Genomic DNA, 118,578 nt, shown 5'->3' on the forward strand with positions numbered 1-118,578 from the left:
AATATCACTAACATAATTTTTGAACATACCAACCGAGTGGCAGCTTCGTAAGAACTCTGAGAGTGTATTTCAGATCCTGTTGCAAGCTGTCAGAGGGTTGAATTCAAACCTCACTGATGGAGTATGAAGAACAATTAAATTGTTGGAAGTTCGGAGATGATAAGTCAATTGATCAGAAACAAGAAATATATTATTACGTAGGACAGCAGGAAGATGGCCGTGAAACTGTAAAAAAATGAAAGAAGAACAAGAAAGAAAATAGAGAGATTTCAAATCAAGCAAGGGTTTAAGTGAAGATCAGTTAGTTTCTTGAATAAGAGTCCTTGCTTTATCATAAAATTTTGAAAGTGGCTTCAGAGACGAGGGAAAAGTTGACATCCAAATAACAAAACAATGTGAAACATAAGACTGAATTAGGCTGCAGAACAAGATTCTAAGAATTGACCCTGGAAATATGTATTTGAGCTTTCTAAGGATTCCGAGACTCCTGTTGACCTTTATTTTAATCAGGTCAATATGATGCTTGAAGGAAAGATTTTTGTCGCGCAAGATGCCTAGGAATCGAACGTATCGAACATTAGGTCTACTTAAAGAACCTCTTGATAAGTGTATTTCATTTAAGTCAGGGCAAGCCTTCGAGACTCTGGAGGAAATGAGCAAACATGACTTTCCGACATTTAAGGCAAGATAGCTTACATCAAGTCACTGGATAAAACTTTCAAAAATGGTTATCATCCTTGAACGAAGATCAGACGCAGTTCCACCAGTTGTGACTAGATTAGTGTCATTAGCAAAAGCAATAAGCATTTTTGGTAAGGACAAACTCGTGTCACAAATAGTGACGGATACTGGTCGACAAAGACGACAGCAAATGGTAGGTTTTATATTTTTAACTGCATTAGTAAGGCCATTGACATAGATTAATAAGAGCGTTGACCCAATGACAGTGGAACACCAAACTTTTTTTCAGAAGGGTTAGAAAACTGCGAATCAACCGGTATGACTCGAATATGATAGAAATTATGAATAAACATTCCCACTGATACCAATATGGGACAGTTTCAAAAGAAGAATCTGGTGTGTTAATGAGTCAAATAGTTTTCGAAAATCAAGAAAAAGATTTGCACATGCAAGCTTAGTTGAGCGCTTCACCCTAAAATCAAACTGAAAATCATGAAAAACAGTGCTTAGAACTAAGAAAATCGTGAAGTCAAGAAAGCATAGTATTTTTAAAAATTTTACTACACTGATAAAAGAGATATAGGGCGATAATTTGCAGGATCATTCCTTTATCCACTTTTAAAAGGAATAATAGCATGAGCATGCTTTAGAGCACTTGAGAAGAAACCATTTTCAAAAGAAAGATTGGCAAGTCTCGTGAGGGCAGACACGATGACAGGAGAAATGAACTTGACAACTCTAGTCGGAATACGGTCTGGGCCAGAGGATAAAGAACCCCTCAAACTATTGACAATTTTGGCTGTTTCAGCTTCAGAGACAGTTTCCAATGCCATTGATTTAGGACACAGGTATCCAAGCTAAGGCCTAAAATCAGGTATAGAAGAAGAAGGACTTACAGAAGAGGCTGTAGTTTTGCCGATAACAGCAAAATAGGAAGTAACCGCATTTTGAATTTTTACCTCACCCTCTACATTTTTGCCGTCAATCATAACACTTGAAGGGACAGAAGGAGGTAGAAAAGATGACCTGATAACAGAATTGATTACTTGCCATATCTCACTAATGTCTTTACCGCAAGCAGAGAAATTTCTATAATAAAAGAACGATTTAGTCTTTCAGTAAAGTGAATTTTAAACTCTTCTCTAAGCTTTGAAAAGTTAAAGCCGAGAATCACTCGAAAATGGCTTAGAGGATCTGTACGCCTTCCAAATCTTATTTTTCTTCCTACAACTTTTAAGGAGACCAGGAGTCATCCGAGGATTCAAAGGGGCTGTTCTTTTTGATGCCTGATTCGATTGTAATGGTTTGGTAATTAAGATATCTTTATCTTGCGAATGGGTGGTCAGATCTTAATGAAAATTGATATATAGAAAGATCTTAGGTCTCAGACACTCCATTTCCAATTTGATTTGGATACAGGGACATAGGGGATTGGAGGGGGGAAACAGAAATCTTGGAAACCGGAAATCTTGGAAAAGACATAGAGTGGAGAAATTTTTTCATTTTCCAGGCAGCCATAATATGCTTCAATATCGTCATTTTCATGCTCATAGGTCTTATCCAACATATTGCTATGATTCCTTCTCATTTGCTTAGTTGTTCTCAAAGTCAAGGATCAGTAGGGCACTGTAGATGTAAGCTTTAAAAGTAAAGTAAGCTTTTAGCTTCAACATCTAAAGTAGTTTAAATAACCTACGTTCAAATTAATAATATACATATTTGTTCATACAGAGATAAGGGGGGAGGTGAAAATTGACTCAAGGGTACCCAGAAGAAATTTGAAACCATTAAAGCCTTTATAGTTGCATTTATATGCCAGCGTATAAATTTACAAAATTGGCTACCCAAGGAGAAGGGAAATTAACTTTTCTATACTCCGCGGATACTTTCGACATAAAATAAAGGCAAAAAAAATTATTTAATAGTAAATTATTATTTATTTATTAAATAAATTATTGGGCAATGTGTATATCGGACAATTTCAAACTGGTCAAAAAAAGACAGTAAATGAGTAAAATACTATCAACAGCAATATGCCACAGGCCAATCTAACTTCTCTGATTTAAGGTATATTTACTTTTGACTTTTGACACAAGTAAACTTTGGACATAAAGTAAAGGCAAAAAAATTATTTAATAGTAAATTATTTAAGTAAATTATTATTTATTTATTAATTAAATTATTGGGTAATGTATATATCGGACAATTTCAAACTGGTCAAAGAATGACAGTAAATGAGTAAAATACTGTCAGCAGCAATATGCCACAGGCCAATCTAACTTCTCTGATTTAAGGTAGACACAAGTAAACTTTGGACATAAAGTAAAGGCAAAAAAATTATTTAATAGTAAATTATTTAAGTAAATTATTATTTATTTATTAATTAAATTATTGGGTAATGTATATATCGGACAATTTCAAACTGGTCAAAGAAAGACAGTAAATGAGTAAAATACTGTCAGCAGTAATATGCCACAGGCAAATCTAACTTCTCTGATTTAAGGTAAATCTAAGGAAGAAAAAATTTATTAAAAGCGGTAAGTGCCAAATCCCACTTCATCGACAACAGTGGGATCCAGATTGCCGAAAACAACACGTGGGACAAGTTTGCGACTCCCAGTTACTCCCAGTTAAAAGGACAATGAGATTTATAATCTCCAATTAGAGCAATTAGTCAGCAAAATCAATTCGGGGCCAAATCCACTTAAGATGATAACCCCCTCTTTAATTCATAAATTGCAGGAAGTGACCTTCTCTTCTAGACAGAACTTTAGTGTGGTGGCTGTAAGACACAAGTGCCGTATTTTCAGTCGGGGAAGGGGGGGGGATCAACTTTGATTTTTCAATTAAACTGACGAGAAAGAGACAGACGAGAAGGTTACACCTAATGCTTCAACCATGTCAAAGAGTTCAATGAAAATTCTCCCAACAATTTAGTTATCCTTGAAATCTGTGAAATCTAATAGAGGTTACAATTTGTAGAAACCTCGTAAATATAAGTAATAGCTTATAATTGAGCCATTAAATATCTATCTACGAGGGTGTGGTAGCCTGCTAATAGTTTCAGTAGCTTACTGGTGGGTAGACTATTTATGAAACTTACTAAGAGTTTTGGAAGAGGGAGTGTACTGGAGGTTTTTTTGTAAACCTCCAGTTAAGGGTTCTGGAACATAACTATCATAATAGTACTTGTTTTGTACCACAGAGATTTTCTACTTCAGAAGTAGCACCAAAAGTGTTGTTTTCAGTGCTATATTGCGATTAAAAATGGTAGATTTGATAAAAAAAAAAAGAAAAAAAGCACGTTGATATGAGCAATAGCTTTCAAATGAGCCATTAAACATAACTAACTAAGTTCTGGTAGGCCATAGGCCTCAGCTTTTACACAAGAAATGGCACCAAAAGTGCCGTTTTTAGTGACATTTGAAACTTGTAGATGGTGGAATTTATAGGGAGAACGTAGATATGAACACCATCTTTTATACGAGCAATAAAAATTCTGTCTACGACGTTCTGGTAGTCTGTTAGCGCCACCACTTGAAAAATGGTACAAAAAGTGCCATTTTAGTGCCGTATGGCTCTTACAAATGGAGGAATTTATAAAAAGCATGTAGAAATAAGAAATAGTTTTTGAATTAGCAATTAAGTATGTCTATGATGTTCTGGTAAGCCGCTAGGTCGGGAAAAAAAAAGAAGGAAAAAGCGGGAGACAGATCAGTGGTACCAATGATAAAAGCGATTTCCTTGGTTGTTCAAGGGGGATTGTAATTTTCTGTACAAGGTTTTCGACCATGCTAATTCCAATGTTACATATTTTATTTTGATCTGATGATTTTATTGAGGGGTTTCATTTTTGTTTTGAAATACCATAAATTTCTTCTTGGAATGAGCTTTTACTTTTAAGGCAAACTGAAATAATAGTTATTATTCCTGAATCAGTTTCAGATGGCAATGTTTTTCACTAGACATTTTTTTAACGTGTTTTTTTTTTTGTTACCATGAGCTGTGGCTCGCTCTACTAAGTTTCGCTGCAACCATGATTTGTACTCAGTGATAAATCAGTTTAGCCTGATAGTGTATATACACTACAACTAATGCAATGCGTTCTGCGAGGTCTGATTTTCATAATTCTCTGTTGTAGTTTCCATTATTTTGTTACTAAAGTTTATTATTTTCATCATACTTTGGTATATTTCATTAGTAGTAATATAATTTTAATTATGAGACAAAGAAAAGAAAGGATATAATAAATTAAAAATTAAATCAAATAACTAAAAAACGAAGATTTTGTCAGACAGAAGTTTAGACTATGAAAACCAAGCATATTTTTTTTTTTTTTTTACTCGAGTCTGCACAAAATAAAAGACTAACTTATAAGGTTCTTAATACCTTTTACCAGTCACTTTATCGGTAGCTCTTAGTTCACAACTGAAATTCTATAAAAACCAAGCTAAGGTCAGCATTAAGTAAAGGGCTAGTTTTTCAAAATTCTACAAATGCAGGAAAACTTCACGAGTCAGTTTATTTGAGCTAATTTTATAACTATACTTTGAATAAATTGTGAGCCAATTTTCATGTTTTTATTAAGTTTATTTTCGTTCTTTACTTTCATGAGATAAACTGTTCTTTAAAAATAAATTTTTATTATTCTTTATTATTTTTTTTGCATCCGAAATAAGTCTTGCAAAAAATCTTTGTCAATTTTAGGCGACAAGACTAAATATCAATTTAATTTTTATTGAAACAGGCTTTACTTCCATATTTTTTAAGCTTTCCCACGAAATACGTAGAATTTATCACTAAGATTATTAGTCCAAGGGAAATATCAGCAACAATGTAATTGAGAAGTTGCAGATAAAAAATGTTATTCTATTTCAATATTCGCCCTTGGATTTCCGTTCCTAATTTCGTTGCACGGACTTGCTTGATAACCATATACTCCAATCCTTCCAAAAAAGATTTAGTTTTGGTCTTAAAAGCCATGAAAGTATTTTCTCAAGCTGTTGCCCTTAAAATGAACTGTCTTCTGTGGCTTAAAGAAATTAGTAGACAGATTAACAAGACTTATGTGGAATTAACACAGTTATCAATTCCTCAAAATCTCTTAAATCTTTTAGTACCTACCTGAGCTGCTTTCTTTGAAATAAAAAAAACAAAGAAAAACATGAAATTTAGTCCCATAGACAATTAGTCTGAGGGGTATAATATCACTGGTATCTTTGAGAAGTCGCAAATAAAACATTTCACTTTTTATTTCAAAAAGATGTTTCAAAACTACTACTTGTGATTTTAATCTTTAATTCATTACCCAAATTTATATTAAAATCACATGCTCCTCTCCTCCGCCATAAGCTGAAAAAATTGGTTTGTACCACTTTCCCATGGTAAGAGTTTCTAAAAACTGTTCTGTTTAAAACTTGCCTGAGGTACTCTGTTAGCGCAGCATCAAATTTAGCGACGGATCTCACAAGATCTTAGTAATTATTTTTCAATATTGTCTCAATGTCATGTTATGAGTAGTTCAAAACTGCACAATTTACACGATTTTTTCAAAAATATATGTGAGCTTTGCTATTTTTATATTACTTTAAATTTGCACTTGTGTGTTGCCAATCGTTTGTCCCTTCATCTGAAATTGGTGAATTTACAAAAGTAGACCTACTTGAAAACATACGAGAAGCTAAGCGGTACACAAAGTTATTTGATTTCCTAGGTTCCTAATATTGTGAATGCTATTAAATGACAACCATTTTTACTTTATGGAAAAATACATTGATCAATTTGACAGAGCCCCTTCTAACAATTTGGGTTTGGGGCAGAGTTAGTGACTTAGGCCTAAGTAAGGACGGGAGTTCGTATTATTCTGTTTCTTTGTCTTTAGCATAAAATTGATCCCTTTTTGCATTGCCGGTAGTATGGAAGACAGGCCTGGCGACAATGATCACTGAAGGGACTGGCTGTATTATAACTACAGTAATTGACGATGAAAACGGACCTCCAAGCGTTAGATCAGGTGACAAAAGACGGGACACCACTTCTTCATTTTCAGCCCAGTCGGACCTATTATGATTAAGAAACGACACATCACTTCCACTTAGAATATTTTCGACCTTTCAAAACTTCGTGAATTCTGAAGCTAGCCTTTGAACTTTTGCCCTTTCGCACCTTAAATGTTTCCAGACTTGTATAGTCTTTCTAAATCTCCCACAAAAAGTTCTGGTTGTAGTCGGCGGAAAACAAGTTTATTACAAAATTACCAATAGAAGAAACTAAAATTAGTTTTATATTGGTTAAACAATAACAAAATTTAAGAACTAAAAATTTTGCAGAGGAAGATGTCGACTACTAATCGGAAAGGTAAAAGATATGGGAGCATCGCTGTTAGAAGTGTGCGGACTTGAAATAAAGCATGTAAACAAAGAATGTTTAACAAAAAAATAAAATATCTTATCCTCGTTAGGCAAGAAAGTCTTCAATGTACCCTACCCGATATCATATATGAGTAACTTGTGTATAAAAAAAATTTCTCGCCAGAATTTTTTTCAAAAACACATTTCTAAACTTCGGCTGCTATAGGCTGCGGTTTATTCTTTCCTAAAGTAAAGCTATTTCAGTGACCTTGAAATCTACTTTGTTTTGGATGTCTTAACCACTTACTGAAAATTATCTTTTCCACTTTTTGTCCTTTGGTTATTTTAGTTTTTCCTTCTTTGTTTTTCAGTCACACTGTCTTAGGTGCCAATACAGCAACAAATTTATTAACCTCAAAAAGATCGCTGTAAAGTTACTTCTGACAAGACTCTAATTTTGCTCTGGCAGCCATGCTTCACGTCACAGTTTTTATTTCCACAAACAGAAATATTTCTATTTAAAATAAATAAGTATCCTAGGCTTACTCGCAGCTAATATCGCACTCTTTTTTTTATTATTTATTTTTAATTCATTTTTTTAAACAGCCGGAGTTTCCACGAAACCATCGCTAGTTTCAATAGCGTGATTCTAAGCGATTCACCACTTACATTAAATGAAAAAAAAAGAAGGAACAAAGATATGCTTATTACGGTTACTGTTTTTTTTACGAACTTTTTTTTTCATCATTATGCGTATGACTAGCACCGTTGACCGTTCCTCATTAGTGACGCATTTCGTTTCTCTCCTCAGTGATAAAATAGATTAAACCGATGAATAGGGCGATCAAAAATGAGGAGGGGATAAATTCACCGAGACTCAAACCTTAAAGGAGGTGAACTGAAAACTCTATAAAGAGGTAGTGGACGTCACAAGCTTACTTGATGCGTAAAAAAAAGAAACTTTTTAGATTATTTTTTTGCACACAATTTGAAAATAAAATTGATCTCAATGTTTTTGAGAAAATTCCCTCTAGTCTATAGACTTATAGCGTAATTGCGTGAGAGGACGGGGGGAGGAGGGTATTGTAAGCGATTCTTCACTTACAATATCCAAAGCCAAAGAGAAATGCCAGATGGGCGAGGGGGAGCAAAAAGAAGTTCGTCCCAGAGTCAAGCCCTGTCTCTCGACACCTTAGTGACAAACCATAGAGCTAGAATTTTGGCTGCTTACGTACTCCCTTGGAGTATGTGTACTCGTAACTTGAACTAAACAACAATGTATTTCTAATAATTTCATTTATTCGATTGATACAGTATAAAAAACATAAAAATGCGTGCCGATAAGAATCTAAAAATACAAATTTCTGTCACTTCTGTTGAGATCTTCAACACTTGTTCAATTTCCAATTGCACGGGGCTTTATAGCCTTTATAGCATAACCCAACATCGAAGTGGCAAAAGTACCCACTGCCGCAGACGGACCAAATTTCCAGGCAACCAAAGTTGGAATAAGGACATCCTGCAGACAACAGGAAGGCAAAAATTAAAACAATTAAGCAGCTGACCAAAAAAAACTAACTAGCAAAATGTAACTCGGCTTTTACTAGCAATAGCTCAATTCCATATGAGCTAATTATTCACTTTAAAGTCTACAAAAGCTCATAATTTCAAGAGCTCACGCAAAAAAGGTGATGTTCGAATGAAGAAATAAGACAGAGAGAGCGACACTTATCAGCGTTTCCAGCTCTTTTTAAGAATTACCAGAAATTTGTTTCCGTAATCAACTTTTATAATTAAGATGAATATAAATAATAGCCTGATTCCTGAATCAACATTATCGCCAGATTTTTCTTACAAGATAGAGTTTTTAACGTGTTTTTAAGATTTTGGCTGCTATAGACCGTAGTATTTATGTACTAGGGTACAGAAATACAAAATTCATAACATCATTTGAAATGTCATCTTAGAACCGAAAGAGCAAAACTTTAGAAATATTACCTTTTATTACAGCATATTTTGCGCCAATTCGCAATAAAGCTAGCACACTAGCTTGCACGAGGCATCATCCATGAGGCATTATCCAAACACCCTATGCAGTTCAACATTAATTGTCGAGTGATTTTTACTTTTTATTACATTGACTGCTGAAAAGCCAACTTCGCGCAAATAGGACATACAACAAAATAATGAACAGTCTTTTGCTTACGGGGCTACCTTCCTGGTTGTCTCATGCCCATTGGAACAAGATGAGTCAGTAAAACATTCTTCTTCTTCAATAAAGTAGATTTAAATTTAGCCTTAACCCTAAATGAGTCATAAATCCCTGTAAATTTCTCAGTATTGTCTCCCTGCAAGTAATTTTCAAACTATTTGATAAGCTGTGATAGGTGACCTTCAAAAAAGAGATCCAAAAAGAGATTGACTGCCAAAAAGCCAGCTTCGCGCAAATAAGACGTTGCAATTACAAATAATATTCGCTGAGCTTTATGACTAAAAAGTGAATATTATTCTTTTATATACTAAAATACTATATACTTAAATCACAAAGTTTACAACAAAATTTGTTTTCCAGATCAAGCTTTAAAATTTTTTATCGCAAGAATAATCAGTAAAAGATTTTTCTTCTTCACAAAAGTAGATTTAAATGGAGGCTTAGCTCTAAACGAATCATAAATCCCTGTAAATTTCTCAGTATTGTCACCCTGAAAGTAATTTTCAGATCATTTGAGGTTGTGATAGGTGATCTTCAAAAAGAGATTTGAAGTTGCCAGACAATTAATTTCATTCGGGGTTACAAACTATTGCAACTAGGGAATACAATCATTGGTAACATCTTCATTAATTTCTACTTTCCATAGCTGTACTTCTTTTGAGAATCTTTTCCTGGAGTCACAGGCACTACGTATATTTTAAAATGTTTATCGTCATTTTTTTTTTAATTTAATTTTCCTTATAAAATAAAAGCTGAAGCCCCGGCTAAATCATATAATATGAAAAAAACTTCGTTTTCTTAAAGAGTTAAAGAGGCTGCGTCCCAAAGTCGAACCTTAAAACGTACAGGAATTAGAAGAGGCAGTTGGGGGGCTGCCACCCCCCAAACCCTCCGCTTTTAAAGACCCTTTTGTACAGGTTTTTTGTTTTTTTGCTAACCCCCCGCTCTTGGCTTCGGAAAGGCCCTCTTTTAATTAACAAAAAATTGAAATGAATGAATAATGGAATAACTTCGAAAAATGTTAAACACAAGAGGACAGAAGAACCATTGCGCCGAAACTAGTAATTAGTAACAATGAAGTTCCCCCACAAAAAAAAACCTGTACAAAAGAGTCTTTAAAAGCTGCGGGTTTGGGGGGGGGGCGGCAGCCCCCTTATAGCCTCTTTATAGAGGCACGAGTGTGCCTCCTTGATTGCGTCTTTAATCTACTATCCTGATCTTTTCAGTTGGAAAGGTAGTAACACAACCATATTTCTGCAATATAATATATGCCTTTTGATTCTGACTTCGTTATTCAGTTTAATTTCTGTTCTTATCAACCTTCTTATTTTATATTTAATTTCTGCTCGTAATAAGTCGAAAATTTGGTCTTGATTCTTCTAATTACTTTACATCACTTATTGTCCGTATGACCATCAACAGAATGAAACAACTTCTATTATTCCATTGAGATAAAATGACAAAACACCAAGAACAATAAATAAATACGAATATAAGAAAGGACAAAACAAGTTAATTGACGATACCTTCCCCCCGCTCGTAAATCAAAAAACAACCCTAGTTAAGTTAGGAAAACACGGTAGAGCCTGATGTCTGTGCCCCCTCAAAGCCTTAAGCCTTTTACAATTTTCATACGGTTCATCATTCTCGAAGTCCCCCCCCCCAACCACAAAAAAATCCGTGTAAGATCCAGGGTTCAATTTTAAATCGACGGGTTAATATCATATTCAAACTGAACCAGCGATAGAGCTGCTGTTACCATAATTCTTACAAGTATTCCTGGGCCAAATGTGCCAATGTGACAAAACAAGAGGAACAATCATAGGGATAGAAACTGGAAGGAATGGATAATGTAAATGAATACCCAAAAGCAATAAAAATTTCGTTGTGTTTAATGTGATCTTTAATAAATTCGAAATAAAGTCTTCCATTGCAGAATTTGCGCATTAATTTTTCCAGTTTGCCTTTTCAGACTTATTTGTATCTTTATTCCTAGTTTCTAAAACTGAACTTTTTAGCTGAATTTGAGATTCTTGTAATCTATAAAATAGAGCAAACAAGACAGGATTTCAATTAACATTGTTATTTTTTTCTTACCAATTTCAAATAATTTTGTAGAAATTATTCTAAAAAGTAAAACGAAAAAAAACTTTTTGAGAAAAAACGTCTGTTAGATAAAATACTAAAAATAGTATACATTTCCTTTTTTTGATCAAATGGCCACCTTTCGTCCAAAAACGTAACTCAGAATGTACATATATAATTTAGCAAGAACATATCCATGAAGACCGATAACGAGGACCCCAGAAGCCATGACCTAGGAAGAAAACACGGAAAACGATACTTTTCTATATTTTTAATAATCATTTTTCTGTACTCTAAAGGAACAGGCTGTTCTTAAATTAATATGGTCTATAACCCTTGACAGCCTTCAAGAATTTCAAAGACTGTAATTGATTGTCCAGTCGAGGCTGAGCCCTGCTACTGGCAAGTTGAACGGTGTCAGTCAAGACAAGGCTCAACTTTTGCTTACAGTCGGGTATTGATTATTGCCATCATTCAGACAGAATTCTAACTTACACTGTCTTAACTTAGTCAAGTTAGTGACATAAAAACATAAGGACGAGGGGCTAAATTTGTTGTTTTTGTAACTTTTGGCTTGTCAAAGCCAAAAATTATTTCCGTCTGTTAGCTCAGAATGACTGGCAGGAGGTTAGTGACAGTCACTAAGCAAGCCAGGTTAATAGCTGAAAACTTGACAAAATAGAAACGAATTATTTTGTTGCAACTTTCGATTTGTACCTTTTTTTTTCTGGCAAATATGGAAACGTAAAACATTCATATGTGAAGAAACGCTCGAAGAAAATTTATTCGCGAAACTGAAAAAAAAAGCTATGTTCTAAATGATTTATTCACAATGAGGTCTTACTTATACTAAGATTTAGCAAGCGTTAATTCAAGCCAATCAGAAATTCTAATACGGTGCCTCATTGATTTGAACGGCTTCTTATTTTTCAAACAGTTCATGATAACGAACTGTAGTAAGGAGCAACCGGAGAGAATGAACTGTAGTAAGGAAACGGGATTTTGATACCAATAGTCGCATAAAAAGAATCGCATTTTAATGCTGATTTCAAATATATAAGTTTCATCGAGTTTAATTTTACTCATCGAAAGTTAAGAGCCTGAGAAAATTTGCCCTATTTTAGAAAATAGCGGGAAACACCCCCTAAAAGCACCGTCATATGAAAATAGCACCATCAGATTCAGCGTATCAGAGAACCCTACTGTACAAGTTTCAAGCTCCTATCTACAAAAATTGGGAATTTTGTATTTTTTACCAGAAGACAGATCACGGATGCGTGTTTATTTGTTAGTTTGTTTGATTTTTTTTCACCCAGGGGTGATCGTATTGACCCAGTTGTACTAAAATTTCGCGAGAGGGCTCATTCTAACGGAAATTAAAAGTTCTAGTGCCCTTTTTAAGTGACCAAAAAAATTAGAGGGCCCCTAGGCCCCTCCAGACGCACATCTTTTCCCCAAAGTTTCTGGATAAATATTTTGCGATAGCCATTCTGTTCAGTTTAGTCAAAAACCTAATAACTATGTCTTTGGAGACGACTTGATCCCCCACAGTCCCCAGGGGAGGGGCTGCAAGTTACAAACTTTGACCATTGTTTACATATAGTAATGGTTATAATGAAGTGTACAGACGTTTTCAGAGAGACTTTTTCGCATTGGGGAGGGGGTGAATTTGGGGGAGGGGTTATGTGGGAGGATCTTTCCATGGAGGAATTTATCATGAGGGAAGAGAATTTCCATGAATTTTCTAGCATTATTTAAAAAAAAAAAACAATGACAAAATAAATACATTTTTTTCAACTGGAAAAAATGAGCAGCATTAAAACTTAAAAAGAACATAACATATTACGTATATAAGGGAGTCGTCTCCTCCACAATACCTTGCTCTTTACGCTGAAGTATTTTTAGTAATTTGAACCATTTATTCTACGGCCTTTATGATTTGGGGGTCATTCTTACAGATTTGGGACAAAATTCAAGGTTTAGTGTAAAGAGCGAGGTACTGCCGAAATTTAAATTTCATTTTATTTATTCAATTGCGGTGAGCAAAAATCAAAACATGCATTAATTCAAAAACGTTCAGAAATTAAATATAAAAAAATAAGTTTTTTTTAACTGCAAGTAAGGAGCGACTTTTAAACTTAAAACGAACAGAAATTATTTCGTATATGAAAGGGGTTGTCCCCTCCCCAACGCCTCACTCTTTGTTGTGACAGAGAGTCAAACTTTAGCGTAAAGAGCGAGGCGTTGAGGACGGGACAATCCCTTTCATATACAGAATAATTTCTGTTCGTTTTAAGTTTTAATGCTCCTTACTTGCAATTAAAAAAACTTTTTTTTAAATTATTTAATATCAAACAGCTTGACACAAAAACTATATTTTTTTGGTATAGATAGTCGAGGTAAGCATTAGCCGGCCAATTTACTTAAACTTCATATTGAAACGAATTACCTTGTAGCAACTTTCGATTTGTACCCTTTTTTTATTAGTACCCTTTTTTATTACTTTTTAATTTTTATTAGTACCTCTTTTTTATTTGTACCCTTTTTTTATTTTAGATTGTACCCTTTTTATACCTTTTTTTATTCTGTCAAACATGAAAACGTAAAACACTCGCATGTGAAGACACAAAAGCTTTATTTGCCGAGAATAGAAGAAAAGGCTGCGTTCTTAATAATTCAATCATAATGAGGTTCTACTAATACTCACATTTAGCTGGAACTAATTTAAGCCAATCAAACATTTCCTGAAATTCTAATATTCTAATACTGATACTAATACTAATACTCTAATACTATATTCTAATACTCTAATATAATATTCTAATACTAAATTATAATACTGTGCCTCCTTGATTTGAATGGTTTTTTATTTTGTCAAACAACTTGACAGAAAAATTCTACTTTTTTGGTATAGATAGTCGAGCTAAGCATTGGCCGGCCAATTTAATTTTATCATCGAGTCTGCGAACCAAGAAAAGAATATTGAAAACTACGGTGATGACAATGGTCAAGTGTGGTTGTAAAACTTGGGCACTTCAGAAGTCAGACGAAGATCTGTTTATTTTTTTTTTCCCGAAGAAATTACCTACATATATTTTCAGATACCCGTTTGACTATCTGTAAGTCAAACAACAAAGAATACAAAAAGTATGATTCTATCCTACTTTCTAGGGTTATAATGAAATAAACATCGAGATGACTAGGTCAATTTTACAGCGCAAGAATGACATACAGCCAAAGACTGTTATTTTTTACTATCATCTAGGGCCAAACAAAAAGCAGGTCATCCCTTAATCGGGAGGGAAGAGGTCATAAAGGCGGATTTACAGAGAATCAAAACTTCTTGGGTTGTGGGAAAGAGTGAAACTAGAGTGGATTGGGGCGAAGGAAGTGAAGCATCGACAGCTATTTTGGTTTTAGGGGTATTGGTACAGCAGTGAGTTTTAAGTAGTAAAAGTAATATCGGTGGTTGCTTTTTTTTATCAAAATAATAGTTTTATTCTATCTTGTTCCACAAAACACGATCTCGAATGTAACTAAGACCTTTTGTCATTTTCTTTCAATTCATAACTAGTCATAAGGTACATTTTGTGGTATAGTACACTTGGTCGTTATCAAAGCGCCCAATAGTGTTTGGATGTCCACACTAGCATTACTGTTTTGCCATATTAAGCGCATTGGTCAAATGAGTGCTAAAACTCTCTAAAAAGCGTTTACACTATTGCCAGGAAGCTGTTAAACGTCGAGTTGTCATCGGAATTTGTAGTGGGACAGACCCAACTAGATCGAGGCTAAAGCCTCAAAGGCCCATCGCCTCTACACCCAAGGCGACTGAGCTTGAAGGCTTCAACGACTGACCCTCACATCGAGCCAGGACTTGGGTCTTATTAATACTAGGATTTGACCCTTCAACTGAAGGACATATGATTACAAGTCTAATGTATATTCCACTCAGCTTGGGTGGTTGAAAAATAAAAACTATATAGATTCAAAGTTCTAGACAAAAGAGATAACATTAAGCAGATCAGTTTTCCTCCCTTAGAGGAAAATAAATAAATAAAAAAACAAGTTTTATTTAACTGAAAGTAAGGAGGACGAACATAAATTATTCTGTATATGAAAGGGGTTGTCCCCTCCTCAACACCTCGCTCTTTACGCTAAAATTTGACTCTTTGTCATAACTCTACTTTTTAAAACAATTAAAAACTTTAGCGTAAAGAGCGAGGCGTTGAAGAAGGGACAACCCCTTTCATATACGGAATAATTTCTTTTTGTTTAAAGTTTTAATGTCGCTCCTTACTTGCAGTTAAAAAACTTTTTTTTTATTTAATTTCTGACTGTTTTTGAATTAATACATGTTTTGATTTTGGCTCATCGCCCATGGATGAATAAAACAAAATTTGCATACTAGTTTTCATTTTGCTACATGGCTTCGTATATTTTTATTACGTATATGAGGGGGTTCGCCCCCTCATTAATTCCTCGCTCTTTACACTAAGGCTTGAATTCTATCCCAAATATTTAAGAATGACCCCTGAATCACAAAGGCCGTAGAATAAATGGTTGAAATTACTAAAACTTCTTTAGCGTAAAGAGCGAGGCGTTGAAGAAGGGACAACCCCTTTCATATACGGAATAATTTCTTTTTGTTTTAAGTTTTAATGTCGCTCCTTACTTGCAGTTAAAAAACTTGTTTTTTTTATTTAATTTCTGACTGTTTTTGAATTAATACATGTTTTGATTTTGGCTCATCGCCCATGGATGAATAAAACAAAATTTGCATACTAGTTTTCATTTTGCTACATGGCTTCGTATATTTTTATTACGTATATGAGGGGGTTCGCCCCCTCATTAATTCCTCGCTCTTTACACTAAGGCTTGAATTCTATCCCAAATATTTAAGAATGACCCCTGAATCACAAAGGCCGTAGAATAAATGGTTGAAATTACTAAAACTTCTTTAGCGTAAAGAGCAAGGTATTGTGGAGGAGACGAACCCCCTTATTTACCTAATATTTTGTGGTGATTTTAAGTTTTAATGCTGCCCATTGCTTCCAGTTGAATATTTTTCTTAAATAATGCAAGAAAATCCTGCACCCTCTTCATGGATTTTCTCTTCCCTCATGAAAAATTCCTCCATGGAAAGATCCTTCCACATAACCCCCTCACCTGACCCACCCCCACCCCAACATGAAAAGTCCCCCTGAAAACATCTGTACACTTCATAATAACCATTACTATATGTAAACAATAGTCAGAGCTTGTAACTTGCAGCCTCTCCCCTGGGGACTGTGGGGTATTGAGTCGTCCCCAAAGACACAGTTATTAGATTTTTGACTAAGCTGAATAGAATGGCTATCTCAGAATTTTGATCCAGTGACTTTGGGGGGAAAATTGTGCGTGGGATGGGGCCTAGGTGCCCTCCAATTTTTGGTAACTTAAAATAGGGCACTATAACTTTTAATGACCGTTAGAATGAGCCCTCTCGCGACATTATAGGACCACTGGGTCGATACTATCACCTCTGGGAAGAAAAAAACAACAAACAAACAAACAAATAAACACGAATCTGTGATCTGTCTTCTGGACAAAATACAGAATTCCACATTTTTGAAGATAGGAGAGCTTGAAACTTCTAAAATAGGGTTGATTCACTGAATCTGATGGTGTGATTTTCGTTAAGATTCGATGACTTTTAGGGGGTGAATCCCCCATTTTCTAAAATAAGGCAAATTTTCTGAGGCTCATAACTTTTGATGGGTAAGATTAAAGTCGATGAAACTTATATATTTAAAATCAGCATTAAAATACAATTCTTTTGATGTACCTACTGGTATCAAAAATCCCTTTTTTAGAGTGTCGCTTACTATTGAGCCGGGTCGCTCCTTACTACAGTTCGTTACCACGAACTGTTTGATATTTTGCCCAAATGTAGTTCAGAAGCCCCCCTCCCCAATCCAAAAAAATCTCAGTTGATCAACTCTGATTATAAAAACTTGACACTGAACGTTTACTCCTGAATAAAATCCTGTCATCCGATAATGGATTACGTGAATATATATGAAGACTTCAATTTGACGGACTTCATATATAATCTCCCAAGCCGAAACAAATTATAAAGCTATAAAAATTACAAAACTGTGAACTATGAAGTTGTAAGTCTAACTTTAAGCTGCTACCTCCTCTTAAAAATCTACGTAAAAAAATAAAACACAACTTATTATTCCCCTTCCCATAACCCTGTATCTACTACTGTTTGATTGGAACGGTAAGGGCAACTTTTCACACCTTAGGGGACAAACCAGTAGGTAGACGATTCCAGAAGAGCAGGGTAAAACAACCAGCCAGTTCGGGCAACCAGCTTTCGAAGGGACGTCAGGAATCTGATTCAGTACAAAATCTTCTGTGATGTCTGAATCAGAGCTTTAAGCACTCTAAAAATGAGACGTTGAAGTCTCAGTCATGGAGAGTGGAAGGCGTGCAACAGCGCTTTTGAGAATCATTAACTGTGAAAAACTTTCCCATTTACAACAAGCAGCGATTTCTACACAAATTACATTGGAAAAAGCATCCCTAATATCACAACACTACTTCTGGGCAAGTGTGTTTTTTGATGGGTTAATGGATTACCTTAAAAGAAACTTTGGGGAATCTATAAAGTATACCGGTGATCCCCTTCATGCTAGTCACTGTCAAATTAGAAATACCTCTACTAGAAATGCTATAGGCTTCCGAAATAGGATCGTGTTCAATACAACTGATGCAATCCTTTTTCTTGCTAGTTGAAAAATGACAAAAAAAAGAGCAAAAAAAAAACATTTGTAACATTTAATTCTATATCTCGAATTAAGACACTAAAAACTTACTTTGGCAACCGAAAGTCCATTTTGATAGACGCGAAGAAGAAAATCTTTCACTTGTTGGGATTCTGCATGATGGTTTCGAACAAAGTGTGCGAAATGTTCGCAATTCATTTTGAGAACATTGTACCTCTCAAACTCTAAATTTTGAAAAAAAGACATTAGATAAGCTTCTTAAAATTTCTATTACGGAATATTTGCTGCAGTACTCAATAATAAGATCAATAATAGATGAGATCTATCCCAACTGTCTACTTAAAGGACAAATCCACAAATACAAGTATTACTGGAAAGATGACTTTTTTTGCTGACGTCCAGATTTCATGCGTACTTTTCTAGGCGTCAATATCTAGGTAACATCATTTTCAATCAGTGGCAGATCTGGCCTCTTTTGCCCCCTGGGAAAATCTTGATTAGCACACCCCTTGATTAGCAGGCCAAACTTTAACAAATATTAATTTATTAACAAAATCATTTACTTTTTGCTAAATTTTTAATTTAGCTCCTTAATTAGTAAAATTTAGTTATATTTTACTTTATTTTATCAATTAGTTACTAATTTAGTAATTATTTTCATTCATTAAATTTTCGCCCTCAACTTTATTTTTGGAAAGGGGCAGAGAAATTTTGTGCCCCTGAAGTTTCTGAGCCAGGGGAAGTGCCCCCTTTGCCCTCAAAGTTTTGAGGGAGTATTTTCAATGAAAAATGCCTTTTTTGGTATTTACATTGAAAAACAAAAACAAATTTGCTCTACCCCTACATATTGGAAAATATATTTTGCCTCCTCCTTCCAATTTTTTTGTGAATTGACTCCGACGTCACTAGCCTAGTCACTAAAACTAGTCTAGTTGAGTTAGTCAGTAGACAATATATGAAATTTTTATGGGACCGGGAGGGGAAGCATACAAGATAGAGATTGTGAACCCCAGTTTAGACTTTTAGACTATGAAGATTATTGTGGTATCTTCTTGTCATAATTCCTAGCCTTTCTACTCCAGAAATGGCACCTAAAGTAGCATTCTTGGGTGCCCTATGGAACCTTATGATAGCGTTATCACATCAAATTCATAAACTGCATCTCTTGATATTCTTGATATTCGCTCTCTTGATATTCCAATGCTCCACTAGTGTTGGAGAAAAAAAATAATTACTAAATCACCAACAAAACCTTCCAAAACAGATTTTTTTTTTTTTTAAATTCACGCTTTGAGCTTTGGGATACTATGGGACACGGTTCACTCTTTACTAGGTTACATAAAGAGATAAAACAATCAAAAATGGGGTTCTTAAAGGCCAAGTGAATATACTGAAGAAAACACAAGAAAGGGAATATTTCGAAGGAACAACCGCCTCTCTTCTTCAGCGCAAATAAAATAATATGATCAAAGAAAAAATCAAAAAACAAACGTGGAAAGTACAACAAACCCAACTAAAAAAAAAATTAAATAAAAGACAAAAATTAAAAGAATTAAAATCATATACCTAACAACAATCAAGTGAGTTATTCCCCAATATCTGCGATTTTCACAAAATCCAAACAAATATGAACTGCCATCGACGGATACTAACGAATAACTGAGAAATAAAAGAAAAAACTCATTCACTCAAATAAACGAAGCAGCAATTGAAAAAATTGAAGAACTAGGTCACCTGATTTCTGATTTTGACCATTGCATTTCTTGCGGATACCCTTTGAGACCTAAGCGGTAGAATCCCATTTTGATTGTTTTCTTTCTTTATGTTATGGCAAGCCAATGCGGTTTAAGAGATTATCTTTACTAGGTTACAACTGTCGCTGCAAACATGATAAAAGAGAAAACAAGTCATGGTGACCAGAGACCATCATCTTGCTGAAGATGAGTCGGAATTCAGCTTTAGGAAATAAAAAGCGTTGAAAAACTTTACATTAAGACAACAGTGATATGCATGAAATTTAAATTAACTTGACCAAAGAAAATTTTTAGAAATGGGGCTAGTGTGTCTTTACTACTCGTGCGACGACCCTGTCATTGACACTTCCTCCTCTCATCGACATCTGAATCTCCTGGAGGCTAAACTAACAGGAAGGGAATTCCTCCCGGATCTAGAAGAAAACACCACATGTACTGGCTCTAATACCAGAGACAGAAAGCACTTCTGAGGAGTTGGCTCCAAGAGTTTTTCTTCCCTGATGAGAAGAGTTCATAGACGTCATCTTCCTCATAGTTGTTTGGACGGGTAAAACCACGGAAGGTTTTACCCGAAGGTTTTTCAGATTTAGTTTGCACGGAAAAAAGAAGAAACCGTTTAAATTTGGGAGTGGCACAGGAGTGCAGCAGTGGATAGTGGCAACCACAAGTTTGAGTAGGATGAGGGGGTATGCGTATCAGGTATAGGGAGAATCAGTATTAACACGGAGGAAAGTCAGCAAGTACTTGGGGTTGAGGAGGGTTCTATCTTCATACGGCAGTGGATGTTTTCCTTGACAGAACCCGAGCACGCGTTGGTTGACGGGTGCAATTTGCCAAAGAGTTAATCTTCTGATCCTCGGCCCTATTGTTTACGCAGGCAATAGTCTTGATGGCTTGTATATGTGTCCCATAGTTATTAAGGGAACTCATTCTCGTCATCCTTTGAGGCCTAAGTCAGAATGCAGCGAGCTTGAGAGTCGTTTTTTTTCAGATTTGCTGGTCAAGTCCTGGTTCTCTCGATTGAATTTTCTAGGCAACTTGAAAGATTTGATATGGATGGTGTAAATAGGGAAATCTAAAATTATCCTGAAGAGTGGATAGATCTTGCAAAGAATAAGTGAAGGTGATGTTGGGAAATGACAAGATTCATCAAGTGGACAGATTTACCTACCTAGGTACTATTATTACTAAAGACGGTGGACGCAGTGAAAATGTTAAAAGTAGAATAGCCAAGGCCCAGGATGTTTTTCACAGTTGAGAATTATTTTTTGGAAGAATGGGAGGACAAGTATGCGAACTAAGATTATAATGTTGGAAACTACTGTCATGACAGTGGTCAAGAATGGTTCTGAAGCGGGGACGCTCTAAGAAAACGGAGGAGTCTTTGCTAGATGTCTTGCAGAGAAATTACCTACGGATTGTTTTGGCTACACGACTGACCAACCGCATCTCAAATAGTAAGCTATACGATAAATGTGGTTCAATACCACTTTTTAAGGCTATAATGAGAGAAAGTTTGAGATGTATAGGGAAAGAAGGATGACAGATTGTCAAAGATTATCCTTATCGGCCAAATGTTTAGGGCAAAACGAAATGCAGGTAAGTCCTCAAATGGGGTTGGAAGATATCACAAGAAAATCTTAAGTAAAATAGAAACTTCCTAGGATAGTGTAAAGAGGGAGGCTTTGAATTGATTTGGATGGAGGTGGAAGCATATTGGTCACAGAACCTAACCAATCACACTGAGCTAGAGTTCATGTATCAATATTGCCTTTCCAGTGTAGCTTTTGGTGAAAAAAAAAACTTTGGAAAAATAATTCGTTACCCTCCATATATAGCTCAGAAAGACAGGATTTCTTTATGTGTGGGAACTATCCATCCAGAGTTGACAAATTCTGATCACCAGTTCCGCTACTATATCCAGTATTAGATGGCGCAACAACAAAAGTGAAAATCTGCTAAAAGCACTATTTGCAAACTAAACCTGTCCAAAATACAACCTTTCCAATAATATTTGCTGGGATAAAATGGACTAATTTTAATACTTTTATACCAAATTTTGTCCAATATGCGCCAAAATGGCACCAATACCCTTAATCTGGGATTATTGGTTCAATTATGTGGCCAGTGGACGCGGATATTGCAAGAAGATCTAGAACTATGAGAAAGGGTTTTGAATGAAAGGACTGGCAGGAGATCGCTGGAAAAAGTGCAGCCGATGGAACCAAATGGGCATTGGAGATTATTCCAAAATCCTTTTGTCCCAGTGAAAACAGTACATCGTTTGTTCTCCACCAATAAAAAGAAGCAAGTTAGAGCCAATTGTAACAGAATTTACCAAAAAGCAAAAACCAGAAGAATATCATCAATTCTTTCTATTTTTTCCGTTTCCTGATTTAAATCGCTGATTTTTTTTTTTTTTTTTTTTTTTTTTTTTTTTTTTTTTTTTTTTTTTAGTATCAATTATAATCTTATATCGAAAGTTTTTCATCAACTTGCGTGTAATAGGCAAAAAAAAGAGGAAACAAACTAGAGACAAAATGATCAACCAAACGTGATAACTTCAAAAGTTTTTTAACTTTCTCAATTCTAACTCCTTCTAAACTACCACTGGTGTATCTTCAATAGCTTTATTTCAATAGCCAAATAAAGGTATTTTAAGCGCTCTCCATACGTATTTCATCATAGTTGCAGCAGTAGCTGCAACCTAGTAAAGAGTGAACCACAGCTCATAGTAACCAAAAGTTGAAAAACGCGTTTTTTTTCAAACTGCCAAGTGAAAAAAAATTGCCATCTCACACTGAATCAGGAAGGATAACTATTGTTTCGGTTAATCTTAAAAGTAAAAGTTTGCTGCAAAAAGAGATTAATAGTGATTATGGAAAAGAGTCTGAAACGTCTTGAAGATGGCGTCTGATCGAAATAAATATGCACCATTATAATCAGCATGGCCATAAATCTTCAGTAGGACAGTTACAGCACTTCACCTTGAACACAAAGAAAAATCACTTTTTTAATGTGTCTCCTTTTTTCCACGAGGGCTAGCGAATGGGCAGAACATCTAGAGAGATCTTTAATGGGCCATCGGAACAAAACATCATAGAGATGTTTAATGGGTCATTGAAACAGAACAACATAGAGATGTTTAATGACTCATTGGAACAGAACATCATAGAGAGACGTTTAATGGGTCATTGGAACAGAACATCATAGAGATGTTTAATGGCTCATTGGAACAGAACATCATAGGGAGATGTTTAATGGCTCATTGGAACAAAACATCATAAAGATGTTTAATGACTCATTGGAACAGAACATCGTAGAGAGATGTTTAATGGCTCATTGGAACAGAACATCAAAGAGAGATGTTTAATGGCTCATTGGAACAGACCATCATAGGGAGATGTTTAATGGCTCATTGGAACAAAACATCATAAAGGTGTTTAATGGCCCATTGGAACAGAACATCATAGAGAGACGTTTTATGCCTCAGTGGAACAGAAATTAAATTTGCTATTACCTTTTTTAAGTGACGGAAAAGATTGGAGGGCAGCTAGCCCCCTCCTTTCAAAGCGTTCGTATAAAATTTTGAGATAGCCATTTTGTTTAACATAGTACAATAAGTATGGTTTTGATGATGATATGGCCCTCCATAGCTCCTGGGGAAGGCCTGTACGTGGTATCGATATCAGCCATGTTATCACATATATTGTATCAGACATATCGATGTATCGGTATCGGTGTCCTGCGTCTTTTTCAGTCATTTTCTAGGCTCATTTTTTAAAGCATTTCCCGGAGGGAAATCTATTTCAATATTAAAACAAAGAATTAAAGATCTATATCATGTTTTTTAATGAAAACAAACTTATTTTATAATACCGTTTATCCTACCTACACAAGAGACGATCTTTTTTGGAAATTTCAATTCATTTCTAAGTAATGAGAGGCTTTTCTATTTAGAGACAGGTCAATTAACTCCCTAAGCCTAAAGGCGCATTTCTGCTGAGCTAGCAAAAGTTGCTACAAATATGTCTGGATATGCAAAGCTATCCGCTTTATTTTTAAAAATAAAGGAAATCTATTTCAATACCATGGATGCAGTAGTAGCTGCAACCTAGTAAAGCGAGAACCACAACCAATAGTAACTAAAATCTGAAAAAATGCGTCTTGAAAAAAAAATGCCTAGTAAAAAAAATTGCCATTTGACACTTTTTCAGGAATGGTAAGCATTTTTTCGGTTGGTCTTAAAATTAAGTTTATTGCGAAAAGAAAATTATGATGATTTCAAAAAAAGCCTGAAATCCCTCATAAAGGCGCCAGATCAAAATGAAAAGTGTACAATTCAGCATAAATCAGTATGATCAAAAACCTGCTATAGGAAAATTACAGTCATTCTCCTTCAACAACAAGGAAAATCACTTTTTTGCATCGTAGCACTGACCTACCTCCTGTGTTTTCGGTTTTTTTTTCATGCCTAGCGGGTTACCAGGAAATAATAAAGACATGCTTAATGGCTCATTCAAAAGCTATTTCTCATATCTTCATGCTTTTTATAAATTCTGCCAAGTGTACGCGACAGATGGCACTTTTTGCGCCATTTCTTAAAGGGAGACTCTATCAGACTAATAGAACACTGTAGACAGATTTTTTATAGCTCATATAAAAGATATTGCTCATATCTACGTTCTTCCTATAAATTCCACCATCTCGAAGTTCCATATGGCACTAAAACAGCACTTTTGTGCCATGTTTCAAGTGGAAAAGCTGGGGATATTGAACTAGCAGAACTTTTAAGAGTTACGTTTAATGGCTCATTTGAAAGCTATGGCTCATATCTACATGTTTTTTTTTCAATTTTACCATTCATAAGTGCGATACGACGCTGAAAACAACACTTTTGTTATCACTTTCTTAAGTGGAAAAGCTCTGAAGTACAAAGCAGGTACTATTGTAATAGATTTAACTAGAACCCTAAACTGGAGGTTTATAAGAACCCCTCCCGTACACTCCCCCTCCCAGTCCCCTTAGTACGTTTCATAAATCGTTTGCACACCAGTAAGTTCCTGCAACATTAGCAGGCTACCACAACATCGTAGATAGATGTTTAATGGCTGAATTGAAAGCTATTGCTTATATTTACTAGGTTTTTACAAATTCTACTATATTTTAGATTTCGCATATTTGAATGTTAAGTAATTTCTTTGGAGGATTTGCGATGAGCTCTTTTTCATGGTTGAAGCAGTAGCTGCAACCAAGTAAAGAGCGAACCAATGTCCATAATAAGTAAAATTTAAAAAAAAACGTTAAAAAGGTTTTTTTTTCTTCTCTCTTCCAGGCCTAGCAGGCTACTAAAACATCAAAGAGAGATACTTAAGAGCTCATTCAAAAGGTATTTCTTATATGTACGTGGTTTACATAAATTCCGTCATCTGCAAGTGCCATTTGGCACAAAAAAAGGCACTTTTTATACCATTTCTCAAGGGGTGGGGCTAGCAGGCAGCCAGAACACCCTACATAGATTTTTGACAGCCCATATAAAAAATATTGCTCATATCTACATTCTTCCTATAAATTCCACCATATGCAAGTTGCAAATGGTATTAAAAAGGCACTTTTGGTGCCATGTCTTAAGTGGAGAATCTGGGGCTAGTAGGCTACCAGAACTTTTTAGAATGATCTTTAATGACTCATTTGAAAAAATTTTCTCATATGTACGTGTTTTTTATCCATTGTATCATTCGTAAGTGAGATATAGTACTAAAAACAATCCTTTTGGTGCCATTTCTTAAGTGGGTAATCTTGGAAGTATAAGACGGGATCATTGTATCATTGTATGATTATGGTCTAAAACCCTTAACTGGAGCAGCTGCTGGACTTCAAATTGGATTATCATGCGTTCAATTTCTGCATCTGCTTCGCAAATGTACTCGTTTTTGAAGCAGGTCCCGGGAAGGTTCATTTTAAAGCTACTACTCATATCTTCGTGCTTTTTATCAATTTTACCACCCAAAAGTGCAATATAGTACTAAAAACGGCGCATTTTGGTGCCACTTCTTAAGTGGAAGAGTTTGGAAGCATAGAACGGTACCATTGTAATTATTAGGGTCCAAAGCCCTTAACTGGAGGTTTATAAGAGCCCCTCACATATACTCCTCCTCCAAAACCTTTTAGCAAGTATCATAAATCGACTACTCATCTTAAAAGTAAGATATTATTGTGAAAAAATTTAACAAAAACTAAAACTTTTCAACTCAAAATCTACCGAAAATTAAGCTTGAATGATCAACAGTTCAGCATTGAACCTTAAACTTCCCTCTGCGATGAAGCCTGTGTGATAGTTCGAACGGCGGTAATGGAGGGGAAGGAACGTCCTTGCCCCCTTAGTTTTAGTTGCTCTTGCTTAGGTTTTGAAAAACACCTTTTTGGGGTAATTTTATTAGAAAAGCCACTTTGATCATTTCAAAATATGGAGGAAAATCGGATAGTGCACTTTATGTGAAAGTGGTTTCAAGTCAAATTTATAAAGATTGGTTAGGTATAAAAATAAGCTTTTAAATCAGTCCTTAAACAGCTAGCATTCTAGTTTCTGCTAGTCAGTAGGCGATTTATAAAACCCTGTCTTCAATATGGCCTTTTCAGGCAAAGTGAACAGAGTAAAAACAGCTTTTTTTCATCGAAAACCAAACGTCCCTGAAAAACATGTATTTTTAAAGTATGTATAACAAACTTTTTGTTATAAACTGAAAGTTTTTGGTAGCTGTCAAGGTTGGCTGCAGTATTTTCTAGAGGTATCTTATCTCCTCTAGATCGGTGATGATAAGAAATTATATTAAGAGAAAAGTTTCCAACTGAAACTAAGGAGTGACATTACAACTTAAAACGTGCAGAAATTATTCCATTGTAAACAAAAAAGATCATGGAGGCGTTCTTTCTACATTAAATTTCAATAAAAAACGATCAAAGATTAATAAAAAAAACAAAGTTTTTAATCAAATTTAATAAAAAAAAGGTTTTCCGAGGGAAGTAAAGAGCGAAGTTGAAACTTAAAACAGACAAAAATTATTACTTCACAGCCTATCTAGTATATATCAACAAAACTAGTACAAATAAAACATCTAATTATGTTTCTAGGGTTATGGAAAACTAGCGCTCTACTGAAAACACAAAATAATATAGGAGTTTTGGTACTGTAAAAGCAAACCAATTAAGGACACTTTTTACTGAATAAAAATAAAGCATTTTACGATTGTTGCTTTATTGTTGTTTTTCGTTTAATTTGGTATCACTTCTTCATAATTGTTTAGTTCAAAGACTCGCTCTCGTTTTGGTTCTGAAAAGGACATGTCAAGATTAGTTTGTAGACAAGTTCGAAGTAAAGCCCTCTTGATAGTATTAGGACTATAGTCTAGCTTTAGAATTTGTATCATTGCTTGAAATTCACTGTTGTATAGAGAGAAATAATTGGATTTTCAGAGTTCATATTCTGTCTTATTTGTATTGCAAGAGCAACAATTTGCTTTTGTTGTGTTGTTTTTTGTTTTTTTTCTTGCACATCGATTTCAGCTTATTCCTAGAAAGTGGTAAGGGTCTAACCTCTGCGGTTTTTACCTTAGAACGGATTGATGAATATGACCTTGCAAATCGCAAAGCTTCATAGAACTCTTGCCTGGGGCCAAAAAGGATGATTTTTGCTTGTGTTTCTACCCATTTTTGTTCGTGATTTCAGCTGAAATTATCATTCTGTTTTTCACACTCGGGATTGCGGTAGAGAAATGGTATCAGATGTGCGTCTTAAACTTTAAAAGTTCTCTAATTACTAAAGAAATTAGAGTTTATCCTTTGCTCCTTTCTAGGTAATGACGTTAGAAACTTGGCCTATGGCAAAAAAGTCAACTTTTGAACTGAGACAGATAGATTTTTTTTCGACGGCAGTCAATAGCTCTTTATGAACTGATCAATGTGTGTCATCCATTTTTTGGTAAAAAAAATTCCTTCATGAGATATACCAATTTGAAAGTTTAAAGGGATTGACATCTTCAGTAGTAAGGTACACACTGAAATCAAAGATAGGCCGCTACCAATTGTGAGACACATAGGGGAGTTTTAAGCAAAAGTCGACTGTAAGCCCATAATCATCTTCAGCAATGAGGGGTTCGCAACTTTTGCTGGTTGGTGTAGCTGTTATTTGTTTCCGGTGTATTTGATGGTAAGACCAATTTGGTTCCAGTGGTAAAACATGTAGGGGATTTGTAAGTAATAATCGGCTCTTAGTCTACAAGCATCTTCAGCGATGAGGGGTTTACAACTTTTGCAACTTGGTGTACCTAGTATTTATTTTAAGATCCTTACAGATTAACAGCTTCAGCGCTTAATCGAGTCGAGGAAACAAAACTAAACTGTTACTCTCGCAACACTTTACTCAGCGAAGCCGAACAAAGGTTGCCGCGACACCTCACGTTGCCCATGCAAGGCTAGTTTGATCTTGATTTCCAGTAATACTAAAGATTATTTATTACATTTTAAGATTGTATATTACTCATTATTGGTATTATAGCTGGCAAGATCAAAGTGTTACCTGATACATCAATCCAATATTTCTGTATACTGTAAATGAATTTGTGGCTATTAAAAAAAAAAAATTAATTTTACGCTTATGTTTTTAAGATAGTTTTAATTTTATCTTGAAAATTACTGCTCTCACAACCGGTGTAAGATTATGAAACGCTTTATAGATTTGTTTATTGTTGTCAGATCAATATTCATTTTTTTTTAACTTGGCTTTTTTTTTAAACTCAGTGAAGTGCTAGTTTTCTATAATCCTAGAAGAAATAGGGAAACATAGTTACTTGTTTCTGGATAGAGTCCAGATTATAAATTAAGCTTAGAAGAGAAAAGGGCAATAGAATACTAATATAGGTAACAAGAATTAAATTGTACTTCCCGAAAATGCTATTTTGCTGGGAATCTAAATCGTACAAGGTTTTTCAATGTTTTTTTTTTTTTTTTTTTTTTTTTTTTTTTTTTTTTTTTTTTTTGTTTTTTTTTTTTTTTACAAAAAGATGAAATCTAGTAAAATCGGGTGACTAATTTTAAAATACGATTTTCCAGATGAAACAGATAGATTTAGGTTACTACCTTTTTCAGAGGCAAAGCTGAAGAGTATGGCCCTATTGTAAATCTCATGCCACGGAAATGGGTGAGATTTCTCATCATACGAATTATTAATCCGGCAGGCACTATCAGCCCAAACATCAAATAAGTCCTAAAACAAGAAAAATATCTTACAAAGCTACAAAGGAACATTCTAGCACTACTTCTACCACTACTGATAACAATAATAACAATGCAACACGGTTCAAAGTGACCTGGGTGACCTATCATGCACACTTCTGATGCTCTGCATTGTACTGAGATTTTCATCCTTGCCTGAAGTAGGGGTTCCTTTGAATATTTCGTTGGAACGGTATCTATCATTGTACCTAAAAAATTTTGACAATATTATCGTAAGTTGACCAATTAAGTCAGAAATTGATTTTAACAAAACCAAATAAAAATGCAAATAGACCAAATAGATTAATGAAACCAAATAGATTACGCGGTCGTAATCTTAGAACTACTTTTATCACGATGGAATTTTGAATCGTTTTGGTATAGTAAGTGCTACGTGAATGCTTTATAGCCTTTTGAGTCTAAGTCCTGTACCGTTGTCTGGTCAGAAGTTAATAAAAGTATTTATATTTATGCTCCAACTCTCCAAACATTATCTAAGCTTCTCATCTATACCAGGAGGAAGCCAAAAGAATTAGTCAGGCGAACCCTAAGGAAACATTACCCTAGTTTTAATCGCCATTAGTACCGTACCCCACATCCCCAACAAGGGCGATTTTAACAATCATTATAGTACCACAATAAAATCTACTTTACTACATCTGGTGGCTTGCGGAAAAACTGGGCGGACCACAAGTGGTATGTAGTAGGACATGTCCCAGTATCATGGGGGGTCATTCAAAAAAAATCATAACAAAAAAATCCTTGCAGATCCCACTCTAAAATTTTCACCAGTTGTTTAGAACAGTGAGAGCTTTGTATGGATAAAAGCACATAAAATTCTGTTAGGACAAACTGACCCAGGTGAGGGTTACTAGATTACATTTGTTCATATTTTGCTGATAACTATTTTAGATGCTTTACTCAGAAAGAGCTTTCAAATAGCTTTTATTTGGTATTTTACTTTTGTTTCTAGGTGCAATAGGGGCTGAGATACATCAGTTTAACCGTCGGCCGGTCGGCGGAAATCGGACAGTTTGTGTCGATGTTCAATGACCCATATCTGGACACCGGTCAAGCAAAAAACCTAAAATTTTGGTTTTGGAAGTTTCTCATAGGGGTCTATCACTGTGCCAAATTTCATCAAAATCGAAGACTGTATTGAGGATCACTGTGTTGAACTGACACGGAATGCCCCGAATGTCCTTTAAAATTTAGCACAGGGAATAATGAAATAATAGTAACAGCGATAATATGTAAGCAGCTACCATTCATTGGTATTCTAGAAGTGGACGCTATAAGAAAATACGGAATCGTGAGGGAGTCACTAACCAATAATATTACCATAACAAAGCCAAACAAAACTGATTGACAAGTCTGCGTAACAGCGGATAAAAATAGTGACAATCCGGAACATAATTTAAAAATAAACGGGAAAATAACTATCAAAGGAGGAACGACGACTCAAGTCTTATCGAGGTCAAATACACCCTAGAGGATAATCCCTCAATTTTTGCAGAAAATCAAATCATAAAAATTGAGAAAAATATCGCATATTTGAAATTATCAAATCTAAGCAGTGATAAGGTAGAGCTAAATAAAGCCAAATTAGGAACACCAGAAACAAATTCAAATACAGATATAAAATCACTAAGCAGTCCAAGATTAAGCATAAATTTTATGAGCCAGGAGTAAATTTCATCGAAACCACAACCACAAGAAAATTACGGAATGACAAAAATACGAATTTTTTTAAGCAATTTAATTTAAAACATTTACAAGAAAGTATAAAAGCCCAAGGTGGAAATATTATATGGGACTTTATGTGAACTTTCGCAAGAGATAAAGCTGATTACGGCTTAACACGCTTGATTACTCACAAAATACCAACGCAAGGAAACCAATGAAAAAATCCCCATATAAGACTCCTTATCATTTGAGATCATGGCTTGATGACCAAATCAAAGAAATGGAACAACAGGGAGTCATTAAAAAGGGTTATCGAATGGTGTTTTCCACTAGTAATAGTCAGAAAGAAACATGACGATACATCGAGACGTTGCGTAGACTTTAGGGCACTCAGTACAGTTACTATGAAAAATTTAATGAAATAACCACAAATAGATACGATATTAGATTCGTTAGGATCCATATACTACACTAGTTTTGACCTGATAGCAAAATATTGGCAAATAGCCTTAGACCCAAAAACAAGGCAAAAAGCAACAGTAATTTTTGAAGATGGAAGAACGGTCACATTTGAGCGCATGCCTTGTGATTTATCATTTAGCCCCGACTATTTTAGTCAATTAATGATCTTAGTATTGAAATATGATGAACAAGGAAAAATCACAAGATTCAATACAAAAAGGAAAAGATATACCTTAGCTTATTTAGATGATGTAATATTATTCAAAGAAAATCTAGATGACACATTTAAATGGGCTTAGAAAAATACTAACACAATTCGAAAAAGCAGGGTTAAAAGTAAAACCGTAAAGCTAAAAGTTGTGGTACCAAAATTGGTCTTTCTAGGACAGTTGGAAAATCAAGGTACTATTTGATCAAATTCAGAAAAATTCACAGTGATAGAGCAGACCAAAACCACCAAAAAATCAGAAAAGCTGTAGATCAGTATGTGGATTATTAAACTATTTCAGGTGATGTATCAAGAGCTATGCGACAGTAGCTAAGCCTTTGACAAATCTTTTTTTTTTAATCTGGTAAATTTGAATGCCCGAAAATGCACCCAAAAAGGAATTATTGAAAGCTCCAGTGCTAAAATTACCAGACTTTTCCAAGAATTTTGTTTACAAACTGACGCATCAGCTTCCAGAATTGGAGCAGAACTACTAAATATAAATTTTGAGGGGGAGGAATCGATAATCCAATGCGCCAGCCGCTATTTAACAGAAGCAGAAAGAAAACATTCGACGGTTAATATAAAAACGAAATCGTTTTATCTTTAATATTGGCATCAACTCTTGGTAATACTAGATTCTATTTTTATTTTAGCTCTGATAGACTATATGTATATTTTATATTCATTATACCTGTACCTATATTTTGTTTCCATCTATAGCCTGATACCTATATTTTTATATAGATGTCTAATATCTGGTAGATAGATGCATAAATCTAATAAGTCCTTATTTTAAATTATTTGATATGGATTCTAGATATTTCAAAGATATATCAAATTCTTGGATGGCATTTGCCTATGTTAGCGAATTATACCTGTGAGCACAAGGTAGCAGAAAAGCTTTGTTCTCGGGCAAATCTGCAAGAAGGTGGTAGATTTGTCCGAGTTGGTAAGCCTATTAGTTTCATAGTCTGTGATAATCACTTTTGCTTTTAGACAAAAATGTTCAAAAAAAAAGAATAAAGGAGAAATATTTTACGCCAGCTTGTACTGGATTTCCACTATTGTTCTGGCCCTCTGTGAACTTGGATCCACCAGAAAACCAGCGACCGGTTGACCCCAAATTACAAAGGTGCACAACCTCATTTTCGTACTTCGATCCGTTTCCTATATAGACTGCCCAATGTCTATAATGTCCTCTCTCAAATTCCAGCAAATCTCCTATAACAATTAAGGCTTTATTTAACAAGAAATACTTAAAAAGTAAAAAATATCCAGAACATTCTAACAAAATTAATATCATATAAAAATAAATAATACTTCTAACAAATGACGTACGCAGCCACGAAAAAAACATGCCCTTCCTTACGAATTTAAGCTTCAACAAAATTCAGCTGAGTTTCTATTCAGTTGAGTACAAAAGTGACATAGCGACAATATTTTTTCCCTTTTACATGGGTTTACCAGGCACTTGATTTACGATGCCAGGGCAATGAGACATATTTAAGCCAAGTTTGGTCAGCTTCATTAAAAAAAAAAAAAAGAAAAAAGAAAACATTACAAGCCCAACACCTCTTTTTAGCTATCAATTGAACTCTTCTTTATCACAGGCTAACGCGTCTAAAAACGATAAAGAGAATATTTTAGCTCTTTATCACGGGTTAAGGCCCAACGCGGGTTAACAAACCATAGCATTATTTTGCTTGGTCGATGTGAAGAGTTCTTTGACAAAAATATTAGAGGAGCAACATTTTTTTAAGTCATCAATTAATATTGATGTGGTTAATATTTATTTATTCATCTAATAGCTTGTAAGCTAAAAGCTTGTGAGCATAACATACAAAATACAAACAACATACAAAAATAACATATAAAATGAAAATCAAAAAGTAGCAACTCCTGGAATATTTAACAAAAATCAATTGTAGACTTATGGTTGACAATATACATCCTAGTAAAAAGAGGTGTTTACTAACTCAGTCTTAAAACTAGGAATGATACACATTGATTGTAAAACCTATACTATACCCAGTATAGGTTTATAAATTGCCAAAAGAGTTCTTTTTATGAATAGAAAGAAAGATGATGGGATGTGATTTGAGACAAGATGGAATGGAATGATCTCAAAAGACGGTGCTTGGCGTAAAATCAAACTTCACAATCATTTTCTTACAATAGAAGACTTTGGCATTCCAATGACTCAATTAAAAATGCTCATGTTCGAACTTCACTTAAATCCACTCTCCCTATATGACATTCATGTCTTGCCGATTCATTTAAATTTATTCAAACAACACTAGCACAAGAAAAAAGAAAATTTGGATAGATCCTTGGTGAAAATTCCAAATAATTTCTTCATAGAGATGCTAGATATTTTCATTATGAGCAATTCAACCTTGGTGTAATCTAAATAAAGCTTAAAATTAACTTTTACAACAGAAGATTTAGCATTCAAATGATTAATTGAAATGAATTCTTTGTTTATGCTCCAAACGAAATCAAATCCATATGTCCGGTTTGGCAACCATGTCTCAGTAATAAATTGAATTAGGAAATTATTTTAGTCATAGTAGCAAAAAATAGTGTGTTTGAAGGGGATAAGTCAAAATAGTTTCTTTGCAAAGCTAATTGACGTTTTCACCATGTGCAATATAATTTTGAAGATCTACACTTTCTACAGTATTTAATCTTTAAACTACACATACATATATAAAGATAGCATTTCAACTAGTACTGTCAAGATTGGCCAATACCATGAAAGTATTGAAAGTATTTACATACCTACCACAAAATTTGATTTTTATTATTTTTTTACAGGCAACATAGCAACTTTTTCCTAATCAAAATCATTCCTCTTACTCTAAATTATGGTAAACCTTTTTTACATCAAATTATGGCTAAATGTTATCATTCCTAGGGTTGCATGTTACTCATCATGGGCTATAAACAGTCACTATAAGCCTTTTTTGAGCAGCTTTAAACATTTTGTATCAATTTTATAATACTCAAAATTATTTTTTTTTAATTCAAGTCTCCCTTCCTTTCTTTTACTTTAAATAATTTCTTAGACCACAGTGACTTTCTATTTGACAATTTAAACAATAATATTTTAAACAAAAACAGTGGACAAAGAAAAATAGAAAAAAACACATTTATTAATAAAAAATATCTGAATATTTTGACTTCACATTTTGACTATATATATATATATATATATATATATATATATATATATATATATATATATATATATATATATATATATATATATATATATATATATATATATATTATATAAATAATTATAAAATATTAATTACTAATACTCTAGATAACTATACAAGAGCAAATACTTATGATGAGAAAAATTAACTTACCAATATGGAGCATTTTAGTGAACATGTCTTTAAGAATTTCTACCTTTCTGAACCATTCAGAGACAAATGCTTTGCTGGGATATTCTTCTCCAACTGGACTGCAAGAAGAAATCTTAATCAAAACAGCATATACACAGTTTTAAAACTGTCTGTTCTCCAAGGAGTTTTATAGCAGCTTACTGTACCTAATTATGTTTCATTCCTAAACATGCATGGAGGCAAAGCCATTTCAAGAGGGGTCAATCCCCCCCGGAATCTTTGTCTGATATGTAAAAATGTAACAAAAATTAATATAAACAAATTTTTGATGCATTTTCTAAAGCTTTTTGTAGCTACCCCAGCTGAAATAAATCCTGGATATGGCCATGCAAGATTTACTACAATATCTCAATATTAAGTTTCTTGCTGCATCTTCAGACCATAGCTCCACAAATCTATTGTAACTGCCTTAATGGCATTTCTATTCCCCTTACTTGTATCATGTTTTCATATGATCTATCAATCAAAACCCAAACTAATCTTGCCTCACTCTCAGTAGCTCTTTCTGAAATCTATCAAAATTCTAACTATATAAGCAGTTCCTCTTCTCAAGTTCAGCTTTGAAACCTTCCAAACGACTACTAGATGGTAATCATTATCATTCTATAGCCTGAGATATTCTAGCGCTCTTTCTTAAATTTCTAATCTCAACTGATATCCTATTTATTATGGAAAGAATTGTAATATGAAATCAAATAAACGGTCATTGGGGATTAAACAAGAATAATTGCAATCAATGGTGGTAATAGAGAAATAGATCCAAACCACAGGGGATTTAACCAGTCATCTGCTTCCTTCTGCTCTGTCATAGAAAAAAAAAAAACAAAAAACAATTGAGTTCCACAAGCAGGTATTGATTATCACAAAATTTGTGGCCAAAATAAATGACTACTTTTTCCATCACTATTTATAATGTATAAACTTAGTCATGGGGAATTTCCCAGTGTTTCGAAATATGGTGAAGCAGTGATATTGCCAATGGTATCAATTAATGGAAAGTGGATGATGGTGGGCAAATGTGTTTTTTCAAGCCTTGGAGAAAGGGAAACTTGGTTAATTTTCTTTTTTTATAATGGAAATACCAAAAAACCTTGGGTGTTGCCAAAGTGCTGTAAAGATACTTCAAAATTGACATAAAGATTTATTATCCTTGTTATAGGTTTAGTGATGGAAAGGCTGATAAAAAGAATATTTGAAGTTGTGATGGGCTAGAAGAAGACTCTGAGGACAGCCTTACATGCTAAAAGCAAGAAGCACTGAGTGGTTTTCAAAATGAATAAGTCTTGGCATTTTTTTTTTTTTTTTTTTTATTTTTTTTTTTTTTTTTTTAGATATCATGGGTACTTTCGACAATAAATTTCAATGAAAATGATTCAATGGACTCATAATAGCACAAAACAAAGATGAACATTCAACTTCCTTTGGCAATTATTTAAAGGTGAAAGGATGAAAGTAAAAATTTGAGACAACCTGTCAGGTACTACAGCAACTCCTGGAAGAAGATTTCTTAATGTTTAAGTATAAACCCCAGCATGTCCAACATCACTCAAAGTAATGAAGGCACCTCATTCAAACTCCCTACTTTAGCATAACATAGGAAAAGCGGAGGCATAATAACAACTTGTAAGTTGCTGGGAAATGGCCTGTTAAGTTAAGTCTTCTCCCTGTCCCTCACAACTACCATAAGAGGACACACTAGGAGCCCCTAGGTCCACTGATGCACCAGGCAAGAGCAAACACTTCTGCGTGATCTGTTCTATCCCACTGTAGAACAGCCTGACTTAAGCTAGCATCCAGTCTTGTCCAGTCCAGGTTTGGATTTACACCCCAGACATGTACAACATCACTCAAAGTGATGATGGCGCCTAATTCAAACTCCCGATTTTAGTACAGCATAGGAAAAGGAGACATATAACAACATGTCCCCTGTAACTCAGTATCTAAGCTTCAGGTCCCAAATTGCACCAGGCAAGAGCATCAACACTTCTTTTTGATTGTTCTATCCAACTCTGGAACAGCCTGTCCAAAGCCAGCATCCAGTCTCAAACCATATAAACCTTCAAGAAAGGAATTGATCAAGACTGGGTCAATGCTAAATGGAGGCTAAACTAGAATGAGATCATAGCCTTGAAAAACCATCAGCAAGATTTTCTACACGAGGTTCAACACCCCCATATTTTGCTGTACTGGCAATTTACAGTATCATGGTATTATGACATTTGTAGTAGCTCAAACCAGGATAGAGGGGTATCAATGTATGAAAATGTAAAGGGGAGAGTAGGGATTTCTTGAATAGAGATGTGTATTAAGTGCTTAACACAAATGGGGGCAAATTTTTTCATGAAAATACTGCAGAAATTCTTTTCAAAATCTAAGGTGGGGCAATTGTTTCCCTCTTCCCCATTTGATGAACCTACAACAATGGTTGAGTTGTTTTTGCCAACAATTAAATTATAACACTTTAGTCAAGACCAAACAAACTTATAGCATTAAAATATTAATTGCCAGTCATTGAAAAATACAAAACTGGGTGGTGAAGGAAACTGACCTAATCTGGGCTTTCACTACAGCATCTGGTGGTAAGATGTTGCAGTGCTGTGGCAAGACAAGCAACATTTTCTCCAAAGATATTATTAGCTGGTCATACTTATCCTGTAATGATTCAAGTCTCAGATTTTTCAAAGGTATTGCAATGGAATATTATGAAAAAGGAACAAAAAAAAAACAATACATGGAGCAACACAATAATAAGACACAGCAGTTAACATAATTCTCAAAAAATCAGAAACACATAATGACTGAGGAAAGTATGGGAGGGATGTAGCTTTGACAACCTTGCCTGAGGAATTCAAAAAGAGACTTGACATGGAATGGGAGGCAAAATCATGGAGATTCCAGTGGCAAAGCACCTCCCAGACCTCACTACCATAACATTCTTGGAACACAAAGGAGAGTCAGCTTGGAGGATGATGCAGCTTGTCATACCCAACCATCTGGCACCATAAATCCAAAGTTGCTGTTGTGCCATGGTGCCAACTCTAAATTCTAAATTCATATTATGGTCCTTGAACCATATCTACCATGTGATCACTGTTACTGAGTGGGCTTAAATTGCATCTCTCCACCACTCTCAAGTCCCAATGGTTTGTTGCTTGACCTTAACATAGCAAACAGGTCTATTTCCATCATCCACTATGGAGCACCAGAGTTCTTGCAACTAATTTTGCTCTAAAGTGCAAATTAAGGTAATTAGGGTATAGCTATATAAATTTGGACAAAACAACATTTTATATTAATTTTCAGTTATCAGTTTCTTTTTCTCTGGTTTTATTTTTGAAAATGTAATTCCTGTTATAGTAGAATTTTATGCCATATCAATGGGTTTCTTCACAAAATTTACAAAATGTATCTGTGGATCTTTGAAACCTCATAAATTGGGATTGAGCATAGTTGTGAAGTTGGAAACAGCTTTGTTATGCTTCATTTAAGCAGAAGATCTATTTTGCAAGGTTTCACAGTAACTATTTCACAGTTGATATAATTGACCTACCAATAAATTAAACATACGGTACCACTTGGTGCCTTTTTTTTATGTTCTTTACAAATATAGCAAGCACTTCTATTGCAAATTCAAATTTAAGCTCTTTTTGAGCTCTTATAATTCTTCTTCCTTGAAGCCAAACTTTCAATTACATTATACATTTTTGGTCATTTTCTACAGAATAATACTAGGTTTTCTTAGCACCAAAATTACTTATAGTTAGGTTAAGTCAAAAAGTGCTTAAATTTGGATTTGGATGGCGCTGTGGGCGCTATAGATAGCTGACCCTTGTCATCCCAGTTTTTAGCTTTTTTGTGCTGTTTTTTCAAGTTTCCTGTAGTAATGGTATAAGTGACGAAGACTTAGTTTTCCTGACTTTGCTTAGTGATATTTTCATACAAATTGAATACGAGAAGATCTCTTTATTTGAGCCTTATTCACCTTGCTAGGTAACGGCGCCATCTATATACAACATCCATACATTAACCTAGATGGCGCTCGCACCATAGACCATCTGGAAAGTTTGGCCCTTTTTATGCATGAGATCAAAATCAAACACCCTAAGAAATTCATATACTGCTGAATGCAGTTGCTCACAGACTAGTAATTGGTGCGATGACCAACCAAGCAGGTATCAGCAGTTTGATGAAAACGCTCATTAAAATTAGACCCTATCCATTTTCACCACTAGCGCCATCCACCTTCATCTGTTTAAATGAACTTGGACTGTTGAAGGCTCCGCCAGGACCCGTTACTCTGTATGGACAGAAAAGAAGAAGACGGCGCGGAAAAAGAGCTGGAATGCGAGTTAAAACTAGACAAAGAGAGAACCCCAGTAAAGCAATTGAGACAATTGTCTCTGCCAGAACACTAAATTACCGACAACAAAAAGACAGGTTCGATATAGAAGTAAAAATTTCGAACCAGAAACCTCTGCCCTCCCTCTCAAGATATGAAGCAGGCCCATGCCCTGAAAGCCCTAGGCTACCCCTATCAACTCTGTCTCCCATCGCATACAATGCAAAGAAGCGTTTTCCTACATTCCTGCTTTGTAACGCATGTTCTCTTTGCAATAAAATAGATGAGATCGATGTAGTATTAAGGCAGAACAATGTTTCTGTCGCAGCCATAACTGAAACTTGGAACCTGACTGAAGTGACTGGAAAACTCACTGGTTATGCCCTATACCTCAGAACAAGACAAGCTCTTGGTGACCAGAGACTAGGTGGTGGAGTAGCCCTTTACGTACGTGAAGATATCCCAATGAAGGAGCTACGTGAACTCAAAAGCACTGAACATGAGGCTGTGTGGGTTTGGTGCAAATCATCAGCCATGTTGCATGCTTACTCATGCATCATCTTTGCTTCAATCTACTACCCTGAAAGTGCTAAAAACCGCCGTGATCTTGTCACATACCTCCAAAAGACTGTCAACCACCTTTGTGCTTTTTATGGAAACGCTGCTATTGTTCTGGCTGGGGACTTTAACCAAACCAAGAAAAGCTGGCTAGCATCATGCCTTTCCCTCAAGCAGGTTGTAAATTTTCAAACACATAAATCCAGCAGCATACTTGATTTAATCCTGACCAACTGTGAGACATATTACCAAATCCCTGAATCCCTTAGGCCACTTGCCTGTTCTGATCATAACGTTGTGCTCTGGTCAGCTGCCGCTTCAATACCCAAGCCTAAAATTAAGCATGTCAAGTACCGTCTGCTTACTGATTCAGCAATTTGCACCTATGGTCGATGGATAGCTACTTACCCTTTCCAGAAGTCTATGGAGACGAAAGCCTTGATAAAAAATGCCAACTGTTCAACAAAGTTCTCCATGCCAAATACCTCAAGTTTTTTCCTGAAAAGACTTTCACTAGATGTGAAAGTGATAAACCCTGGATAACCCCCCAAATCAAGAAACTAATCCGAAAAAAGTGCAAGCTTTCCCAAGAAGGAGATTTGCAAAATGTGAAAAAATTGCGAAATCACATTACCTCTCTCATGAGAAGTGCAAAGAAAGATTACAGGCATGAGAAATTTTCAGACAGTATTAGGCACAATAATCCCAGGAAATGGCACAGAGCAGTCAAGCAAATCACTGGCAAGTCCATTCATAACAGCATAAAAATAAGCCACCCTGACAGAACTTACACAACTGCTGATGAGGTTAATCAATACTTTACCTGCATCTGGACCTCATTTCCTTCTCCCACACAAGCCCAGAAGTCTGAAATACTTGACTCCTGCATAGATGAAGGTGAAGTTGTTTTCGATGAGATGACAACCTATAAGACCCTGATGAAGGTGAAAGTAAACTGTTCAGCTTATCCAGACAAACTTCCACCCAAACTGATTCAAGAATACGCCCCTTTCATTGCGAAACCACTCTCAGTGCTCATAAACCTTTGCTTTCGTATAGGGATCTTTCCATCTGTTTGGAAGAAAGCCTATGTTAGAATAATTCCAAAGGTTACCAACCCTAAGAGCTGCAACGAACTTAGACCTATTTCACAAACACCATGCCTGGCAAAAGTGGCCAAGACCTTTATCATGAGGGTCTTGCTTGATCAAATCAAGGGATCTATCAACCAGAGACAATACAGTGGACTGAGAGACTGTAATACCTCAGTGTACCTAGTGTGGATGTATGATAGTCTCCTTAAGTGGGTTAAAAAAGGTCACAGTTTTGTAGACCTTGGTGCCATAGATTTCTGAAAGGCATTTGATTTAATCAATCACATTGTAGCTGCCCTTAATCTCAAGCTAATGGGGGCTAAGAAAAAGACTCTTACGCTCATGTTGGACTTTCTCAGTCAGAGGATGCATTGTTGTTTGCTCTCTACAAAGGTGATGCCAATTCCAAATGGTCTTCATCCACATGTGGACCCCCTCAGGGCACTAAGCTTGCAGCTATTGTATTCTTGTCTGTAATTAACTTCCTCATAGCTGACTATTACGACTGCTACAAGTTTGTGGATGACCTGTCATTTATCCTGAAATATTTAGTACAAAACAGAGTTGTGATGCCACAATTCAGTTCAAATTTTTTCAGTGTTTTCACAAAAGAGTGTGCAGAGCTAAATCTTGAGATTAATGTGAACAAGTCAAAGATAGTGTGCTTTAACCCGCTAAAAAGTGATGTTATGGTGCCAAATGTTCCATTCTTTCTAACAAACAGTATCAAGATCCTTGGAGTTACTTTTTCCAATGACTTCAGCTTTACTGCACATATTGAAAACGTGGTTAAAAGTGCAAACGCTAGTCTACAGACCTTAAACAGTATGCATAGGTTCAGTGCAAACACAGAGAGTATTCAGTATGCATACATAGTGTATGTCTGCCCCAGTCTGGAATATGCATGCCCTCAGCACTTAGAACAGTATATCTTTGTCAGGAGCTTGAATCGGTTCAGAAGCAAGCAGTATCAATCATCTTGTGCTGCCATGACATCCCCTACAAAAAGGTTCTGGAAGTGCTAAGACTGCCGTTACTCCAAAACTGGTACAAGACTCTGATAATGAGTTTTGGAAAGTACTTGCTTTCTAAATCTCAGCACCATGACATTCTACCTGATCAACCTCCACCATCAAGAACAAGAAAGCAAGATAAGTTAGTTCCCGTTAAAGCAAGAACAAACTGATATGGTAATTCTTTTGTCCTGGTTTTCATCAAAATGTATAATAAGAGTTAATATTTATAGTTTGATTTATATTTACAAGTGCAGTTTGATTTTGTATATGTTGTAAAGAAACACAAATCAGCAATAGCTGTCAAGTTTTTGCTATTAAACCTGTCTACTACTACTACTACTTATATTTGTAAAGAACATAAAAAAGGCATTGAGTGGTGTATTCAATTTATTGGTAAGTCAATTATATGAACTATGAAATATTTACCCATTTCACTTTTATAAAACAAAGATCTTTAAAGATCATCCATCAAAGGTCAGGGCTATCCAGAGGGAGAAAGAGTAAAGGCAGTTACTTCAAAATACCTCCCCAGGACATACTTTAGTCCATAGACCCATCCCTAAAAGTTTCATTTTCATAACCTTACCCTCTTTCAAAGATAGCCAAAAGTAGCTAAAGTAGAATTTTAGCATAGATTAGTTCTGACTAAACAGTATAATATATTTCCTCTTTTTTGGGTAAAATTCTAGTTGATTGACTTTTGGGTATCTCAGAAAAAGGTTAGGTTAGGAAAATGAAACTTTCAGGGATGAGTCTGAGGGCTAAAGTATGTCCTGAGAAGGTATTTTGAAATACCCACCTCTACTCCTTTTCTCTCTAGAGGGCCCTGACCTTTAAATATATGTGTGTTATAAAAGTGAAACCTAGCAAAATAGATCTCCTGCTTGAATGAAGTACAACAAAATTGTTTTCAGCTTAAAAACTGCTTAATCCCAATTTATAAGGTTTTAAAGATATGCAAATACATTTCATAATTTGGGAAAAATAAAACATTGATATGGCTCAGAATTCTACTCAAATAACAGGAATTGCATTTTTAGAACTAAAGGTAGAAAAAAAGCAACTGGTAATATAGACCTGTCATGTAAGCAAATTTCAGGGCCCTTGGAAGCAGTGGAGGTGGGTACTTCAAAATACCTTCCCAGGACACACTTTAGCCTTTAGACCCATTCCTGAAAAAGTTTCATTTCCTAACCTAACCTCTTTCCAAGATAGCTAAAAGTCAATCAACTAGAATTTTACCCTTTCTTGTATTTGCAGATCCAGAGGAGGGGGAATTATAAATGGGATAACAGCCTAAATGACAATTTTTTCTCACTACCCAGTTATTTTAAGACTTCTGGTTATTAGGGGCTGTTTTGAGCCGTTTAACAGCTCAAAATGTACTGTACCAAAGAACTAATTACTATATTATGAAGGAGCAAAAACAAAGGTATAAAGTAATATATGCTTATTCACTTTGATCTTGGCTAAATTAGGTTGTAACTGGCAAATTTACCATTTTGAGTCCTTTAAAGACTCAAAATGTAATCTACACCCAAAACAATTATTAAATTACTTTATAGAAGAGCAAAAAAAAGCATCAGCTGATGTATACTCATTTTCATCCAAACTAGGCCTAAATTGTGTTTTAAGCTGCAAATTCACTGAAAGCTTTTTGAAACAAACAAAATCTTACTGACTTTGAAAAATATTACACCTGTTTACATGTAGCCATAGACAGGTTTAATTAGGCTAACTATTTGATCACCATATTGGGCATAACCTATTTCTAACAGGGAATTAATCATTAAATCTTTTTTACATTTCGGTAGCAGAAACTCTGGGGTCATCTGCAGCCTCAAGGCTAGGAGATTCTAAAGAACCCATTGTAGTAGAGCTAAAATAAAGTATAATAGAGTCTTCCCAGCCTCTTCAAGAGTGTATGCTTTCTTTTGCTATTATTATGGTGATATTAATGAAGAATTATGAAGCACCATCTACTGATCCGAAAATTTATGTTCGGCAGAAAAATCCGATTTCTGCTATACTGAGTTCTTTTTGCAAGTTCTATTTATATGGGCAAATTATAGACAATGTAAATGAATCGAAGATACTGGGATGCATTTTTGATAAGCAGTTAAGCTGGAATATTTATGTGCGATTATCAAAGACCACTTGCATGAAGCGTCTGAACATTTTAAAGGAAATTACAGCTGCCACATGTGGTTTACACCTTGATCTGTTATTGAATTTTTATGTAAAATACATTCGTAGTAAATTAGAATACGCTGTGGTGATATATGGATCTGTTTGTCCATCACTTCTGAATAATCTTGATGTCTTGCAAAATTCGGCTATCAGAACTGCTTACGGAGGTAGAAATACAACCCCAGTTCCATTCCCTTTTTACTTTCGGAAAGTGGCTTAGAAGACCTTGAATCAAGAAGAAACATAGCCTTTTTGAGATACATTAGAAGAATATTGCTAGCTGGTAAAAATCATCCTGTGAAATCACGGATCATAAAGAAAGGAAGAGCAGGCACCAAGAATCCGAAGAAGGTTAGAAATCAAATTAATTTTTGGGAAAAGGCTTCAGAAATTTCAGCATCCAAAGACGTAAATTTAAAGACTTCAAAATTTTTAAGTGTGTGTGAAATTCCTGCTATTGCTCCGTGGGAAATAATTGAGCCAAACTGCAATTTTTTATTTCCTACTGAAGAATATGATATGGACATGGAACTAAGAATAATACTAAACGACAAGTACAAAAATTACACTGAAATATATACTGAAGGTTTGAAGTTTGAGAGTCCTACAGCCGTAGGTGCTGCATTTTGGATTCCAAAAATGAAAGTTGTCGAAAAATATAAATTCTATCCTGAGGTATCAGTGTTTGTTGCTTAAGCATATGCCATTTTGAAAGCATTGGAGTTTGTAGTAAATATGGAAGACCATGAGGACATTCTGATATGTTCGGACTCATTGAGTGTCTTGGAAGCATTGAAAAATTTTGGAAGGTCTAAAGATCCATCAAGAGAAATATTGGTTTGTTATTTGTTACCAAACGTTGTTAGGACTGTTAAAAAGAAGGAGTATTTCCTTTCAATGGGTTCCTGCCCATGTGGGAATTAAAGGGAATGGGAGAGTAGATAGAGAAGTCAAAACCGCCGCACTAGAAGGTCAGAGTGAGTTGGATGTTCCTTCTCCAAGAATTGCACCTCAAATAGAGCTAATGAATAGAACAACCCACCATCAAAGCTTCCAGTATAACCTGAACTTATCAGGAAATTTGTTTGTAGCTACAAAGGAGCGGCGCAATAGAGAAGTTGTAATATATCAATTTTTGAACGGATGGCAATCGAGAATCGTATTTAGACTCAGATCAAGTCATCCTGGGCTTCGAATTTATAAAGCAAGGTTTGAAGGAGCTTGAGAAAGATGTGAATTTTATGACGTTGACGAAACTATTGAGTATTTTTTTTCTCAACTGTGATAGATATCCGAGTCAAAGTAAGGATATAGTGGAATTCTTTCGTGTAAGAAGAGTTCAGCCAAGTGTATATCATATTCTGAGTGGTCTCACCACATCAGAAGACAAAGTGCAGATACTTCAACTTGTTACAAAGCACTTAGAAGAAATCCACCAAGATTCTGGACTTTGAAATCAGTTATTGGAGTTCCAGAATTTACAAAGAAGGCTCTTAAGTGTCAAACAGAGGAGAGCATAATTCCTTCAACTTCAACTTTTGTAAGTTCTCAAATATCCGTTTCTATTTTCAGGTCATCTGTGTCTGACAATAGCTTCTTTTTTCTAAATTGTTTCTTGTTGCATCTTTTTCTTTCATTCTCCACTTAACCGAGATCCTCCTCTATCTCAATTTATCCAAAGCCTCCCTCTTTACATCTTCCCAAAAAAATTCCTATTTCCTTTAAATCTTTCTTTATGACATTCTCTCACCCTAACAGGGGGGCGCCTGCTTTCTGGTTAGCCCATGACACTTAGCCAAACAGAACAATCTTTGGTAACTGTCATCCTTCACCGCAATACATACCCTAGCAATCTAAACTTTTCTCTCAATATAATCTTAGAAAGTAGGATTGAACAACATTTCTAATTCTAGTATAGTCTACTGTTTGAAACACGGTCAGTCAGCCGGGTACCCAGAACAATCTGTAGACAATTTCTCTGAAAAACATCTAGCTAATCTTCATCCGCTCTCCAGGGCATCCATACTTCAGACCTATGTTTGACCAGTGTTCTCACTGTAGCTTCCAACATTCTATTCAAGGTTTGCAGACTTATATTTCAATTCTTCCAATATTTTTTTAAATGTGAAATACACCCTGAGCCTTGGCTATTCTACTTTTGACATATTCATTGCTCCCACCGTCTTCACTAATAATACTACCAAGGTAAGTGAAGTTGTCCACCTGATCAATTTTTTCGTTACCCAACATCACCCATCTTGACTTATCCCTAGTCTAAGCGATTCAGTCTTCTTAACATTTATTTTCAAAACCCATTCTAGCACCTTTAAATCGCAAAAACTCTAAGTTCATTCATTTTGCTCACACTTTCCTCTAGGATGCTTAAATCATCAGAATATTCTGAGTGCAGGAGATTTTTTCCTCCCCATTTAATTCCTTGGTCTCCCATTGCCTTTCTTGAGCTTCTTAAGGTAAAATCCATAAGATGATCCATATAAAGGAGGATAGAATACAACACTGCTTAACTCTTGATTTAATACAAAATCAGCTCCTAACGTCATTTCCTACCTTAACCGCAGCAGTGTTATTCTCGTAAGAGTTTTATTTATGCTTCTGATACATTTTCATACCACTTCACGGACGAGGCTGTTCAAAAGTGGAGCCTACAGATTTCGGTTATTGAATGTTGAAATATTCCGATTTTCAACAAACGTAAAGATGCCTTTTTTTTGAAAAGCTTCCCTAGAACCACCGCCACAATTGTGCGTGAAATAATACTACGCCCTTGTACAAAGCCCTATAGTCTGCTAGGCCAACGTTGGAAGAAATAGTACTACGAAATAATTATTTGAGAGGAATTACTCTCTAACTCTTCCAATGCCTTGTGGGCACATTTTGTATGGGTTGAATTCTACCGGATCCTTTGCTCGCCAGTCACTTATGTCAACTTGACATAAAGCCATAATTCAACTTGTCATAAAGCAAGTTAATAAGAAGCTCATAACTTTGAAAGGTGGCAATTCAATCGGAGAGGACTGCGGAACTTTCTGAAAGGAATTTGAGTTCTGCCTTCATGGCCTCTTATTTTTAAAGTTTCGTTCTTTTCAAATATGTGGATGACTTCACAAGAGCACGATTTCTACTGGAAACCAATTTTAAGAAATAGTCCCTGATAGCCGACACCTGGTTTAGAACTTCGTCTGTTGTCAGGTCAAGTTTTTGAACTTGTTTTCTTACCAGATTTTCTCCAAGCCTTTTAGTCTGCTAGGCCAGCGTCGGAAGAAATACTACTATGAAATAATTATCTGAGAGGCATTACTCTCCCACTCTTCCAATGCCTTGTGGGCACATTGTGTGTGGGTTGAATTCTACCGGATCCTTTGCTCGCCAGTCACTTCTGTCAAAAGCAAATCCGTTTCTCATAAAATCGGAATACTTTTTTTTATTTACATTTAGTCCGTCAGAACTGAGAGTCATATTTTCTAGAGACAAAAAATGCTCAAACATACAGTTAATCAAGTTACCTGTAAGAGCAGCTGTTGTGTTGCCACTGAAAACAGTCTTCAAATACCCATCGACAGCCTTCCCACCTGCCTCAGATGAAAACCGCACTAGTATCTATATACTTCCTTCGAATTTTCTCTAAAGTAGGAACTCCTTAGGTCTCAGGAGCTCTCTAAAGTAGGGCGAAAGCACCTCATTCACCAGATACATAACTGTTTGAGGCCCACTACAGAATTCACCCAGTATTGCTGTTCTAAACATTACCCGAAAAACTTTATTAATATCCTGACATGAATCTGCAGAAAAATGGAGTCTACAGGTCTTTGTACCCATATCAGTTAGACTTTCTGGCAGTCGTCTTTGAGGCAAGATAGACTCGAGCGGTTTACTGACTTTTTAGAGTCTTTATCAGGAGTGCAACTAAAAGATAGTCGCAATTGATTTAGGTTCAGTTTTAGCATAACTCGATTTTTGTGTCTTTTACTCCTAGAATGCAGCTCCAGAGCCTGAAGGGCTTTTACACAGCTAATGTGATGCTGCAAACGAAACATCCAAAACCACTTTCATCAGCAAAACCGGTGCACCATTCAAAAAAGATACGCGTCTTCGTATGCCTTTATTTCTTCAACCAAGACAAATCGAATTTGGTTTTGCCCATCTTAAGAAAAACAGACTATACTAGAACTTGTAACATAGGAAATTACATTTTGGCTACTTCGACAACTTTCAAAAATAGTTCAAAAGCCGGGAACTATAATACAAAGCATTCAAGGGAGGCTATAACAAAAGAGAAAACACAAAAAGTACTTCAGAGGAAAGGGGCGTCAACCTCTTTTGCTGCTTTCTGTCTAAAATTTTTATTATACCAGTAGTTAATCAATAGGTAGTACCATTACTATAGCCAGGAAAGATTTTTTTAGAAGTGACAGAAACGACTTTTTCTTTCCAAAAGCGACAAAAAAAATTGGCAAGAATAAAGTGAAAGAAAAATGAAAAGGTGACTCCACACGATCCCTGTCTGCGGGAGGAGTGGGAATGTAGCTTCCGATCTCTAACTGGAAAAATTCGTCATTTTTTAATGAAAATAGTCTAAAAAAAAACTATTTTCAAAACTCTCCTTTCAAGCTCATAAATTGTTAGGGGAAAACTTTGATGGACAAGGACAAAAATTATAGAAATATAAAGTGACTAGTGATGTTAGAACCCCATTAGCTAGTACTCAGAGATGGGGGATAAACCCAAGAATGCTAATGAAGGAAAACGCAAAGGGTAGGATAAGAATATTTAAATTTTCCTTGAATTAAAATACAAACAAGGTATTTTCATAGTCAAGGATTGAGTCTTGCTACGATAAAAATAACACCAAAACAAAGGTATTTCTTAAAATAAAAGGGGGAGGGGAATTTCATCCCCTTCACGTTCGTCTACTCTGTTAAAAATTCTAACATAAAAAAATAAATCGTGCTGTTAAAAATTAACGATTCCAAAATCTAGAAGCATGTTAACTGTGTTAAAAATTCTAACATAAAAAAATAAATCGTACTGATGAAAACTAACGATTCCAAAATCTAGAAGCATGTTAAATGGTTAAGAGGTTAAATTATTAATTTAGTGATATTCTTTTGAAGATTCTAGTAATTTTGTTTGCCTGGCAACTCTACCAGTGTGTAATGAAAGGTAATAACTTTTCTTACGTCTGTTTTGGTCTTCGCCACGTTTTATGTCTCCCAAAAAGTAAAAATAGAACAGTGGTCATAGATTATTAAGACAAGAATAATGTACGAACTGCACAAAAATTGTTAAAAGAAACTACATTATATTTAGAAAAAAATGCTATACGCAGAAAGTTTAGATTACTTTTAATTTTTTTGGGAAACTGAACCTTTGGTGCCAAAACCATGGGAAATTGCATCAAGGGTGACCCAGAGGGCACACTTGCAAAGCAGCTCAAGTAAAAATATCTCTCCCACCGGAAGTCCTATTAAGGCAAATAACTCCCCGTTGATTGCTACGGGATTTAATCAATAACTGATTGGGAATCACGGTCCATATTATATTACGAAAAATTATATACCCTACACTTTTCTCCAAACCCCAAAGATTTGAAATCGACTCTAGACGCAGCAAAAGCCTAAGTAATACGTTAATCTGTTAACTCTGACTAAGTTTGGTTGTTTATCCACAAATAGGTCTCGGATCCTATGCTCCAAAATTGGCTAAAATTGTGTTTTCTCAGTGGTAACACGTTCTCTGTTAACTTTCTCTTGTGTAACACAAAGGCTTAAGCAAGCTGTCAACTTTCAACTGGTAATTTTTTTTTACCATAGCCTAATTATAAACTTGAGTAGATTTCTATTTTTCAAATGTCAATTTCTAAAGAATTGACCATGTAAAGATGTCACAGGAAATACAAAATTCTGCAAACGAGGGAAATTAACCCAAAAGACCGGTTTAGGCCATAACAAAACATTAATGATTTAGTTCACTGCAAATTGAAACCCCTTTTGTAGTACAACATATGAACGTACATATGAAATAAAAAATTTCGTATGTTTAATAACCTACAGTGCTTGCAAATAAGTTTTAACGTAATGAATTTCAGCTCCTTTACCGTTCAGCTTTGAGCAACATAGCTCCTCCTTTTTTTCGATTCTTGCACTGTTGCTAAGATAGTCTGAGCCCAATTGTTTTGTTAAAACAGTATTAAGGATTGCAGCCAAGTTTTCATTTGGAAGTAATTACCGATTTATATAAATTTTCACCAAAAAAAAAAGAATTATTTATCGCAAATGTTGGAGATGCTATGGCACAAACTTTTTTTTTTAGAAATTGGTCTAAGTAGTAAAACAGAAACGTAACTTGTAAACTTGGCAAACTGAAGAACACTCATTGGCTTAACTTCAGATCACTGAACTCGTAGTTTGCGATAAGAGAAAGTTATCGCAGATGGCGGTGCTGCTAGGGCAAAATCAATTTTTTGAACTAGAAAATCAAAGATTTTTTATGTACACTTTTGTTTATTTTTGTTTGTTTGTCAAGGTACAGATCTTTCATGTTTTAATAGTTTAGTTAATTTGATAGAACCATGATCTATAATTATGCCACTCGATCTTCTGGGGAGATCAATAATCCATTGACTGTTTTGACCCGGTCGACGTCTTCTGTGCTTCATGGAGGGATCAGAAGTTGGAATAATTTTGATGAGAGTTTAAAAAATAAGTGATTTTTCTTTTTTCAAGAGTGAAATAAAAGAAATTCTTTTTACTAAGCATGAATTTTATTTCTTTTGTTTCATTTTTTTTTTGGGGGGGGAGGTGGTGTAAATAGAAAATAATTCAGTAATTTGTTCTGGCCTCTAGGGGTATGATTTTATTAGTATTGTTGAATTTGTTTGTTGTAAGGCTTGTGGTGCCGATTAGGTCGTACTATTGGTTTTATAATATTTTTTTTTCTTTGTCCTGCATTATTTTCTAACGTATTTTTGTCACCGTCAGACAAGTTTTTTGCTTCTCGGGGTGGCTGTTATTACTGTTTTTGTTTTGGTTTAATAATAAATGTTCTCTCTCTCTCTAAAAAAAAAACTTGGTATACTGAAGAGCAGTAGCTTCATTTTAGAGAATATGACTCGTGATTTAGGAAAACGACCCCTATTTTTAGATTATTGTCTTACTCTTAAATTATTTACCAAACTTTAGTTACCAGAACTTATTAGTTTTTAAATTGCCCTTTATATAGATTTGCAACACTGTTTAGCATCATAGTGACACAGCAATATTTCTGACATGAACGTCGTCATGATCCGTCTATTCTTTCATATTTATTTCCTCAGTATCAGTCTTACCAGGGTTTGAATTAGCGTCCTTGTCGATACCACAAGTGATTTTAGCGTTCTGTTTGATTATCTATTGGTAGGGTAGGCGTTCGATTTATAACATGTTGATATCACATCGGGTCTTTGCCGTCTTTTAATGACGGACTAAAAGGCTTTTGTTTTCCTTGCCAGCATGAAGATTATAAATTTAAGTGAAAAATTCAAAACGAAAGGTGAATTAACGATACTGTTTAAAAAAATTGATGGTTTATGTTCAAAAACCGTAAGGAGCATTAGGATAAAACAAGTAATTAATTAAAAGCTAACATTGGCTTGACTCATGCAGTTTTAGGTTTGAAACAACCACAAAAAAAATGTTGGATAAGCTACTCCATGTCCACGTAAAAAGGCACAAGTTAAACGCTAAAGAGCAAAAGGTCAAAAAGATTTCCATTGTGTGTAAACTTTGCTTAGGTAACTCAAATGTGGCTCTTTAAGCATGTGTTGCTGACTTCCAGTGAAGGTAGAATATACATTTTTCCAAAAATCTTTGTTTGGAAAAGATTAATAAATTTGTGAGTGAATCTTTAAGTAACCGAGTCCGTTTGCTTTATCGTTTTTTTTATAGCATAACTGAAGAATGTTGTAAATTGTTTCATTTTTTTCTAAAAAAAAAAATGTTCTTAAACGCTGTTATTCAGGTGGATTATTGATTTTTCAAAAATTTTAGTATTGCGTAAGTAATGTCTGTAGATCTAACTAAAGTAATTACACATAATCAGAGCCGCACCCCTCCAAAATTCCCAATTCTTATAATTCCATCCAATTTCATCTGCTTTCAAGGACTAACCAGATCAACTCTTCCTCAGAGGCGCCCAATCGCTGCAGCGTCAACCATTTGAAAATTTTCTCTTGCTAACTTAGATCCCACAATCGTTATTTACCATAGATTACGCCAAATAAATTACCCATAAACAAAACATAGATTCTAACTCGGTATGCCTATAATAATAGACATAGTACCAAACGTACAAACACTGGCCCTGTTTGTTAGTTGTGACTGTTTCTAAACAGCCTAAAATAGCTGAGGCCTTATCTCAAACACCAAAGCAAAAATGTAACCTGATGTAAATTTAGTGTGCTGATATATTTTGGATTTTATCTAACGAGTAAATCCTGTACCTTCAAGAGGGCTACCAGAAAATTATCGTGGAGGATGGGTAGAGGATTACCAAGGATTTGCCTCTTTGATAAATTTGAAAATATATTTTAAGTTTGTAATGGAAGGGGGTATAGTCCCCGCCTTTCTGATGCCACTGGCTAGCTTCATTTTAACAGCCAGGAAATCATGGAAAAATATGAGCGACGATAAAACGAAATTGTTATTAATTTCCTTTACTCCATTAAGATCAACTGACCAAACACAACAAATAATTGATGATAAAACACAACAAAATATAGAAATAAGAATCCCAGAGCACAAAATTACTGAGGCTCCTCTTTAAGTAGCTGAAAAGCAGACTTTACTTCAGTTGTTAATTGAACGTGCTGCAACACTACTTCCCACTTTAGAAGCAAGTTTAAGTACTTTTTGGCCCGTAGGTCCAGTAATTGGACCACCAATTCCCATGTTATGAAGAGCAGGAAATATAAGCTCCTATGAGAGAGGAAAAACATAATTAACTGACAGATATCATAAGTTTTCAACATAAAATGTTTCATAAATCCCATTTCCTAACAAATTTTGTCATAATTGAGTTTCATTGCGGATCAAATTGCTAATCGTTCCGTGCTTTTTATTAAGTCTGCTTGATTTGCAAAATGTAGCCTTTGTTTTCTACATGTTCATAATGTAATCTTTCTTTGTCCGCTTCTTTAGCCTTTTAGCCTTTTCTCTTCTTTTCTTCTTTTAGCCTTTTCTCCTTTTTGACCTATCTGATCAAATAAAAATAAATGTACACTTCGGCCTTGTTTTTTTTTTTTTTTTTTTTTTTTTTTTTTTTTTTTTTTTTTTTTTTTTTTTTTTTAAGTTTCTGCTGGGTTTGCCCCGTTGGATAATTAATTCTATGATAAGTGTAAAGTAGGACATTACTAACCTATTTCTGGCTGTATAAAAATAATTAAGAAGTTTCGGCATAGTTTGGTTAGGATACGCCACCTGAAAATTTTGATTATTAGTGTTTTTTTTCTTTATCAGCGTTTTTTCTTCATTAGTATTTATCTTTAATATTTTTCTTGTATTTTTCTCATTACTCAACTTGTTATTTTGTATCTTTAAACTGGGCAATAAAACACATATATTATATTAATACAGATTGATATAATAAATAAAATGATCAAATTACACTTAAATATCGAATCAAAATATGTTTAAATTACATGAAGTAAACAACTAATTAGTGATTTAAAATAACTAAAATTGACTTGTAACTGTAAGAAGAAATCGATCCCTGTAAAGTTCTCCATCATTCAATCCTGGTTTATGCTGTTTATGAACGAAGTTTGTTCAAAGAAGAATGAGACTGTCCCCCGTGAAGCAGTCCAGAACATTCGAGGACAATGATCCGCATAGAAGTCCATCGACGAGTTCTTGGGGCAAAAACATATAAAACTGTCTAAGAACTCTTAAAGTCCAGCTTCAAGTCTACGATCAACAAAAGAACTTAACATATGCAAGTCCACAGTGCAAAAAAATTCAAAAGAAAATTAGAACCAGAGAAAATTTTTCAAAATAGATATTATGACGGAAAGCACAGACAACGAATTAACGTCTACTCTGAAATGGTAGAGGCTACTGAAGACAAAGCAGACTTTTTAGATGGCAAAATAAATGAGGACGAAACAATACTCTCCCAAAACGACCCTGAGAACATACACCACTATTCCAAGTTGCACATAAAGACACGTCCTTACCCCATTAAATCAAGAAGAGCAAATCCAGCGGTGAAACCCATGTTCACTGTCTTACTTGAGAACCCTAGGATGTGATGTACCTTAAGTGCAAATTGTCAATATCACTCACTAAAGGGATGCCCTTGGGCGACTGCACAGAAATGAGAAGAGAGAACAACGAGGGATTGTGTATAAACAAAAGATTCACCATGATAATGGTAAGAGCAACATTGTTTTCAATAAAGCGTCAACCTGGCCCAGAAAAGTGATAAGTTTACCACATCCTACCCATGTTCCTGATTTAAGCCCAGCAGATGCCTTCCTGTTCACCCAAATTACAATATTTTTCGTTAAATATCCTGCTACGATCCCTCTGTCTAGGCTGTTCGTCAGCGGATTTTTGAGGTAGACGACCGGTTTTTCAATTTTATTTGTACCTAACATACTAGCAGAATTAGAACATTGTAGTTTTACCGGTTTATTAGTTGTCATTTTTTCTCTGTTCTTTCCTGGCCATGGATACTTAATTAGGAGGTACTATTGAAGTTGCTTTTTTTTGTCTGAGAGGTGAGCTTATTGGTACTGCTTTACGCTATATTATGTTAACTTTTTGGACACGAATCTTATCTTTATCTTATATACTTGCTCATCTTTCCTATATATTATACTATCTTATAAATTTTAAATCTTGTATAATCCTTGATTAAAGCTCCTATGAACTAGGTTGAGTTTAAATAAACTGGATAGTCCTGATGGCTCGGGAGGTGAGGTCCCCCTCATCAGGTTAGTCTAGTCTTTTGTCCATTATTAAACATGAGCAAAATCCAACTGCGGTCTGCTCATCGTGGTAGTCAAGTGAAAACGGCCAGAACTTCTTATCCAAATTCTGCCTAGACCACAGAGGATACCGTCAGGGAGTGGAGACCTGAACGGCTCGATATATTAGCATGAAACGTCCAAATTCAAGTAAGTGTGAATATTCCAACCCATACTACGGAACTCCCAGCAAGCGATGCGTGGAAGGTTTCATTGACGCCTTCTCCGAAAATCGGCAAGCCGAGTTACTCCTTCGGAACCATAGAAAACCTCTCAGTGTAGGGTGCACGAACGTTTGTTCAACGAAATACCTGACAACCCAGTCTTTCATCGCTGGGAAATTTTCACGTTACAATATAGACATCATATGCGTTTCAGAAACTCGAACCAACGGCATTGCGGAAGGTACAGAGATTAGAACTTCTCATTAATTTTTTTCAATTGTGAGTCCTTGATAGATCTGCGTATGGTAGAGTGGGAATTATCTTAAGCCCTCTCGCATTGAGGACACTTCTCGAGTGGTAACTTATCTAACACAGGTTAACAAGAGCACGATTCAAAGGCCACCTATTCAACATATCAGTTATTATGCTCTAACCAGAGACGCACCAGAGAGTGAAACAGAACTTTTTTACGAGCTTCTAACTTTTATAATTAAGAAGGTCCTGAAATCAGATCTCACATTGATTGGAGGCAACTTTAAGGCCAGAATCAAAAGAAAAGTGTCCAGTGTTGAGTCTGCCATTAGCCAGCTTGGTTTTGAAAACAGATGTAGCAGGGGATCAAGGCTTTTTCCGCTTGTCATGACAAATGGTTCTGTTTGTCATGACAGAGTCCCAGCCATGCAGCCACGTGGCGTTCAAGATGTGGTAAAGCGAAGAGCCAGATTGATTACATCCTTACGTCCCGCCGTTGGAAATCGATGACTATGAACAGTAAATTTTACATTGGAGCAGATACTGGTTCAACACATGGGCCAAATCATCTCCTAGTCAATCTAGACCTAAAGTTGCGACTAGTATCACACCCCAAGACGTAACCTCCACAAAAATTTTACACCAACCGATTCGATGATCCTAATATACGACAGGAACCCAGAGATCTCCAATCGCTTTGAAGTTCTACAGTGCAAATGACCGTCGAGCAAACTCCCAGCTCGGAAGAAGAGTAGGTGGCCATACGCAATACAATACACGAGGTCACAGAAGGTGCAATACGGTAACGCAAAAGACTACCAGAAAAGTGGGTGTCAACAACCCAATCCAACTGGCTGAGCTAAAAAAAAAAAACAGACAGAAAATTGCAGTTGTTCATGCACCTGAGAAGTGAATTCCGCTAGTCAGCTAAGAATGACAAGAATCAATAGCGGAAGAAAATTGCCGAAGATATGGAAGACACTACCTCCAGATCCAACACCTGGAAGATGTATCAGCTCCTCAAATAAATTAGGAGTAAATCAGTAAAACATAATAGTACCTCCATCAAAGATTAAAACAGCAAGTTACTCTCGAGAAAATCCGAATTAATACGTGAAAGGAGCACTTCGACGGACTACTCAACCAATACCAACTTTCCATAACAATATATCATAATCAACTTAGCCATGATCCACGCCGCAGCCATGATGACCTACGGAAACCAAAACCCTCCAGCAGTATCTATAAAGACATTAATTTGGATCCCCCCCACGTTGGATGAAAACCAACAAGCCATTAACTGCTTGAACATTAATAAAGTCCCTGGTCCCGATACTATCCCGGTATTTTACAAGTACATCAGAGATTAGACAGCACTTGTCAGCAGGTTCCATAAACTAACCCGATGAGAAGAAGACTTGGATTCACAGGATTGGGAAGACGCTGTCATCCTTCAGGTTTTCAAAAAAAAAAGAAAAAAGAAAAATGCAACGATTACCGTGGTAATCAATTATTGTGGGATCTCCCTCATCTGCATTACTGCTAAGAAATTCGCCATAGTGCTGCCCAATCACTTTCGTGTCCAGCGCAACATGACGACAAGGCCCAGTCAAGCAGGGTTCCATCTAGGCATGGGAATAGTCGACCAACTACTATTCATAAGATAAATCCTTGAACATAGGACAAAACGACAGAAACCGACCGTATCTGCATTCATGGATTTTATAACAGCTTTCGACTCTTTTTCTAAGAGATAGAATCTGGAAGACCATAACAGAGGATGGAGTACCAGACAAGATAGTTAGACTTCTTCAAGTATACTATCAACGTACACAAGCACAAATTCAGATCAGTGGGAAGCTCTCCTCGATGTTCTAAATTGATTTTGGGGTCCGACAGGTATGCACATTGTCTCACCACTTACTGTGTTGCAACACTTTTTTTTCTAGCACCCCGATTTCAGCTTATTCCTAGAAAGTGGTAAGGATTTAACCTCTTCAGTTTTTAAGGGAAGTGTACACCTTAAGCCAGATTGATGAATGTGACTTGGCAATTTGGAAAGCTTCGTAGAACTCTTGCCTGGGGCCAAAAATCTATTGTTTCTACCCATTTCTGTTCGTGATTTGAGCTGAGCTTATCATTCGGCTTTTTGCACTTGGGATTGCGGTAGAGAACAGGTATCAGATGTGCCTCTTAAACTTTAACAGTTCTAACATTGCTAAAGAAATTAGAGTTTATCCTTTGTTCCTTTCTAAGTGATGACGTTAGAAACTTGGCCTATGGCAAAAAATTCAAAGTACATGTCATCTATTTTTTGGTAGAAAAATTCCTTTATTAGATATGTCAGGTTGAAAGTTTAAAGGGGGGGTTGATAACTTCAGTAGTAAGGTACACACTGAAACTAAAAATAGGCCGACACAGAAATGGTGTATCTTTTAAACTTTAAAAGTTCTCTCATTGCTAAAGAAATTAGAGTTTATCCTTTTCTTCTTTCTAGGTGATAATATTAGAAGCTTGGCCTAAGGCAAAAAAGTCAACTTTTGAACTAAGACATAGGTTTTTTGACGGCAGTCGATAGGTTTTGATAAGCTGATCAGAATAAATGTACCAGTTTGAAAGTTTAAAGGGGTTGACAACTTCAGTAGTAAGGTACACACTGAAACCAAAAATAGGCCGATACCAATTGTGAGACATATATGGGAGTTTTAAGCGACAGTCAGCTGTTAGCTCATAATCATCTTTGACAATGAGGGGTTCGTAACTTCTGCTGGTTGATGTACCTATTATTTCTTTCCCGTATATTTGATGGTAAGACCAATTTGGTTCCAGTGGTAAGACAAGTAGGGGACTTGTAAGTAATAATCGGCTGTCAGACTACAATCATCTTTAGCGATGAGGGGTTTACAACTTTTGCGAGTTGGTGTACCATTAATCTGAATCAAAACTGAATTTCATTTAGAAGCCCAATCGATGCTATCAATAGTTGCTGAAGAATCCACTCGTGGACCTGAAGATTAGCTCCTCACGAACAAAAGTCATAGTGTCTAGTAAATCATCTCAAGACCCCTCCCCCTAAGTTTACTAGAACAGTCGCCAGTAGACGATATACTGAAATTCAAGTACCTATACTCAGGGTCGTAACTAGCCAAATGTTTAGGGGGGGGGGAGCAAGAGATTTTAACGACTGACTGGTCATTTTTACAGACCGATTCTGTCAAAAATTAGCATAATGTCCATTTTAAATACAATACGTAAAATCACTGTACAAGTCGGTAAAACCACTGCATTTACCAACCGAGATTCAAATTTGGTACTTATCATTTCACTATTCTAATGCTGTCTATTTAACCAAATGGAAAATTGTGGCACCATCTGTAAAATCACGGGAGGAGTTGATAAAACTGCTGCGTTTACCGACCAAGTTTCTGTGTTTCAAAAATTTTTGTGGATGACATGTCAGTATTTTTGAGGTCTTGATTGAACCGAACTCACTGAACATCAAAAAATTCAGTCAGGAATTGAATCAACAGCTAGAGACTTGAAAAAGCTAAACCACTCTCTATTGAACTAGAATAAGACCTTTTAAAGACAAAAATAAGGATATATAAGACCCTCGTTTGGTCTGTCCTACTATACGGCTGTGGGAAATGGGCTCTAAAAGCATCGAAATACAAGCTCTCAGCCCACTCAAAGACTCATGTCAGAGGGGAATAATTGGCACCTAAATCCATGATCCAGCCAGTACTCCTCAAAATTTCCCGTCAACATTATAATTTGGGTACTATAATCAAACAAGGAAGACTCCGATGATTCGACCATGCCCTTTGCCGCCCACAACACACCTTTGTCAATTAAGCCCTATGAAGCACGCATTACCCAGGATGGAAAAAACGACACAGAGGACCAAAGAAAACGTGGCTCACCTACATCAAAGCAGACCTAGACCCAACTGGGGCTTCAAGAAGAATGATCAAAGATGGGACAAGTCTTAACTCGAATTAAAAGAGGCACTCACGGACAACCGAGGCTTTTAGCATACCGCAATAACGAAGCTATAAGACACCAGGGAGAGTTGAAATGCTTGAACCCTGCTACAAGTACAAGTAATATAAACTTACGGCGGTAATTTATTTGCCTTTGTTCTTTGAAAACAGGACATAATTTACAGTTTTTTTTTTTTATTTTTTAACTAAAACATAGAAAGTCTAGAGATAATAATAAGCTTTTTTTATATTAACATACAATAGATACCTGAAACTATCTAAGTTGAAGTGACAATAGTCGGGACACAACGACATTCATAAGTAAAGAGAGCTAAAAGAAAGAAGAAGTCCCACATTTTTTGTGACAATTTCTGCTCAATCTTAATTTCATTTCAATTTTTTTTATATTACAGGAGTTCTTTTTATGTTCAGCCTTTTAGTGTATAATCATACATGTCTACTGGCACAACATCCCTAACCTATTCTTTCCCCGTGTAAACCAACAGGAAATGCAGATTTAGTCAACAATGATTTCCGATAATTGTATCTTAATAAAGGTAGTGATGTCACTTAAATATTCACTCATACAATGTACATTAGTTCAAATCATCTTAACTATCTAAGCTGAAGTGACATTGGTTAGGTCCCAACGACATTCCAATGTAAAGGGAGTAGAAGGAGGGAGAAGTCCCACATTTATTCGAGACAATTTCTGTTCGATTTCAATTTTAGTTGTTTTTTAGTTTTAGTTCTTTTTGAGTTCGAATCACCTTTCGATTGATACCTCTTAGAAGCTTTGAAGAATTAGAAGCTAGAAACAAAACGGTAGGTATAACCAAAAAAGTAACACAAAACCAATAGCAACAGAACAGCTGCATACGGCGTGGTGCTTCCATCTGGAATCGTCTTCCTGGGGATATAATTCCTGCAAGGCCCCCTTGTTGATTCCTTCAAAAGAAGGTTCAACGACCATTTAAAACCTCAAGGTTTTGGAATGAGGTAAATGAATAGCGGCATATCAGATATCTTTAAAAATCCGGTGTCCTGACTATAGGTATAAAAAGAAAGAAAATCTCAACCAACCATAGGAAAAGCTCATGAAAAAATTGAATCCATAACTCTCATTTGTGTGGAACAACAAATAGCAGGCACATACACTCTCAGTTACTAGTATTCATCCCTTGTGCTACTTGCACCATCAAGCTGTCATGGCGTTAAAACATAACCTCTAGTGTTGTATTTTACTCTGACTTATTAATAAACTTAATAGAGAAAAGCAGACTAACTCAGTTACTTACCATAATTCTACAAAAAAAGACTTACACTGACAGTATAAAGCCCCTTTTCATAGACGCTCAGAAGAAACTCCTTCACCTGATTGCTTTCTGCATAGTGATTTCTGATCCAATGAGCAAAATGCTCACAATTCGTTTGTAGAAGATTGTATTCTTCAAATCCTAAATTAGAAAAAAAAGAATTTCTCAAGACGGTAGTTTGAAACTTGAGTAATCATTGCAGTGCCGATGGACTGTAAGGCAATCTAAATGAAGTTTACACGACAACACCTAAAGAGCCATACAAAGCATTATCTCTAGACCTACCAAGCGAATGTGCGATTCCACCTATGGGTTAGGTTTGATGTTTCACGGTAATATTAATTTTTCTCTTTTTCTTCTCATTCCTCTAAATATGATATAACCAGGGAAACACAATTCTAAAGATGTGATGGGTTCAGGTGCGGTTCCTCCTGCGGCAAGAAGCAGCACCATATTCAAAGACTATATTATACAACATTTTTTTTGGGGGGGGGGGAGATAGAGAAGATACAAAGTATTACATATATTTGATGTATTTTTTTTCCAGAAATTACATTGACTTCTTTGTCTCATTGCATTAATTAAACAGTTTTTTAAGGTTCACTGTTTATCTTTAAAAAATAGAACGAACTGAGAACGACGAAATTAGTTATTCGCAGAATATACAAGATAAATTTAAAAAACTAGCTCAACCAAACTGAATCGTGATATTTTTCAACGTGTACAAAAATTTTATAGTCTAGTGCTTTACTGAAATTAGATAAAAAAAACTAGTTTTTCTAGCTGAAAGTAAGGAGCGACATTAAAACTTAAAACGAACAGAAATTACTCCGTATATGAAATGGGTTGTCCCCTCCGCAATCCCTCGCTCTTCATGCTAAAGCTTTTAATTGTTTTAAAAAGCAGAATTGTGGTAAAGAGTTAAACTTTAGCGTAAAGAGCGAAGGATTGCGGAGGGGACAACCCATTTCATATACGGAGTGATTTCTGTTCGTTTTAAGTTTTAATGTCGCTCCTTACTTTCAGCTAGAAAAACTAGTTTTTTTAATGTAATTTCTGAATGTTTTTGAACTAATACATGTTTGATTTTGGCTCTCCACACATAAATTATTAAAATGAAATTTACATTTTAATTCCTTTTTTGGCTAAATGGCTTTCTCTTAGTTCTGATCAGACGATTTTGAAAAATAAGGGATGGGGAAGGAGGCCTAGTTGCCACGCAATTTTTCGGTTACACAAAAAGGCAACTATAAATTTTGATTTTTAACGAATTTTTTTATTAGTAAAAAATATACGTAACTTAAGAATTAACTTACGTAACAAACTTTTATATTCTTACATTTTTATTATGTATATGAGGGGGGTTTGTACCCTCGTTAATACCTCGCTCTTTACACTAAATCGTAAGTTTTGTGCCGATTCTTTAAGAATAACCCCTGAATCAGAAAGGCCGTAGAATAAATAGTTGAAATTACTAAAAATACTATAGCATAAAGAGCGAAGTATTTATCTCCTCCTAAATACCTCGCTCTTTATGCAAAAGTATTTTTAGAACCCCTCATATGCGTAATAATCTCTGTTCGTTTTAAGTTTCAATGCTACTCCTTGCTTTCAATTGAAAAACTTTTCCATGTTTATTTTTTCATTGTTTTTTATATAGTAATTTTAGAAAATCCTGCGCCCTTTTCATTGAATTTCTCTTCCCCCATGACATATTTCACCAGGGAAAGATCCTCCCACATAGCCCCCTCCCCTCAACCACCCCCCCCCCAAAAAAAATCCCCTGAAAACGACTGTACACTTCCCAATAACCATTATTATATGTAAACACTGGTCGAAGTTTATAACTTGCAGCCCCTCCCCCAGGGACTGTGGGGGAGTAAGTCATTCCCAAAGACATAGTTATTATGGTTTTTGACTATGCGGAACAAAATGGCTATCTCAAACTTTTGATCTGTTGACTTTGGAGAAAAAATGAGCGTGGGAGGGGGCCTAGGTGCCCTCCAATTTTTTTGGTCACTTAAAAATGGCACTAGAACTTTTCATTTCCGTTAGAATGAGCCCTCTTGCAACATTCTAGGACCACTTGGTCGACACGATGACCCCTGGAAAAAAAAAACAAAAAAAAAACAACAAACAAACAAATAAACACGCACCCGTGATTTGTCTTCTGGCAAAAAATACGAAATTCCACATTTTTGTAGATAGGAGCTTGAAAACTTTGCTATAGGGTTCTCTGATACGCCAAATGTGATGGTGTGATTTTTGTTAAGATTGTGTGACTTTTAGGGGGTGTTTTCCCCTATTTTCTAAAACAAGACAAATTTTCTCAGGCTCGTAACTTTTGATGACAAATACCAAATTTGATGAAGCTTATATATTTAAAATCAGCATGAAAATCCGATTCTTTTGATGTATATTTTAGCCTCAAAATTCCGTTATTTAGAGTTTCGTTTACTATTGAGCCGGGTCGCTCCTTACTACAGTTCGTTACCACGAACTGTTTGATCCAGCTTACTTGAACTTTATTGAAAATTGCCATTGTATACTGACAGTTATCGATATTACTACCAGTGAAAACGGTATTGAGAAACTCAGTCTTTTTATACATACACCTTTAAGCTATAGCAACAAAAGTAAGAAACCCAAATAAGGTGTGGTGAAATTAAATCATATTTGGACTAGGATAATTTTATAATACATCTGAAATATTTCATTCCAGTATTTCTTTTATACACTCCGCGTTTTATATTTTATTTTGACGGGTATGAAAAATAATATGATTCCAGTTTAGGATACCTCTTCTGGGGATTTCAGAATAAACAGTCGATACAGCTTGCTAGATTAGATTGAACAGAAGAAAAAAAAAATAACATTATTAAGATTGTGAAAGATGCAAGAGCTTCTATACAAGATGACGCTTGAAGGTCACAAAATTATACCCTAAAAAGAGTAAAGAATTTCAAAATATTAAAAAAAGCAATTTAAAGCCATAGAAACGTAACAAGAAAACAAATGTTTTCTTAAAATAGCAAAGCTGAATTATATATCATAAATTAATTTGTCGTATAAATTTTACCTCAAAGAAACGTAGTCTATTCCTAAAACCCCTTGGAAGCAAAGTATTGCTAAGTTAAATAGATATAAGTAATAGATATTGCTAAGTTAATTATATTTAACAAAAATGGATTAAAGGAAGGAAAAAAAAATAATGGGAATTCACTGCATAATAGACCAAAGCAATTAGATCGTTCATTCCAAACATAATAATAAATAAAAGAATTGATGCAGCGAAAGTTTTTTAGGCTATAATAATAAGAAGGGGCCAAAATATTTTTGTATTTACTACTACTATTGCTACTAATAACTCACCGCAGTACCAAGCCGTCTGAGACCAACACAGCTACGCACGCTCCTTTTCAATCCCAGTCTATTCCAAGCTTCCCTCTTTACATCATCCCAGAAAATTTTCATTTTCTTCAAATATTTCTTTAAGACATCCTCCTACCCTAACCGGGGACGAAATGCTTTCGGCTAAGCCATAGACAATTGGCCGAAAAGGCCAATCTTAGGCAATCTGAAATCCTTCATCCACAAAACGTGCCCTAGTCATATCAACCTTTCTCTCACTATAGCCCTAGAAAACAGGATTGAACTAAACTTTTGTACAGCCTCCTGTTTGAAATACGGTCAGCTGAGTACACACAACCGTCCATAGGCAATTTCTCTGGAACACATCTAGAACACATCTAGCAAATCTTCATCCGCTCTTCGGAGCGCCCATACTACAGAGCTATATTAGACAACTGTCATCACTGCAGCTTCCAAAATTGTTGTGAAAAAATTTTGTGAAAAAAAACTCTGAGCTTTGTTTTTAACATCTTCACTACTCCCGCCGTCTTTACTGTTAATACTAATAATACTGCCAAGGTAAGTGAAGCTGTCAACCTGATCAATCGTTTAGTTACCCAACGTCACCTTTTCATCTTCACTTATTCCCAGCCTTAGTGACTTAGTCTTTTTAGACCTATTCTAGGTCCTTGAAATCACAAAACTTCTATAAGTTCATTCATTTTGCTCACACATTCATCTAGGATACTTAAATCATTAGCATAATCTAAGTCCAGGAGAGTTTTTGCTCCCCGTTTGATTCTGTGGTCTCCCATTGCTTTTTCTGTGCTGCTTAAGATAAAATCCATAAAAATGATCCATACAAAGGGGTACAGGACACAACCCTGCTTTACGAAACCATTCGCTAACCTCATTTCCTACCGTAGCCGCAGCATTGTTATCCTCGTTCATAGCACTAATCACTTTAAGGTATTTGTCTAGTATACCATACAAGGATTAGCTCTTCACTAAAGTTCTAAAACTTGTCTGTAACAGAATCGAACGCTTGCTCATAATCTTTAAAGCTGAGGACGAAAGGTGTCTGATAATTCAGGCACTTCTGAGTTATTAACCTAAGAGTAAAAATTTGGTCGGCACATCCTATACTTTTTCCGAAACCGCACTGTTCTTCTCTTATAACTTTGTCTACAGCATCTCTTAGTCTAAAACGTATCATATTACTAAGTAATTTGCTACCTACAGGGACCAGACTAATACCTCGATAATTACCACACTCACTCATCACCTTTCTTATACAGTGGTTTAATAAAGGTTGTCCTAAAAATCGGTAGGTACTTCACCTTTTTCAAAAATCATATTCATAATAGTCAGTTACTTATTCCTAACCTCAGAGCCACCATATTTAAGAAACTCATTTATCACACTATCAGCACCTTAAGTCTTATTATTCTTTAATCCTTTAAGTGTTTTCACTATTTCTTCCTCACGAAACAAATCTTCTTTAACATCTAAGGTATACAGTGGTTTAATTTGGAATTTTTTCTGATTTATTTCCCCTTTTTCAAAAATCATGCTCATAATCTTTAGTAATTTATTTCTAGCCTCAGAACCGCCATATTTGCCTGTGCGATGATATGTCGTTTACTAGGCTAAAAATTCCTTGAGAGACGTCACTCCTCAAGTGGGAATGGAGTTGACTGCAAGATCCTTAGCCTTGTAGATACCCCGAAAGCGACAAGGCATCCCTTTGCAGACTCCGGTGTCCATAGATCTGGACCTCACGCCATGTCGCAGTTATTCATCTATAGAGGATCCACCAAGCAATTTAACCCATTACTGGGAGAAGGTTTGCAACTCAGGGGATGTCTGCACATGCCGGTGGGCCCCTTCGAGTGTACATATGAGGGACCTTCTTCTTACTCAACCTGTATTTACTGCCTCATGCAAAGATGTCCCAGTTTCTAATATAGACCAATTTCTAATATATTCCTCAAAGTGATCTAACACTGCTAAGGTTATTACATGCATTTTGACCAAACACATCCTTGTTTCTCAAAACTAAATACTAAGTTCCTCAAACCGATCTAAGATTGCTAAGGATACGAAATCAATTTTGGCCATATACATCCTTGTTTCTCAAAAACTAAATACTAAGCTCCTCAAACCGATCTAAGATTGCTAAGGATACCAAATCAATTTTGACCATATACATCCTTGTTTCTCAAAAACTAAATACTAAGTTCCTCAAACTGATCTAAGATTGCTAAGGATATCTGGTGCATTTTGACATATAATCCTTGTTCCTTGAAACTAAGAGCTAATTCCTCAAAATGATCTAACTTAGATAAGGATATCAGATTCATTTTAAGGATATACTCCTTGTTTCTCAAAACTAAAAGCCAAGTTCCTCCAACTGATCTAGCATTGCTAAAGATATCAGATGCATTTTGACCATATGGATCCTTATCACTCAAAACTATAAGCTAAAATGATATAATACAATTTGACCTGTCTTAAAGATTTTTACATTGCATCTCTAAGCAAGAGACAAATTATATTTATATAGAATTGGTTCTTTAATGCACAGTCGTTCATATGTGTACAGTGCACATCTATTCTATGATGAATAGTTGTTAGAAAGAGAAAGTAAAACTAGTATTCTACAATTTCACTAGGCAACATTTAACATGGCTTGTACAATATTTCGCTAGCGAGTACCATATAAGCACATCGCCCATTTTTTCACCAAAATCCTATTGGTTACTATCAGATTATTGAGTCTACAAATTTGCATTCAATTATTACTTCTGCAATTTACCTTGCCTACACCAAATAAGCCAAAATTAGGACCATATTCACCCATTTATATATAAAAGGAAGATAAATCTTAAATTATCACCACAACCTGATCTCACACCAAACCTTTTGCGTAATACCTTGTACGATAAAAATTAGTTTTAACAAACACTGCTTCAAGTGAAATTAGACCCCCTTACCTTCGCCGGGAGCAACACTGAAAAGTATTGCCCTGTTGTAAATCTCATACCATGGAAATGGAGCAGACTTTCCATCAAATGAATTGTTGATCCTGCAGAGGTCATCAGACCAAACTTCATATAGATCCTAAAGTAAAAATAGGTCTATAAACATATAAATATACATATATATATATATATATATATATATATATATATATATATATATATATATATATATATATATATATATATATATATATATATATCATGGGAGAAGTGTGTATGAAGAACCGGATCCCTCGTGTGCAATCGACAATTTTCTTGGGATATTTACTTCGATATTTGAAACTGCCTTGAAACATACTAGGAAAAAAGAACGAGATATCCTCCGAGAACCCTGGATTAGTGATGAAGCTGTTGGAGCTATGAATGCTCGTAGCGCTTGCTTCTTCAGAAGTTTAAATGAGTCATCTGAAGAAAGTAAAAATGAATATATTCGTCAAAAAAATTTAGTGAATAAAGTTAAGATGTTCTAAAAAAAAGAAATATTACATCGAAAAATTTAATGAACAAAGGAGATATGCGGGGCACTTGTTAGACCATTAACGGCGTGATTAAAGGCACAGATAAACACGATGGCCTCATAAATGCTATCACTGTCGAGGGTGTTACAGTCACTGATAAGCAGCAGATTGCTGACGAGTTTGGTGAATTTTTTTCTCTGGTATTAGAAGTAGAATCAAGGAAGACATTTCTCACGGAGACCCAGCGAAAAGTGACACGCTTTTTGAACATAATCGAGGTGAACATCATAACTTTCAATTTGAGAAAGCGTCAATTGAAGAGTTAGCAAAAATTTTGAAGAATTTAAAGTCAAATGCTGCTGGTATTGATGGTTTGAATCTGAAAGCATTCAAAGAAGTTTCAGTGTATCTACTACCATGTCTTCTTTACCTCGTTAACCTGTCACCTGAAGTCGGCCAAATCCCTGACGCGCTAAAACAAGCAAAGGTCCTACCACTCTTCAAATCAGGCAATAAGCAAGATATGACGAACTGGCGACCTATAAGCTTGTTACTAAAATTCTCAAAAATATACGAGAAAATAGTACATCGATGGCTGTTTGGATTTTCAGACAAGATCGGAATATTAAGTGAGTCACAGTTTGGTTTCAGAACTAAACATTCAACTGTTCATAAGGCGTACCATCTAATGGAGTGCGTTAATAGCGCCCTAGAAAGGAATCTTATCCCTCTTACTGTGTTCATAGATTTTAGAAAAGCATTTGATACCGTTGATTTTAATCTTTTATTATTGCCCTAAGGTTCGATATTAAGATCTTTACTGTTTCTGATACACGTGGGTACAATGCATTTTTACCTTCCTAATACCGTAGTTACATCATTCGCAAATGACACAGCGCTTACAGTGATTGGGAAATCTGTCGAGGATCTTATAGAGATAACTAATGTAGCTCTGGAGAATTTATCTCAGTTCACAAAGCATAGTTTTCTTGCAGTGAATATTGAGAAGACTAATTATATTATTTTTAGTCGTATTGGTGAAGTTGTAAATAATTGTCATAGTATTCTTTTACAAGGTGTTTCCATTAGTCATGTTTTTCAATGTAGATATCTAGGATTTTATTTTGATATAAATTTTAGTTGGATTCATCATTGCAAAGTTTTATCGTCAAATTGGCTCGCAGAGTTGGTATTTTAAGAAAATTTCATAATTTTTTTCCTCTACACGTTCTTAAAGCAATTTATTATTCAACCGTTCATCCTTATTTAGCGCATGGTTGTTCATTGTATGCAAGCAATTTTTCTAGTCATGTGAAAAGGGTCCAGATTATGCAGAATAAGGCAATTAGAAGTTTGGATGAGCATCTTGCGTGTGGTAGTACTAGAGATTATCTTAGAGATTTAGATATTTTGAATATTGATTTTATTAAGTCTCAGCAGAATTTAATTTTTGTATACCAGGTTTTAAATGGATTGTCTCCTCATTATTTTAAAAAATTTTTATCGATGTAATTCAAATTATCACGATCATTTTACTAGGAACTCTGAACAGTTGACTAGTGAAATCAGGCATACAAAGCCATCTGGCTTTATGATTAAACATGTAGGTGTTGATATTTAGAACTCAATTCCAGAGAGTATTAGGTGGTCTGAAAACCTTATGTTATTTAAAGCAAGAATAAAAAATTATTTTCTGGATAAATTGTAAATCATATTGATTACAAATTTATCTTTTTTTTTTTTTTTTTTTTTTTAATATGAGAGATGGCCGTTTAAAGATTACATAGTGTTTCGTCAGTTTTTTTTGTTTTTTTTTCTTTGCGTATTTCTTTTATTTTGAATGAATAGTTATCATTTATATGTTGTTGTTTTGCTGCTGAACATGGACATTTTAGGTCCCTAAATTGAGCAGCATTATATATATATATATATATATATATATATATATATATATATATATATATATATATATATATATATATATATATATATATATATATATATATATATATATATATATATATATATATATATATATATATATATATATATATATATATATATATATATATATATATATATATATATATATATATATATATATATATATATATATATATATATATATATATATATATATATATATATATATATATATATATATATATATATATATATATATATATATATATATATATATATATATATATATATATATATATATATATATATATATATATAATTTGATATTTCATTGATATATTAGCATTTCAATAAAAGCAAATGCGATTAAGAAAAGGAAAAAAAGGTCATTTATCTGAAAAAAGAAAGAAAAAGGGGTGGAACCCCAACACCTCTCCTTGCAAGATAAATGACCACCCATGTGCCACATTGGTCCACCCTTACAAACATAAACACTGAACTTCAACTTTTACAACATCCATTTGCCTTCTTTCTTCCACCAGCGTCTGTGCTGCTGCTACCACAGCTTGGCTCTGGATCTGTCACCCTCCAAACGTCTCCACTGCAGAACAGCCATGGTGTAGATCGTAAGGGGATCTGCATGTGGTTTTGAAAATTTAAGCCCGCAAAATTTGTAGAAAATAATCGTGCTTAGCATGTATAAATAAAAATTTTCTCGCTCTCATGAATTTACATTTGAGAGAAGCGTATAATCAGGTTCAGACACATTCGATGATGCTAGTCATCATGAAAAACCAGCTAAACTAGCCTCTTAATCTCTATAAGTGGAAACAACGCTCCATTTCAATTAAAAATGCAAATAACCACTTGGCATAATTTGAAATAATCCATGGCCGAATTTTACCAAGGCCTTTGAAAACGATAGGGGTACAGGGAAAACAGCTAAAAGTTTGAGCAAATCCTTAATCAGTTCATTCTGGGTCGCCTCACCTAGGATAGTTGAGTGAAGAACGATGCCAACTGAAGATAAAATTTGAATGCGTCACTCAATGAATAAGGTTTCCAGGAAATAATTATCGAATCCCGCGAAAAGTTTAAACCTTGAATGGAGTTAATGGACAAAGGTTAGGGTGGAATATATGAAGGAGCTGGGAGGGAGTATTACCCAACGACTCCAGATCGGATGGACAAATCTCGGGAACAGCATCCCAGCTGGCCTACCAGTTGTTTATTGAGCGAACCGTACAGCATTTATGACTCCCAAAGAGGCTCCTCTTCTTCAACAGAGACTAAATCTCACTTAGAGTTTATATGACTAATCTCATATTCCTTCCCAAGCTTTTCCTATCCAACCCGAAATTCAATATCCCCCAATCTTTCCCTAAGTTGATTATTGAGTCAATCGTATATCATTCATTACTCCCAAAGTGGCCCCTCTTCTCCAAAAGAGACCAAATTTCCGTTAAGAGTTGGTAGGACTAATCTCAGATTCCTTCCCAAGCTTTTCCAATTCAACCCGAAATTCAATATCCCCCTATCTTTCCACAACCAGTTGTAGTCCATTCAATTTTATTTTATGAGTGTCAGTAGTTTTCTTAATAAGTCATGGACCTTCACCTCCCTCCTAAGCTTTTTCGTTTTGCTGTAGTTTTGTAATGTTCCCACTTGGTCTTGGACCTCTTTGTACCTCCTGATCTCTTTTTTTCTTCTCATAATTTTTTTTCCTTTGCTTTGGTCGTAGAAGGAATCAACTTTGTTGCTGAATAAAAATTGAATTCTTAACTCGTAGTTTCGCTTTGCATCTTTTTTCTCTCTTTCAGTTTTCTATACTTTTACCGCAGAAACATATAATTTGTCATCAAATGGGAATTGAATTCCGACACTTGGTGTTTCATATTGGACCAAAATTTCTCGAACTTCACGATGAAAAGCGCGTACAATAAATTTCTTCTCATTTGTCTCTGGCACAATGAGTGTTTCGCCTTGATATGCACTTTGTCACCGTTTCATATTTGGTAATGTTCTGAAGTTTTCTGTTTTCTGAAAAATCAATTTCAGGCCTCTTATTTTCAACATTATATGGCCTCTTTACTTCCGCATCCTATTTTTCCAGATTATGAACATTTCGAAGAGTAGTATCAGGCAATTAGTTTTTTTAGACAAGGTTGGTTAGCCTCCAAATTTTATTTTATGGGTCGGACCATCTTCCCCCTTGTCAACGAAGTTGTATATTTCTCCGTCTTAGCAATTATGTCTAATAATCTCTCACTCATTGACGGTCCCTGACAGGCTTCACAAGCTTTAGTAAGGATTTCCATACAAGCCTGATAATCTTTTTCAATTTTATCAATACGAGCCTGGTGATGTATTTCATGTGCTTAACATTTTTTTCCGTTTGTTCTATCTCATCCTGTATTTTTTTTCGTATATTCTTGGTGCTCTCTTTCGGCTACCACTGTTCTTTTGTCTTTCTCTCTTTCGTTTCTATCTTCTTCGTCGTTTCGTTCTCCTTCTTCTTTCTTTCATCAAATTTAATATATATTCATCATATCTGCATGACTACTTTTTCGTGATCCCCTGCTGGATCTCGATTCCATTCTGTTACTATTACTCCTGCTGCTTGGTCTACTTTGATTCCTTCTGTCGTTATATTCTCTCAATTCACTTTCTGAATCCGTGTGTTCCATATTTCTTCGTTTCGTTTCTGTATTATCTCTGACCGTCATTATTTCAAAATTCAGCTATCATAAAAATACTTCTTCCATCTACCTACATGAAAACACTTTCTCGAATGGTCCCAATTTCGGGTTTGTCTCATGATAAATTCTTACGTCTCAGCGATTAGACTAGGCAACGCCCATTCAGATTTTCGTAATATTTTTGACTGATTCCGTCTTCTGAGAAATTTTTATAGCACTTGGTATTAACCAAGTGACATATAGCGATCGCAAATTCTGTCGGTCGATCTGTCTGTCCCGGTTTTGCTAGTTTAGGCATTTCCAAAAAGACTAGGACGATGAAATTTGGCAGGCGTATCAGGGACCAGACCAGATTAAATCAAAACTAGTCGTTTCCCCATTTCGACCATCTGGGGGGGGGCGGTTAATTCTAAAAAATGAGGTATTTTTAACCTGCAAACGGGTAATCGGATCTTGTAACTCAAATTTCTTGTTTTAAATCCCGACCGGATCCAGTGTCATTGGGGGGGGGGCAAAAATCTTGCAAAAGGCTTAGAGTGAAGGGATCCGGATGAAACTTGGTGGGAAAAATAAGAACAGATCCTAAATACGTGATTGACATAACCGGAGCGGATCCACTCTCTTTGGGGGAGTTGGGGGAGGGTTAATTCTGAAAAATTAGAAAAAATGAGGTATTTTTAACTTACGAAGGGGTGTTCAGATCTTAATAAATTTTCATAATTAGAAGGACCTCGTAACTGAGATCTCTTATTTTAATTCTCGACCAGATCTAGTGTCATTGGAGGGAGTTGGGGGGAGGGGGACCGGAAAACTTGGAGTATAGAGAACAGGATGAAACTTGGTGGGAAGAATAAACACAAGTCTAAGATACGTGACTGACACAACCGGACCAAATCCGCTCTCTTTGGGGGAGCTGGGAGAGGGTAATTGAGAAAAATTAGAAAATATGAGGCATTTGTAACTTACAAACGGGTGATCAGATCTTAATGAAATTTAACATTTAGAAGGATCTTGTGCTTCGGGGTTCTTATTTTAAATCACGACCAGATCTGGTGACATTGGGGAGAGTTGGAGGGGAAAACCGAAAATCTTGGAAAACGTGAAATTTGAGAATTCTTTATCTTATGAATGGGTGATCGGATCTTAATGAAACTTGATATATAGAAAAATCTTATGTCTCAGATGCTCCATTTTCATTTCGAATCGGATCCGGGGACATAGGGGGTTGAAGGGAGAAACAGAAATCTTGGAAAACACTTAGAGTGGAGAGATCGGGATGAAACTTGATGGGAAGAATAAGCACAAGTTGTAGATACGTGATTGACATAATTGGAACGGATCCGCTCTCTTTGGGGGAGTAATGGGGGGATAATAATTTGGAAAAATTCGAAAAATTAAGGTATTTTTAACTTAGGAACGGAGTTGGAGGGGAAAACCAGAAATCCTGGAAAACGCTTAGAGTGGCGAGATCGGGATGAAAGTTGGTCGGTAGAATAAGCATATGTCGTAGATACGTGATTCACGTAACCAGACTGGATCTGCTCTCTTTGGGGGAGTTAGGAGGGGGTGAGTTTGGTGCTTCTGGATGTGCTAGGACGCTGTAAATTATTAGGCGTGTCAGGGACCTGCACAAATTGACTTGATAAAGTTTTTTCCCGAATCGACCATCTGGGGAGGGGGGGGGGTGAAAGAAGAGGAAAAATTTAGAAAAAAATGAGGTATTTTTAACTTATGTTTGGGTGATCGGATCTTAATGAATTTTGATATTTAGAAGGACCTTGTGTCTCAGAGCTCTTATTTTAAATCCCAACCAGCATTAAGCCTTTTGATTTTCCTTTTAAATCAATTTATTGATTCTTAGAATTTACTAGAGCTCATGCCAAATGAGCTCTTGACTCTTCCGACCTCGTCACAAGTGCCATATGAGCTCTTAGCTATTGTGTTTATATGTAATTACAACAGGCTACTGTGTAGGCTAAATTAAATAATCTCTTCCGAAAACGCAGATTCTTTTACTACCAGTGCTCCTGATAGGTCCTTTAGTCGTTGCCACTACTTATTGGAGTGGTAAAGCCTCGCGGCCACCAATATTGTAATGTATCGACCTTCAATAGTGCCACAATTAAATCCGGGTCCAACCCTGACGGTTTTTGTTAAGAATGGTAACGTGATCGAACGATCAAAAGGGCCAAACTCTGGGCCAAGGGTGACAACACCTGGGTCACCAATAATTTCTCTGGCTATCTCTTTGGAAGGTAAACGGACCCACCCTGTCAATGTACTAATGACGATATTTCTTGCGAATTCTTTTCATACCCTGCCTGGGTTTTGGGAGAAATATTCTACACGGTTGTAGAAAATAACTCACTTGTATTTCTTCTAAGGGTCCTAACAAACATATATCTATCAACTCCGAAACTAAACTCTCAAACTCAGACTCTGAAAGTGGACTCAAACACAACATTTGACGCATAAAAAATCTTAGTATATGGGGTGTGACTCAGTGTGACGTGGGCCAATCTAATGCATCAAGTCCCTCATTTGAATTTGCCCCACGCATGTATTAACAATCAATGGCCTGAAATCTAGACAACCCGTGTAGTGATTCGTACAGAATGGCAGTCGAATCCACTTAATTTTCTCTTGTGAAATGGTTGCCATATGAGCTCTTGGCTCTTCCAACCTCGTCATTTGAATCTGCCCCACGCATGTATTAACAATCAATGGCCTGAAATCTAGAAAACCCGTGTAGTGACTCGTACAGAATTGTAGTCCTATCCACTTATTTTTCTCTTGTGAAATGGTTGCCTTGACGAAGAGAGTTTAGCTTAATTGAAAATTATATTATAGGCAAACATAATCAAATGCAATTAAGAATAGGAAAACAGGTCATTTATCTGAAAAAAAAAAGAAAAGAAAAAGGGGTGGAACCCCAACACTACTTTTAAGACAAAATTAAGATATCTGTCTTTCTTGTTTCTACATTCACATGTTACAAATAGACTAAAGTTTCTTTTGATATGGATTTCAAGAAAGCAAATATTTTAGTAAATATCTACAGTACATAAAGATGCAGCATGACAAAAAGATGTTAAAATATTGTTCAAAAACAAACAAAGAAAGGGGAGAGGAACAGAGATGGTTAGAGGGCGAGAGAGAGAGAGAGAAAAAAAGAAAGAGAGAGAGAGAGAGGGAGAGAAAAAGAGAAGATTTTACGCCGTTCTGCACAGGATTTCCATTGGTATTTTCACCTTCAGTGTACTTGGACGCAGAACTGCCGGAAAAGAAGCTTGATTTCACATTACAGAAATGAACCACTTCGTAGTCATAATTTTTGCCACATCCAACATAAACTGCCCAGTGTTTATAAGTCAGTCTATCGAATTCTAACAGATCTCCTATGTCAGGGAAGATTTTGTTAAGTATAGCACATTAAAAAACTAAAAAAGTTAAAATATAAAAAGATGAAGACCTTTGAGCAATTAACGCGTTTAAGCTTAATAAGCCTTTTAGAACAAAAGTCTGTGGGCTGAGCAGCTTATTTCACAGATAATTTAAAATTCAGATTGTCTCACGAACAGCACCCCTAAATGCATTATCTATTGCAATAAATCATGGCAGAAAACTTGTGATGAAATTATCTCTATATCTCTGAACATCACGCATTTCATTTCAATTTGAAATCCTAGATCAATGTCTTCAATTATGAAAATATGAAAGCAAATATTTCCCACAAAATCTTATTGTCTCTTCGAAGACAAAAATTATTCTATGTCGCGTCCTTTCGGATAGATTTAATAAGTGATATATTTGACAGGGAAGGAAACATTTATTTACCATGCGTAATAAAAAATTATTCATTTGCAATCATAGAGCAGTTGAAAAAACATTATCCTTTCTTAGTGTTCTTATCTAAATCAATGCCTAAATTTAAAATAATAAATTCTTGAAATTAAAGATCCAAATTCTATCATAATAATTAGCGAGCTTTGTATAAATATTGCGGTTCTTGATCTAAGAAGTCAGACTGTTTGAAGAAAGGGGTGCTGTAAACACAAGCACAATCTAAAATTCCAGAATAAAAGCTAGTCTCTCAAGTAAAACGTATAAAACTTGTTCAAACAGGTGGAGGCTTATTCGCAATATTAGGTCCAATAGTATCACATTTGATTGGAAGCCTCAACAATTTCTGCTAACATTCACCTCACCCCAAAATACTCCATTCACCTCAATGGAGCCTGGGTACTATTAGACCTCAAACAAGGTGGTTCTCCAATATACTCCACAGCTACCAGATTACATGCAGAGACAGGCAACCAAAAATAGGCCACGTTTTGCAATCTGCTCTTATGTTCGTACATCTCGACCAAATGGGATGTTTGGAAAAAGCGCATTTAATTATTGACACGAATTTTTTCGTATCCGCAAGACATATGATCCGTTACAAAATTAAAGATATGAAAGGAGAATCTATTCAGGAAGATTTTATGGGAGGAACGTCAACTAGTACAAAGCAGAGCATAAGTAATAACATGAACAGTAACAACATAAGTAAATAACAAAATAACATGAACAGTAGCGACAAGTTTCTCCAAAAATTATAAAAATTAAAGCTCTCGGAAAAGGATTTCCCTCTGCATGTCACAGTAATAGTTTTAGTTGCTTTTTAGCACAGTAAAGGTAATGTACAGTAGCAAAAAGTCCTATACTCCCCATTGAAAATTTTTTAAACAGATCTGAAACCGCCCAAGATTCATGATCCCGCCTTCGCGCACGTGCAATGACAAATGTTTTCAATGGAAAAACCAAGTAACAACTGAAACTATGGCTCTGACGTATATGCTCAGAGTCTAATTATGCTCTACGAAATGCGTGTCATTTTCGGAAAAAGATTTTGCTACTGGCATATACTTGTATTGTGCTTTTTAGCATTCAGTCAGATCACAGCATATGCCCGTCGGACTGCGCAAAAAATTTGTCATTGCGTCTACGCAGAGGCGGAGTCATGAAGAGAGGTCTAGATTGATGAGTTTCAAAATCTTTAACGGAGAGTATAGAACTGTTCTCTACTGTTCACATATATTTATTTATTATTACGAATAGCGGTAAGCATTAATGCTTGTCGCAAAAACACAAAATCATAATACTAATCTAAAGTAAATTGGCAACGACAAATTAAACAGCAAAAACTTCTAAATAAAACGACACTACACAACAAAAGCGTCTAAATAAAAAGGCGTATTTACTAATGCACTCTTAAAATTTCGAGCACTCTCTGCCTCGACAACCTTCAAAGGCAAACCTTCATGGTCCGGCAACTCTACTAACAAAAGATAATTGACCAATTTTTTTCAGTGGTTTTGGGGGATATAATTTATAATCATGCTGACGAGTAGAGTGATAATGGCTAAATTTAAAAAATAAATTTGGATCAACACCATCCACTCCTTTAATTATACGAAACATATTTACAAGGTCATTGCGACGTCTACGAAACTTCAGCGACGGGAGTTGAAGCCTAGAAAGTCTCTGCGGATAAGAAAGGCGCTGAAGGTATGGGACCAATCTAGTGGCCCTTCTCTGAACCTTTTCTATCCTATGCTCATCCGTTAGACTTAATGGAAAGCAAACAGAAGTATTATACTCAAGAAGAGGGCGGACCATTGATTTGTATAGTAGTAAGAAATTACGAAGGTTGAACCTACTAAAGCTTCTCCTTATAGACGATAAACGATAATTCGCATTCTTTACAATTTCCGAAACATGCTTATCAAATTTCAATTGGGTATCAAAGTAAACACCAAGGTCACGCACTATTTCGTTAGAAGGGATTTGTATGCCAGACAGCTGGTAAGTATGCACAGGTGGGGAGTTTACGAGCATAGTGTAGAACAACACACTTAGAAGGGTTTATGAACATGGAATTAGATTCGCACCAATAAGTTAGAGAGTCAAGATCCTCCTGTAAAAGTTGCACATCGTTTTGGTCTCGTACTGGTAGATAAAGTTTTACATCATCCGCAAACATCTTGACAGTAGAATGCTGAACAGAGGAAGACAGATCATTAATAAATAAACAAAATAAAATTGGACCCAGGCAGCTACCCTGGGGGACTCCGCTTAACACATCAATTGAGGATGACATAGCTTCACCAACAACAACCTGCTGAATTCTGATATACTTATACTTATGCTGATATACTTATGCTTAGCAATCTACCCTTGCAGTACTTCTATTCGGTCACGACCGAAATACAGAAATATAATTTTAATGTTCTTATTGAAAATGACAGAGCACTGTCTTTAGTGTTCCGAATAAAAAACGCCAAACGGGAATAATTTTAAAGTATTATTACCGTCATTGTCTTATGGTCTTTTTGTATTTATAGTTCAATTACGTTATGTTGTGTTACTTTTCAATTTTGCTGTAGTATAAAGCCGGGAGTGCTACACATGGATAAACGTGCCACACATGCATAAACGAATGAAGTCATGTCTGAAGAGAGATTGTTTCTATAGCTACCTTACTTCTGATATTGTTGATCCTTTTCAAAGAGCACGGGCTGGAAGAGGGGTTGTCAACCCTGGAGGCATAGTTTTCTAATAATACCTCAACATTTGATCAGACGCATTTGGAGAGAAAAAAAGCGTAGGGAAAGTTGCCCTTCGATCACTTTTGAATCTTACAAATGGCACAAGAATTTTCGATTTCCAAATAAATTTGCCCCATCCTAAATTTCCTCCTTCCCATAAAAATCTTACATCGTAACAATGGGCAACTTTCAAAACTTAAAGCCCATGCCCCGGAACCGGGAATGGGGGTCGCCAACCCCGGAGAAGTGGTCATATGATCATTGAACTACTTGGAACAAAATAACAATCATCGTTTGGGGAAAAACGGCGTGGGGGCAGGAGTTGCTTGCCCTCCAATCACTTTTGATTCTTCAAATGGAGACTAGATCTTTTCATTTGCAATCAAATACGCCACCTTTAAAGTTTATATGACCAATCCTTCCATATGAAGTGCCTGTGGGAAAAAATAATGATAATACATTGAAGCCTTATGTTTACTATAGGCAATACTATAACATCCCCTCTTAATTGAACAGGTGAATAGAACAATCAACTTCCTTTCTAATGAACGTCCAAAATTCTACACGGAAGTACGGGGGGGATTATCCGGGGAGACACCTAGCACCATTTCAACAGATATTTCTGAAGAAATGTAATAACCAGTGTCCTTTCCAAACAGTTTGTGGTAATGAAATACAATTAAGGAACAACCCAGCTCAATAGTAGCCGAAACTCTAAAAAACAGAATTTTGAAACCAATAGATACATCAAAAGAATTTTATTTTTATGCTAATTTTAAACATGTAACTTTCATCATGTTTAGTCCTACCCATAAAAAGTTACGAGCATGAGAAAAATTTACCTTACTGTGAAAAAAAGGGGAAACACCTAGAATTTTTTGGTTCTGGAATTTCGTGAGAGGGCTCATTAAAACAGAAATCAAAGTTCTAATGCTCTTTTTAAGTGACGAAAATAGCGACGAAGACCACACTGACATTCCATAACAACAAATACAAAGTAGGAACAATAGGGAAAATCTTTTCCTGACAGTGGAAATCAATTCTGTGAATATTTCCGCCCTACGTCCAAGGGCCGTCTTCAGCACAATACGAGAAAGAGAGAAAAAAAATACGTAAATATAAATAAACTTACATTAAAATGTGAGAAGTAAAACTAATAATGTTTTTTAAATGAGCAAATATATATGGTTGTTGGTAACAGACAAAGTCCATGGGAAGTAAATACTTGTGCTTCTTAGTCCCAGCCTGTTATCTGTTTGCACTTCCGTCATTTGGGTAACCCATCTACAATAGCCAGTAATTTCATGAATTAAAATTATTTTCTTTAACCTTTATTATACCCAGCTATGATAACTAAATCTCACAGAAAGACGAAAAACAAACTGTATTTTTTTTCTAAATAAATACTATAGGATATTCAACTCTTCATATCCCACCTATATTTTGGAATATAGAAATATATTTCAAATTTTCTTCTTTTCTTTACTATGATTATTTGTCCCACTTTGCCTTTGGCTGTTCAATTTAACATTTTGGGTATTTTTCAAGGGGGATATGTCCAGCACAATACATTTTAGGCAACACAAGCCATCATGCACATTTCTAACAACACAAATACAATTAGTCATTTTATGATCAAAATTAGTGAACAGTCAAAACAGCCTATAATGACCATAATGGCAATAATTTCGAAGTTTTGCTTAAACTTGTGTCTTTTTTTTCTCCACTTGATCTGTTTAAAAGCGGGTTACAAATAAATTATTAATCTAAAAATTAAACTTTTATATAAAAATTGAGACACAAGCAGTAGGGCAAAAAAGGCAAAAAAAAGAAGAAAATCAGCTCTAATAGGATTGAAACTCAATATGAATTCAAAAAAGCTTCTTGACGCTTAATAATTATATCTGAGCTCTAAGGGGAGAAGAGTGAGGTGTAAACAAAATAAAAAACAGGTTTTTTCCCCCAATACGGCTTGCATTTCTTGGAGAACACCTTTGAAAAACCCAGGGAGTTTACCGTTGTTCTACCCCCTCTCCCCTGCTTAGAGACGTAAGAAATAAATGAAACTTTAAAAAGGCATAATCCTGTGTTAATAGTACATAAAAAAATAGTGTCCTCACCGTCAACATCTAAAGGCCATATCTGACAATTTTACTTTTGTGAAATATTATTACTGCTCATATTTGAGGGACCAGTGGATTAATATAGAACAGAATGAAGTCCTGGCTGAGTGGTTGGTCTGCTGGCGTGGGAATTCTGTGTCCAAGGGGCACGGGTTCAATCCCAGTTGTGACCAGTTATTTAGTTTGGGACGGGAGTAAGTGGCGTGACTCTATAAGCTCAGCCAGAGTCGACCCAGCTCTAAATGGGTACCTAGAGGAATCCGGGGAAGGTAAGTCGGAAGGGTGTGTGAAAGCACAGGAAGCTGGTCCCAACCCCCCATTGCACTTCCTGGCTGAAAGGCCATTCAGCACTGCCGGTTTGGACCTTAAGGGTCTAGTACCGTCTTACTTACTTTTTTTTATAGAACAAAAACTTCAAATTGAGACTGAACATAAGTTGGCTGGCTGAGTTTCCATTCAGCCGTAAGACCTTTATTTGTGACAATGGTGTGGGGTAGTAAAATATATTTCTATTAGTATTTGTTTGTGACGCTTATAAGCAAATTTCATGTTAATTTTTTCTTGTCATTAAAAGCTCAGTTAAAATAATAAAAAAAAATTAAAGTGCATGGTTCCTAACTAATAAAAAAGAGATAACTTTACATACATCCTTGAAGACCAGTTGTAAGATGATTTTGACATGGAATCTAAAAATCATATTATTTTAAATCTTTTTTGAAGCTAGTCTATTTATGGATATCAATATGATCATGTTCCTCTCCCAGTGCTACAGTAAAAATAGCAAAACTAAAAAGAAACAAGAGCTAAGAGCTCATATGGCACTTGTGACGAGGCGAGAAGAGCTAAGAGCCAAGAGATCATATGGTATGAGCTCTAACAAAATTCTATGAATCAATAGATTGATATTAAAAAGGAAAATAAGAGGCTTAATTCCGGTCAAGATTTAAAATAAGAGCTCTGAGTCACAAAGTCCTTCTAAATATCAAAATTCATCAAGATCCGATCACCCAATCGTAAGTTATAAATACCTAATTTTTCCTCTCACTTTTGCCCCCCCCCAGATGGTCGAATCCGGGAAAACGACTTTATCAAGTCAAATTGTGTGGCTCCCTGACACGCCTACCAATTTTCATCGCCCTAGCACGTCCAGAAGCACCGAATTCGCCAAATCACTGAACCCCTCCCCCAACTCCCCCAAAGAGAGCGAATCCAGTACGATTCTGACAATCACGTATCAAGGACATTTGTTTCTTCTATCCACCAAGCTTCATCCCGATTCCTCCACTCCAAGTGTTTTTCCAAGATTTCCCCCTCCAACTCCCCCCAATGTCAAAAGATCTGGTCGGGATTTGAAATAAGAGCTCTGAGACATGAATTCCTTCTAAAAATAAAATTTCATTACGATCACAGGATCTGGTCGGAATTTGAAATTAGAACTTTAAAGCACAAGATCCTTCTAAGTATCATATTTCATTAAGATCTGGTCACCCTTTCGTAAGTTACAAATGCCTCAATTTTCAAAATTACCCCCCCCCCCCAATTCCACCAAATAAAGCAGATCCGGTCAAGTTATGTCAGTCACGTGTCTTAGACAGGTTTCTATTCTTCCCATCCAGTTTCATCCTGATCTCACCGCTTTAAGTATTTTCTAAGATTTCCGGTCCCCCCCAACTGCCCCCCCCCCCCCAATTACGCTTAATCCGGTTGAGATTTAAAATAAGATATCAGAGCTACGAGGTCCTTCTAAATATGAAGTTTCATGAAGATCCGATCACTCCTTCGTAAGTTAAAAATACGTCATTTTTTCTTATGTTTCAGAATTACTCCCCCCCCCCCGATTGAGCGGATCCGTTCTAATTATGTAAATCACGTATGCAAGACTTCTGCTTATTTTTCCAACAAGTTTCATCCCAATCACTCCAATCTAAGCATTTTCCATCATTTCAGGTTTCCCCACCCCAAACTTCCCCCAATGTCACCAGATCCGGTCAGGATTTAAAATAAGAGCTTTGAGACACGATATCCTTCTAAATATCAAATTTCATGGAGATCCAATCACCCGTTCGTAAGTTAAAAATACCTCATTTTTTCTAATTTTCCAGAATTAACCCCCCCCCCAACTATCCCAAAGACAGCGGATCCGTTATGGTTATGTCAATCATGTATCTAGGACTCGTGTTTTTTTCCCATCAAGTTTCATCCCGATCCCTCCACTCTAAGTGTTTTCCAAGATTTTAGGTTTCCCCCTCCCAATTCCCCCCCCCCAATGTCACCGGATCTGGTCGGGTTTAAAATAAGAGCTCTGAGCCACGATATCCTTCTAAATATCAAATTTCATTGAGATCCGATCACCCGTTCGTAAGTTGAAAATACCTCATTTTTTTGAATTTTTCAGAAATACCCCCCCCCCCAACTACCCCAAAGAGAGCGGATCCGTTCCGTTTATGTCAATCATCTATCTAGGACTTGTGTTTATTTTTCCCACCATGTTTCATCCCGATCCCTCCACTTCAAGTGTTTTCCAAGTTTTAGGTTTCCCCCTCCCAACTCCCCGCCCCCGTCACCAGATCCGGTCAGGATTTAAAATAAGCTCTAAGACACGATATCCTTCTAAACATCAAATTTCATTGAGATCCAATCGTATTGGATCTCAGATTGATTGAGATCCGGATTGAGATCCGTTCGTATGTTGAAAATACCTCATTTTTTCTAATTTTTAAGAATTACTCCCCCCAACAACCCCAAAGAGAGCGAATCAGTTCCGATTATGTCAATCATGTATCTGGGACTTGCGCTTATTTTTCCGATCAAGTTTCATCCCGATCCCTCCACTCTAAGTGTTTTCCAAGATTTTAGGTTTCCCCCCTCCAACTCCCCCCAATGTCATCAGATGCGGTCGAGATTTAAAATAAGAACTCTAAGACACAATATCATTCCAAACATCAAATTTCATTAAGATCCAATCACCCGCTCATAAGTTAAAAACACTTCATTTTTTTTATTTTTTTGCGAATTAACCGGCCCCCACTCCCCCCCCCCAGATGGTCAAATCGGGAAAAAGACTATTTCTAATTTAATCTGATCCGGTCCCTGATACGCTTGCCAAATTTCATCGTCCTAGCTTACCTGGAAGTGCCTAAAGTAGCAAAACCGGGACCGACAGACAGACCAACAGACAGACAGACCGACAGAATTGGCGATTGCTATATGTCACTTGGTTAATACCAAGTGCCATAAAAACTGCTGAGCCAATTACTCCTGAGGGAATTGAGCAATTTCCATTTGTACATTTGTGGTTCTTTTGCCATGGCCTTTACTTTGTGCAATAACATACCAAAGCTGTAATGGTCACAAATAACAGAAGACAATAGGGGAAACATACCAATATGAAGCTTCTTAAGAAACTCTTCCCTTAGAATGGGCGCATTTCTAAACCAATCAGATTTATATCCTTTATTCGGATAGTCATCTTCCGATGTTCTGAAAGACATATAAATGGAGTTTTTAAGAATACAAGATATTCTATTTAGATAATATGCTCATGTACTAATTTACAGAATACTTAAAATTGTAAAAACCGTAAAATTGAATAAATACCAGTTCCGAATAAACTAGTTTTAACGAATTTTAAATAACAAATTAGAAAATGTTCTATCTAACTAAGGTAAAACATCTAATAAAAATTTTATAAAATAATTCTATCTAATTAAGGTAAAACATTTTTTGTCAAAATTCAGATAAACCTTTCATGTATGCAATCTATTAAACCCTTGAAATAAGAAAAGGGTAGACATAGTAACTCAACAATACATTTGAAGGGTATATTTTCGACCCTGGATTGATTGCTGAATGCTTCACTCACCTAAACCAAACAATATTCAAGATAATAAGAAGCCCTTAAACTAGAATTTTATAAGAAAAAAATCCCATTATTTCAGTAGAATTTTAGATATCAGTATACAGTTGGGGCTGTTAAGAAGGAAACAATATGCCTTAAACCTCTGAAAAAACTTTCAAAATCCTAGAGTATATGGTAAATTCGGAGATATATCCATTATTGAGCTAAAATTTTGGTGAACATAGCCTACCATTCGATGCCTTTTTTTAATTTGAATTTAAGAATTTTTTTGGATATTCAAAAATGATTACGGACTCTTATTTTTTGGACTCTTACGGACTCTTATTATTTCTTATAAGTATAATAGAGTCCGTATTCTATTACGGACTCTTATTTATTTCTTATTTTTAACTCTGAAAAGAGTTAAGAACAACAGTTCTTATTTCATTATAAGCAGATATAGATTCCGGTATTTTCTGGTTCTCAATTTTGTCACTGTCAATTCAATTACAGGTATACGGGTAGACAGGTAGACGGGTTTAAACGAGAATTATGCTAAAAGCTTAACGTAAACATTGCAAATAACTTTAAAAAACAGAAATATAATCAAATAGTAAATTTTTAACCAATATTTTAACCGTTTTCTATGGCCCAAAGCAAGAGAAAGGGGTATCATCTTCAAGGATCCTTAAAGAGCTCAAAATAGACTTCCCGGTTCGGCCTAAAGTGATTTTTATATTCACAAAGAGCATAAGAAAGGCATTAATTGGTGTGTTCGCATTATTGATAGCTCAGTAATGGAAAGTTCTTTAACTTTACCAAATACTCATTTATTTCATTCCTTAAAATGCTTCATTTTATTTTACCCCAGCCCCCCCCCCTGATGTGCAAATATACAACGCATTTTCGACGTAGTACCTTTAATTAGGTATCCTTTTCCCAGACCACACTGCGTTTCTATGACGAAAAAAATAAACGTTCAAATGGGGATGAGTCCATTTATCTAGACAGTAAAAACAGGTACAAAAGTGTAGACATTTCCATCACATACAGCGATCGTCATCAGTAGGAATACTAAGGTATTAGACATAATTACGACATAATTACTGGACCTTTCAACATTGCTAAACAAAATCGCTCTCTTAAAATGTCGATCGGATGTGTTTTGGGGAATGATAGGATTGGGGGAGGGGCTGTTTACCCTCCATTTACTTTTGAATATTAAAGAGGGCACTAAAACTTTTGACTTCCAATCAAGTATGCTCCATCTAATCCAAAGTTTACACGACCACCCGTTCCATAAAAGCCTTGTATGCTCTGGGGTGTTTTGTCCACCCTAAAGACATTGTTACATGATTTTTGGACAATTGCCAACAAAATGACTATCTGAAAATTTCAAATTCCCAAAAGATTCTATGATGCTCTTTGACAACCTGGATACACTTACACTCTTGAATTTATTTAAATTGTAAGAGCATAAGTAGTAACAGTAGTTTTCCCAAAAGTTTCAACTTAATACCCCCCGTCGTTCTCGATATCTTGCTGAGGTGTCTTATTGGAAACCATTCACAATGCCTTTTAATTTAGTTTTAAAGCAACATTTAGTTTTAAAGCATAATGGGTCAATTGCATAATTCTGGGGGTTCACATACCCAAGATCCCTAAAGACATAGTTACTGGACCGTTCTACTATGCTGAACAAAATGGCTATCTCAAGATTTTGACGATGTGTTTGGAAAACGAATCGGATCGAGAGAAGGGCTGCTTGCCGTTCAATCTCTTTTTACTCTTAAAAAGGGCGCTAGAACTTTGAATCGAATTAGCTTCTCAAAAGTTTCAATGATATTTCTTGCTATTATAGAGTGTTGCTACATATGACACTACTTATATGCCCCTCAAAAAACCTGCATCCACTCGTTAGCGTCATTAGTTATAGTAAAAGTATACACATAGTGCCTTTCGGCTAGTTCCAAACCCCCCAAAACTTACCCTTAAAGGTCTGACTTAATTAAGTTGTCCTTCAGATCGGGGCCGTATCCAGGATTTTTTTTTCGAGGGGGAGGGAGGTTTGCAAAAGTATTTTTGGGGGGATGTTTTACAAATAGAAAAACTTAAAAAAAATATAAACTTTGTTTATATTCATAAACATGCTATAGCCATTGCTATAACATTGTTGATATGTCCCTTTGATAACGTGTATGCTCATACACATCTTGAAATTGATAGTTAATGGATCTTCCCCTTTAAGCATTCTCTGAAAGTTCCAACTTGATATCCAAATCAATTCTTGAGATATGTTTTTAGATTTTAGACAATTTGCCTGCAGATAGTGCCTTTTGATTTAGTTCAAATTTTCCCTAAATACCGTATATGGAGTGGTGTGGTAGTAGTAGTGGTGGTAATCTAAATAACTATCTGACAATTGCAATTGAATGCGTTTTGGGAAAAAAGGGTTTCAGGGAGGGGGAGGGGGATATTTACTCTCCATCATATTTGAATCTTAAAAAGGAACTGGAAATATGCATTTCAATTCAGATAAGACTCTTCTAAAGTGTATACAACCAATCCTTCCATAGAAACATTGTATACCCCTGGGGCATTACTTATAACCCTTACTCCCAGAATATGGGGGTTGGCGTCAGTCCTAGAGACCCTGTTATATAATCTTTGGACTGATTTTGAACAAATAGCAATCTCAAAATTTCTACCGTATGCATTTGAGGAAAATACGACGTGTGGTGGGCGTATCTAGCCTTCGATCACTTTGACTCTTAAAAAGGGAACTAGAACTTCTGATTACCAGTCCAATGAGCTCCATTCAAATTTTATACAACTAAACTTTCTATAAAAAAAAAACATTATATGCCCCCGAGGCGTAACTTACAACCCTTGCCCTGAGAGATGTGAGGGAGGGGTGTCATCCTCAAAGACATAATTTTCGGACCTTTCAACTACACTGAACAAAATGATTATATCAAAATTTTGATTGAATGCGTTTATGGAGATAATGGGTGTGGGAGGGGGGTTGCTTAGCCTTCAGTTACTTTTGACTGTTAAAAAAGGCACTAGCCCTTTCAACTTCCAATCGGATGAACCCTTATCGAAGTTTCTACAACAACTCCTGTTATACGAAGTGCCCTGTCTAAAAAAAAACGAAAATAAAAAAGTAAAAATACATTTTGTCCACATCGCTCTCTACTTAAAGGCATAGGGCTCAAACACTTTTCTTGTGCCTTTTTTGAGCAAATAGAAGTTATACTTGGTCTTTCATAACACAACGATGTTTAAAAGTCAATATTCTCTAGAAAGAGATGGGGTGGAGGTAGATAGTTCAAAAATATTTTCTTGAAGATCATTAGGGCTTTGGATGCACTTATGACAGTTTCATTCACCCAACTTAACTACTTTCTAAGAGATTTGAACCCATAAATTGGAATTTGACCGATCTTGCCTTTCAGTAATGTCAACAGCGGAAGAATTTACGACTTTAAGACTAGGAGATGGGGCTGAATTCATATTAGCAATGTTTAGGAACTAGTTCATGTAGGCCTAGATTATTTACTTCTTCTTTTGAAAAGTGCCTTTTACAAAGGCTAGAGTGCAGCACTGAACAAATTCAAGAAATAGAAGCTGCGATTCGCCTACAAGTAGAAGACGACGGAAGGTGGTCAGCAGTACGCAGGGACAGAATAACGGCTTCATGGGCTGGAACTATAGCCAAGTGAAGGACAAAGATTGTAACCCCCTTGGCGCAAAATCTTCTTTATTCGCCACCAAAAGTGACTAAAGTAATGATTTATGGGCATACATTTGAACCAGTAGCTGCAAAAAAGTTTGAAGAAGTTTAAAAAGTTTAAAAAGATTTAAAGTGGAGCGATGCGGTTTTTTTGTGCACTATGAGCATGGCTTCATTGGTGCCAGTCCAGATTACTTAATAATTATGCCGCGTGGAAGAAGAGCACTTTTGGAGATAAAGTGTCCAGAAACTACGAAAAATTTGGGCATAGGCGAGTGGATAAAGAGTCTAAAAGAGGTAAACTGTTGCACATAAGTTGAAAACAATTGACTGGTCAACCTCAAACGGGGCCACGGCTACTTTTACCAAGTACAGTGTCAGCCTGAATGTGCTCAGGTAGATACTTGGTTTTTAATGATTTTTACCCAGAAAGACTTTTACATTGAGAAGATAGACCACAATCCAGGCTTTTGGACTGAAAAGATTTTCCACAAGTTAAAAGGATTTTTCATGGACGCATTGATCCAGAGCTTGTCGATCCCAGAATTCCACGAGGGCTTCCAATACGAGAGTCGTACTTCTAAGATTAATCATCTAGTACCGATAACAGGAAAAATTATTTTCCTTACATTCTATCCTTCTTTGTATTTGCATACTTAATTGTATTTTCATTTGGAATAAAATACCTTTGTTTATATTGCTTGTCTTCCAACTTATATTCGCAAGGAAACTTTGGTTTTCTAAGAATCCTCGGAGAAAGCTTTCAACTAAGTTTGGTGTTTAATTTCCAATTGATCAACTGAGGTAATTGAAATAGCATATCCCTAGAAAAAAAGTGGAAAAACAATAAATTTTAAAATGCACTCTATGCATGTCGTCACAGTTTCATATACATGGAAAATTTATACTTGAGAATGCTGGTGCTCTTTTGCTTTTCTCCCCTCGGTAACCAGGCTTTGCAAGACGCAGCCGAATTTATTACTATTTCTTGGCTGAAGGATCCAAAAATTTCGCCAGAGGAAGCTGTCTATCAAAACTTTTCACAAGACTTGATAATCGGTGCTATTTGAAGGGTTTTTGACAATCGACGCTCTCTAGAGAACTGAGAGACAGAAGGCTACCCTAGCTTCGATTTTGAACCTCAAAGTTTTCAAGTTCACTAAATCACGGCCTTAATCCTCTGCTTCCTTCATTAATATTTATTGAGCTTGAGTGCAATGCACTTTTTTGATGATGAGAGTCTAAAGTGTTATTTGCTTTGTTGGGAATGGAAATATTTGTAGGTTGACTGCTTGAACCACTTCTATAATTGACAAAAAATCTGTAGTAAGCATTAACACATCAGCTAACTTTTCTTTTAAAGTCAATGTTTTTTTTTAATCTTGTTGTAAGAAGGGGGCTGCTGTGACGCTGTCTGTTTGATCAGATTTATCCATGCTGCACTCAGTGGTTTGGCACGATACGTGCGTTGAGCATTCGGAAAGTCTTCAAGAACTTGGCGCTGGGATGGGGCAAGGGAAATTGTAAGATAGACTGAACTAGTCCCAACCTCTTGAGGTGCGTTGGATTTTTTCTGTTAAAACAGAAGGCTGGCTGTGTGAAGGGTCAGGAAAAGAAGTAAAATTCTTTTTCTTTCAACTGGGGTAGGAGGTGTTTCAGGGAAGCCAGAAAGGGACACAGAAAGACTTGTATAACAAGTAAGCCCTGCGTGGAACCAAGAATCACAATTGGCACATTTAATTGAGTTAGATGAGCAACATAGTCTACAGTCTGGACAATATGGTTTCTGTTTTTCCATTTGATCATACAAAGGTCAACAATCACGGAATGTCTCTGGTACAGTAGCTTTGAATTTAGATAGATGTTGACAGGTTGAACTCTGACTACCCACTGAACTCATGAAATCCAAAAGGATTGCCATAATGTGACAAAAATCATTAAATCTTGAAAAAACACCAAATCAGCAAATAAATTAGCTGCTTCAACAGAAAACATGCTTCCATATCTTGAGGTTTTGATAGTTTTTAGACTTTTATCAACAAGATTATAACTTTTTTCTTCAGCATATTCAGCACAGGGGCATGAATGGGAAGGTGTTACAGTTGCTCCCCTATATTTTGAAAATTATCTTTATTTTGGTGTTCTGACTTTTAGAAACGAAAATTCCCCTTGGATTCTGAAAATATAATTTTTTTATCCTTATAAAAAGAATAAAAACAAATTTTGTCCCACCCCCTGCAATTTCCTGAATTTACACTCACAGCTTGTCCCCTGATCTATACATGTTGGCTAGCAGTATTCAAACGAAATCTTTCCCTTCATTATGCCCTTTTCAGGCAAAGTCGCAATACAGCTTTTTGTCCATTAAACACAGACTTTTCTGAAAAAAAAAAACATTACTGAAGGACCGCGTGATTTACCTTATTGAGCCATAAAAATCCCAAGGGAGGCGGGGGCTACCAGAAAAGGCTAAAAAACACGGGCAACTTTGACTGAAAAAGCCATGATTACTATAGGACCATAATTATTACCATAGGACCAGCAAGAATTATCAAAAATGAAATTCAAAAATGCACTGATAAATTTCCTAAATCTTGCCAATTTAAAAATGTCTAAACAAATTGCTGAGAATTATTCAAAAGTAGAAACAAATGACTTAAATTAGTCATTTAACACAAGAAAAGTTTCGGTCTTATATTTACTTAATGAGATCATTAAAGCTAAGATAATTAAACCAAATAAGTGAAGTAAACGAAGCCTTTAGATAACGATAAAAATTACTTGCTGTCACTTGTATGTTTACTAGATGAGATCATTAGGCCTACACATAAGAAAAAAAGAAACCAAATGAATAAAGTAAATGAAATGTTTAGCTGAAGGTAAAATAAAAAAAACCAACATGTTGAGCATCAAATTCATAAAGAGATTACATCATATGTTTAGACCTCTTATCGTACCTTGAAATTTTTCAGCTCAGGGTATTGAAATCTTATTGTTTACGGCTTGTGAGAATTATTTAAAAAATATGTTCTGAATGGTATAACAGAAAATTAACAAATGAATAAAAATCACAGGTGAAATAAAAGCTTATTGTAATATATTTTACTACCACATTACTTAGAAAGGGATGATTTTATCATGAGGGTTTTCAGGGTTTTTAATAAACAACTATAAAAACAATAGGTCGTGCAACTTTGCCTGAAAAGGCCATGATTACTATAGGACCATAATAATTAATACTTATAATTACCATAGGACCAGGAAGAATTATCAAAATAAAATTCAAAAATGCACTGAAAATTAGTAATTTAGCACAAGAAATGTCTAGGTCTTATATTTACTTAATGAGATCATTGAAAGGTAAGATAAAATAACTTAAACCAAATAATTGAAGTAAACGAAACCTTTAGATAACGATAAAAGTTACTTGCTGTTACTTGTATGTTTACTAGATGAAATCATTAGGTCTACAGATAAGAAAAACAGAAACCAAATAAAGTAAAAAAAAATTTTAGCTGAAGGTAAATAAAAAAAAAAATTTTGTCGAGCATCAAATACCTTTAAATTTTTCAGATCAGGGTATTGAAATCTTATTGTTTACGGTTTTTGAGAATTATTTGTAAAATATATTCCTCTCTTATATAATAGCATAAATCGTATAACAGAAAATTAACAAAGGAATAAAAATCACAGGTAAAAAACAGCTTATGGTAATGTGTTTTACTACCACATTACTTAGAAAAGGATGATTTTATTATAAGGGTTTTCAGGGTTTTGAGTAAATAACTATAGAAACAATAGCTCAATGCCCTCAACTGTCCTTAAAATATTGCAAATCCTCCTAGTTGATAAACTGGATGCCCATAGCACCTTTTGATTTAAATAGCAGCAAATACCACACTGCCTTTTAGACCATAAACATCAACAGCAAGAACAACAATGAGGGATTCATTTCGAAAGACTGTGGAGTTCTATATTTAAATGAATGTTTCGACCCTATGTCCAAGGGCTGTCATCAGCAAAACATAAAAGGAAAGAGACTTACAATAACATACAATCATTAAAACGAAAATTAGAATTTTAAAGCATTCCCAGCATCCTTACTTCAGCGAAGTTCAACCAGGACTAATAAATAAAGGGAGATGAATAAGGCAACTCACTGAAATTAAAGAAAAATAATCAAAATATGCTTTCACAGCTAATCTTGCCTTTTTGGCAGCTAACCTTAAATGTCTTTTTGTAACTGGTTCTGTCTTAGTGTCTACTGGTTTTATAATATATTTTTAAATCGTTCGTAATAGTAAAATCAAGCTTATCATTGTCACAAATAGTTAACAAATCTAGTGTTTAATGAAAAAGTGTTTAATTTTATTGAATGGTATTTTATTTGCACTTTCAAATTTTGAAGGTAAAATGTAAATTTCAGTGATATGTATTAAAAAGATTTAAACAACCCCTAAGTTTATCTTCCTTATAATTTCAGAATTATATTACGTCGCCCATGTAACGTCCCCAATAGATATGTTTCAAGAATAAATGAGTTTAAAGCCCAATTTTCAAGGTATTCCATATAAATATTCGTCAGTAACTAGGAAAAAAGTGCCCCCATTGGCAGACCCTTACTGAAAATACACTGAATACTTATTACAAAGTTTAACCAAGGTCAATAAAATATCAAAATATATTCCTATTGTTGAAACTTCAATTAAATGATAATCTTTCTCTTAATTTCCCTTAATTGTGTTGCGAGAGCAACACTTTGGTTTTGTCCCGTTTTTTTTTCCTATGCCGCCGATCTCAGCTTATTCCTGGAAACTGGTAAGGGTCTAACCTTTGCAGTTTTTACGGGAAGTGTGGACCTCAGGCCGGATTGATGAATATGACATTACATTTTGGAAAGCTCCGCAGAACTCTTGCCTGGGGCCAAAAAGGATGGTTTTTTCTTGTCCACGAGCCAGAGCCTATGGTGTGCGAAGTGAAGTGGAGTAATATAGTCTATGGCAGAGAGGAGTATCTGAAGCCGAGCTTTTGTGCAGCCAAGCTTTCGTTTCATCAAAGCATGTTTCTGCTTTCGAGTGGAAAGCTCCGTTCTAGCAGGCAAGAAGGCAGGCACCACTTTCAAATTGAAGATGCGGCAGTTACCCGACCCCACAGCCAATATATCTTCTTTGAGTGATAAATAGAAAAATTTACAGAAGCACAAATTTGCCATTTTCCCAAGGGTCCGAAAGTGCTGCCATCTATTATTTCTACCCATTTCTGCTCGTGATTTCAGATGAGTTTATCATTCGGTTTTACGGACTTGGGATTGCGGTAGAGATATGGTATCAGATGTGCCTAATAAACTTTAAAAGTTCTCTCATTGCTAAAGAAATTGGAGCTTATCCTTTGCTCCTTTCTAATCGGTGAGGTTAGAAAGTTGGCTTACGGCAAAAAATAAAAATCAACTTTTGAACTAAGACAGATAGAATTTTTTTTTCGACGGCAATCGATAGCTCTTGATGAGCTGATCAAAGTATATGACATTCATTTTTTGGTACAAAAATTCCTTCATGAGGTATGCCAGTTTGAAAGCTTCAAGGGGTAGACAACGTCAGTAGTAAGTTACACACTGAAACGAAATCTAGGCCGATACAAATTTTGAGACACATAAAGGACTTGTAAACAACAGTTGGCTGTTAAGTAATAATCGAATTCGGCAATGAGGGGTTAGCAACTTTTGCTAGTTGGTGTACCTATTATGTGTTTCCAGTGTATTTGATGGTAAAACCAATTTGGTGCCAGTGGTAAGACATGTAGGGGACTTGTAAGTAATAATCTGCTGTCAGGCTACAGTCAACTTAAACGATGAGGAGTTTGCAACTATGCTAGTTGGTGTACTCATTTATTTGTTTCCGGTGAACTTGATGCCTATCACGGCAGAGGGACTTATCAGCAAGAATCGGTTCACTTTGGGCGAGAAACGGCTGTTAGGTCATAATCATCTTCGGGAATGAGGGGTTTGCCACTTTTTCTAGTTGGTGTACCTATTATTTGTTTCCGGTGTATTTGATGGTTAAGCCAATTTGGTTCCAGTGGTAAGATATGTAGGGGACTTGTAAGTAATAATTGGCTGTTGAGCTACAATCATCTTCAGCGATGAGGGGTTTGCAACATTTGCTAGTTGGTGTACCCATTTATTTGTTTCCGGTGAACTTGATGTTTATCACGGGAGAAGGACTTGTAAGTAAGAATCGGTTCACTTTGGGATAGAAATTTGTGCAAATTGGTGCACATTGTACTCGATCTCTTTAAATCTGACAAAATTAAGTGTTTACGCAACGGGTACAAACGATAACGTAAAACAATGGTAAGCTTCACAAAGGTAGCTTCGTAATAATTAGTGTCGCCTATGGTATTTTAATCCTGAAAAGTTACGGATAGCTTTATAATACCAACTAGATTATATAAGATATTCTTCCGAGTTTTCATCCGTCACGATGTCTACGATTGAAAATGATAAAGTTCAACTGGCTACAAAGTCAATTTAGTCCCTTCTTTCGATACTATTTTGTAGTTGATGTTTTTTCAACGCTGAGGAATAGCATTTGATCATGTGATTACTGATCGATAGCGAAGAAACAAAACCAAAGTGTTGCTCTCACAACAATTTAGCCGGCGAAGCCGGACAAAGGTTGTCGCAACACTTCACGTTGCCCGGGCAACGTAGGTCTAGTTTAATTTAATGACTGCTCATATACTGCCACATAAATGTTTGTATACATAGAAACGATGTCAAAAGTATTAACTATTGTGTTTTCTGATAGCCTATACTTACGTTTTTGAGTTTTTCGACTATATCTATCAAATTACTTACGCATAAATTTTTAGAATAAAGGAAAGTTTTCTTTTATATATTTACGTTTTACTGAAAACAGCCCTTGGACATAAGGTCGAAATATTCATTTAAATATAGAATTCCACTGTCTTGCGAAAATAATTCCCTATTGTTCTTCTTGTTGTTGATTTTTATGCCTTTTGATTTAGTATAAAATATCCCTCAACATTTTCCACCTTTTTCAGATGATAAATCCTGCATGTATACAACGGGCAATTTGCATAATTTACAATCCTTTCCTCAGGGCTATGGGGAAAAGGCATCCCTGCAAGTATGATTATTAGGACTTTTGACTAGTTTAAATCAAATGGCAATTTCAAACTACTGTTGTCCAGACAGAGGACATAAAAATAACAAGGAGGGAGAGGAGATTAATTGCCACAAAAATCTCTTAAAAATACCCTTGGTATACCTTGAAATTTTCTACTTGACAACCTCAGTCATTCTTTAGATATTAGTGATATTCACTTTTCACAACCAGCAAACACAATGAGTCTTTTGATTGTGTTCAACATCCCTCTCCACATTTCCTTTGAGTTTCACCTTAATACACTAAGCCTTTTGGAGACCCAGGATCAAACGTGCCCTCTTTCTGAATGGTGCTGCCTAATTAAAGAGAAATATGGGCACAATTATCCATTTTATTCTTTTTTTTGAACACGGACACTTCATACAGAAGGAGTTGTCGTAGAAACATTAAAATGAGATCACTCAATTGAAAATTGAGAAGGCTAATACCCTTTTTAAGAGTCATTCAATGAAAAATTGTTTTTTTTCTAACTGCAAGTAAGGAGCGACATTAAAACTTAAAACAAACATAAAGTATTCCGTACACGAAAGAGGCTTTCCCCTCCTCAACGCCCCGCTCTTTACGCTAAAGTTTGACTCTTTCTCACAGCTCTACTTTTTAAAACAGTAAAACACTTTAGCATAAAGAGTAAGCCTTGAGGAGGGGACATCCCCTTTCATATAGGGAATAATTTCTATTCGTTTTAAGTTTTAATGTCGCTCCTTACTTGCAGTTAAAAAAAGCTTGTTTTTTTATTTAATTTCAGAACGTTTTTGAATTAATGCATGTTTTGATTTTGGCTCACTATACATGAATAATTAAAACGAAATTTAAATTTTTTTTGCTAAATGGCTTTCTTATAGTTTTGATCGGACGATTTTGATACAAAAAAGGGATGAGGGAGGAGGCCTAGTTACCTTCCAACTTTTGGTTACTTAAAATGCAATTAGAACTTTTTATCTATTTTATTTTAGAAACGTTTTTATTAGTAAAAGATATACGTAACTTACGAATTAACTTACACAACAAACTTCTATATTTGTATATTTTTATTGCGTATTTGAGGGGATTCACCCCTCGTCAATACCTCACTCTTTACACTAAACCTTGAATTGTGACCCAATTCTTTAAGAATGACCCCTGAATTACAAAGGCCGTAGGATAAATAGTTGAAATAACAAGAAATACTTTAGCGTAAAGAGCAAAGAATTAGGGAGGAGATGAACAGCCTCATATACATGATAATTTCTGTTCGTTTTAGGTTTCAAGGCTACTACTTACTTCCAGCTGAAATAAGCTTTTTTTGTTTATTTTCTTATTGTTTTTTCTTTAATAATGCTAGAAAATCCTACGCCCCTTCATGGATATTCTCTTCCCTCATGATAAATTCCTCCATGGAAAGATCCTCTCACAAAGCCCCCTCCCCCCTAAACGCAAATAAGTTCCCCTGAAAACGTCTTTACACTTCCCAATAATCATTACTATATGCAAACAACGGTCAAAGTTTGTAACTTACAGCCCCTTCCCCGGGACTCTGGGGGATTAAGTCGTCCCAGATATAATTTTTAGGTTTTCGACTATTCTAAACAATATGGCTATCTCAAAATTTTGGTCCAGTGACTTTGGGAAAAAATGAGCATGGGAGGGGACATAGGTGCCCTCTAATTTTTGGTCACTTAAAAAGGCACTAGAACTTTTTATTTCCGCTAGAATGAGCCCTATCACGACATTCTAGGACCACTGGGTTAATATGATCACCCCTGGGAAAACAAAAGCTAAGAGCTCATATGGCACTTGTGACGAGGTCGGAAGAGCCAAGAGCTCATATGGTATGAGCTCTGGCAAATTTCTAAGAATCTATAGACTGCTTTTAAAGGAAAATCAAAAGCTTAATGCCGGTCGGGATTTGAAATAAGTGCTCTGAGTCACGAGGTCCTTCTAAATATCAAAATTCATTAAGATCCGATCACCCACTCGTAAGTTAAACGTACCTCAAATTTTCTAATTTTTCTCTCCCTTCATCCCCCCAGATGGTCTAATCGGGACAAACGACTTTATCAAGTCAATTTGTGCAGCTCCCTGACACGCCTACCAATTTTCATCGTCCTAACAGGTCAAAAAGCAACAAACTCGCCAAAGCACTGAACCTCACCCCCTAACTCCCCCAAATAGAGCGGATCAGTCCGGTTACGTCAATCACGTATCTACGACATTTATAAGCGTTTTCAAAGATTTCCGGTTTTCCCCTCCAACTCCCTCCAATGTCAACAGATCTGGTCGGAATTTTGAAATAAGAACTCTGAGACATGAGTTCCTTCTAAATATCAAATTTCATTAAGATCCGGTCACCCGTTCTTAAGTTAAAATACTTCAATTCTTCTAATTTTTCCAAATCAACAACCTCCAGTTCCCCTAAAGAGAACGGATCCATTCCAATTATGTCAATCACATATCAATAACTTGTGCTTATTCTCCCCATCAAGTTTCATCCCGATCTTACGTTTTCTAAGCGTTTTCTAAGATTTCTAAGCGTTTTAAGATTAAGATTAAGCGTTTAAGATTTAAGATTTCTAAGACGTTCTCTAAGCGTTTTCTAAGATTTCCGGTACCCCCTTCAGCTCCCCCCAAAGTCACCAGATCTGGTCGGAATTTAAAATAAGAGTTCTAAAGCACATGATCCTTCTAAAGGTAAAAATACCGCATTTTTTCTAACTTTTCCGAATTACTCCCCCACAACTCCACCAAAGAGACCAGATCCGGTCCGGTTTAATTCATCACATATCTTACACTTGTGCTTATTCTTCCTACCAAGTTTCATCCTGATCTCTCAGCTTTAAGCGTTTTCCAAGATTTATGTTCGCCCCCTCCCTCCCCAATAACACTGAGCCCTCGGGATTTAAAATAAAAGCCCTGAGTTACGAGGTCCTTCTAAATATGAAGTTTCATTAAAATACGATCACTCCTCCGTAGGTTAAAAATACTTTATTTTTTCTAATTTTTTTTTAGAATTAACCTCCCCCCAACTCCCCCAAAGAGAGCGGATCCGTTCCGGTTATGTCAATCACGTATCTAGGGACTTGTGCTTATTTTTCCCACCAAGTTTCATCCCGATCCCTCCACTCTAAGCGTTTTACAAGATTTTAGGTCCCCCCAACTCCCCCCAATGTCACTGGACCCAGTCGGGATTTAAAATAAGAGCTCTGAGACACGATATCCTTCCAAATATCAAATTTCATTAAGATCCAATCACTCCTTCGCAAGTTAAAAATACCTCATTTTTTCTAATTTTTCAGAATTAACCCACCCCCTCCCCAGCTCCCCCAAAGAGAGCGGGTCCGTTCTGGTTATGTCAATCAAGTATATAGGACTTGTGGTTATTTTTCCCACCAAGTCTCATCCCGATCCCTCCACTCTAAGCGTTTTCCAAGATTTTCCCCCTCCCAAATCCCCGCAATGTCACCGGATCCAGTCGGGATTCAAAATAAGAGCTCCGAAACACGTTTCCCTTCCAAAAATAAAATTTCATTAACATCAGATCACTCCTTCGGGACAAACGACTTTATCAAGCCAATTTGTGCAGCTCCCTGACACGCCTACCAATTTTCATCGTCCTAAAAGGTCAAAAAGCAACAAACTCGCCAAAGCACTGAACCTCACCCCCTAACTCCACCAAATAGAGCGGATCAGTCTGGTTACGTCAATCACGTATCTACGACATTTATTTTTCAGAATTAACCCACCCCCTCCCCAGATCCCCCAAAGAGAGCGGGTCCGTTCTGGTTATGTCAATAAAGTATATAGGACTTGTGGTTATTTTTCCCACCAAGTCTCATCCCGATCCCTCCACTCTAAGCGTTTTCCAAGATTTTCCCCCTCCCAAATCCCCGCAATGTCACCGGATCCAGTCGGGATTCAAAATAAGAGCTCCGAAACACGATTCCCTTCCAAAAATAAAATTTCATTAAGATCCGATCACTCCTTCGGGACAAACGACTTTATCAAGCCAATTTGTGCAGCTCCCTGACACGCCTACCAATTTTCATCGTCCTAAAAGGTCAAAAAGCAACAAACTCGCCAAAGCACTGAACCTCACCCCCTAACTCCACCAAATAGAGCGGATCAGTTCGGTTACGTCAATCACGTATCTACGACATTTATAAGCGTTTTCAAAGACTTAAAATGTCTCATTTTTCTACTGTTTAGAACTAACCCCCCCCCCCCCAACTCCATCAAAAAGAGTGGATCCCGTTCTGGGTATGCCAATCACGTATCTAGGGCTTGTGATGATTTGTTCCACCAAGTTTCATCCCAATCCCTCCAATCTAAGCGTTTTACAAGATTTTAGCCCCCCCTCCAACTCCCCGCAATGTCACCGGCTCTGAAACACGATTCCCTTCCAAAAATCAAATTTCATTAACATCAGATCATTTGTGCAGCTCCCTGACACGCCTACCAATTTTCATCGTCCTAAAAGGTCAAAAAGCAACAAACTCGCCAAAGCACTGAACCTCACCCCCTAACTCCACCAAATAGAGCGGATCAGTCCGGTTACGTCAATCACGTATCTACGACATTTATAAGCGTTTTCAAAGACTTAAAATGTCTCATTTTTCTACTGTTTAGAATTAACCCCCCCCCCCCAACTCCACCAAAAAGAGTGGATCCCGTTCTGGGTATGTCAATCACGTATCTAGGGCTTGTGATGATTTGTCCCACCAAGTTTCATCCCAATCCCTCCACTCTAAGCGTTTTCCAAGATTCTAGCCCCCCCTCCAACTCCCCGCAATGTCACCGGATCCGGTCAAAATTTAAAATAAGGGCTCTGAGACACGATATCCTTCCAAACATTAAATTTCATTAAGATCCGATCACCTGTTCGTAAGTTAAAAATACCCCATTTTTTCTAATTTTTCCGATTTAACCGCCCCCCCCCTCCCAGATGGTCGAATCGGGGAAACGACTATTTCCAATTTAATCTGATCTGGTTCCTAATACGCCTGACAAATTTCATCGTCCTAGCTTACCTGGAAGCGCCTAAAGTAGCAAAACCAGGACAGACAGATCGACGGACCGACAGAATTTGCGATCGCTATATGTCACTTGGTAGATACCAAGTTCTATAAAAACAAAACAACAAAAAACAAATAAACACGCATCCATGATCTGCATTCTGGCAAAAAATACAAAATTCAATATTTTTGTAGATAGGAGTTTGAAACTTCTACAGTAGGATTCTCTGATACGCTGAATCTGATGGTGTGATTTTCGTTAAGCTTCTATGACTTTTAGGGGTTGTTTTCCTCTCTTTTCTAAAATAAAGCAAATTTCCTCAGGCCCGTAACTTTTAATGGACAGGACTTGATGAAACTTATATATTTAAAATCAGCAGAACTGTGATCCTATTGATGTAACTATTGGTATCGAAATTCCATTTTTTAGAGTTTCAGTTACTATTAAGTTGGGTCGCTCCTTACTACAGTTCGTTACTACAAATTGTTTAAAAAGTGATTGAAGGGCTTACTTTAGCGTAAAAAGCGAAAAATTAGGGAGGAGACAGGCCCTCTTATATACATGATAATCTCTGTCGTTTTAGGTTTTAATGCTACTTCTTGCTTCCAGCTGAAAAAAAATATTTATTTTCATTTTTTTAAATAATACTAGAAAATCCAGCGCCCCCCTTCATGGAAATTCTCTTCCCTTATGGTAAACTCCTCCATGGAAATTTCCTCCCACAAATCCCCTCCCCTCCCCCTCAATGCGAAAAAGTCCCCAGAAAACATCTATGCACTTCCCAATAATCATTATTATATGCAAATAAAGGTCAAAGTTTGTAACTTGCAGCCCCTTCCCCGGGGACTCTTGGGGATTAAGTCATCCCAGACATAATTTTTAGGTTTTCGACTATTCTGAATAATATAACTATCTCAAATTTTGATCCTGTGACTTTGAGAAAAAATGAGCGTCTGAGGGGACCTAGGTGCCCTCCAATTTTTCGGTCACTTAAAAAGAGTACTCGAATTTTTAATTTCCGCTAGAATGAGCCCTCTTGCGACATTCTAGGACCACTGGGTCGATACGATTACCCCTGGGAAAAAACAAAACAACAAAAACAAATAAACGCGCATCCCTGATCTGTCTTTTGGCAAAAAAAAACAACAAAATTCCATATTTTTGTAGATAGGAGCTTGAAACTTCTACAGTAGGGTTCTCTGATGCGCTGAATCTGATGGTGTAATTTTTCGTAAGCTTCAGGACTTCTAGGGGGTGTTTTCCCCTCTTTTCTAAAATAATGCAAATTTCCTCAGGCTCGTAACTTTTGATGGGTAAGATTGAGCTTGATGAAACTTGATGATTCTATTGATGTAACTATTGGTATCAAACTTCCATTTTTTAGAGTTTCGGTTACTATTAAGCTGGGTCACTCCTTACTATAGTTCGTTACTACGAATTGCTTGAAAAGTGATTGGAGGGCATCCAGACCCTTCACACACGCCCATCATTTCCTCAAATACATCCAACAAAAATTTTAACATAGCAACTTTGTTTAGCATAACTGAACAAAGTTAAAGGAAAATTACAGTCACATAATCTTCGAAAGGGGCTCATTTGGTTGGATATTGAAAGGTTGGACATTGAAAGTCAAATAAACTTCGGATGGTGTATTTGAATAGAAATAGGAGGTTGTACCCCTTTTTTAAGAGTCAAGAGTGATTTAAAGGCCAGCAACCCCCCCCCCCCGCGCTTATCATTTCCCAAAATAAATATCTAATCAAAATTTCGAGACATCTATTTCTGCAGCCTTGTTGAAAGATCCAGAAATTATACCTTTGGGGATATCAACCCCCCAGAGCCCTTAAGGCAAGGGTCGTACTTTAAGCAATTATTATTACTTTTCAAAAAAAAGGACATTCAGGTGGACCTTTCAGAGAATTATATGTGCATATAGATTGTCAAAAGGGCTTAACTCAGGAATGAGTACATTAATTTGGAACTTTCAAGAAATCATAAGGGAGATGATCAATTGACCAAAAAGATGATATTTGGATGCTACTACTACTACAACTATCAACACTACTACTGATACCACTGCTACTACTTTTAAATATTGAGGAGAAATTTGAACTAAATCAAAAGACACAAAGTGCATGCAAATTGCCTTAAGAGTTTAGTTCGAGAATGGATTTGGGTAGTAATTTGGAACTTTCAGATAATACTTAAAAGGTAAGATCAATTTACCAAAAGGCAATATGTTCATACTACTACCAGTATTACTACCAATTCTACATTTACTACTGCTTGTATAACAACAACTTGTAAAACCAAGAGCATTAAGATGAAAATTTAAAGAATTATCTGAATATACAGGCTATCAAAAGGACCAGAAATGTCATAGCAACGGCTAATTGTATTAATTGAAACTTCCAAGACATGATTAGAGGGATGTTTAACTGACAAAAAGGCAATACGTTAATGCTACTGGTGCCACAAGTATTAGTTCTGTTTCTACAAATACTACTACTATTAGTGCTAATACTACTACTGTGACTACTATTACAGCTATGCCTAAGGGCATAAAGGTGAAACTTCCAGGGAATTATGAGGGGGAAGGTGAACTGAATCGTAAAACACCGTCAGTATACAGGTTGTCAAACAGGCGTATCAGGAATGTCTTTAGAACAGTTTGGTTTGTGAATTTGAAACTTACAGGGCTTGTTGCAGGGGATGTTGAACTATTCAAAAGCCAATATTTGTATCCTTTTGCAACTGCTTCTAGCCATGCTAATACTACTGCTACTATTATTACTAATGCTACTACTATTATTACTGGTACAACTACTATTACTACTAAAGCTAAGGGTATTAAAGCGAAAAATGTAGGGAACACTGAAACTGTATTGAAATAATCCGTTACCAACTATGCCTACACTAGTTGTCGAGAGGAAAAACCAAAAATTCTTCAAAAACGGTTGATAGTATTTAATTGAAACTTTCAGCAAGTGTTGAAGAGAATTATGAAGAACCAAATGCGGTATGTGTATACTTCTACTAATGCTACAACATTTGCTACTACATAAGCTAAGGGCATTAAGGTGAAGCTTTAAAGGAATGTTCAGGTGGGTGTTGAATTAAATCAAAACTAACTATGAGTATGCAAATTTTCACAAGGTTCCAAAGCAAGATCTCAAGAATGACTTCCATTAGTAAGTTTGACCTTTAAGGGCAAGTTGTCACGAATTTTGAAATAACCAATAGGAGAATTGTGTATCCTACAAATAATACCCGTACAGTTACCTTAACTAATAAGCTAATGGGTTACGATGAAACTTTTAGAGGATGTTTAGGGGAAGTTTAAATTAAACTAAAAAACTACATATATCCAGGTATTCAAAAGGGCATATAAGCAATATCATAGGCAGCGCCACTATATAATAGCTAGCAATATCATTGAAACTTTTAAAGGAGCTAATTCCACTGGAAATTAAAAGACTTAGTGGCCTTTTAAAGAGTCAAAAGTGAGTGGAGGGCAAGTAGCCCTATATCTCTAGGTCCAGTAGCTATGCTTCAAAAAAAATTGGGTACATCAACGCTCTGCAGTTATGCAATTTGCCCGTTATGCTTTAAAACTAGCTCAAAAACCAGTGTGTGTATGGTTGCCAATAAGACACCTCATCAATATCTCACGAACGACTGGGGGAATTAAGTTGAAACTTTTAGTGCTACTACTATTACTACTTCTAATCTTACCATTTAGATAGATCAAAAGTGTAAATGCATCCATGATGTCCAAAAGTATGGAGCAATTTTTTTTTTAATGTTATTAAGTTTTATTTTACAAGGTAACTTAAGGAGGTATAAAACTAAATTAAACAATAATGTTTGAGTTGGTGTCAAAAATCGATGAAAGAGTTTGTCCTACATGCAAATAGTAAGCCAAACTACAGATTCTTATAAACATTAAATAAAAAAAAAATCATTTTTTTAAACTGAAAGTAGGGAGTGACACCAACACTTAAAACGAACAGAAATTATTCTGTATATGAAAGGGGCTGTCCCTTCCTCAATCCCCCACTCTTTACGCTAAGGTATTTTATTGGTTTAAAAAGTAGAGCTGTGAGAAAGAGTCAAACTTTAGTGTAAAGAGCAGGTCAATGAAGAGTGGGCTGGTCCTTTCGTATATGGAATACTTTATGTTTGTTCTAAGTTTTAATGTCACTCCTTTCTTTCAGTTAAAAAACTTGTTTTTTATTTAATTTCTGAATGTTTTAGAATTAATGCAGGTTTTGATTTTTGATCAACATACATGAATAATTAAAACGAAATTTGTATATGAATTTTAGTTTTCTGGCTAAATGGCTTTCTCAAAGTTTTGATCGGACAGTTTTGATATAAAAAAAAAAGGGGGCGGAGGAGGAGCATAGTTGCCCTCTATTTTTTTGGTCAGCCAAGAGCTAATATGGCATGAGCTCTAGGAAAAGTCTGAGAATCATATAGCTATTAATTTAAAAGGAAAATCAGAGGCTTAATGCTGGTCAGGATTTAAAATAAGACCTCCTGAGACACAAGGTCCTTCTAAATATCAAAATTCATAAAGATCTGATCACCCACTTGCATAGAAACACCTCATTTTTCTAATTTTTCCTCTCCCTTCAGCCCACCAGATGGTTGAATCGGGGAAAACGACTTTATCAAGTCAATTTGTGCAGATCCCTGACACGGCTACCAATTTTGATTGTCCTAGCACGTTCGGAAGCACCAAACTCGCCAAAGCACTGGACCCCCTCCCCCTAACTCTCCCAAAGAGAGCGGATCCACTCCATTTACGTCAATCATGTATCTGCGACAATTTCTTATTCTAGCCACCAAGTTTCTCCACTCTATGCGTTTTCCAAGATTTTCGCCCCCCCCCCCCCCAACTCCCGCCAATGACACTGGATCCGGTCGAGATTTAAAACAAGAGATCTGAGTTACGAGGTCCTTCTAAATATGAAATTTCGTTACGATCCAATCACTTCTTCGCAAGTTAAAAAATACCTCATTTTTTCTAATTTTTCAGATTAATCCTCCCCCCAACTCCTCCAAAGAGAGTGGATCCGTTCTGGTTATGTCATTCATGTAACTAGGACTTGCACTTATTTTTCCCACCAAGTCTCATCCTGATCCCTCAACTCTAAGTGTTTCCAAGATTTTAGGTTTCCCCTTCCAACTCCCCCAAATGTCACCGGATACGGTCAGAATTTAAAATAAGAGCGCTAAGACACGATATCCTTATAAACATCGAAATTCATTAGGATCCGATCACCCGTTTGTAAGTTAAAAATACCACATTTTTTCTAATTTTTCCAAATTAACCATACCCCCACTCCCCTTCCAGATGGTCGAATCGGGGAAACGACTATTTACAATTTAATCTGGTCTAGTCCCTGATAAGCCTGTCAAATATCATTGTCCTAGCTTATCTGAAAGTGCCTAAACTAGCAAGACCAGGACTGACAGACAGAGCAACAGAATTTGTGATTGCTAAATGTCACTTGGTAAATACCAAGTGCCATAAAAACATGTTTTTCTATTTAATTTCTGACTGTTTTTAAATTAATGAAGGTTTTGATTTTGGTTCAACGTACACGAATAATTAAAGCGAAATTATAATAATTTTACTTTTTTTGGCTAAATGGCTTTTTCAAAGTTTTGGTTGGATGATTTTAATGATTGGATGAAGTCTACAAGAGCTTTTAATTTTATTTCAAAAACGTTTTTTAATTAGCCTAGTAATAAACATTACGTAACTTACAAATCAACTTACACAATAAACTTCTACATTTATATATTTTTATTACACTTATCAGGTTTAGGTTAGGTTGCCTCCTTGTCAATACCTCTCTCTTTATTCTAGAGTTCATATTTTGTTCTAATTCTTTAAGAATGACCACTCAATCACCAAGGCTGCTTAATTAGAATAAATATCTCTTTTGAAATTACTAAAATACTTTAGTGTAAAGAGTGAGGCATCGAGGAGGGGATGAACCCCCTCATTGTTTAAATTTACTTGTTTCGTTTTTTAATTTAATCTTTCTTTGCTTTTTTACATAATGCTGGAGAGTCCTTCATGGAAATTCTTTCCCTATGATATATTTCTCCATGGAAAGATCCTCTCACATAACCCCCTCCCCATCACCACAAAAAATCCCGTCTGATAAAGTATGTATACTTACCAATAACCAATACTACATGTAAACAATAGACAATGTTCATAACTTGCAGCCCTTCCCCTGGGGACTGTGGGGGATTAAGTCATCCTCAAAGACATATTTATTAGATTTTTTGACTATGCTGAACAAAATTGCTATCTGGAAATTTGATCTGATGACTTTGGGAAAAATAAGCATGGGAGGGGTCTAGTTGCCCTCCAATTATTTTAGTCACTTAAAAGGGCACTATAACTTTTAATTTCCATTAGAATGCCTCCGCTAGGACCATTGGATTGATACAATCGCCCCTGGGGAAAAAACAAACAAAAACACACATCCATGATCTATCTTCTGGCAGAAATACAAGATTCTTCCACATTTTTGCAGATGAAAGCTTGAAACATCTACAGTAGGATTCTCTGATATGCTGAATCTGATCTTCATTAAAATTTTTATGACTTTTGGAAGGTGTTTCCTTTTTTTTAAAAAAGGCAAATTTCTCAGGCTTGTAAGTTTTGATAGGTAAAACTAAGTTTGATAAAACATAAATGTTTAAAATTAGCACAAAAATCTGATTCATTTGATGTTTAAATTGGTATCAAAATTCATATTTTTTTAGAATCTTGGTTACTATTGACCTGGCTCACTCCTTGCTATAGATTGTTACCACAAACTGTTTGAAAACCGAAAGTATATATTTTAAAGAATATGTTTAAAACCAAGCCAGGAGTTTGGGTTTAAGAAAAGACACAACATCTCACTTAAGAAACCTGAGGGCTGTGCAACAAGCAGACCCTTTCATCATTCTAGGTTTTTGTAACTTGCTACTAAAAACAACAGAAGAGCTTGACAACTTAGACAAACTGGAATGTTCGTATAACTTTGATGAAACTTTGTTTTGTTACAATCCTGATAGCCATAAAATTTCTGGCACAAAAGGATCCCCAGCAACATGGCAAACTGGTGCCAATGGGCATGATAACACAACTGCTCTAACATGTATTTGTGTATCAGGTGAGAAACTGCCACTGCTGGTAGTCTTCTTGGGAAGGAAACATCTGGAGTTCATGACTACCTGCTAAAGGCTACTCAAATGCATGTTTTTCAGCTATTAAGAAGAAATGGATGGCAGCAAACCTGTTCCATAACTGGTTTGAAGATGTTTACTTGTTTTAGGTGAAATGAAAAGCACTTCTTATTTATGTGGGCCATGACTCTCATTTATCCTTGATTCTTATGGAGATCGTTTCAGAAAACAATATTGCTATTTCTAAGTTGCTGGACCATGCATCCCTTGTTCTGAAGCCCCTTGACAGGGTTGTTTTCAAAAGGCTGAAATTATCCCATGAGCAGACGCTTGTGAAGTGGAAACAAGCAAGCTGTCACTCTGGGGACATTTTATCAAAACAATGATTTGTCAAAATTTATGTCACGTCTGGAAACTTACCTTACTCCTTTACTGATTAGAAAATAACTTTAAACAACAGGAATATATGATTAAACTATCCCAGCACATATTGACAAGGCAAAGCTTCATCTAACCAAGTTAAAACAATATCTTGATAGAAAGAAATCAGATACCTAGATTTTAACAAGAAACAGTTACAGTGAATACTACAACTGATCAGATTACTATGTCAGTGCTGGTTTGTCTTAAGAAGATTTATACACATGAGAAATAATTTGAAGAATTCCTCTTGGACTCAACATGCACCTATTCTCTTAACGCCTCAGCATCCAGGACATCTGGTAGGCAAACAATTGCTTGGGAAGCTGAAATAATGATACCTTTGAAAGTTTTGAGAGCAATTGAACAAAGAGAGAAAGAAAAAAATGGAAGAAGAAATAAGGAAAAGTAAGAGCAGAAACTTGAGCCAAAACTGGAAAAGATAAATGATCTTCCTAATGAAGACTCTGACATCTCACTAGGTCCTTCAACTGACCAAATGGACATCTGTTATAGTGTTAACAGTAAAAATGAAGAAGATCAGGGAAACATATCTAAAGGAGTACAATGATGCTGTATACTATACCAAACAGGATCAACAAGGCTGGAATATCAGAACAAAAGCTTGATTTTCTGATGAAAATCTTGTTTGTGTAAAATATTTTTGCTGCCAGAGCCTAGCTATCCATTTGTATGACAGGCCTCAGATAGGCTACACATTGAAATTATCTTTCTTTCAATAAAAATTAGTTTTTCTTAACAAAAGTTAAAAACACTCTTTTTCTCTGATACTGATTGACATTACAATTTGTTCCTCAATGTTTCAAGAATGGTATTAGGCTACTTTTTTCAATTTTACAGTAAAAATTTGAAAAAAAAACATTCTTTGACTCCTTCTACCTACATATGGAGTAAGACCAACACTGTTGAAAATAGGCTACCCAATAATAAGTAAAAAATCTGTGTTCTACTGTTGAACAAAAGAGCTATTAACAACAGTTTTGTTTTGCATGGTTTTTAATATAGGGGTCTATAGATGTATCAGCTAGCAATTATTAGTGACCCAATTTTTGTCTCTGCATATATGGGATTTAGTGAAAGGTGCCAGATTTACCATAGACTATGGAGTAAATTTGATCTCCCAGAAAATGGTCAACCTATTTTTTTGGCAGAAATTAATGTAAGGAGCGGAAATAAATTCAAATAATCTTCAGAGCAAAGAACTACCACAAATCACCATCAAAAAGTAAGCTAAAAACAAAACAAACAGATATTACAATAAAGGGGGAGATGGAGTGGAAGTAAACACCAAAATATTTTCCTGGAGATCATTAAGGCTCTGGATGTATTCCTAAAAGTTTCATTCACCTAACAACTAATTTCCAAGATGCAAAAAAAACATAAATTGGAAAACTACCTTTCAGTAACAGCAGAAGAACTTACAGCTTCAAGACTAGGAGATGCTGCAGAATCCATGGCAGTGATTCTTGAATGGAACTATACTATATAGTTAAGCTACTGCTTATTCTAAATCCCGACTCAGCGTTGCCAACCCTTTGAAATAAAACCGTGGCAGTTTTTTGCCTAAAATTGTACCACGAAAAATTGGATATCTACCATACAGCTAATATGAAATAGTAAAGTTTACGTATAGAAAAAATATCCCACTAATCATTATACATATACATATATATATAAGTTGAAAATAGCCAATTATTCAGCTATCAATAATTTCTAATACACAGTAGAGTCCAAATTTTAAATAGCAAAATTAAATATTTTAAATAGTCAAATAGTCAGCTACCAGTAAAATTTCCATTGGAATTATTTCAAGCAAATGGAATTATTTAACTAGTTGGCTCTTAAGATGTCACCTATAAATACCTAATCTTCTATATCCCTATCTTCTAGAGATGATGAGTGAAAACAAGATATTCCTTATCTCCACCTTCAACCCTTCCCGACCAATCATTGCAAAATGGTGGGGAAAATAAAATCCAAATTAATTGGCACTTCAAATCAACTATAATTTGGGTACTTGCTGGTTAGGGAAATGGACTTAAGAAAAGAAGCGTCAATATTAATAAAAAAAACTGTTTTAGTATACTGCAAATTAAGGTTGATTTCAAGTGCCTATTAATTTAGATTGTCTCTTTTCCATAGTTAAGCTATGAATGGTAGGGAGGGGTACATTGCGGGGATGTGGAATATCCTGCTTTCCGCTCATCATCTCTAGAAAATATTGAAACTATTTGGCTAATATCAAACCACTTTATGAATAAACATCCTAAATATAGCCAACCAGTTGACTATTGGAAAACAGTTTAAGTATAAACGAAAATTTAAACTAGTGAACCGGTTGGCTACTGAATTGAGTTTATGTATATACAGGAAAGGAAATTAACAGACTAGGAATGTCTGCCCCCGAGTGCTAACAATTATTTTTTTGAATCAAGGGGAGGGGAAATGGATAGTGGTGATGACTTGACTTTATTCAAGGAAAGGGGGTAAGAAGGGGCTTAGAGAAATTAAATTTAGAAAAGGGTCGACCAGGATTTCATACAAATTAAATAATAGATCTATTTATTTGAGCCTTATTCACCTTGCTAGGTGGTAGCGCCATCTATATACGACATCCATACATTAACCTAGATGGCTCTCGCGCCGTAGACCATCTGGAAAGTTTAGCTCTATTCATGTGTGAGATCAAATCAAACATCCTAAGAAATTCATATACTGCTGAATGCAGTTGCTCACAGACTAATAATTGGTGTGATGACCAACCAAGCAGGTATCAGCAGTTTGATGAAAACGCTCATTAAAATTAGACCCTATCCATTTTCACCACTAGCGTCATTCACCTTCATCCGTTTAAACTAACTTGGACTGCTGAAGGCTCCACCAGGACCCGTTACTCTGTACGGACAGAAAAGAAGAAGGCGGCGTGGGAAAAGAGCTGGAATACGAATTAAAACTAGACAAAGAGAGCACACCAGTAAAGCGATTGAGACAATTGTCTCTGCCAGAACACCAAATTACCGACAACAAAAAGACAGGTTCTATATAGAAGTAAAAATTTTGAACCAGAAACCTCTCCCCTCCCTCTCAAGATACGAAGCAGACCCGTGCCCTTAAAGCTCTAGGCTACCCCTATCAACTCTGTCTCCCGTCGCATACAATGCAAAGAATCGTTTTCCCACATTCCTGCTTTGTAACGCACGTTCTCTTTGCAATAAAATAGATAAGACAGATGTAGTATTAAGGCGGAACAATGTTTATGTCGCAGCCATAACAGAAACTTGGAACCTGACTGAAGTGACAGGAAGACTCACCGGTTATGCCCTATACCTCAGAACAAGACAAGCTCTTGGTGACCAGAGACTAGGCAGTGGAGTAGCCCTTTACGTACGTGAAGATATCCCAATGAAGGAGCTACGTGAACTTGAAAGCACTGAACATGAGGGTGTGTGGGTTTGGTGCAAACCATCGGCCATGCTGCGTGCTTACTCATGCATCATCTTTGCTTCAATCTATCGGCCTGTACCTAAATATTGACAAGTGCGAGTTTCTTGTTTTCAACGGTAATAATTGTTCAGATTTACTACACTGCGGTGGTTTTAGTATTCCCCGTGTTAAATCGTTTCGTTGGCTTGGTATAACAGTTTGCGATTCTATGAATGCTCTCTGGTCTCGTGCTGTCAAAGATATTAGTGATGAGCTGAGGCTCGGTTACTCTAAGATTGTAGCAAATCGTGGACACTATAGGAGACGAGCGCTAACTCGGCTTTACTCAAATTATTGCGATCATTCTGTACTCTTCTGTTCTGGTATTAGGCCACTTCTGTTGACTGGTGATCTAAAACGTTTTCGTATAAATTATTACTGGTACTGCAGATTTCTTTTATATCTACCTCGTTCTTACCAGAATACAAAACTGGTTAAAAAGTATTGTGCGACAGATATTACTGGTGCTTTTGAAAAATTATCTGCTAATCTACCTATTGAAGCGATTTATAGGCTAGGATGTTTTCATCGCCTTATCCGTCTTTTTTCTGTATGTGATTAAATTTGTTTCTTGTATTACTTTTGCTGTTTTTCTTTTGTATTTTACTCCATTTAACCTCTGTTTTAGTAAAGTGGGTGATAAATAAATTATTATTATTATTAAAACTTAAGGCTAAGTTCTATCTCAGCGGTTAAAGCTATTAGGCATATATATTCTGAAGCCCACAACCAGAACGCACGAAATCAATATTTTCCAACTGTTCCTTAATAGAATGTACTTCGTGTTAATTGGCTCTGCAATCAATAAAAAAAAAATCTTTTTACGCGTTTACTCTATTTTATAAGGATTTTATATGCGGTGCAAATGATATTGATTGTGGAACGGTACCCAAACTACCTATTGATTCTGTCAGATTGACAAATTTTTAGAGCTGCAACCAAATCTAAAGCTACGCCGTTCAGCCATGTATAGGGCCTCATAAGACTATGTAGACTCATAATCATATTTGTATTTTTATATTCTGCTTCAACGATTGGAGCACCCATAATAGTAATTCAGCTTGCTCTAAGAAACTTTCTTGAATTATATTTCTGATATATATACAACAAGCACTTTGAGATTTTATACTTTTGAACTTTTAAGATGTGATTATACACTGTTAAAAGAAAGAGGGCAATTTATATACAGGTTATCCAGGACACTTATTCTAATTTCCTATTTCTAAGGGAGTTTTAGATCAACCTGAACATGAGCGAATTGAATAGAAATACTGAAGCAAGAATTCAAGGGATCTGAAATTTAGGCTTCTGGTCAAAAATTTAAGATTTTCGCTTCTTGTGCAATTTATCAGTTCATGCCATCAGACATAACTGAGTTTTACCACCAGATTTCCAGAACTGGTTCTGGTACAAAAAAAAAACTGAATCGTTTTTTTTTAACAAAATCTAAAATTATTTTTTTTTATCCATTTGCTCTATTTTTTTAGGGCTAACAACCATTGTATATAATATTTGTTTAGTACAGCACCCAAACTAGCTATTGGAATGTGATCTGGTTGACAGGGTGTATTGGATAGGAAAGTTCCCTGAATTATGGAGTTAATAAGTGGTGCTGCCTGTTCTGGATAGTATTCGCTAACAAATCACGCGCTTTGCATCACAGATAATGTTTCTCGCTTTACATATTTTAGAGAGTTGCTTCAAAAAGGAAGAAGAGGTTGCCAAATATATAGGTTGGGACACAAATCTATAAACTTTAGAGGTTAACCAAGATGAAACTACCCTCATTCAGCTAAGTGTAGGGCTGCACCACACTAGGAACCACTTTTAGTCTAATAGAAGTTTTAGGACAACCTTAATACGATTTGACTGAGTTGAAATGTTGAGTTAATCGCTTGTTGAGTTAATTCGCACATTTTCTTTCTTTTAAACCCGCATATAATTCACACCCATTCCTTAATCCTCCGCAAGTCTTCAATGTTGCACCGGGTTAACTCATTTCTTCCTCCTGATGTTATTGTTTCTCTTTATTATGCTTTTATTTATCCTTACCTTTCTTATTGCTGCTCTGTCTTTTTGCTTATGATTGTCCTGCTCTACTTAACTATCTACAAATATTTTTTCAGTCTTGCTTAGCACAGTCGCTTGTTCCTGATAGTTTCCTTTGTGGCCGTGTGACGTCTATTCAAAAGCGAGGCAAGGACCCCACGTCATGTAAAAATCATCGTCCCATTACAGTTCGTGTTTTTTAAGTAAGTTGCGTGAACATTTGCTACTACCAGAAATTGAGTCGAATTGTAATTTTAAGCCTTTTCAATTTGGTCTTCGGAAAAGTTTCGGTTGCTCCCGTGCACATCATGTTTTAAGCCAACTCATGAAAGATGCCGTAAAAACTAAAATGTCTTTATACTGTCTTAATTTTGACATTTCTGGAGCTTTCGACAATATTGTGCACTCTCAGGCTCTATTTTCCCTTGCTTCTTCAGGTGTTAATCCTTCCGTACTAAGTTTATTGTTTTCTTGGTATTTAAAGTCTAAAACCAAAGTTACCTGGAATGGCCAAATATCTGATCCGGTAAAAATTAATGAGGGAGTTCGGCAATGTGCCGTATTGTCTCCTAGTATATTTAAATGCGTGCTTGCATCGTGCCTGCGTCCCTTTAAAAGTTCTTTTTTTACGGTAATATTGGTTTATCTTCTACTGCATATGCAGATGATGTTCTTCTTGTTGCCGGGACTCACCGGGGATTGCTTTTTAATTTTACTATATTAACCAATGAACAATCTAAGATTAACTGTCAGTTAATGCGTCTAAATGCGAGTTTATTTGTTTTAATAGCCCTTATGCGGTCGCTCCATTCGTTGCTGGGACTGCAGTTCTACCATGTTCTTCTTTAGTTAGTTGGCTTGGTATGTGTTTCGGCCCAACACTTTCCAATACCTGTTCATCCCTAGTGAATCAAGCCGTGAAAAACCTACGCGTCGCTTACGGAAAAATATCCCCAAACAAAAGCCGTTATAACCACAACGGTTTGTGCAAGATTTATCACGCTTATTGCGCCCCTGTGCTTTTGTTCTTATCAGGCATGACTCATCTGTTTCGTAAGAAAGATCGACATACTCTACGTACGGTTTATTTCAGATATTGCAAATTCCTCCTCCGGCTTCCTAGATGGCACCGAATCAAAAAAATAGTTGCTCGATTTGGGTTAATTGATGTTCCTTATCGGATTCGGTCTTCTAGTGATGATTTATGTAAAAAGACTATCAACTTTATTCACGTTTATGACCCTCTGCAGCCTTTTTTCCATATTGATAATGGTTAATTAGTCCATGTTGTCTTTTATTAGTTTGAATTTTTTTTTCTTCGCTGTTTGTTGTTTTTGTTTATTTATAATACTTCGTAACTTTGTATTTTATACTTTTACGGGTAATAAAGTTCATTCATTCATTCATTCATATTGTGTGCATAATATTGTGTATAATAAAAATGTGTGTGCATAAATATCCAATATGAGCCATACATTGGGTGTTACTAGGCTCAAGAAGCTTTGTTTGCAATGGGCCACAAAAAACAAGAATAAAACACTTTTACAATTAAAAAAAAAAAAAAAAAAAAATGGAAAAAGACAAGCACATTTAACAGATAGAAGATTTAGAAGGAGATTTAATATATAGCTCAAAATGATTTTTAAAGAAGAGAAGAGATACATACAAATTAGGATAGAATTAAAACAGAGAGAGAGAAAAACTATTGAACTGGAAAGATCCGACTAGAAACTGCCTTTCCAGAAAGAAATTGAGGGACACCAAGAGAGATAAACAAGGACTTCAAAAGTTAAGAAGATTCCTGAAAACAATCTTAAAAAGAATAAGAGAGGAAGAGATATCAATTAAGGAAGAATTCGAAAAAAAGAAACAATTGGAAAAGAGGAAACAGGAAAAATACATACAAAGGGAGAAAGAGAGAAAGAAATTACTAAACAGGAAAAATCCGACGAAATAATGCCTTTGAAGACAGAAATAGAGGGACATCCGAAGGGATGGGGTTCCATAATAGAATTGATTGATATACAGGAGACCTCTGGGCTGCTGTAGAAGATCGTTTTGGTAAAATAAGGGCTACGTAAAGAAGAAGAGTACCTACCTGAGCCTGTCCGTGAGAAAAATTGCTGCAGGGGCGGTGGGAGACATCCAACAATCAGAAAATTCCATGAAACAAAATTATTATTCAATTTATCAAAGAGTTCGTGGTAACGAGCGGTAAAGGAGCGACCCGATTAAATAGTAAACGAAAGTCTAAAAAAGGATATTTTGATACTAACAGATACACCAAAAGAATCGGATTTTTATGCTGATTTTAAATATATAAATTTCGTTTTACCTATCAATGTTTTACCTATCAAAGATACGAGCCTGAGAAATTTTCCTTATTTTCGAAAATAGGAGGAAACAACCCCCTAAAAGTTATAGTATAGTATCTTAACAAAAATCACACCATCACATTCAGAGTACACTAGAACCTCACTGTAGAAGTTTCAAGCTCGTATCAACAATATGTAGAACTTAGTATTTATTGCCAGAAGACCGATCACTGGTGCGTGTTTATTTTTTTTTCTTTTTCTTTTCCCAAGGGGTGATCGTATCGACCCAGTGGTCCTAGAATGTCGCGATAGGGTTCATTCTAATGGAAATTAAAAGTTCATGGAAGCTACGCGAGGGAGCTGCGTGGAAGGATGTTTCCTTGGAGGAATTTGTCATGGGTGAAGAGAATTATATGAAGGGGGTGCAGGAATTTCTAGCATTATTTTAAAAAACAATGAAAAAATAACTATGAACAAGTTTTTTCAACTGAAAGTAAGCAGCAGCATTAAAAACTAAAATGAACAGAAATTATAACACATATGAGAGGGTCATCTCCTCCTAAATACCTCGCTCTTTACTCGAGTACTTTTAGTCATTAAAACTGATTATTCTACGGACTTTGTGATTCTGGGGTCATTCTTAAAAAATTGGGACAAAATTTAAGCTTTAGTGTAAAGAACAAGGTATTAACGAGGAGGAAAAACACCCTCATATAAAAACACATACGAATATGGAAGTTCGTTACGTACGTTAATTCATAAGGTACGTATATTTTTTACTAATAAAAACGTTCGTAAAATATTACAATTTCTGGTTGCCTTTTTAAGTTACCAAAAAATTCGATTACAGCTAGGCCTCTTCCCGCATCCCTTTGTTCTAAAAATCGTCCGATCAAACCTAAGAGAAAGCCATTTAGCCAGAAAAAAAGAAGCAAATTTTGTTTTCAAACAGCAAGGGGTGACCAGGGTCAATAGTAACCGAAACTCTAAGAAATTAAATTTTGACACCAATAGTTACATCAAAAGAATCGTGTTTTCACGATAATATAAAAGTTTCATCAAGTTTAGTTTTATAAATCAAAAGTTACGAGCCTGAGAAAAATTTTGCCTTGTTTTAGAAATAGGGGGAAACATCCCCTAAAAGTCCCAGAATCTTAAGGAAAATTTGAAAAAGCTATTTGACAAAAAAAATTAATATGCAAATTTCGTTTTAATTGTTCATATGCGGTGAGCCAAAATCAAAAGATGCATTAATTCAAAAACGTTCAGAAATTAATAACAAAATAGTTTCTTTTTAGCTGCAAGGAGCGACATTAAAACTTAAAACGAAGAGAAATTATTTTGTATATGAAAGGGATTCCCCCCTCCTCAACACCTCGCTATTTACGCTAAAGTTTTTATTGTTCTAAAAAGTAGAGTTGTGAGAAAGAGTCAAAGTTTAGCGTAAAAAGCGGGGCGTTGACGAGACAATCCCTTTCATATACGGAATAATTTCTGTTCGTTTTAAGTACTAATGTCGCTCCTTACTCGCAGTTAAAAAAAATCGTTTTTTATTTATTTAATTATAGCAAAAATGAGTCAATAAAATATGCTTCTTCTAAAGGATTCAAAAGGAGTCCTAGCTCTAAATGTGTCTTGAATCCATGTAAATTTCTCTGTATTGTCCGCTTGAAAATATTTTTATTTACCATTGGTTAAGTTGTTATAGGTAATATTAAAAAGTGACTTTTATTACAAGATAAATTACTTCCATCGAAGGCTACGAAAACAATCATTGATAATATCTTCAGTAATTCTTTCCATAGCTATAATACCTTTCTGATAGCTGATATCTTTGTTCAAGAATTCCGAGACAATTGTCGAAGAGCAGAAAAGAATTTAGAATAATTGAATATTTCAAATCGCCCTTATGACAACACTGTTGCTTCCCAGGGGACTGCAACTCACAGTTTGCGAATCACTTTATTAGATTGATAATGTCAAACTGGTTGTTATATAAACAATATCTACAGAAAAAAACTAAGAGCCTTCAATAATATAGTTTCTTTTTAAATGTTAATTATAGCATTTAAATAAAAAATAAATCCTTGTTGAATTTAACATAAAAGTACTTTCATTAAAAGACAAAAATAAAAATATACAGATTTTCAAAATTGTTTCATAGATATAAATACATTTTTCAGATGTATGAAACAAAATAGTTAGATGAGCCTTAATTAAAGTAATGAATAAATTTTTCAGTGAAGTGTTATTGAAAAGCCAATCTTCAAGTAGGAAGGGGGCCGAGAGTTCTTGGGCATGAAACCAT

At 35.7% G+C, this 118,578-nt stretch overlaps 2 protein-coding genes across 5 annotated transcripts; both read right to left on the reverse strand.

The window, feature by feature from the left end:
* Positions 1-8,312: 8,312 nt before the first annotated feature.
* Positions 8,313-43,906, reverse strand: LOC136024877 (phospholipase A and acyltransferase 3-like). 3 transcript variants are annotated; one of them, XM_065700405.1, is made up of 6 exons: positions 43,715-43,906; positions 34,865-34,962; positions 32,527-32,708; positions 28,994-29,120; positions 18,195-18,328; positions 8,313-8,550 (listed from the first exon to the last, which is right to left on the reverse strand). In XM_065700405.1, exons 1-6 carry the CDS (start codon positions 43,777-43,779, stop codon positions 8,428-8,430), a joined length of 729 nt encoding a protein of 242 aa, XP_065556477.1. In that variant the 5' UTR covers positions 43,780-43,906; the 3' UTR covers positions 8,313-8,427. The 3 variants fall into 3 exon arrangements, with proteins under 3 accessions (XP_065556477.1, XP_065556476.1, XP_065556478.1); XM_065700404.1 differs by lacking the exon at positions 43,715-43,906 and adding an exon at positions 37,452-37,534; XM_065700406.1 differs by lacking the exons at positions 18,195-18,328; positions 43,715-43,906 and adding an exon at positions 37,452-37,534.
* An 8,888-nt stretch (positions 43,907-52,794) lies between these two features.
* On the reverse strand, positions 52,795-109,974 carry LOC136024879 (phospholipase A and acyltransferase 3-like). Of its 2 annotated transcripts, none has more exons than XM_065700407.1 (6): positions 109,820-109,974; positions 84,412-84,509; positions 75,530-75,711; positions 67,186-67,312; positions 60,846-60,979; positions 52,795-53,072 (listed from the first exon to the last, which is right to left on the reverse strand). In XM_065700407.1, exons 1-6 carry the CDS (start codon positions 109,876-109,878, stop codon positions 52,944-52,946), a joined length of 729 nt encoding a protein of 242 aa, XP_065556479.1. In that variant the 5' UTR covers positions 109,879-109,974; the 3' UTR covers positions 52,795-52,943. The 2 variants fall into 2 exon arrangements, with proteins under 2 accessions (XP_065556479.1, XP_065556480.1); XM_065700408.1 differs by having other exon boundaries at positions 52,939-53,072; positions 60,821-60,979.
* Between the last annotated feature and the right edge of the window lie 8,604 nt (positions 109,975-118,578).

Source organism: Artemia franciscana, chromosome 3 (genome assembly GCF_032884065.1).
Source record: "Artemia franciscana chromosome 3, ASM3288406v1, whole genome shotgun sequence".
Taxonomy (NCBI): Eukaryota; Metazoa; Arthropoda; class Branchiopoda; order Anostraca; family Artemiidae; genus Artemia; species Artemia franciscana.

Bases quoted from the DNA above. Each gene is read 5' to 3' on its own strand.
- LOC136024877 (XM_065700404.1), bottom strand. From the start codon at position 37,519: ATGTTGCTTGTCTTGCCACAGCACTGCAACATCTTACCACCAGATGCT. The intron at 34,963-37,451 runs GTCAGTTTCCTT...TTCTTCTTGCAG, and splicing joins GTAGTGAAAGCCCAGATTAG to TCCAGTTGGAGAAGAATATC. The intron at 8,551-18,194 runs GTAAGTTTTTAG...TGTTGTCTGCAG, and splicing joins ATGGACTTTCGGTTGCCAAA to GATGTCCTTATTCCAACTTT.
- LOC136024879 (XM_065700407.1), bottom strand. From the start codon at position 109,878: ATGGATTCTGCAGCATCTCCTAGTCTTGAAGCTGTAAGTTCTTCTGCT. The intron at 75,712-84,411 runs GTATGTTTCCCC...TCCCTGACATAG, and splicing joins TCTTAAGAAGCTTCATATTG to GAGATCTGTTAGAATTCGAT. The intron at 53,073-60,845 runs GTAAGTCTTTTT...CCTCTCTCATAG, and splicing joins AGGGGCTTTATACTGTCAGT to GAGCTTATATTTCCTGCTCT.